Below are 108,443 nucleotides of genomic sequence, written 5' to 3' on the forward strand. Positions count from 1 at the left end.
AATAGGAAGTTAGGAAACAAATGGTCCAACTTAGCAGAGTCAATTCATTATATTTTTGAAGTAGGTGACATATGTATTCCTGAAGATTCTATAAATCAAGTGAAATGAATACGGATTTGAATTTAAACATATTTGATGGCAGTTAGCATAGAGCTATAGAAGACTAGAAAATGGTTCATCATGGTCAATTTTTGTTTTTTTGTTGTTATTGTTGTTTTTTCCTTGTAAACTCTAGAACTACATCATCTTATTCACCTTATTTAATGAATCATGAATTATTCATAGTGAATTATAATTTATCAGGAATTATTACTGTTAACTCCTCTAATCTTCACATTTAACAGACCAAATAAACCTCGGATTTTCTTGGTTTTTGCCCTGCTTTGTGCTTTAATGCAACCTCTGCACTTTAAAACTGAAGGAGACTACTTCTGGAAGTATAATTCAAAATAGAAAATACCTTTTAATTAAACCAACACATGACCTAAAAAAACCCAACAGATTTCATCCCACTGAAGTGATTTGTATTGCTGAAAGTTTCATCAATACTTGCTTACACTGACAATTTTAAAGTTGCTGTTCAGAAGCATTTAGCTAAGCACCTGGTACCAGCGTCTGCTGAGAGTTAAAGTTGACTTCCACAAATGTTACATCTTCCTGCAACGGAAGGAATTCCCTTCCACTGGGAAGTAAGTTATTCTCCACATGCAGGCAGTCCAATTCAATGAACTAAATCTACTGCTACTTCAGAAAAAAAGATTGCCCTCAATCTATCCTTTTAACATTTTACAGCCTGAAAAAACTATTTATGAAACAGTAAGGGGCATTTTTACTTCCCGCACACTTAAAGGAGGTCCTCTTGCAAAGCAGAAGCATAACACTACTTCAATCCAATTAGGACATGACAATAAACTGTAGCATAAGAAGTGTGAATATAGACTTTTATATTTTTATTAAAAACTATAATCTGAATAAGTGTTCATCTACAGAACTACTTAAATGAGAGAGTATATATTTGGTTAGCAAAAATGCTGTGCTTGATTTAACATAAAGGCAGATTTGCAGTTGAAAGAATCTTGATAGCTACTCATCAGTGAATTAGCCTCTTTTCTGGAAAGTGATTAAAGGGTACGAATACAAAGCAAGATTAAAATGTCAGAATGTGTGTCACTAACTTGTGTCAATCTACCTATGTGCAGCTTAAAACCTCAACATATTACGTTATCAACAGAGAGAGGACATCTGTTTTCATTTTTCAGCAGTGATTAAATGCACAAGTTGTTCAGTGGATACATGCCTCAGTACATTTGTACTCCACACGTATTGGGAACAAACCCATATGGATTTATTTAAGGTTTACGTTTTGTGTTTGTTTTTGATTATTCAAATAACGTGCATTACACCTGCATCAGTTCACAATAAGTTTATTTTATGTGAAGAAAAGCTTTGCCATTAATGAAAAAATTCAGTAGAAAACAGTACCTTCTGCTTTCAATCTAGGTTACTCAAAAGTAGAAGCTGGTATTAGTGAAAACTTCAGTAGAAACAAATCTGTAGGAAACATGTTCTTGGCACATGAAGTAAAAGCTTTAAACACATTAAGTTTGAATAGAGTATTTACCATGCAACCATGCTGGCAGAAAAGCCAGTTTGTAATGGCTGGTATTTGTCCCTCAAGAAAGAAACATGGAAGACACTTAAACCTGCTTACATAACATTAATTGTATATAAATATGGTGTCACCATAATTGACAGTCTTTATTCAGGCCAGCCATTTAGTTTAGCAGTTCTAAATAAGTAATAGGCACTTTGCCTTTCTGATTTCCCCTTTCACCCATCAGCCAGTCTGAATCCATGCCCGGGATACTATACACTGTTATCACCTAAAAAATAGAAACACATCATTAAAATCTTATAATTGTCTGGAAAAAAAAAAAAATAGTCTATTAGTCATGTGATTTACAAGGTCTTAGAAACAGGATTAACCAAGTTAAACTGAACATTTGAGTATCCACAGACCAAAATCTAGTGCTCATAAAAATTATTTCATTGGTTCAAGGAAAACTAAGTCACCGTCTACATAAGATAAAAGTCAAATAAAAATATATAAGTAATGCATGCATTAAAAAACTCTTATTTTGTGGATGTTATTCTTCACCACTCAGCTACAGTCACATAACTAGGTGACTTTATTTTATATCTCTGCCTGCTTTGTATAGGCTTTCTGACTTTCAACTATTAAGAATTCAATTAGAAGAGGAGTAAGCACAGCACTACCACTGCCACCAAAACCAGAAGTGGTTTTACTTCCATATTCTTCTCAAAATGCAACATTTCATGTTTGAAAGACTAGTTATATTGATAACAGTGCTAGAGGTATGTTAAAAGGAAGACTGCATAGCTGAACCTTGATTGTCTAGAAAATTCTTCTTGCAAGCTGAGCAGGCATAACAAATGTTAACTCTCACTATAGAATATTAGGGTATACAGGTACAGGACACTAGCTTCTCAGAGTACTATTGAAGTTTAATTAAAAAGAAAATCAACTACACAGATTTCTTCACGTAGCACATCTTAAATAGATAGTCACAAGCATTCTGAGTTTACTCTTAAATGACCAAGGTACTTAGAAAACTCACCTCATCTGCAAGTAGTGATAATTCACTGCTGTTTGCAGCATCATAATCATAGAGAACTCTAGCTTTCCTGCTGCCACTTGATGACTTCAGTTCACTGATGCCTGAAGTAACTATTGAATTGCTTACTGAAGGCAATGAAGCAGAAGCTGAGGCCAAAACTGAGGGAGTAGAAATGCTTTGCACAGGAGTCGAGGAAGACTGATTATTGTTAGAGAGAAAAGTAGACGGAAAGCTGTTGGGGAAAACAAAACAAAAAGACTTCTGGGTGAATCAGTTCTACATGCCTTCACACCTAAATTAGTATTCTTGCCTTCATCAGTTACAGAATAGACAGCAATAGACAGCAGCAATTGGATAGCACTGATATTCGTACAAACCTAAATAAAGATTTGTTCATAATGCATAGAATAAACCAAGCCAACATACTTTAAAATAAATATTGTCACCGTAAAAAAAAATGAAAATTGCCACTTAAAAAAAATACAGGCAGGTACTATTGGTCAGACTTAATTCACACTTCATTTTAATAAACATTTATTTTGGCAGCTCTGCCAGTAAGAGTAACCTTCACCCCCTCCTGCTAATTTCTCAGTTATATGGCTACACAAAGGTTTGTGTTAGTGAACCAGATCAGGGAAATAATATAGGTTAAAAATACAGCCCTCCTCTGAAAGCAGAAAAAAAGTCACAGCTATTTTTGTTATCTAAATCAGTTTGTTGATCCAGCTAGCTGCACGTTGTAAAACAAAAATATTTTTAACACTAAAGATGAACTTAAATCAACTCAAGACCCTCCTTTCTAGATCAGATTACTGCTTGTTCTTTGCCAGCTGTACTGCTTGCCAGACACTTCCATGAAGTCAATTCAACTCACTAACCTGCCTGAAAAATAAGCCAGTAAACATACATACATATATATATATACACATATATAAACTGAATTGCAAAAAAGTGTTGCAACACAGAGGTGACACAACAGAAAGGACAGAACAACATGTCTAAAAAGTGGAAGGAGCAGAAAGGAGAGCAAGAGAGCCACATATTTTGGGGTGGGGGATAAAGGGGACAGAACAGCATGGTTATGAATGATGAGCTGTGAGATTGGGTTACTGTCTTATGTCACTTTGCCCTGCATCCAGTGATGCAGTTCCATAGCAGACAAAACTCATTTAGTAGTTGATGCAGTCATTCCTTGCTGCCTTACTTTGTTCCAGTGCTCATCTGATTATACCTTCAGAGCAGGCCAGTGAAGGTTTTGAAAAATGGCAGAGCTGACACAGAGAAAAAGGTGAGGGTCAGCAGGGAGAATTAGTCCAAGTCAGGATGATGTGGACCTGTAGCTCTATTTCCTTCCACTCCTCTTCTGACCAGTCTATGCATCAACTGGTCGATCAATTCCACACAGCTTTGTTCATCAGTCCTTCTGCATAGATGCTTTTTCTTTACAATCCAGCATATGGACACGTTACCCCCACACACTTTTTTTTTGTGTAAGCAAATCAAATCAGCAGAACAGAGGGAGAAAAATCAACACCGCAACATTTTCATAGTGATAACTCAGATGTGCCCTGTGACGTATTTATTACTATCATAGCTGGCATTCAAAATTTAAAGGGACAATCAGCTGCTTATGAGTGTCATTAAACAACTGTTGAATATACTGCTAAACCTGTTTTCTGTTAGCACAGTAATTACTTGTAGATCATTCCGCTCAGTTTGAAAGGTCACTGGTTTGTACAGCTAGTGGAGAAGAAAACTAAGACTTTCTAACCACCCTGCCAATCAGTAAAGCATTAAGTCTCACTTTTTGCAAAGCTCTATGTAGGCACATTACAGTAAATCTTCAGCTGTACAGAGATTGTCTGAGATTTAAATTTTTTTTTAAGCACTTGAGTAGTAGGAGTTTCACAGCTTGTGAATAGTAAAGGGTAAGATGGAAGACTAAATGCTGCCAAAACTTAGGCTTGGCTGTCAGGGAAGCTGAGAAAATTCAGAGCAAAAGCAGTTGTCAGAAAGAAAAAAAAACAGCTAGAGTACTAGAATATTTGAAATAGATTTGTTTAGTTAAATACGGGGAACAACAAAAAAAAAGATACTGCTTTTAACCTGGGAGATTTGATTCTTTAAGCAGCCACTCAGTAGAAGAATGCAGTAGAGGGATAAGTAGCTGGTGCTGCACTGAAGAGAAACATCCATAAAACTATGTCTACTTACATAAAGAGAACTGAGTGAAAGTTTTCTTCTCACCTTGCCCACAGCTGACTCTGGAGAGTACATCTGCAAAATCAGTGGTCAGCCCTGGAACTTGACTAGTCTCACTGTGAACTGGGTTAGGGTTTATGCCCTAGATTCTGTGCCAGATAAAACATTTAATATGCAACTACTCTGGGAACCAAGTTTTTGTTTCAAGTAACAAACTATGCCACTTAGAGCTGGCACACCTTTGGTTCACTAAAGATTTCAAAACCAAAATAGTCCCTCACAGCTCTTGCCTTTCATATGAGGATATGGCACAGTGTTGTTCTGAGATGTGTGAAAAGAGCACACGTAACCCAGCACTTTATATCCCTTTTTAACTGACAGAGTGCTTGCAAATACAACCGAAACCTAACTGAGCTGCCTAGGCTATTTATTTGGTGGCTATAACTGTCTGTGTGTAACATGAGAAGAACACTTCACATACCCTGCTCACCTACTTCATCCAATAGCTACCATAAATACTGCCCACCACGTACCTACAAAATGAGGAACTTCCAAAGCAAGGAGTGCAACTTGAGAACCTGTCTGTTTTAATCCACATAAGCAGATAAACTTAATTGGGCTGATTAAGGAACTTGGGATTTTTAAAAGCTTCTAAGCTTTTGGTCTTCTAGCAATTAGTATTTTTGATAAAATTATGACAAGATCATAGCAACATAAAGATATATCCTTCTGTTTTCCTAATGGCAGTATTTTCTTCAAATATACTATTTTTATACCTTGTAGCAGTTTACATACATTTTAAACAAGGACAGCTGTTCTAAATATGCTATACATCCTACAGCAAGATTTTAATGACAAATATGTTCTTTAGGTTAAACCTATTATGCTTAAAGCTTTCTGTTTGGCAAGTAAACTAGGATAAGAGTACAAATTTTAAAAACAACTTCTCAAAATATTTGTGTAAATATATTAAAGGGTAGGTGAAGTATAAGAGGCACTTGTCCTTATTTCAGTGAATGTTTATTCTCAAACTTCAGTTCTACAACTCGCATTCAGGTGCTACCAAATCTTAAGCTTGCATACTTCTTTCAATGCAATGTAGCTTTAAAGATCTAGCTTCTTTAAAAAAACAGATTAAAGATTTTTTGGAAAAGTCTTTAAACTATCTATTTAAACAAACTGAGGAAAGGACATAAAATACCACAGGAAGCAGCAAGTCAGGAAAAGGACAAGAATTAAAAACACTTTTGTTTTTACTTCCTCTTCACGAAAAACAAAAGCAAAGATACTTTATAGACGCAGTTATTTAAAACAGCCACTACAGTAAACTTTTAAGTACAGACAACCCTTCAGTGCATATGCTCACCTAAATAATATGGTTTGGAATAGCCCTAAGACAGACTGGCTGGTAAAGAAGAATTTGAATGGAGAAACTGTATAAAAAGCAAGCATGTATCTCTCTCTACATCACCACCAACCACAAAGAAAGAATTATGAACACAGATTAACATTAGGCAGTTTCTTCTCTTACTTTAAAAAACGCCAAATCCACAAAACATTAAAAGTAGATAAGCTTGCCCATTCCATTGCAGGTGTTTTGGATTACTGATCACAGATATGCTGGCAACTCAACAGTGGAGAACGTAGTTTCATTTCAAATCAGTTAGTGGCTAGTTACAAATTAAGAGGCAACATGAATTTATGGGCAGTGCAACAACTTTTCCTACATCGTACAGCGGTTCTGTAGCACAAAGGATAAGATAACTGAATGATTACAATTAATAACAAGATTTTTTTTTCTGCCATTAAATAATGTTACCATGGGCTCACCTTTCTCAACACTAATAAATATAAAATCTCAATAAAATAACCTTCAACAGGCATTAGTCCAATGTGTAGACTTAGAGAAGTAGTTATACTGGGGTAATTAGGGTAAGCAAGTGGAAGGTGTCCCTGCCCACGGCAGGGGGGTCAGAATCAGAGAATCTTTAAGGTCCCTTCCTATGCAAACCATTCTATGATTCTATGAATCACAGATTAATTACACTAGAAGCGATATTTTCTCTTAGTCCAGCACAACCCATGTGTTCACTATTGTTGTATCAGTGCAAGTTTTCCTACTATTGATAAGCACTTAGAAAATAAGTTTTTTTTTTCTGAAGTTTTCACAGTGTTACTACCTTCCAAGTTGTTTCTGGAGATCCAACATATATTGGTAACATTGTGCATAGTAGGTCATCTGAGCTTCAACAAAATCATTCAGACAACGAAGATGATGTGCCTGTAACACAGCAAGGAATTCAAGTTTTTAGCCTGCAAAAACTCCAGATTGCATTAGAAAGATGAGTCTACTCATCACGTTGGTAAGGCCAACACTGGGACACAGGATTTATGCCACATAGGCACTGTGCCTGTATTTAGCAGGTAGCTACAATAACACGTCATAAATCAGTGTAATCAAGCACAAAAAAATAGGTTCTGTCCAACCATCATGCCATTTACCTAATATTGCTTCCACAACAGAATATTTTAGCATGTTTTCGTGGTTTCAATATTCATCTAATCTGATGAATGGAAAGCTAAATTGAAAGGATAAAAATGAAAACACCTGAGTTCAAGGTAAATGGAAAATTAAAAATAAATTCAGTGGATACTAAAGTATAATACAAAAAAAAGCAGCTGTGGGATACTTTTTAAGGCAGTAAAGTGAAACCTAGTAGCCCACTGTTCCCAAGTAGTTTAGTGTAGATTTTTGTTGTTTTAAAAGGAAGTGCCTGGATTTTAACTGTTTCCCCCCCCCCCTTTTGTGTACTCACATGTGTGCTGCTGATTCCTTCCAGCAGAAGTCTGGTAATCTCTGCTTGACGGTCAAATTCACTCTGAGTAATTCGTACTTCCTGTTCAGACTAAAAACAAGTATGCATATTAGGTATTTGCACAATGCATTCTATTAAACTTTCCAACCACAACAGTCCAATTTTATTCAGAGCTACTCATACAAATGCATTTAGTCACATGTTTAGGTGTTTGAATCCTGTGCTTTTTCTTTACAGATTTTCACTACACAAAAATAAATAATTGTTTTCTAGGTTCAGAACCATCGAGGCTGTATCTACATGACAAACACCTTTAACATCCGATACCTACCACATAGATCCAACGTATGCAAAAGGAGGGCATTTTTCTGCCAGCAGTATTACCCCACCTCTCCCAATAACAAACCAAGTATTCATCAGCACAACAGTGTCTGAACCACAGGTTCTGCTGGCACAGCAGTGGCAGCCAAGGACAAGGCGATTTTTTTCCATATTTCAAGTTAACAGGGCTCTACTCAGATAATTTAGGGTAAACCTGACCTTATTTTTGCCAGACAACCACATGACAATCAGCCAGACGTAAATCTGTGTCAGGATTAACAGGATATTTCATATATTAATGTTGCATACTAACCACCAAGCTACGAAAACTATTTCTGGAGTTTGGAATTGAGGTGTCTTAAAAAAATGTATCTGGACTATATCAAATGTTCTAATCCTAACTAGAGTTTCTATTAAAATGATTGGATTCAATTTTGATACTTAAAGAATTCCAATTTGTTTTTTCCTCGTTACCTATCAAGGATTTTTAACTGGATCTAACAATCATAGCAGTTTTAAAGGACTTAATCTAGCATGAACCGAATTATTTCAGAGTATTTTGGAAAAAAAGAACACTACTCAAAAGACACAAATACACAGAAATCTATGTTGTAATATTTAAGACTTACTGTTCCAAGACACAATGTCCTCAGTCCTGGAATCTTTATTACCCTGCCTCAATGCTTACATGCATTTAGTTCCTTCTGTTATTCCCCAAAAACAAACCCAAGGGGGAAATCTGCATTAAATCCAAGATAGAGCAGTTACTCTTCTTAACACTATGGAGTAGGGAAATATATTTTAGTGAAACTATTTTTTTCAGTTTCCTGAGGTTTTTATGTGGTTGCAAACATTTTGCTCTTGCATGGCATTAATGCTAATCAATATGGAAAGCCATGTGGAAGGATCTTAATCTCAGAAATAAGCACAGAAGAATAACGCAGTTACTCAAGAAACATTTTTCATCTAAGTCACTGCAGCTGTGAAGGCTTACACATTAATCAAGCACAGTGAGAAAGCAGCTATATGGTACTGTGTGTTTCCTACTTAAAACTGAGAGATCATATGTATCAAGTTACAAACTAATTACATTTTCAAAGTTTGTTGAGGCAAGAAACTTCGCTTGGAATTTTCCTATTAAATCTTTGTATTGATATCAGTGAAATCCATTTGGAAGTCCCCGAGAGAAATGAAAGAACAAGCAGTGGAGAACAGCAATTCTGATAGCCAAGAGGGGAAGAAAAGCATTCCCTTCTGTATAACCAATATCTTCATTTCCTCTACAAAAACAACAAAATAATACATAAACTATTTGGAGATTAAAAGGCTAGTCTCCCAGTTCTCTGAAGCCAGAAGTTGCTAACATTTTCTTTCTTCCTGCCAGGTAAGTAAACACATGAGAATAGGAAGCTGTAAGAGGACGAAACATCCATGAGAATAACCGACCAACTGCCTTTAGGAACCTGTCCAGGTTTCTTCAGTGTAATGCGTGGGGTATAGTTTGTTCTGAATAGTATCTGCGTTCTGTATGGTTAAGAAAAAAAAAGGAATGTACGTAATTCATGACATGATTTAAAGCTTTTGGTCTCCCTTATAGAGGAGCTGAAGAATCACCCTTCAGCCCAGTTATTTTTCAGATGTACCTACTTCCTAATTTCAGTTGCTTAAGCTAAGCACTGCATTCTCTTGTGACAGTATGGAGAAGGGCTCTAACAAAAAAAATCATCATCACATGGTTTTATTGACATTTCTGGCAAGCACTCCAGTGTTTTGTATACTGCTTTATGTTCTGACTAAAAGCTGATGGTCAGTGTTTTTCAGGACAGGTTAGATTACTATACCTTTCTGAAAATTTTCAAAAAAAGGCTTAAAGGGTTCATTGTTAACAGGACACCTTGCCAGTAACTTTTGAGAGACAAGTCCTGTAGTTCTTTTTCTAGTCTGTCTTGTCACATGACAGTCATATGGTACTAAGCAATAGTTAGCCAGAAACAGCTTACTATAAGACACGCTACAGACTTTGTATCGCCATTGGAATTTGGAAGGCCCTAGAGGGAACCAGAGTATTCTGATGCAATGCAACAGCATTAGACCAAAATCAACAACATGCAATATCCTTTATTACATTATGCCAGCACAAGTTATTGTTTCAGAATTCTGCCATTTCTAAATTGTTTACTTACTTTTGTCACTTCCTCAGCCCATATCTAGTCAGCATTAAAAGTGTGGGGAAAAATAAAAACATACAAACTTAGAGATTGGTGGTACTTTATTAGAGGATGCAACTCTATGCTGTCTTTTAATTATTTTTCTGTCCTCAGAACTTCACAGGAATTTGAGAGGCTCTATGAAAAAGCTAATTGCCTAAAGCCCTTCATATACAATGAAGCTAAATTAAGTACAGATAGCACTTAATCTCTGCAATAAATTCATAAATAAGTTCATACACTGAAAAATACATGACATGTAGAACTTGACTGCTTTAAATATATACTTGTAACATTATTACAGTTTAAGATTTAAGATTAGCAAGTGATATGAATAAAACTAAGATACTATATGGATGAAGTTAGGTTATCTTGATATGTTAGAATACTGGAAACTATGGAAAGCTATTCTCAGTTTAACACCACATTAGATAAAGACTGAAACAGACAAATTAATGATTTCTCTTGCTAATTCCATTACCAGTTTCTTATTTCACAAGAATTTTCATTGAAACTAAGCTTAATAAAATACTCTCCAATAGAGAATTCAAGTAGGAGCATGTAGCACAGCAGTCATAGAACTGCAAGGAATTTACTCTAGAACTTAATTACTTCAGCTTGCTATCCCAATCCCCTCTTGCAATGCAGCTGTCCTTTAACCTCCGTATTTCTCCAGTTCTAAGAAGATGACACAATCAGGACTTTGGTAGGAAGGAACGTCCATAAAAGCTGCAGAAGCAAGTTGAAACAAACAAACTTAGGTGCTCCTTTACCTGATCACAACTGAGAAATCTGTAACACTTACTGCAATGAGACCCACTATGCTGTGCAGATCCCAGACCCAAACTATGTCAGGACAAACTGCTGTACATTATTAACACCCTCCTCCCCCACTTTCACAATACAATTATGGTGCTAAAACCATACTTAAGTTAAGCCCTTCACATATGTGACATTAGCCAGTTCCAACTATTTGTAAAAGACAGCTTGAAGAAAATGAATAGTTTCTGCATATTCCTGGCTGTTTCACATCACTTATTCCTACCCCTATGAAAACATGAAAATAAAATAATTCCTTTCCCTTCAATGGGTAAAACTAATTTCACAAGGGATAAAAAAAAATAATTCCTTTGCAGCTTAAATTTACACTAATAAATTCATATGAATGCGAACACAGTATTGCATATTTTCAGATCAGAAATATTTCTGATGAAAACATCTAATGCTACACACCAGAAGTGTATTTAGTATACTTATATATAAGTTAGCTACAGACCCTGTTTGGAATGGAAAATGTCTGAAACAAAGCCAAATTAGCAGGATAGCAAGAGGAACCATTTGACAGAAAATGAATGAACACAGGAGGCCAACAAACCTTCAGCCATTTTACATGCAGCAAGTTGAGCACGTAAGAGACATTTACCATAATGTTATTCTCTTCAGGCTGAGAGGTGTTTAGTTGCTTAAGTACATAGATAAAAGACAAAAGCAAGTTACAACAGTGAATATAGCAGGTGAACAGAGTATTGGCACCAAACGCTGCAAGTTTAAGCTAAGCAAGATTATGAACTGAATATTGAAATTCAAACAGTTTTATTTAGCTCTTCTAAATACTGATCTAAGCTACTTCGGTTGTACAATAAGCATGGTAAAAGAACTTCAAATACATTTACAACAGGAAAAATATTTAAAAGTAGATCCTAATTTATGACTTTATTCCATCCTGACAAATAAAGTAGTGAAACAAACATTTGATTCAATACATTTTGCTAGCCTATCAGGTTCAGCGATATTTGTCAGACATCTTCCTTCAAAAAGAAGTGAGCCAGCAGAAGGCAAACCATTTCATCACACCTATATCCATGTTAGTCTCCCTTTCTATATTGCAGAGGATAAAAGTAGAGATGCAATTTTTTCACTTCTCTGGGAACTCTAAAATCCAATACTTCTCAGACAGGCATACTGCTGTTAAAATGTAATTAAAGTTGAAGTATAGGCAAGGTAGTGATGTAAGAAGCCTCGAGTTTCATGCTCTACCACCACAAAATTACTTGTGAGTAAAACTGAATTACTTGCTATAAGAATATTTAAGACTGGTCAAGTAGCAGCAGCAGCAACTGTCAATAGTTTTGTCCAAGCACGCAGCTCTGGATGATTACACTGGTGATGGAACTAATGAACTCAGCAGGAACAATTTCCTCACGGTATTTCTACTTAAGAAGTACAGCATATACCTGCTACCATGATAATAAGCAAAACTTTTTTTTTTTTCTTGAGGGGGGTATTGGGGAACAGGGAAATTAACTTTGAACAAATCTAAGTAAAGGAATAGTTTATTATCCGTTGCTACTCTATTCAGTGCTTCCAAATTCCACTGCGAGATGACTAATAACCTGTTCTGTACTCCATTAGTAATCTTACAAATTACAGAAAGCTTGACAAGCAGAAAATTAACTTTTTGCATAAAATTAACATAACACAAGGAAAAATGTGTACATGGATCTAAAAACCTATCAATAGTTTAGATACACAGGGATAGCATGCATGACATGGAGGATTGACAAAGGCAGAACCATAAGGCAGATGTGGGGTTTTTTGTTTGCTTGTGGTTTTTTTTTTTGTTTGTTTTTTGTTTTGTTTTGTTTTAGAAATGATCACCACCCCAAAGATGTGAGGTGCTTCATCGATGAAGCTCAGTCACACCAATGACGCTTCTGAGATCTTTAGGACAGTGATCTATTCAGAAACACCAGCAAAGTCTGAGAATCCCATTTCTGCCTCTTCATGCTGCACACCATGCACATTCTTCCATTTAAACTATCTATATTTCTTCAGAATCTGAGCGCGTGAAACCTACTGCACTAAATGCCCTAACTCCCAAGGCAGAGGGTTGTGGGGTGGTAGCAGTCACTTCAGTATCCATCGTTTCTTTCACCAACTGTTGCAATTTCAGTCAACAGATAATTCTGAAAACACTTCAAGCACATGCTGCTGAAATTGCATACATTTGATTATCTAGCCCGCGGTACTTAAAATACTGAATTTATAGATATCTTAAGTAGCTTTTTAGTTGAGGCAATAAGAATGGTTAAGAGATAGAAGTTTAAGAGTCCTGTCTTGTTTAGTGACGTGAAGCAAGAAACTACAAAATTTTGATATAGTGATGTTAAGTCTAGATGGGTATATAAATTGGGTTTGTATGTATGCTTCAACACTTGCAAAGATTCAAATAAATAAAACCTAAATCCAGGTATTTATTTTGATTTTATTACATAACATACGTGTTTCATCAGATTTCCTCAAGACCCTACATGATTTATACTTACAACTGTCTGGCAGATTGTAGCAAGTTATTTTTGGCACTACAGGCTCATCTAGTAGTGAACAAGGGTAGAATATTTACTTGGATCAAGTAAATTCAACTGAATGGAACACCTTAAAATAGAAGACTAACATCTTGATCAGCAATTCACTTTAATTTCCTTGTGACGCATTCCTAATAAATTATCTCACCTAGAAAAAAAAGTGATGGCAAGAAGCTAGTACTGGAAACCTAACCAAGAAGTCAGACTTATTTATAACAAGTGTGAAAGTTATGGACATGTTTAAAATACTACTTACTGCGGCTCGAGCTTCTGCAACTTTTGCCTTCTTCAATCTGGTTTTAGCTGCATCCAAATCCAGTCTTTTATTTTGTAATAGTTTACGTTCTTTCTGAAAGCAAGTTAGGTTAGTTCATGAGATAAAGTAGATTCAAAAGCAAAATCCTGTCTATTTGGATCCCTCCCCCCCCCACAACATCACATACAAAAAGGGTTCTCCAGTTGAACAAAGAAGCAGAATTAGGTCCTAACTATTCTCACACAGTTTATATTAAAGGTACATACCTTGAGAAGTACAATAGTTACAAAAAGCAAGACTTCAGAATTTTGATTGGTCAAAAGGAAGGAGAATACAACAAGGGCACAATTTTATCTGACCTTTTCTAAATTAGTTTGAGGAAACCAATAGTGCACAGTTATCTACTACTTCAGAGATTTACACTTCCAATCATTTTGAAATGCTGAAGAACACACGCTTCAACTTACAGTAATAGTTTTGTAGTCTCCTTCAATGAAGTTTTTTAGGGGAGTAAGAAAGTTTATAGCAGAAGTCTGAATTAGTTCTCTGTCTGCTGTTCCAATTCGCTTTTGTGTTTCTCCACATTTAATGAGTGCATTTCCTGCAAGTGAGAAAATATGATAGTTTCGTAGCAATTCAGGCAGGTGGTTATCAAAACAAGTTACTATGGGAACAAGAATCAAAGCCAACAGTTTGAAAGACAATCCAGCACCATAGTAGGTACTTTCAAAATACATTAGAATCACCTAATAATGCTAATTCTTCTTGTTTTATATTAATACCAATCACAGGGCAAGGCCAGATTTCAGTACAAATAAATACAGCATTGTAGAAGCTGCATTAGATATGGCAACGCCATTGTGCACACCTATGTTAGGATTGGATACTGTAATCTGTATATTAATCTAACAACTTCCTCCCCTTGTACCACATTTAAAAGTAATTAAACAAGAGTACTTGATAGCAAGGAAAACACCTGCTTAGCTACTAGAAAATGCTTCTTACCCCCATGATCAGCTCCAACTTCATGCATGTAGCTTTTGTACATTAACTGAACAATACTTTGAAATTTTGTTGTAAGTTACGTAAGGAAGCTCAAGTTAGTACATCAAGAATACAGTTCTCATTAGAATGTTTCAACAAACCCTCAAGACTGAGTTAGAAGATGCACTCACTAAGTTCTCAGACAATAAATACTTTTGTAACACACAAGGTAACTTCCTAGAGGAAGATGAGAAATATAATTTTACATTGTTCAGAAAAGAAGAGATCTGTGCATTTTCCCCCCCTCTCCCCTTCATTTGTTGCTTTCACTTACCATACGCTGTTCCTGGGCCAAATTCATTACCAGCATCGATCATATACTGGCCTAGTAACTCTGGATTATTCATACGACTTGGTGCTTTCCGGTCCAGTTTCTCATAGACAAATTCTTCTATCCTGGCATCTAAAAAAAATGTGTATTTCAAACACTTACTATCACTCAAAACACAACTCACAAGTAGAAAAGAAAAAAAATAAAAAGGAAAAAGAAAGCAGAATTTCTAAACCTAGATGTTCAAACTCAACATTAAGCAAACGTGAAGTTAAAGATACTGTTTTTGGAGACTATCTATATTCCACATTTGTCATGCTTGCTTCAAGTGTTTCTTAGAGTCTTCCGTGAAAGTGAAAAGCTATACTTTTTTTTCCCTCCTATAATCGGGTTTTAAAAAGTTGGGTCAGAAGTCTTCACTCAAACACTTCTCCTTAAATACAAACCAAAAGTACCATGCATAGAAAACTACAAAGCTGGGGAAGTGTTAAAGACTCAGCATCTAGAAAAAATAAGTATTTAGTAAAGGAATTGTTAGAGACAAACATTTCAGTTCTTCTTGCCTGCTTCAAAATGATTTGTATTGTACAGGAAGTTTAATATTATGAAATAGAGCAATGAAATTCCTTGAGCCACTGCATCTGCATGAAAAACTTCAGAGTTCTTACAGACACCTAATATTTCTGGATCTGGAGTCAGAAATTCATTTAAAAAGGAAACAAAGCAAAACAAAAATCCACTAGATCCACTACTAGAGTAGGGAACCAATGCTATAGTTTAAAGCTTTTTACATTTGAAAGGTTATAGAAGAACAGGAAGAAAGCAATTGGTACAGCACCTCTGATTCCCAGTGGCTCTTCAAAGTGTGCCCCTCTGTAACTACAGCCTTCAAAACTGCTGAAGTTAGTCATAATTTAGGCAATACCTATGCCAGTAAACATTTACACTGGCAAGGCTATGAATTCAAAAGTTGCAAACAAAAAAAAAAAAAAGGACTCCTTACTTGGATTTGGCTGCAATAACACTTCTGTTTGTTTCATTATTTTCTCTGTCCACAGCTTAGTGCATTCTGCTTTGCTGAGGAGGTTCTCCAGGTGAGCATCCAGTTCAGTCTTCTCTGCTTGACCAAGCTTTTCTTCTGTGAACTATGGTTAGTCAAACAGATTGAAAACAGTTAATTCATAGAAATAGTTTCCCAGTGCAAGTTTAAGACAGTAACTATTCACTCTCATTGCTTGCACATCAAGTTATTCAGACATCACTGAAAATCTAAGGATAGATTTGAAAGTTAACTTCAACAATCCACCTTTATTATCAGCAAAAAAAAAAAAGGGAAGGGCTTTTTACTCACACTGAGATGAGGAGGGTAATCTACAACATTATGAAGAAATCTTCTGCTCTACCTCTTCTTGCTACCAAGAGTTCTCACTTGAAGCATTTTGTCCAACTTTGCACAGTGCTCATGAAAACACGAGCCGAGAGCCCAGAGGTAACAGAGGCAACTACAAGATTACTTCAGCCTTGTGAGTTTTGTAATCAAGCTTGTCCCTTCTCCCATGGGGAAAGCTGAAGACGTAACAGATTCTCACTGCAGATACCTTTACTGTATTTAGAGTGTTATCCTGTCTAGAGCAAACAGGGCAAGAAGCAGTGGGTTCAAAATTCAGTATAGTGATTTAAATCAGACATCAGAGAAAGCTTTCAAGGCAAGGACTGAACGTTAAAATAAGACTGACCTGGGAAGTTGTGGAATATACACTGGTCGGGGGGGAGGGAGGGGGCATTTTAGAATAGGACAGACAAATGCTTCAGGAACTGTTTAGATAAAACTGATCCTGTTAAGCTTAACAGAAACAGTAAATTGACCTCCTGAGTTCTCTTTCAAGCTGTATTTTTAGTGAAATCCAATGCAACTTCATTTAGCTAAATAAATACAGTAGACGATTCATTTCAGTTGATATTAAATTCATGCCGAGTCTTATTACTCCACAACCAGTTTGTACTTCAGTCCCAGTTCCCTGGGAGAGAAGGAAGACACGTTTCATGTCAGGGAACAAAACAAAACCGGAACCAAGGGCTTGGCCTGACTTTCCTCGGATCGGTGGTTCCGCATGATGATGATGATCTCATCACTTGACAGCCTGTTCAAAGGCAGGCATTCTCAGAAGAACCTGGTTTAGGATTAAATCCTTAACAGTCTTTGCAGTTAAGAAAACAGTACTAGAAGCACTCCAACTGTCAAACCTGATTCTTAGCAAGCTCTTAGGTGGAATATTTAAACTCACAGTAAAACACAAGAACATAATACAAATAAAACTGCAGTGGCCAAGTTGGTTTTAATTTCCATTTCACATAGAACAAAACCAGCTTTGATAGCGTGCACATCTAAAGTCTAGAGGCATGCTGCAGCATTTAGGGTTGTACATAAAAGTAAGCTGCCTTGGTGAGACAGTTCAGCTGCAGTATAGGGAGGGAATAGAATTTAGGTATGGACCTGCTACTACTATTGTTTAAAAGGCTCCTTAAAACAAGGTCAGGCACTGTAAGTAGTTCTCAAAAAACTTTTAACAGATTCATTAGAATACAATATAAATGGCTTTGAATTTGACTAATTACAAAGAATCGTATTTGTTTACAAAATGGCCTTTTCACTCAATATTTCCAGAACTCTACTTTGCAGTGTAAGGGCTGCGTACTCCATGTTAGACTTCCTGTACCCACTTAAAGGAAAAAAAAAAAAAAGCAATACAGAGCATATAGAAAATAGTAGTTTGACGGTATGGATTCCAGAACAGCCTTCTGTAACAAGTCACATCAGCAAGACACCTACCAAGCTATCGCTAATAAATTCCAAATATGCACACAGGTTGCCTGAACGTGACCAGCTTACACAGAAGGAAAGTGTACTGTTCTGCAAACAACTGGGTTACTGTGGCCCCATCGACATTTTGAGTTTGCACTGCAAAATTTCTAGAAGGAGAAGTTACATCAAGACAGCCTCTAACTTCAGGTAGAAGTCACGGACAATAGAAGTGTTCCTACTACTAAAGAGGAAAAGCCCAGCTCATTCCCATCTGCTATACATGCAGCTTGTCAATTACAGGGCCTGGCAAGAGGAAGGACACATTCCTACTACTACACTCTGTGGCATTATTTATTTTACCTCTAATACTACGCTTGTTTTCTGCTTTGCTCCACAAATTGGAACTGCTGCAAGATTCACTGAGAACAAGTCATTCAAAGCATTTTCTACTTGACAGAAGAAAGGACAGTTTTGGGATGCAGACAGCTGGTAGGCTCAACTTTGCCATAGATTATGAATGTAGAAATGAATATAGCAGTCTGAATATGGAATAATCTCTGGAACATGAGCATCAGGTGCTTGTTAGTAAGAGTCCCAATCCCCTTGGAACAGAAAAGCCTGTGAAACCTCTAACAAGGTGTTCACTGTCTTGTAAGATGGCTGAAGTAAGTTGAAATGGAAGTTAAGTGGCTTTCTTACACATCATTTTATGCCGCTGAACTGTTTCATTTGTTTGTTTCTAATATCAAAGGAACTACTGTCAGATTACACCACATTATCCAATGATGCCCAAACATAAAAAAACGAATCCACAAACAGATTGCCTCTCAGTCTCATCTGTAGGCCTCCCATAGCCAGTAACACAAATAAAGAAACAAAACAGGAGGAGCAGCAGTAGCACACACAGCATTAGCCACTCGGACTGCAATAATGTGTGAAGGATTCGCTCCTCCCCCTCAGGGGCTTCATTACGCTTCTCATCTGAGGAGAAGGTGACAAAAATCGCAAGGTCCCGCCACAGGCTCTTACAATGAGGGGTGAACTTCACGTCCCTTTTTCCCTTGGCCAGCAAGAAAAGCTGAAGGGGCGGAGGCTGGAAAGGAAGACAGGCTGGGAAGCACGCAGCCCTGACAGAAGCCGGGGAAGGGGGGGCATGGAAAGACCTCCATCACAAAGGAAAGCCACAACTACTACTTGGAGTTCATTGCAATCGGAGCAACAATGTTTTCTGATGAGGTTGTATTTTCAGAGCTCTGCTGCTGATTGCTGGTTCTGCTTGAACACGGAGATTTAGGCCAATACATCAGCCTGATCACACCAGATAACCGCTTTAATCCCGTGCCAAACCTGACCGTGACCCACGGAAAAATCACAAGAAACCACAGCGAATTACTACGCTCTGCTCGGACCTCCACCTCCCCACAGGAAATCTGGTCAGGTTTGATTATGTAAAGGAAGAGGATTACGGCTCAAGACAACGGCGAAGGAACAAAAGCCAATTACAGTGCCCTCAGCGCGAAGAAAGGGGAAAACCGATTCAGAAACAATAGGCTGCCCAACGAGCCCCGAACCAGCCCACCCCCGGCAGACAGCAGCCTCGGCGCGTCCCGTCGGAGCCCCGCTTCCCCGGGCGGAGCCGCAGGAGCACCGGGCTGCCCCCGCCTCCCCCGGGCCGGGCCAACGCCCCGCGGCGGCCTCACGGAGCCCAGTCACGGCGGTGCCCCCTCCGCCCCACCCCACCCCGCGGGGCGGCCCTACCTGCACGGCGCGGCTCAGGAAGGTGCCCGCGTCGGCCGCCAGCTTCTTCACGTTGAAGTCCATGATGTTCATCTTGCGGCGGCGGCACGGCGCTGACTCAGCTCCGGCGGCCGCCGCCGCTCCCGGCCCGGCCCGGCCCTGTGGGGAGCCGCCGGGGGGAGGGCCCGGGCCCGGCGCCGCCGCCGATTGGGCGCGGCCGCGGCGTCAGGCGCAGGGCCCGGATCGGCCGCGCAAGGGACGACGGCGGGCGCGGCGCCGGGGCGGGAGCGGGCGGGAGCGGGCGGGCGGCGCTTCCCGCCGCTGGGGGCGGCCCGGAGGCGCCGTGCGGGGTCGCGCCTCGCGCCCCGCCTGAGGGAGCCGCCCGCCGTTACCGCCCGCCTCAGGGCGTTCTGTGAGAGCCTGAGCCGGGCACAGCCTGGAAGCGGTCGTTCAGAAACTGTTGGTTTTGTGCAGAGACACAACCGTAAAGTAGCGGCAGAACATCGCAGGAGTATTTGAAAACGCCTCGAGTATCATAATGTAACTTAACGCCACCAATAAAGCAAGTTAGAAGAAAACAGTCACTGCTTTTAATAATTTTTCCACTATTTTAGCATCCCTCATTGTTAGTTTTGAATGCTCAGGAAGGAAAAAAGGACCTTTGGCATGGGCTAGCTAGTTTGAAATGTTCACAAGGTGTTATCATTAGCCATGAATTAATATTCCCTGCTTGAAAGTGAACCTGGTCATTTGGCGAGGTAATTCACCAGCTAATCCCAACGTTAAGTAACCCCAGGCTAGGTTTGATAAAGTTGGAGGAAATCCTAGGGCACGAAGGCAGGAAGTGAATTCCAGAACAAGGAAGTAACCGGAAGAACCAACACAATCTTTCTTAAGTGCTGGTCAGATTCCAGGAATTAAAGCCAAAACAAAAGCCAAGCAGTGTCAAGTTCCCCTTGTACCCATAGCACTGCTGCTAAGGAGAGGGCCTGAAAGCTACTGTATGCGTGCGTTTGTTTACCTGAGCGTGTTCTACCACTTTCAGCTTTTATCATGTCACTTACATAATAAACACCTATGTGTGTAACTGTTTATATACAAAAAGTATATGGCATGTTTGTTTCCATTTCTTAAAAGGAGTTCTACTAGCATAATAAGGTCTCAGGAGTCTCTGGTGTTGGAGGAGACAGTGCTGTGCTCTAGGTGGTCATGTAAGAACTGGTTAGTATGTCTTGTGATATCAGCATACAACGTGTGAAAAGACAGAAGCATCAAAGATTTTACATTTGGAGACGCAAATGTAATTCTTTTCATAGCTTTCATTGGTGTTGCCAATAGCTCCCAGTGGCGTCCCACAACAAGACAGAGATACTGAACAACTGAGTGCAGGGGTGCCTGACGCTGAGGCAGAAGCATCACCTCAGGTGAGAGGTACCCCAGGAATGCCTGGGACAAGTGGTGTGTTCAGGCTGGAATTCACAAAAGCCGACGTGGTCTAGCTCTGGCCAGAACAAAATACTGCTTAGTCTTCTGTGAACCTTGCACCGTGTTGCTGCCCATGGCGTATAAACCTCACCAACCAGAGAGGAAAGTGCTGCCCTCTATGGCGTATTGACAGCCTTGACACTCACCTCTTTCCTTCAGAAAATGGGGAGATACCTCTCCTTTCCTTGGAAGAGGAGGAAGAGTCTGATCTATTAAGCCCCCAAGGGTTAGAGCGCTCTTGTAGGCTTTGGAATACCTACTTTTAATTGTTTCTTTCCTAGGGAGTGCTAAACACAACAGTCCCACTTCTTAGGACTGTGACTTTAATAGACAGTACTTCCACCTTTAGCAGATGGGCTGTTTGGCTTATGTGGGGCACTGAATGTTATTTTCAGTTCCCCCTTTCAACATCCTTCCTCTTTTCTCGAATGTTAAAGCAGTTGGAGTGTGAATGAGAGGGAGAAAATAACTCTCTGGCTAATGGTTACTACACTTCTCAAAGAGGAAGATCTGTTTTAGTGAATGTTTATATATTTCGTATAAATCAGTCCTAATCTGGATATATTTTCCCCATTTTATCTTACAATAGTGTAATGTAAGACTAAATTCAGTTATTGGATCACAATGTGGAACTCCATGTTGCCTGAATTCCATAGTTTTTTCCTACTCCTAAAAGACACTACTGAGTTATTCCCTTTCTTGAAATTCTCTTTCTCCATACCCTGTAAGCCTGTGATCTAGTGTTCAGGAGAAAATCTGGTTAAACTAACATATCTGGTTCAGGCAAGGAGAGCCATACCTTGTGTGCAGACTTTGTTGTGAACTATATACCGACCTAGAGAGCTCTGAAGGTATATTGAAAGAATGTATGGCATGTAGAGATACACTAGCTAGTTCTGCTAAAATCAGCTGCAAACAGCTGAGGAGTCAGCATGCTTACTTTTTCCACCTGTGCTGGAGAAACAGTATCCCCCTTCAGAAGTGTAGGGTAAACAGCAGGGACGGTCACTTGTAAAAACCCTGTGTTCTGACTTTATGGGAGGGTGGTGTTTAAACTGAAGGCTTTGGAGTCAAACATTTAACAAAAATGGCCCCAAAATGCCTCCATAGTCAGTTTATATCACAGTGAAAATGCCTTAAAATAAATACATTTTGGTAGTGTTTATAATCCCAATAATGTAGAGCTCATGCTGGAATTCATATATGCTTAGTTGTACAATATGTTGAGTTACATGGGTCATATCTTCTGCCAATGTGTGTATGTATGCTATTTCCCTTCCTACTCGTGACTATTCAACTGCAGCATATATTTGCATAAAATAGCAATTTTATGAATATTTATGTCCATTCATGTTTATGTCTTCTTTGAATGCAGTTTAACAGCTGGAAATTAAGAGTGAGTTCTGGCAGTGTGCTACGAGTCACACCTCTGCAAAACATCAACTAATATTCTGAAGAATAGCAGCAATCCTTGAACCAGATTTTCAAAATACACATTCACAAAAATCTGAAGGTACATTTAATTTAACATTAATTGATGTAATGTAGTCAAAAGACAAAATAAATAAATACATAAATAAATAAAAGGAGTAGATTGTGCCATTTTAAAGAAACATTATGATGTTTTCCCTCTGTTTAAAAGTCAAAGCTTATTTTACTAAGATAGGTAAAAGCACTTGTTTGTGTATGAGTCTACAACCTCTGTGCCAATATTAACAACTGTGAGATTAGTTTGATAATAACTGGGCAAAGATTATAAAACCAGTAGTGCCAGCTGCCTGGCTCATGTACAATCAGTCTTTTATGAAAAATCCAGGGACTGGATTTGACAGAACCAGAAAGCGGCTGTTCTCAACACCATGCTTCCATCCAGAAACTACAGCTATCTGAATGAGAATTAATGCTCCTTTTCATATTAGTGCCCTTTTCCACTGATCCTCATGGCAGCTGTTGCTGTGCTTCTCCTGAACACGTTGACTGGATTGTACTAGGACTGCATACAGCAACTGGCAAAACATTCAGTAGGCCAAGGTCCTAAAATTTCAGGGAACTGGACTGCCTCAATCACGTGTTGTTTTTGTGATCTTTGTCCTCGCAGTTTCATACTTCCTGGAGCCATAGTGGGTTAGTTTGATACTCAGGCAAGATAGTAATTTGGTCCCATAACCCAGTTGTCCATCTTAGAAAAAAATATACTTGGAAGAAGATTGTACAGAGAATTATATAGGCCAGAACTGACCCCTATGGAAATAGAAATTAAAGCAAAAATATTGGGGTTTCTTCATTTTACTGTGTAATATTAGTCTTATGACAGGATATAGATTTGCAGCTCTACCCTTTCCCTGCTGATGCCTGAGGGAAAGTCACTTTAACACTTGGTACTGCAGTTTTTCCACATGTGGTAAAGGAATAATTCAACAAATCTCCTCTGTGTTGTGAAGTCTACTGCTAGAAAAGCTCTGTATAGGAAGCCAAAATTATTTTAAAAGCATTGGGAAGACCATCCTTAGGAACAAAGTTGATATGGTTTTTTAAAAGCATTGGGAAGACCATCCTTAGGAACAAAGTTGATATGGTTTTGACTTTAACAAGAACATCTTTTCTAGCTAGTCTAAACTTGAGTGTGGCAGTTGCATCAGGGACTGGTACCCCCAACTCACGTAGCTTTAGTGTATACATACTCTTGGTGTAAATTAATAACTGAAATTAGTAAAAACAATCTTACCCTGTCATTTTGCACTTGCTTGGCAGGAAGCATGAAAGAGCAAAATTTGTCTGCCTTTTGTGGAGATGTTCTGGGGTGTGCTGAATCCTCAAATACATGAACAGAATTCTTCAGATATTTACCTGTAAAAGAAAGACCTTAATTCAAATGAATCCTTTTCTTGCTCTTCTAGTAGGAGCCAGGCTTAAGTACTAAATTCAACCTTGGATTAATCATATTTGATTGTACTTTCAAATATGCGTTTATATTAAGGTCATAGTATCCCGGAGAGCGATGCTTTATCTCAACAATTTTGGAACATTTGGGAAAACTGGAAGTGTTGGTGGAGCCCACTAGATGTCAGTGTCACCACACGTAATGCAGCTCTGCTCACTAGGCAGGTAGGGTTGGTGTCTTCGGAGTAATGCGTGGATTGACCTGGATCACTGAGAGCGTATATCTTAGGTCTATCGCATTTTTACATGATGCTAGAAAACAGTTCCAGCAACAGTGCTGCAACCCATTTATTCTGATTGTACAATGTAGTTCCTACCAAAAAACTTGTACACAGCGGCCACAGAAATACTTCAGAGAATGAGAAGACACTTGAGAAGAAACCAAAAGGAGAAATATCTGAAAAAATGGACGTTCAGTGACCTAAAAGCTACTAGGGAGAACAGATATCCTCAAACAGGCCTTTGGTGTCTGACTCTCTTCTCCAAAGGAGCCTCTCTTCTCTAAAATGTGACAGCTATTCCTGTCTTGATATTAAAAGAAATTGCAACATTTGTTATTTCTTGAGGAAATAGAATTTTAGATCTGAAAATATGTCCAGTAATAAGACTCATTAAGAGACAGTACTACATAGAGTTACAGAAACCCACAATAAAATGAAAAAATGGGCATCTAGACAAAAAAAAAAAAAAAGCAGAACTTGTGGAAAGTACAGAAGTAGCAAAGGAAAGGTAGAGAAATCCATTAAAATATTAAAAAGTTTGTGCTTTCAAAAAGTAAATTGCGTTAATAGATGCAATTTAGATAGATAATAGAATCATGCTTGTAGATGAAAATACTCATGTTTGCAAGACATGGTGTGTTGACTGGGTAATGCTCAACTGTGAATTACAGTTTGACTGTAGAATTTACTTTTTTTTTTTTTTTTCTCCTCATTATTATCAGTACATTTCTCCCAGTAGGCAAAGGTGAAAAAGCACCTGAAGCACCTGGCCATGTAAGAAGCCTGAAGCATTCTGGTTTGAGACAGTTACTACTAATTTGTTAGTCAGCAACCTGAGAGAGAGTTGTAGAGATCTCCTGTCTCCCTCACACCCCTTCTCCGTTAGCAGCTTCTAAGTTACCTCTTGTTATACAATGGTTTGTCCTAGCTCCTAAGTTGTAGCTCTGTTTAGTCTCATAGGAACATTTTCCATGTGTTCATTTGAATTTACTCTGCAACTCTAATTCTGGAAGTATTTATATACTTAACTTTCCTGGGAGGCCTGTAAATATACATTTAAATTTATTTTTTAAATAAACTGCCTGGAATTATATATTTTTGTTCTTGGCTCACTAAACCTAAGTAAAAACTTGTGGAAGATACGTAGGAAATCTTACTGCACTACTTGAAGATCTTTCTGACCTCTTTTCCCAACTTACCTGACTTCTGTAGAACATAAAAATAAGGAACGCATTATTTTCCTTTACTTTCTTTATTTAAGAAACAAAACAAAGCAAAACAAAACACCACACACTATATTGTAAAGACCTTGCAAGAGAAGAGTTAAGAATTTATATCACAGAGAAACAAAGTACATATACTTGAATTTAAGACATGCTTTTGAAAATCTGCATCTATAAGGCAATCAAAAAGACAAATACATATCTATTTAAAACAAGTGCACTTTTTGAACATAAAAATACACCTTTTCCTGCTTTGAAACTTATGTATGGCAAAAATTACAGTAAACTCCTTTTTTATTATTATTATTGTTTTATTTTACAGATACTGTCATATTCTGATTGCAGGATTCCTTCTCCTTTGTTTTTGTACAATACAGACAGCTGAACTTACAATAACACAGACAACTACAACACATCCAGCTACAATTGCCACTATTAATGTAATGTTAACGCTGTTGCTGCTGCCTCCACCGCCGCTGCCTCCACCGACGCTGCCTCCACCGCCACTGCCTCCACCATCTGAAGGCTCAGATGCTTTTGGAGGGATGTACCATGTGGCTTTTGCTATGTTAGACATGTCTGAAGTCAAGTTTTCATTATCAACAGCACGCACGGCGATGTAGATTATGGTACCATTTTCTATTCTCAAATTTTCTGGTTTAAATTTAAATGTTTCTTTGCTACCAGCCTCCTGAGGTGTGAGATCAGAGGAATTCACAGAAGTAGCATTATCAAATTCATCTTTTAGGACCAGAAGATTGTCACTGCTTTTTATTATGTATTGGACAGCTAGGGAAAAAAGAACATGCATAACAACAAATGAATATAGATGTTTTAATATCCCTGCTTGTGGTGACAGTATAGGACTTCTAGAGCTGTTTTTTTTTGGTTTTGCTTTTTTTTTAAAACAAACAAACTGCTGCTAATTCCTGTTTTACTACTGACTATTGCTCAGCAGCGTTGGGGGGGGGGGGGGGAGGGGGAGGTGCTGTTTTAGGATTGCTGTTAACCCTTACTTTGCAGCATCTAAGGGTCTGTTGTTCCCAAATCTGGGAACTCTTTCTTTTCAATAGCCTTAAAAAATAGCTTCACCAACAATCTTAGCTCTGTGTGGACTGTGCAAAATGTAGTTGAATGAGAAGCTCTGCTGTCTAAACACAAACATATGGCGAAACAGCAATTAAAATACGTGTATACAGAAGGGGTGGGCCTTGCATATAGTCTGTATTCTCTCTCACAGCATGAGGCTTTGATACCAAAAACTGGGAAAGACACAAAATGAATCTCCCATTTGTGTAATTAGAGAACCTGTAGTTACATTGCTATACGTGCATATGTCTAATTTTGGAGGTTCTGCTGTTTCTGTGTCAAGGTTGTAGCTTTTCAAGACTTTCACCTCCTCCCTATCTCTTCTTCTTAGGAAGATCTTTTTCTCTGTTTAGATATTAGAGAAATGTGCTATCAGCTCCAGACCAATACAGGATCTTGATGTATTTTATTCATTTGCTTATATATATATATAAAACATTTTCTTTTATAAAATTCTCATGTAATATTTTTATAACATCCTTTTATGTATTTTTTTTTAATGTGAAAAATTAAGGACAATTAAAACAAGTATCATGCGACAGGGTAACTTTCTGTTTGGTTCCATTTTCAAGTGGGAAATATGTAGCCCTCATCCCTGTTTGGTGGTCTTCGATGCATGCCTTATCAGACAGCAGGATCCATCACATCACACAAAGTGTCTTACTCACCTTTTCCAACGTCCATGTCATCTCCTGGAGCTGTCCAAGACAAGACTACTGTTTCATTTTCTATAAGAGCATCAAGGTCTGTAACTTTACAGGGTGGAAAACCTACTGTTGGAATGTTATCCAGTACAAGAGAAGCCGTTGAAGTTCTGCTGAAACTTCCCAGCTTGGCTTGAATGTCTTCATCGGCAATTTCAGGTCTTGGTACATTCATCTGAACTTTACCTGTTTGAAAAAAATTTCAACTTCCACCATGACAGAACTCCAAACTACATTTCTTTTTATTTTTACTGTATCTTATCTCTTCTCATCCTATAATTTTTCTTTAGCCTATTCAAATTTAGTAGAAAGTTGGTGAGCTAAAGACAGAAAATGACCATCAGAAAAGCAAGTTGCAGATGTTGGTGAATAGTGGCTGTAACAAGGTCATTTTTTCTACCTCTTCCTACATATTGTAGGCTTTAGGAGTGTTTCTATTTTACAGGCCATACAGTGAGGTTTTTAGACTTTTTTATATCAATTCTTATAAATTTCACTGTGTGTGTATGTGAATATTAAATTGCAACAACTAACGTATCTTCAGCATTAAGATGAAAAGTACTTAAAAAAATCCAGAGAATACAAAAGCGATGTTTCCTAACACTAACTTGCATACAAATGTTGCACATTGAATATATTTACCCCAAAGCCCCATTCTAAAATCTTAAGAATTATGGATTTGAAATTTTTGTTGTTAGCTGCAGACATACAGACTCTGAGCAATACTTACTCTTTCGTGGCTGTCAGAAAAAGTGTTTTTTAGATTAAAGACAATATTTAACACTATTCCAGTACATAGGAGACACTAGTTGGAGTTGGTTTGTTTTATACTAGAAATATTGGAATAATACTGGAAAAGTGGAATATTTGTTAAGATCAAATACCATTTTTTGAACCTAAATGATCACATTTGCTTCACTTTTAGACAACCCACCTCCCTGCCTGGAATCACACAAATAATTGTCTATTTCATAAGAGTTCTTACCATTTTCTATGTAGCCTGGTACATACAAGGCTCGATTTGGCCTAAGGCCAAGTCTGACAGTCGTATTTCTCCCTTGGGCGCTGACTTTTAGACTATATCTTCCACCGCTTTTTAAAGAAGTAAAATACCTTGAGTAGACTCCATCATTCTTGACTGTGTCAGCACCTGGATATAAAATTATTGAGAATTAATATCTAGAACAAAATACCTGCTGGTAAACAGGTTATTTTTGCTATTCATACACAAATATAAAAGCTGAACATTACTGTGCAGAAAACCTGGCAATGTTTTGATAATGTGGACATCTTTAAAAACAGGCATTGTCCCATTATGATAAACTGAATTTATAATGTATTTTGCTTAAAAAAAACCATTTGGTATTGACACCTTTAATTGGGTAAATCTCTTGTTACTACTTGTAACCACCAACTTAATTCTTACTGACCATTCTGATAGGTCAAACACCTTTAAATTGAAAAACAAAACAAAACAAAACCAACATAATATAACCTTTGGCCAGGAATTCATCAAGACAAGGTTCTTTCTCTAAGTGAACTTGAGTGGTTGTGCCTGACTGACTGCAGTAGATGGTCTGCTGGTAGCATCCAAGCTATCTATTCTAAATTCTAGCAGCAGTACAAAATTAACCTCACAGGTTCAGAAGACAGATGGTGTTTAAGAAACACAGGATAACCCATTGAAATCTTATTTATGTACACTGTTTTAGGGCATAGACATGACTCAGTCCTTAGTGGTAAGTCTGAAGAGAACACACAGACTTGTATTCCAAAATGCATAAATGCAAAGGTTTTTACTGTGTATACGGAACATTACCTGCACCGTTATCAAGAAGTTGAAGGCTTACTGGTGCAACACCATCCTTCTCTACGGTAGCTATCACAGTTGCACCAAGAACAGGCAAGAACCCTTGGCTAACCTCTGCATAAACAACAACCAGATTCGGTGCAATGTTTGCCTTTTTCATGTAAGCTGCCACGTTCACAGGAGGAACAACAGAAGATGCTGCTCGAGAGGTAACTGTTATTGATATATTTTGAGTTGTTGTACCCTCATTTTTAATATAGTAATGCCAATCTCCGACCTGCAAATAAAATACAAAAATATATTTTAAAAAATGTGAAAAAGCTTCATGCTCTAACAGGACTATTGTTTCCCTTACATAATAATAATAAACAACAAACTAAACAATGACCATTAAAGAAAAGTAGTATGCTAGTGTATAGGAAATATTAATTCAGAAAATAAAAGAAAACATTCAGTCTTTACCTCTGCAGTGCCATTTATACCGAGTCTAGCTGCATTTGAGTTTAAATTATCTAATGTGAAGTCTGAACTTCCATACTCTTTTCCTTTAGGGTCCCTCAGAAAGAAAAATGGCTTTGTGGCACTCCATGCAATGACGAAGAAAGTGTCATTTCCCACAGTTTCGTCAATGGTCACAGTACTATTAATCCATTCATAAGATTTAATGTCTATCTGTTTGCTTTCAAGCTGTTAGAGAAATAAAATACATGTTATTGCTATTCAGTAAAAAAGCACTGGAAGCAACTGGAAAATTAAGAGCAATTTGTCATAACTATTGAATGAATAAAAATGCTTTCTGAAGCTTTCTGAAATGACTGCTTGCATACTAACACTGATTTTAAGTATAAAATTATGGTAAAGAGAATAAGTTACAGTAAGTCCTTCACATCTGTATTTAATTTTATCTAGCCATCCAAAGCATTGTGCCAGTAAGTTGTATTTCCACTGTAGTTTGTCTGTCCCTCAGACTTTTAGAAGAGAGAAAAAAAAGTGTCTCCACATATGACTATACAGCTTACAAGTAATAAGACAGAAATTAAAGTAGAACAGAGGAAAACATATAAAAAAGAGAAGTATACAAGATTTCCTGTATTACAATTATAATAATGTTGCATAATTTCCTAACTTTTGTATCAAGAATGATAAAGTCTACATTAAGAAAACAGCCTGTCATGACCTTAATTTTGTTTTTTGCTGTTTAGGTGGGGCAGAAGAGTCAATTCAAGGCAATAAAACAACTAAAAAACACTGGACATGCTTTTTAAATCTACACTGGTGGATGTTTATAATCTAGCTACCTTTGCAGTGGTATATTTCAGAGCATAGGAGGAAAAAGAAGTGTTGAAATTCAGACCTGAATAGACTGTTGAGAAATATCTCCACTTCCTGATGTAATCGCACTGAATGCCTCAATTAGTTTACTGGGGAGGACTTCATCTACAGCATAAAGTTGTAAACCTCCTGAAAGACAAGAGTAAAAGATTTAATAATACTGATTTATACTCTAAAAATGACAGTTTTTATGTGGCTTCTAATACCAAATGTTTTACTGAGATAGCTATTTTATTAATAAATAAAAAATTAAAGACATCTTTTTATTAATGCAATAAAACACATAATAAATTCATGTAAAACTCTATTTTGGCTTGTGTGATCAGGTCACTTTCATCTCTCATTAACATAGTTTGCCTAAAAATCACTCCCTGCAGCAAAACATCACATACAGCATTTTTAGACTTTTCTTAGTACTTTTGGATTTGGAGCCACATCTCATCTCCCTCCTCCCCTCAGTGTCAGGGAGTGACTGCAGTGCTGAGCCCTGGGGAGCGTACATGTGGGTATGAGTCTGAAAATGCACAGCATGAACACCTCTCAAATAAGAGTATTTATTTACTATGCTTGTTTGAAGTCAGATTGCTTTCTAGATCTACAGTAGGATTCTTCCTTTTTTTTTTTTTTTTTGCCATTTGCATTTGCAGGTACTGTAGCATGAAGCAACACCCCTATGGATAGTTTTAAATGTTTTTTTTAGAATTAACTATGTAGCTCCAGCTCAGCTGACAGCTCTGCTGGCTAATGACAAGGGCAGTCACAGCGTTTACACTAGATCACTTCAGCTGCAGCAAATGGAGAAAATTTACATACAATGCAAAAAAAAAAAATCTTAAAATTTGAAGAAAATAGTGTTCTAGTCTTTGTGTGTTATACCAGAAATAAAATTATAGTCATTGCAGAACATTACCTCTTATATGCTGTATGAGAGTATCATGATTCCATCTCTTTAATAATATGGTATTATCATGTTGTATTTTTTAAATCAAGATAGCTTATAATGCAAAACGGTGGATAAAGAGTTCTGCTTGTTTGCATTAAAAAGCCCACCAGAACCAGAATTTTTTTTTTAAAACAGATTTTTTAAAAATTAAATTTGTTTTAATTTTTTACAAGTCAAATGTATTTCTTTTTTCCAGACCAAAGAATTGCCATGCTTTGACATCTTCATACTTCTATATGCATGGCAAAGAAACAGTGCATTTAGAAAAGTTACCTGTTATCGTTGAAAATTCTTCTAATTCTTTGGCTGCTGCTTTACCCAGTGCAATGGTATGAATTATTGCTCCACTTTGTTTCACTTCATTAAGGCAAGCTGCCATACCTGAATCCTCTCCGTCTGTCAGTAACACAATTTCTGACCCATATGTTACACTGATTTGATCTTTAATTATCTGCATTGAGACAAGAATTTGAGATATAAACTGCAGAATAACTTTTAAATATTAGCATATCCCATAGCACAAATAATCTGCGAATTTAGAAGTACTGTGTTAACTTCTAATATTATTATAATTGAAATTGCAACATCTACTTGCTTAGACTTAGTAAGTATTAAATTATAAATAAGAAATATTTAAGATAAGTCCCTTCAAACTGAACTATTCTATTCTATTCAGGGAAGACACTTGTCCCTGGCTGAATATGTCAGAAACATTCTGCCTGCATATGCTTTGCTGTTTTATGGAATGGATTTTTAAAAACTTGTGTCTGCTGCCTGAAATTATTCATCTTTATTCTCCAAGCAACATTTCAGACTGAAGAAGGAAAAGTACAGACCCATGGCAATGTTTGTGTTAAGTGAAGGTGGGCTGGAAGTGGTAGGGATTGCCCACCAGGAGGCCTCTGTCTTGGTTGTTCCATCCCACTTTGGTTGCCCATCAGCATCCTAACCCTTGTCCCGACCCTCCTCTCTGCCCTGGGCTCTCAGCTACCTCAGCAGTCTCATTGTTCTCTGAATAATTTCTTTCTTTCCATTTCCTATACATTGCTACTTGTTTTCAGTTTTGGATCTGAATTAGGTGACATCTGCTGGGATTTCAAATATTGCCAGCCTAAGAAAGTAAAACAGGCAAACAAATAATACTGCCTATTCATTACTGTTTCCCAGTCTCATGATTTGTATGTGGTTTCACAATTTAGGGGCTTGATTCATGACCAGTGAGCCCTAGGAATTAAGAATACCACTACTGCACATCTTCCCACATCAACACTTATTTACTCTATATGTTTACCATGATTCATTAGCCAGATCCCTTGTGTTTTCTCAGTCCACATTTTGCTAGAAAAAAAATCTTGAAGATGTCAGGTATACAGGATGTCCCTTGTCATACTGGCCTGCAGACTTTCCTCTGTGTATACACCCAGCAATATGACCTGCCTATGAGTTTGTCCAGACATTTCAGAGTTTTGACTGCAGTACTCCATATTTCACAGAATCGTCTAGGTTGGAAGAGACCTCCAAGATCACCTAGTCCAACCTCTGACCTGACAGTAACAAGTCCTCCACTAAACCATATCGCTAAGCTCTACATCTAAACGCCTTTTAAAGACCTCCAGGGATGGTGACTCAACCACTTCCCTGGGCAGCCCATTCCAATGCCTAACAACCCTTTCAGTAAAGAAGTTCTTCCAAATATCCAACCTAAACCTCCCCTGGCACAACTTTAGCCCATTCCCCCTCGTCCTGTCACCGGGCATGTGGGAGAACAGACCAACCCCCACCTCTCTACAGCCTCCTTTCAGGTAACTGTAGAGAGCGATGAGGTCGCCCCTGAGCCTCCTCTTCTCGAGGCTGAACAATCCCAGCTCCCTCAGCCGCTCCTCGTAAGACTTGTTCTCCAGACCCCTCACCAGCTTCGTTGCCCTTCTCTGGACTCTCTCAAGCACCTCCATGTCCTTCTTGTAGTGAAGGGCCCAAAACTGAACACAGTACTCGAGGTACAGCCGCACCAGGGCCAAGTATTGGGAGGGAGAGGGGAGGGGGAGGAGGGTAAGGAACACGACGATAACACACAACAATCACTTCCCTAGCCCTGCTGGCCACACTGTTTCTTATGCAAGCCAGGATGCTGTTGGCCTTCTTGGCCACCTGAGCACACTGCTGGCTCATATTCAGCTATCAACCAATACCCCCAGGTCCTTCTCTGCCAGGCAGCTTTCTAACCACTCATCTCCAAGTTATTTCCTTCCATTACAAGTCATTCAAGTAAAAGTAATCTCTTACTCTTACTAAACTTACTCTTGCACAACCTAAATAGAATAAGCTTTGTATGTTTCCAACTAGAGATTCAATTTTCTGAAATTTGATTATTCTTGAAATTCACTTTGCAATCTGATCTTATTTTTCAATATCCTTTTTCAAACAAGGGCATCACATCCAAATACTTTATATACCCAATTTTCTCCTGATAGATTCAATAATCATAATATCTTTTCTAGCTCTACCATTACCAAGGAAATCCACGTTCAGTGGATTCAGTGGAAAGCTGTTAAGTATGCTTTTTGCTTTTTCCTCATTTTCCATACCTTCCAGGAGATATTTCCACATTGTACTTTACCTGCAGTCCTGTCCGTACACCTGCGCAGATATTGGTTCCTCCACTAGCTATTGTAGGTAGATTTTTAACAAGATTTTGACGTACTGCATCACTGGTTATTTGTTGCAAACGACTTTGTATAGATGCAGAAGACTGAAATGTGACAATTCCAACCCAGGAACCAACTTCAATAATTTGGAGCAGAAATACTTCTGCAGCTTTATAGAGATGTTCGATGCGGTTATACTATAGGTGAAGAAAAACAACATTTTTAGAATGCAGTCTCCTTTGAAAAGCTTTTACTATGAACAAAATATAGAACATTTTTATGTTGTTTTTAATAAGAATTTAAAAACATCTGCCGCAGGGTAAATATGTATGCTCAGTTCTAAAACACAGGAGATGTGTACCATGTTCTGGCATCATGAAAGTGTAGCAAACTACAGTTTCCAGGAAAGTTGTCACCAGGCAAACTCCATCTTCGAATGTTATGACTTCATTCCTAAAAAAGATTTTTGTCCCTTTTTTTTATTTTGATGATATGGTGGTAATGAAAAAAGGAAATACCTGCAATTCCTTAGGAGTAGGTTAGACTAGATACTAAGCATTTTGGAAATATAAATTAAAGTAAAAGAATGAGTATGTTAAATGTAAATATTTGAAGATATTACTGAAAAAAAAACACGTTATATTTGGAAACATTTCTCTCTGCAGCTAGCTATTCTTACAGTATTTTTTGTAATTATCTTAATTTTGTGTTTCAGCATTACATTATTACTTACTAACTGCTTTAATAAAATGTACTATGATAGACATCTGTGTTATAAAAATCATATAATTTATTACAATTGCAGATCTTTGCTGAAGATCAGTCTGGGCTAGAATGGCATGTCTGGAGATAGATCCCGTGATGTAGTTCTACAGGAGAATCCCACAGTTATTGCATGGATGCCATACCTGTAGAATTGGAGCATATACTGCCTTATGCTTCTTCATGTAAATTTTGGTTTACGGCATGACTGCCAAATATTTAAGAATATTTCTCAAACTGCTAGAGACTTTTGAATTATTTTCTTGAGATCAACAGTCCTATTTTTAGGCTTGAATTCCTGTCAGAAATGAAACTCTGAACTTGCAATATTTTCAGTAAAAGAGTAATGGCTATTGGCTCACTACTGAACCTTGGAAGAGGTAAGTTGGATAAAGAAATGCAGAATGTCATCAAAAAAGGATATATAGGTTGATTTTTAAAAACTTTTGGAGTATGCGTAGAGGTTTGAAATCTATTAATAAATCATGAGATATCTGCCTTACCTACCCAGATAACTATGTCACCCTTCTACAGATGATCACATTGTTTACAGGTTTATAAAAGCGTTGTGCTTATTTGCATAATAATCCTATATTCAGGTATCTTTACTAAACTTTGCATCCATATACAAGCTTAGCATGTCTTGCCTGTGAAAGGATAAACCAACGCAAAATTTTACGGGAGAAAAAAGAAAGAAAAAAAAAAAGAAAGAAATATAGCCTCAGCCTTGTTAAAATGATATAGCATTATGGCAGCTCACACTCTTGATTCCAAAGAGAAATATTGCAATGAGGGAAGAAAATCAAGAAAATCTAATGTATTGATATATTGTAACCTGCATGTTTACTTTAAAATTTTAGGATTATTCATAAGGAAAATACAATTTGAAATGCCATCTATGACACATTTTCTGCTTGGAAGAAGTATAACAGCACTGTGACTCCAGGTCTGGAACAAAGGAATGAAAGCATTTAAAGTGGAGATTTTAGAAGGAGAAAAACAATGAAACAAACAGAAAAAAAAACAACCACTAAGTCTGGCCTAGAAGTCTCAGTTTTTTCTTCAAATGATTTACTGTGGAAATTCAAAAAAAAAAAAAAAAAGAGTAACACTTTTTTTCTAAAATAATATAGTTAATAACTGAATTGATTGAAAATATTTTTAATTTTGAAACTTTTTCTGCTTCTTACAATTTTTAGTTAAAATTGCTTATTAAATGTGTTTTCTTACCGATGCCATGCTCCCAGAAACATCCAGTACTAATGAGACTGCTCTGTCTTGGGTCTGCAATAGACTGAAGGTGGTCTCGAAAGGGGGTGCAGAACCATTTACAACAGACGAGTTGATAAAGTCCTCAGATTCCATTATTACTTCCCATGTGCTTTTGTAGTTGCACATCTTATTCTGCATATTTGGAGCCTCACCATTGTGAGTGTTTTTATCACAAAATGCAACCACCTAAAAAGTTGGATTGAAACCAATAAGAATTCTGAACCCAACAGTTCGAGCATAAAAGAGTATCTCATTAAAGAATATATGAAGTTTGTGGTGGGTGACAGGGCAAATTGGTCTTCTCCAACAAACATCCTTTGTGTCACGGTGCCTGGCCAGACAGGATCTCAGAAGAAGATAAGAAGAACTATAAGATTTTTCTTCAAAAGAGTGTAATAGAGCTAACTAGCTCTTTTACAATTATCTTATGACAAGAGCATTTAGCAAGAATGCTTCATTTTTATGCCAGTTGACCAGATTTTCCCAAACAAGGAACAAGAAATTTGCTGAGATTTCAGTACATCTCACCCTTATTGACATGAAACATTTGTCAGATCACTTTCTCTAACTGCTTTGTCTTCTCTTTTGAACAGATTTTATTAGAACTTATAGCAAGAACCACATTCTTTGAAATAGACAGAAGTTAATCAAAGTAACCTAATTGATCATTAATTGACTAGACCCCAAATGTTACTAAACTCTCAGTCCAGAAACGGCTAGTAATACTTACAGAAGGTAAGCTTTGCATATACATAATAGAAGATGTGTGATTTTGATTTTTATCTACTACAAATTTACATCCAGCTTCATATAGCTGACCATCATATTTGCAGTCTCTTTCCTCACACTTGCTTCCGCTGCAGCTTTGGAACACAGGCTTACCTATGACACCAGCTGAACACCTATGGGAAGATAAGATAGGCAGGGCTGGTTAAGAACACATACATAATCTGCAACAGGTTATTTATTCGAACTTTGATTGCCGTAAGTCAAATTGCCATTGACACAGCACTGTACTACACACACACAAGCACAAAGGTAGACAGTCTCTGTGCCTGGAAGAGTCCTCAAACTAATCTAGAAAGGGTTATAATCAGAAAACACTTGTGGTCTTTTGTTGATGAGTTGATAAATTTCTTGTGATGTTTATAGACTATGTATGAAAAACATTCTGCTAGTAGCTGCAATGCAATAGACTGTACTGGTATGCCTGACCAAGAAAAGCTTGAACTAATTCTCTACATCCATTCAGTTATTGTCCTTCTTTGTAGAAGCTGTTAAAAATCATAGAGGTTTCAGTAGGGAATTTCAGTGTTGTTAATAACTGCTATTTAACAAAATTATCTTAAATATGTTTATAACAACTGGTGACTAAGTTTACAGTTGCACACAAAGCAAAATATTACCCAGCCTGATCCATAGAACCTGTTACGAAACAGCACTGAAGGCAGCTGCTGCTTTCTGGGTCAGGTAGGCCATAGACAATGCTGAGTCAGTTTCTTTTAATCTTATGAACAGATCTAAGAGACTCTACAAAGTACAAGCTCAGCACAGACAACAAGAATACCAAAAACATTATCGAATTGTTTAAAAGTGAAATGTAAAAGCAGAAATATGAAAACTGATACCTTGTTGCTTCAACACTTGCTTTTTCAGAATTTATGGACACATAAAAAGGTGCATCAGTATTATATTCGTCGAACACCCCCCAGCGAAGGTGAGCCCACTCGTGGACCAAAACTCTACCTGTTGAAAAGCAGTAATATGTGCACATTCAAAATACAATTGTTTAAAACCTACCCAGCATTTTGCTTGCTCTTTTTAACAAACTCAGATAATTCTTATCTCAGGAAATACAAACAAACAAATAAATGAATAAAAATTGTGAGAGTTAAGCAACAGGAAAAATAATTTTTCCTTGAGGTAAATATCATGGAATCACAGAATGGTTTAGGTTGGAAGGGACCTTAAAAACCATCTAGTTCTGCCCCCTTGCTATGGGCAGGGACAATTCCTACTAGACCAGGTTGCTCAAAGCCCCATCCAGCCTGGCCTTGAGCACTTCCAGGGATCCAGAGCTTCTCTGGGCAACCTGTTCCAGTGCCTCATCACACTCATAGTACAGAACTTCTCTCGAATATCTAATCTAAATCTACTCTCTGTTAGTTTGAAACTGTTATCTCTTGTCCTGCCACTACACTCCCTAACAAAGAGTCCCTCCCTATCTTTCTTGTAGGCCCACTTTAGGTACTGGAAGACCACTGTAAGGTCTCTCTGGGGCCTTTTCTTCTCAAGGCTGAACAACCCCAACTCCCTTAAGCCTGTCTTCACAGGAGAGGTACTCCAGCCCTCTGATCATCTTCATGGCCTTCCACTGGACCCACACTAATAGGTCCATATTTTTCTTATGCTGCAGGCCTCAGAGCTGAAGACAGCTCTCCAGGTGGGATCTCACGAGAGCAGAGTAGAGGGGGTGAATTCACCAAGTTTTTTTAATTTTGGCAAGCAAACTGGAATAGCCAAGTTCACTAGTCACTTTGAAAAATCTTGGCCATTTCATATTAACAATAAAGCAGGCAGTTACATTAAATAGCAGTATTACCTCTTTCTCCATAAATGTTAACCAAACCGTCATTTAACAGGAAGTTAGGTGTAAAATGGATGTACCGTCCTTTCTCCTTACATCCTCCATACTGCAAGGTATAGGGATCATCTCCATATTTCAGAAAAGGGTCTGCTATGATGACATCTGCCTAAAACAGTAAGACCAACAGCATGGGTGTAGAGAAGGGTTAGGTGATTCTTCCTCAATTAATTTAGTCCAGCAAGTATTTTTATCCTACCAGCACTCCCACTAACTCTTCTTTTGAGTAAGCACTTACAGGATTTTTTCTACATTTTGCCATGATTCATAATGTAGACTTATCAGTCTTGCTTTTCTTTGTGGTTCTAATCATACATGGTTCTCTAAATCATACCTTGTTATACGATTCTGTTTTTAATCTTGAATAGTTGCCATTTTTCTTCCATGTTTTAGGAATTATAATTTTTACAGACTTGAAGAAAAATCGATGTTTTGTAGCTTCAAACAAATAATTAGAAGCATCTTTAATCATTCTCTAGAGAGTGAAAGAAAATAAAATATTAATATCAATGTTAGTATTTAAAGTTTGTACATGTGATGAATAACTTACCTTTCTCAAGAAACAGTAGTAGAATAAAGTAGAACTGAGTACATAACAAAAATCATGAAATACTACAGTCTTCACTAAGAAAAGAAGGAATGAAGAAGCCAAGACCCAAGTTGTTGTTCTTGGAATCTCTCAGCAGTTCCGTAACCCTCCTCTTAATCAGACACAGCAATAAAATTCACACTCTAGCCTTCATATGAGATAAAAATTACTGAATACAAGAATTTTATCCTTAATACTGACATGACAGCAAGTGAAATTAAATATCCATGTTACATGCACACAAAATTAAACTAAACGAGATTTCTTGTAGACATTCAGTTTGCCAGGACTGAGAGTGATAGTGAGTGCTAACCCCATGACAAGTTGACCAGTAATGAGATGTTGTGCTTCAGCTGCCCCCATGCTACCCCTTGCCTGCTTTGCAAACAGAACAGAGTTCTTTAACTAGTTCAGTGAAACTAAAGGAATGGGGTAAGAGGAAGTTCTCATAAGGCCAGCTACCCTGTTAATTTATCAGGTGGTAGATATCTTACACCAACAGTAACCATCACTTCTACCCTAAAAAAAACCCACATATATATAAATAAATAAATAAAATTAAATTAAAAAAGTTTAGTAGCTTGTCAATGAAAATACAGTGATATAAACTTTATTTCATTGTTAAATAAGGAAACGGTCAGTGACTGACAGTAGTAAGTAAACTATCACATCCACTTTTGCTTCATGTAAAACTCTTCTCACTAGATGAAAGAAGCCTGGAAATGTTATAAATTTTATGGATGACCAAAGGATGGTATCCTTCATACTTGATCTTAGAACTGACATGGGATTGTGACAGTCTTACATCAGGGTACAGAAGGCATTAGATTAGAAGGCCTCAGGATACAGAAGGCACTGCACAAGTTGGGGTATTTGTCAGAATAAGTGTCCTGTTCGGCACGTTTTTTCTAAAATAATTAGGCTTTTCTTGCTTTTCAGTGTTCTTGGGAATCTGGAGAGGTCCCAGTTGACTAGAAGCTGGCAAACATTGTTCCAGTTTTCAAGAAGGGCAAAAAAAGAAGGCCCTGATAATTAAAGGCCTGTCAGTCTCACTGCAATGCCTGATAAAATTATGGAAAAAGATTATTCTAGGAGTTATTGAAAAACACCCGAAGGACATTGTGGTCATTCATCATAGCCAACACTGGTTCACAAGGGGAAGGTCCTTCTTAATGAACTTAATTCCCTTTTATGACATGTTCAGCCATCTAGTTGACCAAGGGAAGCCCGTTGATGTAATCTTTTTGAATTTCAGTAAAGCTTTTGATACAGTTTCTCACAGTATCCTTCTGGACAAAATGTCCAGGATACAGCTAGATAAAAATATAATACAGTGGGAGAACAATTGGCTGACAGGTCAAGCTCAAATGTTTATAGTAAATGCAGTTACATCAAGATGGCAGCCAGTCACTAGCAGGGTTCCCCAGGGCTCCATTTTAGGACCAGTTCTCAGTACTCATTAATGTTTCCATAAATGACTTGTATGTAGGACTAGTAAATGCTTTGAGTAAGTTTGCTGATACTAAATTGGGAGGAGCTGTTGACTCTGTCAGGGGTAAAGTGGGCTTGCAGAGAGATGTGGGCAATTTAGAGAGCTGGGCAATCACCAACTGCATGAAGTTTAACAAGAGCACGTACTGGATTCTGCATCTGGGAGGGGGCAACTGTAGCTGTACATACAGACTGGGGAAGAGAGGCCAGAGAGCAGCCCGAAGGGCCACCGTGCCCTGGGGTGCATCAAGCATGGTATTGCTAGCTGGTGGAGGGAAGGGATTGTCCTGCTCTACTCTGCCTGGTGCGGTCTCAGGTCAAGTACTGTGTGCAGTTTTGGGCACCACAGTATAAAAAGAACATAAAACTATTAGAGAATGTTCAAAGGATCACTTCAAAGACAGTGAAGGGTCTAGAGTCACTTGGATTGTTCAGCCCAGAGCAGAGCAGGCTGAGGGGAGGCCTCATGGTGGCCTGCAGCTTCCTCATGAGGGGAGCGGAGGGGCAGGCACTGAGCTCTGCTCTTTGGGACAGTGACAGAACCCAAGAGAACAGCACGGAGCTGGGACAGGGGAGGCCCAGATTAGATATTAGGGAAGGGTTCTTCACTGAGAGGATGGTTTGGCACTGGAACAGGCTCCCCAGGGAAGTGGTCACGGCACCGAGCCTGATGGAATTCAAGATGCGTTTGGACAACACTCTCAGACATATGGTCTGATTTTGGGGTGGTCGTGTGCAGACCCAGGTGTTGGACTCGATGATCCTTGAGAGTCCCTTCCAACTCAGGATATTCTGTGGTTCTACGAACCTGGCCAACATCTTAATCTAGGAGAATTGACCTATCAAGGCATCTAAATGGATTGTAATGAAAGTTAAGCCAGAAATGCCACTAAACCTAAGCTTTCTGTGTTTTTTTTTTCTTCCTTTAGCCTTTACAATTTTTTGAAGGAACATCAGGAAGCATGCTAGCTAATGACACCTAATAGTATAATCAATGAATAATCAACTCATTCATAGAATATTCTTTCAGATAAAGATAATTTAGAAAGCTATTTAAAGGAGTTTCATGCTGGCTCCAAACAGGGCTATTACAGCACTGTTTCAGATAATTACTGCTCTTTATAACAGCAATAGATGTCAAGACAAATTAGAAATGACTGGTTTACTAACTATGGGATTCATCCATGATTAATTCAAAGCCAGAGGAAAAAGTCCTGTTTGTATGAATGGGACTCATGTTACTTTCCAAGCAGAAAAAGTCAAGATGTTCTCAACTGCTGAGAATCAATGTATGGAAATGAAGATGTTCTTACCTTTGTGTTCAGGATGATGTTGGCATCTTCTGGCACACTGGGATTAATTGCAACAACCAAATCCTCATAGCCAGTCTGATTTAACCACACCATGGAACCGTTTGCCACATACAGAAGCTGAAAAGACAACAAAAATATGAAACTCCTAAACACCCCCATTATTTGTCCTGTCTCCACACTTAGCATTAGAAAAGGAACGGGTTGTCAGCCTTATTTATACGAACGCTTTTGATGTCAAGAGAGGCGTAACATTTTACAGGAAGACTTTGATCTATGTGAGTACAGTGAAAAGTGATTGGATAAGCTGGTTGCCTTCAGTTACACGTTAATTTCAGGAAGAAATGATTCCATCTTAGTGCCACCTAAAAAATAAATTTTACTTCCTTATGCCTTTTCAGATAGTCTATGCTATTTTATTTACTTCATGTCAAAATTAGTCAGGGTCCTTTTCTGAGTAAGCAGAAATAATTGTACAAACAAAGCTCTTTGGAATTTCATGAAAAAATATAGTAGTGCAGTAATTATATAATATGGAATTGAAACAAAATCAGACGACTGAGAGATTAAAAGTGCTGATAAACTTTGTAGATATGACTTAGCATGTAATAGCCCCCCTTTTAAATGACTGGCATTCTTTTTCTTTAGGTGACTAATCATGACATTTGGATTAAAATGTGTTTTTCTGGAGAGGGAAAAGTTTGTCAAGCAAGTCAGAATACTCCATGGGGCTGTTCTAACACTCCTTGACATTTCCCACTTCATATTCTAAGAAACTTCTGCGGAAGTGACCTCACATTTTACTCCAATTCCTTGGTAAAATATTTAATACCGTCATGCCTATAACTCATTTCCAGTGATTTGAGAAACGTGTGTCAGGTGATGATTTTCTACCACCTACTTTTTGAGTCATCTGCTAAGTAGTTCCTAATTGTTAATGAGGTGCTTGGTTAATCCAGCACATTGCTATACTTTAAATTGCATTATCAGACAGTGTCACAGACATTTCGTGATATAGCTATATCCTTAATCTATCCTACAGTCTTAACTGTATAAAAATAACAAAAATGGAATAAATGTGGTCATTTTTGATAATATTTTCATATTTTAATTCATTACTGAATGATTTCTGTATTAGTCTTTCAATTATTTTTGTGGAACAGATGGTAAGTTTTCCAATAATTTTTCAGGTCATCCCCTCTGCCTTTTATAAGAATATTATTTCTTCTTGGTGATATTGTAAGAGTCCTTAATAGTCAGGAGAGTAAAATGCTGTTGAAATTCTTACACAATTCTTTAAAATCACTGTGTAAAAATTATCCAGTTACGTGCATTTAAAAATACTTCTGCCAGAAAATTTATTTCCATCTGTTTTACTAGTGGATCAACAAATAATTTCTGATTGTCACAGTATGAAATGACATCATACCACATTTTCCCAAACATTAGATAGAGTAATTAGCTAATATTTGCTTTCCTTTGTAGTTTTTAAACCAGTAATGTTTTTATTGTTTATGTCAACTGCCTTATTCTAGCATAAGCTTTTTCTTGCTGTTTCTGATACTCTTGTTTTTGCCACTACCTTCACTTCACCTCTGATCTGAGGAGGCACTTAAGCAAAACCAAAATTGTATTCTGTTTGCTTTTAGTAGTCACTGAAGCCTTAGGAACAGTAACGTCCAACTCCTTTTTACACCACCCCCCCCCCCCCCCCCACAACAATGGAGAAAAGCAAAACTTATTGACTTTTACAGTATCAAGGAGTTATGACACAGGGAAGTCAACAGTTAATATGTGTTGAGATGTCAAGGAGCTTAAGTGTGTGTGTTTGGCCATGTCATGCAGTCAGAACTGGAAATAGTGCATGACTTAGTCTTTGACAGCTTTTTGTCTTAGATTTACTGTGATCTTTGTGTTTAGTTTGATCCATGGATTTACTGTACCGGGCTGCAATATTTTCTTGCTGTATGCTCTTAATCCAGTCATTTCCTTTAATATTACTGCAATAACAGAGGAATTGAAAATTCTTTTACAGGACACCTGCTTAGTTCTACTATGTGCAGCTCCAAAGGCCAATAGACTTGTCCAGTATGAAACGCAAGATGGTACAATGGCATTACAAAGTTAATCTGATATTGAAGGTGTTTGTATAAGAAGGAGCACCCTAGGAATAGAATCCACAGTTTCGGTCTCCTCATCCCTTTCTCCTGCCTGGGCTGGGTTTTTCCAGTTAAAAAATATTTTGGCTGAAATGGTGTAAGAAAGGTTTTCCATTTTCCTGGTAAACTGAGAGGGAGCTGGAAACTTCCAGCAGTCTTGAAGAGAAAAGGCTGAGAAGGAAATATTGTTGGTTATCTGGAAATATGGACATTGGTTTATTGCAACCACTGTAAACATGGGTACAATTCCTTTTGGTAGATAAGGCAAAAGTTTAAAAGCAATAGAAAAACACAGAGAAGCTTGAAAGCAAAGTGCTGGTGAGATGAGGAAGATTTGGCAAGACCCAGGTCTCCTGTCACACCTGCCCATTTGGTCTCCAGCAGAGCTCCTTCTACTATGATCATCCATGCAGGTCTAAGCAAAATAAACTTAATCATGTAAAAGTCTCATTTCCCACATGAGAAGTGATGTGGCTGTCTAGAGCTATGCCTAATCAAGCTAGAATATTTTCTATACCTTCAAGAGGGCCACACTTTATTGAATAAATTAGTTAGCCTTCCAGCTTTCACTATTGGCCTGTGATCAGTTGCCCATTTTAGTTACTCCAGCAGAAAGCAAACAGTATTAATCTGAACTTTTCTGAAGGAAGATTTCTGTCAATTTTCCAATGGAAAATTTATATTTCTCTAGTTCAGATGAGATAAAAATTGTATAACTTTTCTTTAACATCCTACTACAAACATAGAAAGAGTATTGTCATGCTAGAGGACAGGAAGAAAAATGAAGAGCCACACCTTGGAACAGGATCATTACACAATGTGAAGTCAAAAGGTAAATTCTTTTTTGGCTGAAATGATATGACACTTCCCTGTAAGGCAGGATAATACAGCAGTCCTTCTTTTGCAGACTTCCTTTTATACTCTCATTACTTTTTATGAGTGCTTTTTATATATTTATTTAATTGCTGTCTTTTTTACATCTTTCTTTTATCAAAATCCTAAATGCACCAACAGACTCTAACCTGCCCATAATCACCTTTATCTGTAGCCTTTCCACAGCTACCCCCGGCCTTCATCCACCCTAGCCTTTAACTGCCAGACTGCAAAGATCAAGTCTGATTTGGTGCACCTATGAAATCTTGGATCAGATTCTTGGGAAAACAGCCAAATTATTCTACCTGCTCCCTTCCCATCTCTTACTAACTTTCCATATTTTTTTTACTGGTCTGTCTAACTGACTTTACTCGGGATATATTTCTGGAGATTTGAAATATCAGGTTGCCCCAAATTGCTTCCTAAACTTAACTGTCTAGTTGAACTGGTTTACTTCCTGAAGAAAATTGTTCCTGTAACATTCAGTTGTAAACACCTTCAGCTCTTTCACTGAGTCCAAGCCAAGTAAGAACAAGAAATGGTAGAAAAGGTATAGATTGAACACACAGTTGGAAATGTCATAGGCTGTGGTATGTCCAGTCATGTGCCTTTTTATAACCTGTACAGTATTTGGCAGCACTGACGTAAATGAGTGGGCAGTATCTTCAGTCTTAGACTGAAACTCAGCTTCCTGAAGCCTTTACAGGGAAATCCAGTTTTGCTGTTGTTTCCTTTCATTTCTTCAGAACAGCAGTAATCGTTGCACTGCAGGATCAATCCTCAAAGGAAGACAGAATCTTCAAATGCTTTTTCACTTGCTTACTCCTCTACATTCTGCCAAATACCAAAAAAGATCAATGCAAGATGACATGACTATAGTCTTGCATTGTCTTGATTATTGATCATCAAGCAATATCTTCTGAAAGATTCTGACAGGAAACCACACACTTGCTTAGAAGCAGGACATGGTGGAGAAATACTGTCCCGTAGCTTCTTACAACTACCTTCACACCTTGGACCTGCCACTCCATTAGCAGTTCTATTCTGCTATCACCTGCAGAAGAATAGAACTGATATCTGACATGAAAAAAAAGCATTTCAGCTTTAGAATTTTCTTTCATCATGGAGTAAGCAGTTAACATTTACTGTCATTGCTCCATTGTCAAAACAGTCCTATTGCAATATAGTAAATAGAGCCAGCCATTTTCTGGCTAAATGAAGCCAAAGAATTCTTTCTTTCTGTTATTCTGGTTTCCTTATGCCTTGCTTTCTGTTCCTGCTTGGGTGGTTTTTTTTGTTGTTGATGGTGATGTTTTCATTTGTTTGTTTCTTTCTGTTTGCCCATTTGATTTTAACCATTACAAACCTTAAGCTTATTTTATCCCTGTCTCTTAACTTGATGCAATGGAAAAGATAATTTCTTCTCTTCCTATTTTTTTTTTTTATTTTCCTGGTGATGCACCTCTATCCTTCTTCCCTGGTTCAACAGTGAGAATGTGAAATGGTCTCAAGGGTAGAAGGTAAAATCACCTAGATCTGTAACATTTCACCCTCTTTTGAGGGTGGGATTTCACAAAGGAATGTAGGCCAAAGTAACACTGGACTGTGTGCCATAACTTGTGCTGTAAACACAAAAGAGTTCCCAGCCGAATCAGGGAAGTGATCTGGTTTACCAAGGTTACTTGGTGGCAGCTGAAGGAAGGTGGTGGCTGAACAGTTAGAGGCAAGGGAGCAGGGCCTGTCCTGGCTGCAGCACCAACTTCTTCTAGACCAGGTCCCCACTGAAATGCCTGGGTCATCCCTTCTCTTCCTGCTCCTTTTTCCATCTTACCTATTCCCGATCCTAAATTCATTGAATAATGCAGAGTTTTACTTCTTTCACCTCCTACATTAGCACAGGAACTCTAAGCCTCCAGATACATGGGGTATCTGGACTCAGCTAAAAGTAAAAATCCACCATTTCCCTAATTTGCCACTCCATGAGGATCAGGAGCAGGCGAGAGGGCTACCTAGCTCCAGTGGCTTCATGCCTATTCCCTTTACACCATCCTGTCTCTTTCACAGAGGGAGACCTCACTGGGAGAAGTCACTGAGAGAGAACTCAGAGTTCTCAGAAGAGCCCTCAGTTTTTCACTCTGGAGAGATTGTGACAAGGGTCCTTCCTGTCCCCAAACTCCTTTCCCTGCCCTTCCTTTGCCTTTGCGCTTTTGCTCTTTCCAATCTGCATTACTGCTGAGGAGCTAAAGCACCAGACAGCAATCTCGCTGCTGCCATAGGCTGCTTCTCAGCAGAGCCCATTTATTTCCACCTGCAGCTGCTACAAAATTGGCTGCTCCTGGGGTGCAGCAGCAGCAGCAGCTGTCACCTCACAGAGGTGCAATAAGGAGATGGTGGCGATGACATGTAAATGTCAAATTTTAGCAATGTGACAATCTCCCGAATCTCTCCTGAAATGCTGTGTACACTTCTGTATTCTTTGAGGAAAAGATCATTTTAGCAATACAGAATCTGGCTGACTTTGTTGTATTTAATTCAGTATCCAATTCATTTCAAGGAAACAATGCAAATTTGACTTTACATAGAGGAGACATTCTAGAAGTTTCCTCAATTCTTTTTCTTCCAGGTAGTGAAGAACTAATTGACCCAGACTCCAGCTATAAAATATTGCACTGCCTTATCTTTATACATGGTTTTACAGCACGATAATCATTACATTTGAGATTCCGTGTTACGGGAAACAAATGTAACCCCGCACATTGCATGCACACGCATGCACAATACACACACTCATATAAATTCATACGCACGAATGTAGTTAAAAATAAAAAAAAATTTAATGTGTTTATAGGATCAAAAGAGATCCTTGAAGGACATAGTAAACTCAAAGCAATCCCAAGTGTTGATAATCAGCACTTTTCAGCCTTCTGAACCCCGGCAGAGCAGCAACAACAGGGCTAATCGGATTCTAACCCAACTGTTTCCTTTAGTAGCATCTAACATCCAAGAGATTCAGGTCTGTGGTTTAAGGATACAAGTGATGAGTAGAAGAGAGAAACATACTGGAAACACTTGTACACTGGCACAGTTTCCCTCCAAACACCCTTAATGTGACACTTTAGACTTGAAAGCAGAGAGTGTGCCGGATAGGCTTTGTGTGTACCTCTTGTGCTCCTTCCCTTGTCTGCTCTGGTTTCCAGTAAACATTATTTTGCCTTCTGTAGGGTCAGGACAAAGGTTATTTCTGCCTCAACAGAGAAATTTCTCAACTAAGCGCCCTCAGCCTCTGATCTTCTTCCTGTGGAATTCCCCACCACACCTGGAAGCTGAATGGCACGTGTGCTTACATAAATGCAAATGAGAACTGCAGGAACTCATACTGCTTTGTTTTGCTTTTCTTCTTTTCTGTTTTTAAATAAGGCACACTGTCTTCAGTATCTCTTTCAATTTAATTACAACGTTTTCACCACACAATAAGAATAGACTACGACATTGCACAGCACACATGTAAGTTCATAGACAGATATTGCATCTCTGTGGTACAAGCTATCAGCACACGACTTGTTTTACTGTAACCAAGCCTTCTGTTATCAAATTCATAGACGGCATGATATGGCTAACAAATCACTTCAATATCTGGAATGTGATTACTCATTTATTCTGTTTATTGTAGGATATCTACTTTTCCAAGTCAAAGCAGATAAATATTTTTAAATATCTGGAGCTCTAACAAGCTCTGACACTTCATGTTAAAGCAACTTAGCTGCATTTTCTGAAAGTGTCTTCTTTTTCTTTACTAAACAAAGGGTTGTGCTTACTGTAAGACACACTACTGTTAGTAATCCAAAGACTAGCAACAATATTGTTGAAAAACTCAACTCCATGTTAGAAGTGGGATACACCATTGAGGGAACAAACTTTACTGCTTGCGCAATATTAGACAGCTCAGAATGAAGAAAAACGTCATCAACGGCACGCATTGCAACGTAAGTTATGGTTATGTTTCCTGTTGTAAAAGCTTCTGGTTTAAATGCAAATATTTCTTTGCAGCCAGCACGCCGAGGTGATAGAGTGGAAGTATTCACTAAAGTGGTGTTATAGAAGCTGTCCCTTAGTTCCAGAGGACTCTCACTTATTCTGATTTCATAACTTGCAGCTGAAAATACAAATATTAAAAGATATTGTCACCTGTGTGTTAGCTATCATTCAAACTTCTGATCTCTTTCCAAATACTCTCTTTTCAAAACACTTCCAAAATACTACTTACCTAGTATTTTCTTCATAAGTCAGTTCAGCACCATAAAAAATTAATGCAGCATGCCGGATAGATCTGCAAAAACTTGTTACCTAAGCTAAGTACTTGAATGATTCAATTTCTCACAGCACAGCATTGAAATGAAGAAGTGATGGTGGTCATCATGAGCCCACGCTGAAGTCTGTCAGTATTTCTGACTTCACTGATTTTGACATAACAATAAGAGAAGTAAAATTCCTACTTGACCAAATCTGATGTTTTTACACTTTTTCTTTACGTGTACAGAGTAATGTCTACCTTCCATGAGTAGCAGAAAACTACAACTTAGTAAAAGTAAGCCTTCCATCAAAATCACCAGCACTGATTTTGAAACTTTCAGAAAGCTTATCGTCTAATTCCATTTAAAATCTTTGCAAGAGCAGAGCAAGAATAAAGCCCTAGAACCACCATAGTTTATAAGAAAATTCCCACTAGTGTCAGTGAGAGTAAACTCCATTACAGATCTTTCACTTTGGGTAGGAAGCAGGCTGGCAAGCTACAAACATACCTTGGCCTTTGTCAAAATCATTTCCTGGTGCGGTCCATGATAGAATGACCTTATCATCTTCTATTCTGGCCACAAGGTCAATAATTTTACACGGTGGAAACACATCAGCATGAGGTCCCATCGGAACTGCAGATATTATGAAGGATCCTCCCACAGCTGTTCTACGGAAACCTCCTCTTCTGACTTGAATATCACTTTTAATAACTGGGGGTCTTGATGGGTTCATCTTGAGTTTACCTACAGCATTAAAAAATGCTCATCAATCTTAACTTCTTGCATATTATTGTGCTCTGCAAGTAACCTGAACATCACCTCATTTATACTGTTTTAAATCTGAAAAATCTGTAAACCTCAATTATGTACAATCATTTCTAGTGCAGTAACTGTTTCTTTACAGTTTCAAGAGTGCTAATTACTAAGAAAGCTAATATGAAATTGCAGTAACTGTTGCTTGTAATAAAATAATTACAGGAGAGTTTAATATCCTAATACTGTAACAGTTCTTAATTTAGGAGGACTGAATATAAGTAATAACGGTCATTATTATTTAATAAACCTATGGTTAGTCTTTTCACTAACAAAACACAAACCCTGTCTATCTGTACTACATAGGTACTGCCCCATTATAGTTGTTTGAGGTATATTTTCAATATTCTGGGGTATACAGACTTTTTGTGTTAATGCAACAAAACACAAACCCTGTCTATCTGTACTACATAGGTACTGCCCCATTATAGTTGTTTGAGGTATATTTTCAATATTCTGGGGTATACAGACTTTTTGTGTTAATGCCTTCATAACTGAACATCTCCTAGCTGGGCTGTTGTTGTTCTAATGCCTACTCCTAGTATTTGTGAAGGGATGTGATGTATTCAGGTGCTGGAATAGATAGCTATATCATTTTCTCTGCATTGCTTTACCTTACCATTTTCTACGTAACCTGGTATATACATGGCATGACTCCACAGCATTGCAGTTTGTGGCATAATAGTCCTGTTAGCTTGGACATGAGCTTTCAGGCTGTATCTGCCATTGCCAGGGAAAGAAAACAAGTACTTGGAATATATGCCATCATTCTTAACAATGTCAGAACCTAGACAGAAAAATGACATAAATTAACATCAAACGAAAATGGATGTGCTTATTTACGCTTTCTAGATTCACATATAGAAACTAGAATGTAAGAATAATAGGTAAATTCTCCTCTGATATGAGACCTGTGCAGATCCTCTGCATTTGGTTGCATGTCAAAACTTCAAGAAGACAATGATCTGAAGTTAAGATACCTCTTTGTATGGCATGTTAACTGAAGAAAAAGCTAACTTAGGAAAATCATCTATTATTTCACAAGTTGTTACACTTGGGCCCCTGAGCTGGGATCTGGGAAACCGCCTGGGAATTCAGGGGAAATGGGGTGGCTGGACCTTCACCTCCAAAGTGCTCGGTGTACATTCCTGAAACGCACTTCTCATTTATGGACTTACTCCTATGGTGGCACAAACCAGAGAGTATTCGTTACTACTTCTGATCGTTTTCAGTTGTGAAATTTAATATAGAAAAAACACTTTATTGAAGTAGCTCCAAAAGTTACCAAAGTGATTTCATAACTACCTACTCTGTATAAAATCCTTTCTACCAATATGATGGACTGCGTGTAAGACTGTTGCCTTGCAGCATGCTGAAGTAACCAGAATAACTTCTGCAAAGCAAATGCATGAGTTAAAATATTACTAAATCCAAACTCCTTTGGGTATTTACACCTTTGCTTGACAACTGTAAGAGGGAGTAAAGCATAGGGCCTGCAATTTCTGCCTGTAAGTGGTCATACTTCACTCTGCTAACAGCTTCTTAAGTTACTGAGCTTTAAAGACCTCATCTTCCAATGTGCTGAACATCATTCATTTTGATCAGCTTGAATGACAACTGGTAGCTTATGCACACAGCGCAATTCTGATTACTGGAACATGTCTGTGTATTTAATTTATGCACATAAATCCTTTTCTGAATCAAAGTGGATCAAGAAACACCACCAACTGTTTGTTGCACTCTTGTGTGTTACCACAGAACCTTGGAAACTCGGTCTCAATGCATTGTATCATACAGTATTCAGTGAAGGTAGCACTTAGGAGAGCCTTTTAATTTCATTTTCCAGATATTTTTGAATTTATATTCCTAGAGTCTTTTTACCTGCTCCATTGTCCAGAAGTTCCAAGGAAATGGGATCTCCATTCTCTGGACTGATGACAGCAGTCACGCTTGCTCCAAGAACAGGGGAAAAGCCGTGACTAACCTGTACATAGACAACCATTGCACTGGGATAGTAATTTATATCTTTACTCATATGGGTTTTCACAGCCACAGGAGGTATAGTAGAATTTGCTGCTCGAGAAGTTACTGTCATTGTTAGAACTTGAGGAGCCAGGTGAACATTTGTCAATGTGTATGTCCACTCTCCTGCCTGAAAAAACAACAACCAAATATTTTCAAATGAAATAACTCACTTTTGGATAATTTAATTTATGCTTATTTAAATTCTGACAGCCTACTTAGACTAAGTAACATCCTTCAAGTAGCTTTGTTTCTGTCAGTGGGAACACTCATAAATGCAACTCAGAATGAAGAAGTGTTTTCCAGCTGTCCTCTGTCTTTTGCCAATTGTTTGGCAACTATTCCATGTAAGACCACAAGCATCGGATTTGACTTAGTTTCTTAGCTTCTGTGGACTATTTAAGAAATTAAGGATTAATTTTTATGGGGAAAAAAAGAGTTTTCAGAATTTTAATGATGGGAAGACGTTTCTACAAACAATGCAGTAATTTTAAATTAATTATGAAGTTAAAAAGAAAAACCACACACTTGTAATGCTAGAGTAGTAACAAGACGGAAGATTCGTCTACTGGCTACTGATAGTACTCAGAAACTTGCAGTTAAGTTGTAAATCAAGTGTGAAGTAATAAAAAAAAACACACCTTCAGATAGTGCTCTTGAACACAGCAGATGTTTCTGTTTGGCACACAACAGCAGTCATACTAACATAGTGTAGCAGAGCCATTCTATCTCATGCTATTAAATGATTTTTCTTAACATAACTTTAACAGAATTGAAGCAATGTAGAGTCAGGATGTTCCTCCCATTGCTAAAAGGCAAAAAAAGACCCTAAGTTGTACCTCTGCAGTTCCTGGAATCCGGAGACGTGCTACATGGAAAACTGAATCAAAGACAAAGTCCTTGCTGGTGTAGCTTTTCCCATTGGGATCAACCAGATTGATCTCAGGTGGTTCAGCAGCTTGCCAGGTGGCTACAAAGAAGGTTTCTCTTCCCACAGTGCTATCAATAGTCACTGCCCTCCTGAGTTGCTTGTACCCTCCAATACTTTCACTAGCACTTTCGATCTATCAAAAACAAAATTATTCTGTCAGTTTTGAAAATCACATGTTCTGACAAAGAAGGACTTATTCTACCACTTTAAATATCAGACCTGATAGACTTGAAAAGAAATTAAAACACACACCAATGTTAATCTGTTATAATAAATGGGGACTTTATTCTCCCCTTCAAATACAAAATAGCAGAATTTAGTGACAGTTCCATGGAATCACAGAAATGACAGAAAAATTCGGCCCAGTGGCCTTCTTTTCATGTTACATTTCTGCTGGATAGAATTCCAGAAACATATAGCTATGTGGGATATTGCCACTTTCCCAGTTCAAAAGCAATACTGCTGTTAGAGAACATGACACTGAAGAAGACTGATTTATGAGTTTAAAGTTCCATCTACATGCTCTTCCATGAGGAAAAAAATAGCAATAAATAAAATTTCTGATGGAGACAGATCTTTGCCCTCATGACTTCCTTGGAGGATCGAATTGTCAGATGACATTCCATACCTTGTGTAGGGTGATAATTATCTCTGTAAACTGCAGAGAAAAAGCTTGATATACTCTAGCACACAGTAGAATCTGAGAGAACTTTCTACAGTTTTCCAGATTATACAAAAGAAGTTAAACACAACTATATTGTCTCTCAACACTTTGCTCAACCTGCAAATAGAGGACTATACACCAGGCTGGAGAAGTGGTCACTTGAAAAGAGGAAGTAGGACACCTAGATAAATTTGCCACATTTTGATTTTATCTAAAAAAAATGGGAAGCAGAAATATTAACTGTGCTCATACGACAAACCTGGACAGATTGATTGAAAGTATCTCCACTTCCGGACAAAATGCCAGTGAACACATCCAGTAAATCACTGAAGTCCAGTCTTTCAGGAACAAAATACTTCAGGCCTCCTGAAACAGCACAGTTGATTACAAATTTAGCTATTACATATTATACATGACACAATAACTACATCAGGTTCGCAAGATGTACCACAGGTCACAGAACTGTCAGGGAGGGAGGACAGCCACCTCCCTTAACCATGGCCTCTGACCATCTTCTTCATCAGAGTTTTCCCAGCAGCTTCAAAATGACTCTTGAATTGGAATGATAAAGGGAGTTTACTACTCTGAGATTACTTTATATGGAATAATTTTACATTGCTTTAAGAAAATATCCTGGTAATGTTGCAATAACAATACTACATTTTTAAACAAGTAGCACAACTTATCAAGCTGAATACCTGTCAAGGCTACCTGCATGAATGAAGGCCATTTCCAACACAGACACTCAGGGACAGCTTTTTATAAGTGCCTATGTGCAAGAATAAAAGCTGTATTCTTCATCCAGTGTCTCTGGCAAAAGTAAGTTATTTAGGTGCTGAATTTTCACTGATGTTACTACACTCTAGTACCTATTAAAATCTGGAACCTAGATTTTCTCTGCTTAGTCTAGTTGCCTGTACCATTGGCTTTCAATCTCTTTTTAGATCTGTGGCTCTGCTAACACCTTTGAGAGGAAGCAGGGACTTCATAATGAGTCTTACTCCAAGTCACAGTAAGGCCACTTTTCTTTGGCGTTTTCTGAGAAAGAAATTGTGTCTGAGACTTACTGCCTGAGATTGTTCCAAACAGAAATATATTGTCAGGTTCCCAGTTTCACATAAATTTACATGTATGCCAGCTTTACTAGACATACCTGAGTTGAACACTTTCAAGACCAGAGTCATGGTTTGTTCCTATACTTACCTGTCTCTTTGGAGAAGTGTTCGATTTCCTTAGCAGCTGAGGACCCAACAGTAATGGTATGGATGATCGATCCACTGTTAACCATTTCAGAAAAACACCTGCTCGTACTATTGTCTTGTCCACCTGTTACCAATATAATTTCAGATCCATACAGATTTCCTTCTTTCTTCCTAATGACCTGATGGTAGAAGAATAAGCATTAGCAGAAGCTATAAATATCATATCATCTACACTGCAATTAATTTTGACACTATCTTTAAAGAAATTGTATCAGAATGAATACCATGAAAGTTTTATACCACAATAAGGTATAGAAATGAAAAGGACTAAAATAAGAATATGCTGCAAATGGGTACTTGACAAGTAGCCATGCAGTAAGCACCTCTTTTACTTCCCTTTCTTGAAGCACCTCTTTTACTTCCTTCTCCTAGCAGAAGGCTGAGACTACAGGCTCCAGAATGCAGAAAGTCAATTAAAATCAGACAAGAAAGAACATCGCTGCTCCCAAATTTCTGCTTCATTTCTCTGACAAATTCAGAGAGGCGGTGACCCATCCTGGGGGCAGGATGAATACATTTCACATGAGGCATTTGCTGAACTGTTGCAGTACTCAGCAGGCAGAAGTAAACCAAAGCAGGAAAAAATTCTCCTTAATATACTGGGCTTAAAGATGCAATAATAAGAGCATGTTAATGAATTTATATTGCAAAACAAGACCAAAAGAAATGTGATTTTAGAGAAACAGAAGTTGAAGTTAACAAACAAAATCTTCTTTAAAGGATGCAGAAATGCTGAGTGTGCCAGCCTACGTTTTAAGAATAATTTAGAAAGCAAAATATAAAAAAAGCAGAAGATAAAGCTTATATAGCTCATAAAATTTGTAATGGCTAAAATTGCAAAGTTTAAAAATATATAACATGATAGTTTAAAATGCATCATTAAGCCTATTGCAACAATCACATAACATTATTTTAAAAGAGTTTGGCTATTATGTTTTTAATTATTAGTAGATGATACATAATAGGTTCACAGGAAAGCCACAAAGGTTCTTTCCAAAAACTACATAATAACCAGTAGAAAACACTTGATGTAGCCTAGACACAGAAATCCTCATAACTGAAAAGAACAAACCATCTACACCAAAGGTGTGAACAGAAGCGATGCTTCACCTCGTGCGCCAGCTGCAGGCCTGCACAGACATTTGCTCTGTCCCTCCCTGGAGCTGTAGGTAGGTATGAAGCAAGCTGTTTCCGTGCATCATCGCTGACTATCTGGAGCACGTGAGTTTTGATCTCTCCTCTGTCACTGAACGTGACGATACCAACGTAAGAGTTTTCTTCCACAATTTGCAGTAAATACAGTTCTGCTGCTTGATGCAATCTATTGATCCAGCTACCCTACATATAACAGAAGTTTAAAAACAAATAGACCTGTAAGCAAGTGGAATAATAATGAATGCTGCAAATTATAAACTAATAGCTAAAAATTCTCCGCAGAAAACTTCACAAAGACAAGGAACATGAAATATTCCCTTTTGCAAGCTCCAACGTTAATTTAATTTAGAATACAAAATCCAAATATGCTATTCACTTTATTTCAATGAAGATCAGCCTTAAACTAATCAAATGCTTAGCCCACTCACTGTTGAGCACTGGTTGTCTTCAGACTTTCAGATCCCTCTCTTCTGGATTTTTTTTTTGTTCCTTCATCTTTTTTCCCTGCCCTTCCAGCTCATGTCCATCTTTCTCATGTTCCAGGCTACCCAGCCTAAATACTTAGACTATAACATGCAGCGTCCTTTATTTCTCTCAAAACCTCGCCACTGACAGTCAACTGGCCAGTAACGGGCATCACCGTCCTGGCCTCATTCATGTTGATTTTGACTCCTCTGCCTCAAAAGAAAAGACAATCCCAAATTCTGTCACTGTCAAACTGATTCCTTGCATCTGCAGCCAGATTTTTCCATCTCTGCATGGAGACTACTGTTAGATGAATACAGTTTCTAAAAACACAAGACAAAAAAAGTAAAATGTGCAATGTAATACATCTGATAAAGATTTTACCCCAGCTATAGTCTTGGAAACATCAAGAACTAAACAGATGACTCTGTCTCTCTTCTGCAGCAATGAGAAGGAGGGAGGAGTAATGAGGCTGCTGTTGGTCAATGGAGGATTATTTTCAAAATCTGTAGAGTTTTTAATTACTTCCCAAGTGCTTCTGTAGTCACACATTCGATTCTGAAGATTGGGTGCTTCTCTGTTATGGTTATGCTCATTACAGAATTCAGCCACCTAAAATGAAAAACAAGTAGACAAAAATCAGAAGTACTCAACAACACAGTAACAAATAAATATAGCAATGGAAAACCATTAGTGCTGATTTTCTTGTACAGTTGAGACATCAGCTGACAGTAAACTTCGTTACACATTATTAACAGTATGCATTGCAGTTAATTTGCTTACATAAATGTTGAAAAAAAAATAGCTTTTCTAAAAGGAGGATATATGAAGTTTTATAACCGTATGTTTCATTGAAAGAAATCTGTTCTTATATGTTTGTACTTACAGATGATAAACTTTGCATATACATTATTGATGATACTGCAGTTTGATTTCTCTCAGGAATAAATGCACATCCTTCCTTAAAAAGCCCTGATAGCTTATTAATGACACAACTACCGTCAGTGCAGGAGTTTTTTTCACAGACATAGATGCCAGTAAGATCAGAGGAACACCTAAGGATAAAACAGAATACATTTCCACTTAAAAACCCTACCTGAATATAGTGCTGACATTAATGATGTTTGCAGTATATTCTACACACCTCCTGTATAAGTTATCACTGTGAGAAGATATATGTGATGCGACATGAAGAAAAATCTTTTTTTTTGTTTTACTTTTCCGTCACATCATTCTCTTGACTAAGTAGAAATATTACAGCTACAGATGTAAAGTTTACAACTGCAGAAGTAATCTTATCCATCCAGCAGCCACCTCTTCCAAATGCTTCTGTATCCTAGAAAACGCCTGTAAATGGCTTGCTGGTGTACCATAGGCACAGGCACCATCTTGGTGAGCTACCAGGTTAAATGTGCTATAATAAAACTTTGTTTCTCAATGTCCCTTTGGCCATATGGACAGCAAGGAAAAGCAGGTAGAGTCAGGCATTCCTGCACTGGTGAGTGTGTGGGGTGAATATGTGCAGAAGTAGCAAAGATGAAAAAAGTTGTTTGAAGAAGAGAGACTGAGAAGCTTAATGGGAAAGTCCAATATCTGCAATGTACCCAGAGAAGGGAGAGGTGGGAAGTGGCAGAAAAGCTTGAACAGACAAATAGCATGGGAAGGATTTCTGTACAAGCACCATTTCCCCTCCAGGAGCAGAGATTGGAAGTGGTTAAGTCTCCACTGTCAGTTCAGAAAAATGTAATGCTCACCAACACTGCCAGTCCATCAACGACAAAAATGTGGAAAGATGAATGCAGAGAAAATCATGTGCTCTATTCATACGCAAGAAAAATATTTAATGATGGATAAAATAAGGGCTAAAAGAAATAGGAATGCCTCAAGAGTTCATAGAAAAAGATCAGGCAGCTTTCTGAAGTGCACCAGAAAGGGCTTGTAGAAGGAAAAAATGCTGAATTACCTTGTAACTTTAACCTGATTCTTCCCAGTGACATAGAAAGGTCTGTCAGTGTCATACTCATCAAACACCCCCCATCGAAGGTGGGCCCACTCATGCACAAAGGCTCTGCCTGCAGGGAGGACAGAAGGGCAGATGTTGTAACGGGAGTCAGCCACTGCCTGCAGAACTAATCAGCAACGCCACAGCAGGGACTTCCCGACCAGCACCTTTCCAGCAACAATCAGCCATACACAGTTTTAATATCACGCGATTTACATCTGTGCCTAAGTGTGTCTAACTTCAAATAACATCATTTGAAAGTCTTAGATTTTACATCACTTAGAATTGGCTTCTTTTATCATCATTTGTTTGAGCTTGAATTCAGACTCTAGGAGTGTATGACGAAACAGCAATACTTTTTAATATACACTTACATGAGAGTAAAACATGCATCAAAATTTAATTAAAAATTTGATGTTGAAAGTGGAACTAACCTCAACAAACCAGAACTTCATTTTCCATTAACCACACTAGTGTGGGATTAGGAACAAAAGGCTATCTTTATGCAGTTAGCACAGGTTTTGCACAGCAGCACATGCTACTGAGACGTGTGCAGGAAATGTACAGGAAAGGGTGATGCAATGTAGTTTTCAGGATTCTTCTGTCTTTTGTTCTACACTGCTAAAGGCAAGCTGGAGAAGTAAATGGTTTAAGGAATTTACCCCGTGAGCCATAGATGTCCATCAAATAATCATTTACTAGGAAATTAGGTGTGAAATGAATATATTTTCCCATTTTTCCACATGCTTCATGTTGTAGGGTGTATGGATCATCACCGTATTTCCAATAAGGATCTGCCACTATGACATCTGCCTGAAATTACACAAAAAGTAACTTGAGTAACGATAGAAGTATTCTGCTGTTGTACATGATCCAATGTAATACCACCCAGCCTATAACAGAGCTCCTACCTTCTGCCACAGAAAGACTACAGCAGATTATGGACAGATTTCCCAGCAGCATAATGAAAGCTTGAAGTGGGAGACTATTGTATTTATTCCTTTATTAAAGCTCTTCACATATGAGACACATTTCTTAGAAAAAAATACTTCTGACTACAGTAATAAAATAGAGCCAAGCAAGCCCTTTCACCAGAAGCCCAGTGATCTTGAAAGGGGTGTTTCTTTTCTTGCACATAGTCGTGCTTTTCCTTTCTGTACTGCTATTTCATGTATTAGCTTAAAATTCTTGGCAGGAAACATCACAGAGAGAAGGAACATAAAATATTCCTCTTTGCAAGTTCCAATATTAATTTAATTTAGAATATAAAATCCAAATATGCTATTCAGTTTTATTAATGATGATCAGCCTTAAACTAATCAAATTAAGGGACTGATCATCTTTAAAGTCAAAACAGACAGTTCTATGCACTTTTTTTGCTGAGGTCTCCTGTATCCACCTGCAGTATGCCTACAAATCTATAGCACATCTTTTACAGAGCTAGCTTCTTTCCATTTAAAAACAGCAAATGAGGAAGAATCCACATCTACATGTTTTTGCAGGTGTAAACACAAGGACAGGTCCAATTTCGAAGGGCCTTTCAAGTGGAAAGTCTTCTTTCTGACGACCAATACATTTTCATAAGGATTTGTTGATATTATTATACAACCTAGTGAGAAAATATATTGTAATATCTGCTGCAAATATCTCTTACTTGTGGAGCTGGTCATAAGTACCAGTGGCCATGCATGTAGCTAAAACACAGATTAATGTGCATCCCATTTCCTGGATTCCAGCTACACAAAGTTTGGAATAAACGGAGAAAACTAACCATTATGAACTAGTCCCCGCTTCTTTTTCTACCTCTGTAGCAACAAGCTGACTTTGCTCTTTTGGATTTCCTTGGCTTTTGAGATGGACCTTCCCTAATAAGTCTGGAACTCCACCTAGACAAGTATTGCTGCTGTCATCAGCACAACTGCCAGCCAGGAGTTATTAGAGGGATGATAGGTTAAGAAAGCAAGAGTGAAAAAAAAAAAAGCAAACCAAAACCACAACAAAGCAAAACACTGGAACTCACAAGCAAAGGTCCTTGACTTGTCATAAATGTGAAAAAAAGTAGAGAAACAAAACTGAGTAACAACAGGGATATTCAGAGCAGACAGGATATTCAGACCAAGGGTATTCAGTCCACTCGCAGGCCAGGTTTCCAATATAATTAAACAGCCTGCAAAGGACTGTGTTTATGGACTATGACAGACTTAACATGGAGCTTCTTGCAGTTCAGCACTCTCTTGTTTCTCATTTAAAACCAAAAGGATGGTACAGCTCTGTGTTGTTACTGATGCTCGTTAATTGCGGATTTACTAGCAGTGGTTCCTAGATCATGATTTTGCCTGTTCTTAAGCGCATTCTCATGCAGATGGTTGTTCACATCACTTTTTAAAAGTTAGCGTACATTTGGGTACATGAATAAATGTTTAAAAGATTTTTTTAGTGTGCTCTATTCCCTGCACCAGGTGTTGAGCCTTACCTTTTCATAGGTCTCGTGTTTTGGTTTCTCATAACTCTCGTCTTTCCATGTCGGAGGTATCAGAATCTTCACGCTCCTGAAATGGACCCTTCCTCTTGTAGCATTGAACAAATATGAAGAAGCCTCAGTGATCATCTCCTGGCAAATAAACAATGGAAAAAAACAGGCTGACTGGATTAAGCAGTATGTTCGTTCTGCGATCGGTCCTGACTACGGCATTTGCCAGCAAACATTAAAGAAAAGAGCTCAGCGATCTGATCAAGGCAGCGCAACGATCCTATCATCCCATCGTCCCATTTCTGCAAGACCTCGCATTCAGGCATCTCAGGGCCGCTTTAGAAGCACTCATTCACCGTCGAGGATGACATAAACGCTAGGGCTGCCTCTCTGGAGACCGGCAAAATGAGCCGTCGAGCTTGGTGGCGGCTAAAGGGACGCGTCGGGACCGTTCCCCCCCCGGGGCCGGGGGGCACCGGGCGGTGACCACCAGCACGGGACCAAGGCAGCCGCGGGCCTGTCGCCACGGGGGCCGCCGCCTTACCTGCAGGCGGGCGAGGAGCCGGCCGTCCTCCGGCAGCCGGGGGTGCACGGCGGCCAGCAGCCCCTCGTAGCCGCCGTCCCGCAGCACCGCCGCCGCCTCCCCCGCCGCCGCCAGCGCCAGCAGCAGCAGCGCGGGCCCCGCCGCGGCCCCGCCGTCCATGCCGGAGCCGCGGGCGTGGGAGGGCGAGGCGGGCGCCGGCCGGGCTCCCTCCTCCCCGGGCGGCTCTGCCCACGGAGGGCCCCCCTCTCCCGGGCTGGGCAGCGGGGCCCGGCGCCATCTCGGCTTCGCGGCGGCGCGGCTGGCCCGGGCTGTGCCCCGAGGGCGGCTGGCCTGTGCTGGGGCCCCGCCGCGGGAGCCCTCAGGGGTCAGCCGTGGGCACCGCTGAGTGCCCTCAGGGAGCCACTGCCCCGGGTCGGGGCCTGAGCACGGGTTTGGGAGTGACCAGCGGGGCCTGGGATCCCTGCTGCTACGTGGGGGGCATAGCTTCACAGGGGTGAAGTGTGACCTCCAGCCAGGCTCCAGCTTATGGCTCTGACCCACCACATTGCTCGCTTTCCAACAGCTTCCCGTTTTCCTGCAGGCACTGTCTGTATCCACACCAACCACCTGCTCTACCCGTGTGCCTCTGCCTCCACACACAGAACTTGCAGGGCTTTAGGATTTCCAGGACTACTTGTTCATGGTAAGTGAGAAGTTGGCCAGGTGAAGGCCTCTACAAACCTGTTTAAAACTGAAGTTATACGTTATATGTCCGAGTGTGCCTCTTTGTCCTGGAAAGGAATTACTGTAACTAAACCATGTTTATACAAAATGCCTCTTGAAAATACAATGCTGTCCCAGCTGTTTCTGCCCGTCTGCCTGGAACACCACTGTAAGGTGTTCCCTTCTCTTTCTTTCACCCTAAAGGTCTCCATCCCATTCCCCAAGTCTTAAGCAGATTCCTGTAGGACCTGTCCTGGTTCTGGGACCTCACCCTGCTCCCCAGGCACTTTTCAGAATATGAAAGAGTCTGTAGCAATTTAAGAACTGGTGCAAGTTATTTCCCAGGAAATGCGTATGGGAGCAAACAGGGCTCATATACTCACTCCCTGGGTTGCACTGCACAAGGAGAAAGACTAAACTGAGGGATGTGGATTTAAGGATTTGTTAGCAAAAGTGAAATAAATTAAAACTACTATTGCCTCCCGAGGCAATACAAAGTCTCCTGCAAGTAGCTGAGCTGTCTGTCTGAGCTGGATGTGACTCACATGGAAATGAGTGGCACCAGTACAGCTGGGTTTATGGGGATCAAAGAGGACTGGGAACTCTGATCCAGGCAGGTCAATGCATGCAGTAAGGGAAGTTCTGCATTGCTATAGCTGCTATATGACCTGCATATAGGGTGAGAAGTTCCCAAATGCCTCTCAGTCAAAACCTAACAAGATCAACACCAAATCAGTGATCTCCAAATAAAGGACACCCAGACCTTCACATAAAATGTTGTTAAGGAGAAAGCGCTCCCTGTTACTGCCCTGTACCTTGGAATTTCCTTATATTTCTTTCATCTCTTCAGGTGCAGAAACGCCTGCTGCTGCTCTACGAGCAGTGAAGATGACCTACTGCTTCTGCCAAGTCTTCCATGTAAAGAGACAAAGGTCCTTGACTGGGACCCTACAGCATCATAACCCCAACGGGTAGCTCGCCCTGATGCCGATGACCCGATGCACTGCCAAGTGAAGGACTTCCCTGCTGACCTGCTGGAGAAGCTGGCGTGACGCAGCAGGGAGTGGAGGATATTAACAAGCATGCGAGGGAAGTAGCAGAAACCACCACACCTGTTTTACAGAAGAGAGCGGGAAGAAATGTTGTCATCTCTTCTGGACAAGTATTACTGTGTAAGACAGGAAGTGTCTAAAGACTGGCGCAGAGAAAGGAAGGGCAAGTTCTTCCTTTTGGAGATAAGGTGAGTCTTAGACCTTGTGTTGGATAAAAATGGTGGGGAAGGAACGGTTTTCTAATCAGGGCAGCAGCATATCAAGATAAAAAAAAAATCCACCCACTGATGGTGCAGTGGAGGGATTATGCAGGATAACAGCTTCGTTTTGTATTTTCTCTCCAGAAATATTAGCAAAACCTTCCGTTTGAATCAGAGAGTGCATGGCTATGCAGGTTACTCGATGATAAGGTTATTTGATTACGGTTCATTGCCAATTTATGGTCCCATGGATGCTAATTTAGATTTGGGAACTATTACAGTCCTGTTTATTGATATGACCATGGAAACTTGAGTAATGTTTCCATACATTTTGCAATGTATCTTTTCAAATGACAGATTAGTCCTGGGCATGAACACACTGATTAATCCATGAAGACTGAGGAACTGAAAGCACATTTCTTTCTTCAGTAACTTCTTGATCTCCTGGATAAGCCTTGTTATTTGTATTTTTTTTTTTTCACTCTTCCTGGTTCTCTCCCCACATTAAAATATTAGCAGATAGCCTAATTTATTTTTAAAGGTTGATAGCTCTTTCTCTGAAATACAAAGAAGTAGCAGCACCAGCACAGCATTGCAAACACATTATATGCAGTTATAAAGCAGCCAATTCCATGACTAAGAAGTGAAAATAGAGACTTTTTGTGATAAGAAGCTATTGCCAAAATTTAACAATGAACAAAGAAAGGCTTTGGAGTCTTGAATTTCTGGCACAGAAATGAAAAGTTCTGCTATACCTTTAAAGCAGATAAAGTCATGAGCTGGGACACTCAGCGGAGTTTCTGTAGTATTTGAAGAAGCCTCTCTCTAGAATACCTCTTTTTACCTCTTTTATTAAGACTTTCAATTATGTGATAGCTGAATTGTGTGTTATATTTCCTTTAATTATTTTCCACTCTGTGGATTGTGCAACAGGGTCGTCTAAATGCAGTTTTGAGGACTGAAACTTGTACTTCTTTGTTTATGAGGTACATAGTCCGATGTCAATTATCATGGTAATTAGCCCTGACCATAATATTTATTACATAAGCAATCACCTCATTTTTAGATAACTGCAACACTGTATTGCTTTAAACATAAAATTATCTTGGAAAGTTCTGAGAAGCTAAAATTACAAAATCTGTCTAAGCTGAATACGACACACCACGGCCAGAGCTAACAAACTGCTTTGCCAAAGCAAAGCTACAATGGAGGTGATTAATTCACAGTTCAAAGCTAAGGTTCCTGTAAAGAACAAAACATCAGACTTCTACACATGCAAAGCCCCCACAACGCAGGTATAAACAGGCAGCCAATCCATAATGAATAATGGCGTGGTTTCATCTCTCCTAGCATTACAAAGGATGAAATTTAGCCTTTGATTTTTTTTATTTATGTGTATACGAAACTTTTTGTAGCTGTTCAGAAGAAGTAAATGCTTAAAACCCATTTGCTCTCGCCTCCCTCAGGCGGCTGAGGCGCCCGCCCGGGGCAGGCCGCGCCGCCCGTTGCCGCGGCAACGGCCCCAAGCGGGCCGCGGCGGCGCTGAGGGGGCTGAGGGAGCCGGGGGGAACGCGCAGCCCGCCGGGGGGAGCGGGGGGCGCCGAGCCCTGAGGGGCAGCAGCCGCGGGCACCCCGGTGCTGGGTGAGGGGAGCGGGGCCGGGGACACGGTGGCGGGGCCCGGGGGCTGCGGGTGCCGAGATTTCTCATGCGTTAATTGCGTTATGTCTCTGGTGAGACTGCTTTTTCCTTGCAGTGCAGGAGGTATTTACACGGTATTTTCTAGTGGGACTGACCAGGGATACCCAGAAAAATTCAGCTACTGACGGATGAACACCGGCAGCAGGTGTCAGGACGCCCAGACTTGCTCCCCAGCACTCCAACATGTCATCATCACCTCAGGCAGCCTCTGCTCTACCTGCACCTACCTGCACTGCGCCTTTCTTGGACTCTGAGCTTCAGGAAAAGTTTTTTCTTGCTGATGTTAACGAGGCAAGTTCATTCTGTTCCTGTTAAGCCTGATTTTTCTTTTTTTCTTTTATATTTGCTTTGTTATCAAACCTCAAAACTTTTTAAAAAACTCTGTACCAAGCTCCAGGTGGAAGTAGGTGATATTTCAGAAAATGGGTGAGAGTGGGGAACACAAAAATGGCTCACTGAAACTGTGGAAAAATCTTATTTGTTCTTTTCTGCAAGCATAGATGAGCTAGGATAAAATAAATTCTATGATTAATCTTCCAAGATGCTGTTTTCACTGGAAGCAATTAAATTCAACAACTTGGTTTTGGTTATATAACTTAGAAAAAGATAGAGACCTGGATTATGTTACACAGATGGAGCTCTGCCAGCAAATGTAAGCAGGTAATAAAACAAGAAATGTAAGTATGTATTTTTTTAAAAATACAGTTTAACTATTGGAATATAGTTACTTGCTTTACAGCAAGAGCTGGAAGCAGAAGAGCCTACATCCTGATTTTGTGAGGAAGGGATTTTTTTAGTTAGGAGTCTCCCCAAATATTGTTACACTCAAGTATGTTCCTAAGGAGATACATATGGAAGAATATAAACTTTATTCTGACGAATCCTTTTGGATGGGATGTATCTGTCACAGTAACAAAAAAAGGAAAGGCGATCCACTTGTGAAACATAATCAGTAGTTAATGCAGCACAGATGAAGGCAGGTTCCTGGTGCGTGACAAGAAAGTAGGGGAGTAGGCTGTGTTTGCCTGTAAGCCCTGATACTTTGACGTGGACTTACAATGGTGTGGGCAGCATCATTTTCCTGTACAGCTACAAGCCAGGAACTTTTCCAAACTGGGAAACGAGAAAAGCCATTTCTGCCTCACAATTGGCTGATCTCTGCTGTGACATGTAATATCTCTGCCTTCACTGGAAACAGAGTTTACCTTTGCCTCATAGATAAGGTGTGTTTTGTGAGCTGTCACTTTGAGGGTACATCCTATGGTATCACAGGACTGTACGCTTGTTGGAAACAATAAATGAAAGTGAGATTTCTTTGATCTTTAAAACTCCTTCTAAATAATTTGCCTGAAGAGCTGACTTGTTTTATGTTGATATGCCTTGAACTGGGAAGGTGAGTATTCTAACAGTGAGTGATACTAAACAGTACATGATTATGAATATATTTCAGGGAAAACTGTGTGTGGTACCAATTACATCTGGAGAAGCAGGAAAACTCTGTTCACTGATTCAGCTGTATAAAGACGATTATTATAGAACTACAAATGCCATCCAAAGCAGAAAATACGTTACTGATCTAAGCAAAGAGTCTGACCGTCTTGAACACCAAGTAAGAATATGTATAAGACACGGCGCCGATGCAAATATAATTTTCTTATGCAAGTCTTTAACACTTAATCTTATCATTTTCTTCATTAGTCATACTTGAAAGAGTTTTTTTTTTGTTATGTCCTGTGCACAAAAAAAAAGTTCCTGCAAAGTTGGAAGGAATTCAAAGAGGGCTAAATGTGACCTTTCATTGCTGACTTTCTTAGTTCTCCTTCGTAAGTCATAACCTTTTCTTCTTGCAGGATAACAGATGGGTATTTATTCTGATTTTTTTTTTTAATTTTAAATATATTATTTTTGATCTTTAGGTTTTCAGAGCGCTAGCTGTGAGGCTACAGCATGAGGCTTTTTATTGATCATTACAGAGGAAGTAGTTTCATAGAGAGACTGTTAGAAAGACAACTATGGGAGAAATGGAAAGTGGTGTGATTAATTCAGGATGAGTCACTCTCAGTTCTTGGAAGTCTTCTGAAAAATTCCCTTTAATTTTCTGACATTATTCTGGGGTCATAAAATGACCATTCGTGTTTACAATTTACTTACTCTGTGGTAGCAATTGTAGTCAGGAATGGATTAAACTAACTGAATACATTGTTTATAAGCTTGCAGAGCCTACACAGGAGGAAATTTGGAAGCAGAGTTGGGCTCCATGTCCTGATAAATATCGGCTCAAGATTACAGAACTGTCACCACTGCTTAAAAAAAGGTCACCAAAAAATCACCTACAACAGAGCTTGAATGAAAGTGCATCAAGAAGGTGTGCTTCAGGCAAAGATAAATGGTGAAATGTTAAGATATAAGGAATGTGTTTATAAGCTACTTAAGCATTTGAAGTTTATGAGTATATTAGGTTTGTAAGTATTGACCTGTGAAGGCCTAGACAGAGAGCTGGCATAGATTGGTGTTAGGATATTCTTTTTTTGCGTAGGTGTGATGGTGTTACCCTGATGGGCAGCTAAACTCCACTATAGCTGCTCTCTCACTCCCCCTCCTTGAAGGAGAAGGGGCAGAAAATAAAATGGAAAGGGCTCAAGGGTTGAGAGAAGGATGGGGAGATGACTCACCAATTATCATCACGGGCAAAACAGACTCAGCACAGGGAGATTAATATAATTCATTACCTATCACTAGCAGATTAGAACAGTGAGAAACCAAAAACAAACTAAAACACCTTCTCCCCCATCCACCCTCTTCTACATCCTCCCCCAAAGTGGTGCAGGGGAATGAGGGCTGCAGTCAGTCCCTAATACTTCCTCTCTGCTGCTCCTTCATGGTCACTCTCTGCCTCTGCTCCTGTGGGGTCCCTCCCACAGGATGCTGTCCTTCCCAAACTGATCCTGCAGGGGCTTCCCACAGGCAGCAGCTCTTCAAGAACTGCTCCAGTATGGGTCCGTACCACAGGGTCCATCTGTCAGGAGCAAACTGCTCCAACATGGGTCCTCCATGGGCAGCAGCTCGCCCCAGATCCCCTGCCCCAACCAGGGGCTCCTCCACAGGCTGCAGCGTGGAGATCTGCTCCATGGGGGACCCATGGGCTGCAGGGAGACAGCCTGCTCCACCAGGGGCCTCTCCACAGGCCGCAGGGGAACTGCTGCTGCGTGCCTGGAGCACCTCCTGCCCTCCTGCTGCACTGACCTTGGGGGCTGCAGGGCTGGTTCTCACTCCCTTCTGAAGAAAGACTAATTTTATTTTTTTGCTTACAGAGGGACGGTTGAAATCTTGCAATACTGCAAATGAATGAAAACCATAAACCGGTCACAGTTAGGAGGGTATTTTATTAGCGTTTTCTAATATATGATTTTAGTGCTGGAGATTTTATTTTAAAATTTTCACCTTTAACATAAAATATATGTTAGCAGGGGGAAAGTGCTCTTTTGAGTAGTAAGTACAAAGTAAATAATTTCAAATATGTATTTGAAAACAGTGATGCAGAGAAGCCAAAGTATGAGGTCCATACCCCATCAACTTTACTATGCATATTAAAAACAATCAGTTGTAGAATTCTGTATGAACTAGGCATATGTGTCTTGCTTATTTACTTACTTATTAAGAGAACTCAATTTGCATTTATTATTTGCATGTGGTCAGGCAGAAGGAACACAACCCTTGTGAAAATGGTGCTTTACAGGAGGTTTTTGAAGCAGACATGGAAATTAATTCAGCAGAGGACTTTATGCCAACTTTTAAAGATGTTATTGGCAGAATAACAAATGTAAGTATATTTTAGTCAAAAGTTTGTATGCATTCTAAATGCCACATTCAAAATAAATTGTTATTGTTTTAATCTTGTCTCTATCAATGTCTGTAGAATTATTAATTTAGAAAAGCTTAAGTTTTTAATCTCTGAAAATGCTTGTCACATTTACAGAGGCCATATGAAAGGCTTTGTGAAAGAGCACAGAGAGGTGTGAATTTTCCAATTTTAACCTGTGTTAGATATAACCTGAAGCTGGAGGGCCATAAATGTATGGTGAATGCTTCAAGCATTGTTAGTTCTTTTATAAGAGAGATACTATTTGCTGACAGATTCAGATAAATGCATTTGTTATCTATATGTTGTTGATTTTGCATGCAAAGAAAAACCTTGTTTAGAGATATTCTTTAAAATTCTGCCTTTTTTTTTTTACATTCACAAATTAATACAGCCTGACTATAGAGGGGATTTTTTCAAGCTTTTAAAATAGTTTGTCTGTCTAAACTGTCATCCCAGAGTTCCATTTGAACTTTTCCCGAGAACATTAACTTGAAAATATTCTGTATAATTATGTGCAGATAAGGATAGGATGACTTCTTTGCATGGATTTCCAGTAAAGCTTTTAATGCCAAAGTTTCCACTTGTTTTTGTTTTGTTTTTTCTTGTAGCTAGTCTGACTGGATTTACTCCTTTAAAGTGAGATTTGGACCATTTATCAGAAAAAAAAATAAAGTTGATAAGCATACCATATTTCTGTTAGGTTGGAAGATGAATCTGTCCCATACACAGTTTAAACACTACTGAGGCAGCATTTTTTCTTTTAGTTTACTGTGTAATTGCAAACATTTATTAATTTTTAGTGACTGTTTTTTAAAGCCAAGTTTGAATATTAATAATATATGTTGAGGAAATATTGTAGGTCATCTATAATATCTTCTTGGTCATGATGTTTTATCAGGTTTGTAAACTTTCTGTATCAGAGATGACGATTACTGGTACACAAGAGGATTTGCTGGTAGAGGAATTAGAAACACTCAAAACCACAAAAAGATTGTTGTGGCTTTCACTTCAAACAAGAGAACATGAACATGTAAGATAATCTGAAGCAATCGTTAGGTACCTGTGGGAGCCAGAGATCATGTGCCTGTAAATTGCAAGACAGGTTCTGAATACCTGGACTATGGAGGCAAAGGGAAATGCCTTAAAATGATGGGAATGCAGAGAGATTAAAGAGGCAGATTCGTCCTCAGGTGACTGGGCAGGTAGGATGCAGGAGCTAGTTGGGCACAGGTAGTTCCAGCTGGAGGAGGTATATTATATTTTTTAAGGTCTGAAAACAGCTGTTCTAATTCCTGATACAAAGTACAATACAATTTAGAGAGCTAGCACAGGAGGTACTAGAATGCCAAGCTTAACTTAATTTGACTGCTACTGTGCTGTGGCTAATAATTTAATTGCTGGTACATCCCTGCTCCAGGACATTCCATGATGCTGATTATTACTTTATTGTTGTTCAGAGTTTAGGTTTGATTGCATAAGACGCTGACTCACCCCTTTCTTCTTGGAGACGTAGGTTCATCCCCTCATTGGTGAAATTAAAATGTTCATGATTTACAATCTGAAAATCCCACCAGATTATTTATGTGGTTTTGTTTGTTTGTTTTCAGATTGAAAGTTAGCCCTCCTCCAAAATTGATACTTTACAGTAAAAATTTAATTGATGATGTTATAACTACATAAATTCTTTCGGATATTTAGTAATAGTTAGCATAAGTTTTTTTTTTTGTGATTTCCCAGCCTTTGTTTTCTGTTTCAATTTTCACATTCTCATATCTAAATGAAGTTCCTGGAAGCCTTTAACATGTAATGTTAGTCTTTAAAATATTACGGTTTGTACAAATGCTTTTACTATTTGACTACACATTAAAATAACTTTTAAATATTTAAGGTATTTAGACTCCTTTTCACTAAAATAAAACCATATCAAATTATGTGTACGAAATTCAAAGCCATTGAAAAATGCAGAATCATTTATAATCTGAAGTAATTTGTTAATATTTCCTGCTTTTGTCTTGCAGTTAAGCAGCAAAAATATCGACGCTTTGATACAGAAGTTAAGTCAAAATGAAACCCGAAATGCTGTAAGTAAATTGAAATTTCTACCTCTTTTTTTGTTCTACCTTGTACACCTAAAAAGGGTTATGTTGTAGTATCATACAATTTCGTGTTACAGTGGCAAGATGGGCTTAGGAACTCTACTGCTAATTAATACAGTCTATATCAACACTGAACCACTACCACTGTATTATTGGATATTTTTAGGATATGCAGTGCATTTTAGTATTCCTCCTGTTACAGGGTTGAATGCATTGCACATTGTTTTTTTATGTAGGTAGATTCAGAGTAATTATTACAGTTACTGCAAATGGAATAAATGCTGCCATAAGATTACATACTGGCTCTGCTTTATGCAATAGTCTTTCAGCTAGAACCTGTATTTTGTTCTGATGTGCGTGGGCAGGTAACACAGCGAACTTTAACTTTTTTCTTTCTTGCTCCCACCAAAATGACTGTTAAAGAAAAAAAAAAAAGCTTTAAAAATTGGTTCTGATACAAATTCACAGTACCTAGGTATCCATGACGATTGAGTAACACAACTTTGAAGAAAAAGGAAGAAGCATTTAAACCCCGATTCCATTTCCTTTATTTGTGATTTACCAACATTAAGAAATATCCTAATAACAAGAACCCTAAAATTCAAATATTGAATTCAGACAATTTTTTTTCATGAATGAAAAAAAAAAATAGTATTTCTTATTACTTTTTTTTTTGGGGGGGGGGGGGGGGGTGGGGGGTGGACTACTTATGGAAACTAGTTTCCATAAGTAACTTCCAATTTTTTAATGAAAAGATTAAGTGTATCCAAATTCTGAAGAGAAAGTAGAAAGAGATATATCACTCTAGGAGTCCTGCTTAAAAAACACTAATGTTTTCTTGCTAAGACTAGGATAAGGTGTTAGCCTAATGTAACAGATGAGGAAATTTAAAGCACTGAAGGCTGTGATCCTGCAATTTTACAGTCTGCCTATGGAAATCAAACTCAACTGCTGTCAAGAGTGTTAATTCTACTTGCTATGCTCCCAGCTGTGTTCCTGACCTTTCACTTGAGCTTTTCCCAGGGTAAAGGTAGCCCTGTGTAGCTTGGGAAAAGAGAATAGCAGAACTGCCACTTTCAGGAGTAGTCTGCAATCTGATCACCTGAAACCCTCAAGATATCCTATGTAATTTGTCCAAAGTTAAACAGTGAATAACCAGAAATGCAGCTGAGAGTACGTGATTTCCAAGCAACCTGACCAGTAATAAAATACTTAAAAAAAAAACAAAAAAAAAAAACCTCTTATATTTTAAAGCTGTTCTTTATTTGATCAGACAATCTGGTAAATACTGACCTAAGAGCTAAAATAAAAGAGGTCTCCACTCAAATAATGTGTTAATTGGATTTTGTTCACAAATGCTTATTAGGTCTATGGTTATGTTGTATTAGCTTTTTGTTTTCTAAAATCTTTGGACAGGTGCCTAAATTTCTGCTCTGTCTATTCATCTTCGCTTCTCTTCCCCTCCCCCCCATCACTTTTCCTACTGCCTATTGTGGTGTTTTTGTTTGTTTGTTTTTAAACAATGTCTTTTCTCTGTATAGCAATAAAACAAGAAAATATTAAGAACAAATTGATTTGGAGGGAATTGTGGCAAATGTTTCAAAATAAATCTTAGCGAAATTAATCAGCCTAGTGCCTATTATGATCTATACAGTCAGAGTAAATATTAAACTTCATCAGATGCTTTCAGGTACATAGTTGAGGTATTTGTGGTGTATCATCACAAAATAGAGTCTCAGTTATTTTTACAACTGAAATATTTATCAGTGCACATTACTGCTGCATTTTTGTGTACAGATATAAAAGTAATTTTTGTTATTTTTTTTCCCCATGAAGAATCTCAGGAGAAGGATACTTGAAAGGGAGAAATGTGTCAAAGAACTTTCATCCATGCTTCAGTTTAAAAAAGTGAGAGACCAATTATTTTTAAATAAATGTTTTCTCCCAGTGTACTAAATTCTTATTTACAAATTTAAAGTTTCGATAAAAGCAATTATTTCAAAAGATTATTAAAAAGAAAGTCTGAAAGACATTTCTATATGAAAATATATTCAAACCTTCAAGACCGTATCCACACCTATTTAAGAGTACAGATTATCCTTAACACTATTGCCCCGCAGTTCTGGGAGGGTCATAAATCCAGACTAATGGCTTTGGACCCCGTTGTGGCTTCTCCTTTGCAGAAGTTCTGGAACAAACTTTTACAGTGAAGTAATACAGAATAAACAAAACTGATATTTTCACAGTTAGTATCCATGGCCCTTTGGAACTCAACAAATAAAGAAGGGTGGTTTGGACAGCGGATCTGATACCTTCAAAGGCTGGAAAGACCTCATTGCGTCTCTGAACCAGGCAAAAGAAGGGGCTGAGTGGAGAAACAAGATTAAAAGAATTGTCTGTGGACAATAAAAGGATAAAATAATACAACAATTTCAAGATTAGTGTGGTTTATACACAGTTTAGCAATCTGTTTTACACTACTCTTATACCTGAATTGCACTTAAGGTGTATGTAGCGCAGGGTGGCCCAGAGTAATAGAGTAGCCCCAGTTAAATCTTTAAGGTGTACTTTGATTTTTGTAACTCCTTGGGGTTTATTGAAACCCATGGCTTTTCTCCATTTTTTTTTTTCTCAACCAAGAGAATTACCTCCCAGAACTTGGCATTTTCTCAACATAATTTTCCCCACTAGCCTTATGCAGACTTGGAGAAAGCATTCTGCAGACTCCAGGTTCCCTAGCCACAACTTGGAGTTCCAGTCCACTAGGATTGCCTGCACATTATTGTTTCATTCTAATATATTGCCTCAAAAGCAGCAGAACACCCTAGGGTTTGTTTTTGTTTGTTTTTTTTTGGTTTAGCATCCATCCCTTGCTTCCAAAATTAGCTATCTAGTATAATAAAGGTTAAATGTATTCAATTGGATACAGGCTTAAACATTTCTTAGTAAAAAAGAAAAAAATAGGAAATTAAGTGATTGCAAATAAAACATACGGATCAAAGGGATGTGCCATACCACATGGTGCCAACTGAACAATACTTTCTTCCTTGGCAAAGATGCTGGCATGTCCTTTTATTTATCTTGAAGTGGAGCACCATGTTTTCATAGAAACATCCTTTTGCTTAAGAGAAGAAATGCTGAATAGGGTTGTTTACTTCTAAGAAAGGCCTATAAAAATTCTGAAGACCATAATAACAGCAAACCTCAGCATAGATGGAGTCTACACAACATACCATGCCCTGACTAGAGCTCTACCTGATACTGAACAGCTTGGGGGGCCCAGTATCTTAAAGTATAAAAGATTATCTATGCTATCCCCTTGTTCCTTTTCAGTTGTGTTTATTTCTCTTTCTTAGATCAATGTACTGAAAGAAGACCACATATCAAGATTGGCAAGCACAGTAGAAGCTCACCTGCAGTGTCAGATTCAAAGAAAAGGAGTGGAAAATGAGGAATTAAAACTGAAAATACAGGTTAACATATTTTTACTCGTGTTTAAGTTTATATGTAAATTAAGAAAGCCCTACTATAGTCAGAGTTTAATTCACAACTGAGAGTTGTATCTTTTTTAGGTATTGCTTTGATTTCAAGTATTATTTTTTTTAATATACATGGATATATTATCAAATCAAATAGATATTTTTTAATTTCAGGTGTCATTTGAAATAAACCCTTGGTAAAAGAAAATTTTGAAATAAAAAAAAAGCATTTATATTTTGCACAGTCTGTCTGACTGCATTATTTTAATTGTAAGGTGTTTTTTTTTTTTCTTATTTTCTCAACTTGTCCACGTTAGTAGCTCTACTGAAGAAAAGTTAAGCACAAGTAAAAGTATTTGCACTCACCTAACTTTACTATCTGGGAGATTGATATCTATCCTGAAGCAGTTTCCGTATAGTTAATAGGAAGAAAGAGACAACTCCCCAGAATGAGTTTGTTATTTTAAGCTATTTAAGATAAGTACGAAACACACCTGTTTCTTTTTATAAACTGTGGAAGACTCAATAAAGGTCTTAATGCTGACTGGTAGAGAAATGTTTGGGTCTAATCTTACTTTGCTTAAGGTAGGTAAAATGTTTTCCACTTTCTTCAAAATAAAAATAATTAAAACAAGCAAAAGGAAGATTTGGCTATTTACAGTAGTTACTGGTAAGGAAAAGGTCATGTGCCAGGGGCTGGAGTTGTAAGCAGTCTCAGATTTTAGTACTGGAAACTTGTAAAGAATGTAGGTATAAATGAGAAAGCCTTGTTTGCAAAACTATGTGTTATTAATTTACAAGCTTTTTTTTGAATAGTATGCACCCCCATACAAATTGTATCATTTGAACTTATTAATGAACCTATAGCAACTCAATGGAAAAAAAAGACCACTTACATCTATGTCTATATAAGTACCTCATATTTTCCTCTGAATAAAAAATGCTTTCTTGTTCTGCCTAATGTAGTTGTTAGAATTACAACATTTTCCTTCAATGATACTTCAATAAGTAACTTGATATATAACTGTATTTCCTTTAAATCTTTATATAAAAGTTTCATTTGTTTGGTTTTTGAAAAGTGCTGAAGTCGGTTGCTAGCTGGCAATGATTTTGTTAGCATCTAGACAAGAACTTGGGACTGCATATGAAATTAATTCTCCCTTTAAATTTACCTCAGCCACTGAATAATACTCAAAACACCCATTTTTACTGTGATTGTGACCCCCTGCGGTTATAACAGGGGATAACAGTTGTTTGCTTTTATCAACATTAAGGAAGCCTGTATATAGACTCAGAATGTTTATTTGCTCTGTTTGTTGAAGTCATTTTTCCTGCAAGTCACGTGTTTGTTTATTAAATACATTCTGAGAACCTATATATGAAAACCCTTTCCTGCATATCTGTTTTTTTTTTTTCTTTTTTAATCATTTCATTTTTGGAAGTTGTACCTTTCATCTTGTTAAGTCCCAGTAAGCTGAGGCCATCTTTCACATTGCAAGTTACATAGACTTTGCATTGATTGTAGATAAGTTTTGGGGCCATTAGCAGTGCCTTTACTGAGAGATATCCTCTCATATGCATACTATGTGCATAGTTTACCAGTTATAGCAACTGGTAAATAGTGTCACGAATAAGGCTGGCAAAGTAGCATAGTTATTAGGTAAATGGTGTGTCGTGGTCCCATTCGTGTAGATCACAGGTTAAATGCATGTTTCTAATCATTCTTAAAATTAGGATGTTTGTCAATGACTTGAGGGGAAAATATAAATACTGATAGCCTACTGACATTGCCAGAAGAATAAGAAATGATGTGAATGAAACTTGCATGTGTCTTTATGAAAGTAATTGTCTACTGCTAGCTTTTTCATGTTTTTGATACATTATTTTTAAGGTATTATAGTTTATCTGAGATTCTCCTTGAAGCAGAGTCCAATATGACTGTTGTTGTATGTCATCATACAGTGTTTTAATATCTGGTCTCCTTTTCTATTCATATTTTAATAGAAAGCTATATGCAGATGAAAAATATGGATGTCAGGAAGTTAGAGAGGTCAGTTTCCCAGATTGGATGGGATTAGTAAACTCTGTTCATCAGACATTTCTGGTTAGTCAGAAATATTAACAACAATAGGAAGGATTATATCATTACAGTTGTAGAACCCAGATTTAGTCTCAATTGAATCATAAGTATTTGATAATGTAATTAAATGGATGAAAAATACATGAAGGCTGCAAAATCAAACACGGGGAAATGAGAGTCACAAATTGTTCATACAATGTGTGATGTACTACATTGGTTTAAGCTTGTCATAGCCTGTTTTAATTATATGTTGAAAACTGTCTTTGATAGTCTTCATCAAATATAAAATACTAGATTTTTTTTTTTTAATTATTTACTGCACAATTTTGTTTCATTAATAGAGTGGTGCCATTATATGCATGGGGGAAAAGTCAGAGATCTTGCAAGAAAATAGTATATAGTCATCTAATAAAAGACCGTATCACACTATGTATATTCGGGAAAAGACCTTGGCCTTTCCTAGCTTCTTGATTTAAAACAAACAAACAGCAACAACAAAACAAACAAACAAAAAATAAACCACACAAATTCAAGATCTTAACTTTTGTTTTAGATTTCATATGCAGTGTTACTTATCTCCAGTCCTAGTTATGGACATGCTGACTTCAGATTCAGAGCGTAGACTGCAAGTACATCAGTATGTATCACATTATTAAGGTGCTAATCTTCATAGAAATAAGCGAATGATGTAACCATGTTTATTTTCCATCCAATAAATGGGTTCAGTGGCCGTGCCACGTTATCTACACTGAAATTTTACATTCATTGTCAAGAGCACTTGCCAATAGTTAGATTGGTGTCTTTCCTGCTACTCCTGTTTGTTCCTGTTTCTATTCCTCCTCAACCTTTTCTCTTGCTGATCTTCATAATGAGATTCCCAACATGTATTTTCTCTTGCCTACTGCTGTACATACCTTGGCTAGCTCCTTGTGCCAACTACAAGATTCAGAGACATTAATGGAAACAGATTAAAATTGCAGCTCTGTTCCTCATTATGATATCTCACAAACTGATTTGTAAGGTACAGAATTTGAAAAGATCTGATGTTTAATTATGCTGCAGACTCTAGAAAAGAAAATAGCAGAGTACAAACTTCAAGTTGGTGATTACAAGCATCAGATATTAGCCTTAAGGGAAACAAGTGAGCAAGAGAAGACTGGTCTGAGAAAAGCAATCACATCCCAGAAACGAAAAGCTGCACATTTTGAAGAAGCTGTGAAAAACTTAACCTCCAGAATAAGAGAACATGTGAGTGACTACACTGTGAGTAATGTTGCACTGTGTTCTTTTAAACTGAAGATTTGGGAGACTTTTACCTTTGGAAAATAGGAAAGTTGGTTGTTCATGCTATGTTTGCATCTCTTATTTGTTCCTCAGTTAAGGAAAAGCTTGCTATAAGTGACCTGTAAACTATTACTATATTCGCTGTCTTTCTTTCGTTAAAATTTAGTGAACGTCTTAAGCCACAAGGTTGTATACTCCAAACTGTAGTAAATGAGAGGAGTCTGATCAGCTTCAATTACACCTTTTCTGATCTTCCTCTTACACCTTTGTGGAGATGCACTGACTAAGCTCAGAAGTATGGTACACTAGCTGGCAGTTCAGAACTGGGGGTTGAAGTCTTTATTTTCTTTATCAGTTTACGGCGTCTCATAGGGATAGTTAGCTTTCTATTTCTAAGTTGCTTGCTCTGAACATTTTCAAAATCCAAATACAACTTCCTTAATCCATATTACTCCTTGGATTCTTCCTTGTCCCTTATATCTGTACTGCATGTAATTTTTCAAAAAGGCCAAGTGGATCAAAACTGTGCTGAGATCTTTATTGACTTATTTGGATTTCCTAATAAGAGTGTGTTTTCATACTCTTGTGTGCGTTGCTATCATTCTGAATATGCCAGTATTAAAGATGTATTTTTCCAGTTAGTATAGCTGGAGTTGTTTGTTTATTTATTTATTTATTTTATCTCTGTGAGGAAACAGTAGTAATAGCAGTATAGAGGAGTGGCATTAGTCTAGCTCCTAAACTTCTGATGTTTTGTAGTCATACTGTTGTTTTCTTTGCCCATTGAAGACATCACGTACTTTCAAGACCGCATGTGTTGGTTAATGATCCATACTTCTCTGAGGGACTTCATGTAACTTTGCATTTCTTATCGAGCTATCATTTTTTAAATTCTTTAAATGTTTTGGCAGAATTTTATTTTGTTATTAATTAATATAATTTATATAAGTAGGGATGTATTGGAGAAATATTTTTGTTTTAAGATCTTAAATGCTGGTATATTCTGAAGTTGATAGACAGTACAAGTGTTGAACTATCTCTCTGCCTTGAGAGCAACTTTAAATGTGGGTAGGGTTTTTTGTTTGTTTTGAGACAAAAAGACAAAATTTACATTGCTTTGTACTACGGCGATCCAATTGTGCCAGCTTATATTAAACAGCTCCTGTGTTTAGAAGATTTTGTAGAATGAGATGGCATACTTCATGACACCCTTATGTTACATGATCTGTGATTCTTGTATTCTATAGGAAGTCAAATTGTCTGAAATACTCTCAGCTTCTGATGTCTGGAAAAAACAGCATGATAGAATGGTGGAAGAAAAGACAATGTTAGAAATTCAAACAGAAGACCGTAAGAAGTAAGTTAAGCTGTTGGTTTTTGGTTTTATAGTTTCTGTAATCACATAAACTTAATATTTAGTAATGTCTTAGTGTTGACAATGTAAGCAAGTTTATGTATTGATATTGTAAATTTTTGAGCAGAATTTTATAGTTGAAAACTAGAGCAAATGTAATAATTCTAGCTGCATTTCACATTTTTTTTGAAACAAATTAGTTCTCCCGTGGAAGTAAGGAATATGTTATTTCTCCTGCATTCTTGCTAATAGTCTGAGCTTGCTAGTGACTACTATGCTGCTTCCTCAGAATCATTTAGTAACTGATTCAACAGCTTGAGTCAATCTTTGCATCTGCTGCAGCATAGAAGCTTCTTAGGCTTCCAGATTCTACTCCGGACAAAGCAGCAGCAAAATTATTGGTTGCATTAATGTCTTACCGCACTGGTTCCTCTCAAATGCCCATTTGAACAGTTTACTCTTGCTTGGAAAAGCAAGACAAAACTATCCAATCTTATTCAAACTATCCAGTCAATGTACACACAGAATATGCCATACGTCTTTGATGGATCACATCTCTTTTGGAAAATAATTATTTCAATAGATACTGCTTTCTTAAGATCTTTTTAAATATGTTTAAACGTGTTCTCCAGTTTCTTTTTTTTCTTTTTCTTGTAATAAATAAAAACAATGATGGAACTTATCTTAAGGTACAATTAATTTGCATAGTGAGAGTTTTGGAAACATCTCATACAGAAGTTCTTGCCTATCTAACAAGGCAGATAACAAGCCTTTCTGAAGACCTGAAAAGAAAAGAGGAATACAGAAGAAACTCTAATGAGGAAATTCTTGGAAAGCTAAATTCTGTTAACTCTGAAAATGAAAAGATTTATCGTGAAAATGAAAAATTAAAGGTGAGATGGTTATAAATCACTGAGGAATGGCTCTGTATTTCTGATACGTTAAAAAAAATTAACCACATTATTTCACTTTTGCCCTTCTGTCTAGAGATACCACACTTGTAGAATAAATTTTGCCACCCATTTTTTTTTTACAGTAAGTGAAATGAGACATTTAAAATTTATTTAAAATTTATTTAAAATTTATCTACTGGATAGTAGATATCAAGTTAGGAACAGCATTTTCTAATCATCCTGCTTAACCAGGATGCCATTTATTTTACTGTCAGTAGCTACAAAATTGCTTACCTAGAAATTCTCTTTTAATTAAAAATAAAGTTTTGCAAACATAAGAACTGAGTTCACCTTGATTACTGATTTCAATTTTTTAAGTTTCCAGATTTTGTAGTGTATTTCTCTTCCCAAGTAAATACTCTTATAAGCTGATAAATGAACCGTGGACTATTGTTCTTGTTTGACAGGATAAATAGTTGACACTCCTTTTAATGTCTGCAGGTCACTTGATGGTAATATTATATTGTATACTGTGTTATTTTAACAGCACTGTAATGCTTTTTTTCCATGTTTTAATCAAGGTTTCCCTTGCTACATTGGAAAACAGTACTGGTTCTTTTGAAAATGAGATGCTAGGTCTGCAAGAAAAGGCAAAGTTACAGGAAAACCTTGTTGAACAGTGTAAAATTCAGGTGACTAGCATATCGAAACATTCAAATATAGGATTTAAATCTATAAGTAGTTTTGAGGAAATGGTAAAGCTGTTATTTGTAATAAAACATTTGTTGTCATGGTGATTATAATGCTGTTGTAATATAGGAATGACAGAAGCAATACAAATAATTCTATCTTTTCTGGATTTAAAAAATCAAATAAAATATGGGTATAAATATATTGTGTTGTAGGTACAAAAATTACAAACAGAAGTAGAAGGATTGAAATCCAGATGTGAAACAGTCTTAAAAGAAAACAAAAGAATAACAGAAAACAAATGTTTAGAAGTAGATGAGGTAAATTTTGCAGTATTATAGCATGCTCCCAAACAATTCTGTAGGACTTTGATCCTTCATGTGTTATTGTGATCCACTTATTGTAGTAGTATCAAGGTTTCTTTTTCCATCTACAAAATTGTACTTAAATGCACTGAATGTTATACCGTTACTTGCGAGTGGATGTTTTTTGGATACTATATAATTACAAACAAGTGGGAAAAGGTTCTTAGACAAATGACTATGGGCTTGGGCTACTATTTTAGAATTCATTTTGTCACTTTTAAACATACAATTTTGTTGATGATTTTAAAACTAGATCTCTTGACAGAACATCTGTGAAAGTTGTGTAGGGAAGAAAACCCACTGTAAGACTGCTCTGCAGCTTAACTTCGTTCTACATAGTGGTTAAAAGAGAGAACCCATATAGAGATGAGATTTAATTTTTTTCAGCAGGTGAAGCTGAATGCTGGAAAACATGGTAGGAAAATCACTTTCCTGAGTTCCACTGCTCATCATAATACATTTTCTTTTCAAGCAATAAAGTTGAGGCAGGGACAAGGGTTGTATTGCCTGATGTGCTTCTAGAGAATTGAATTAGTCCTCACAGAGGAGCATCTCAAATGTTCATTTTATTTCATACTAACTTTATTTTTCCATGATTCAGCTGTAGAATGGAGAAAAATATTTTCTGTTCCCATAAATAATATTTGTGCAGCATTGAATGCAGCTTTAGATGGCATTAGTTGTTGCCTGCTTTTCAAACACCGCAATATTTGCATAGCCAGAATTTTTCCTGTAAGCTGCTTAGTGTGTTTGCGTGCCATCTTCCAAAATATATTATGATAAAAATAATTTAAAATTAAAATTAATTAATTAATTAATTAAAAAAAATTTAGGTGTTGCATGATCAGCTACTAATACTTGCATAATTTTGTAAACGTTCGTTATCAGTGCTACAGAGTCTTTAATGACATGTAGTCAGAGACAGAAATTTCCCCAGTCATGAACTTGTAACTTTGTTGGGTATTTATAAAATAGATGATGTTATGCAATCTATGTAGAATTTCAGATTTATTACTTGCATGGAAAGCCGTTAAGTTTTATAACACTTAATTTATGGTTTTACACTTAGATTTTTTTACTGTGATGATGTTATGCAGGTGAAGGACAAAATAGAGGCTGAGTCAAAGGAGTTAGAACATGTTTGTGACATACTGAATGCAGCTGAGGAAAAGCTGCAAGAATTTCAAGAAAAGCTTATGTACTGGGAAAGGATCAATGCACAGAAATGCAAAAACCCTAGGGAGCTACACGTTCAGGTGCCTAGAACATAGTGATTTTTAAAGATAAATGGAAAACATGTGAAAGTCTCTGGAATACTTTTTCCCCCTCTATTAGTGCATGGGCCTGTTAAGCTGTTTCCTTTGTTGGTTGCTTCATAAATCAAAAGCTTAGAAACTGTTGCCAGAAGCAAGTTCAGTATGTGACAAGAAATCCTAGTTACTTGTCTTTACTTTCAGATTTTCTATTTTTTAAATAAGTGTATTCTTGAACCTTTTGCATAGTTATGTCATGAGAAGTCTTTCAGAATTCTTTCCTGGAAATAAATGGTTAAATCTAAGTATTATTTTTATCTTGTGGAGTAATTTAATACCACATTTATTTTGTTTTTAATGACTCATTTATAAACCAGACAATATTCATACAGAGAAATAGCCACAAATTATATTTTTAAGATAACTTTACCATGTTAATGAATACACTGCATTGGTTGATAAAATATAAAACAAGTATATGCTTCAATAGGAAAATTTCTATTTTTAGCAGAATTTTAACACTACTGCTTTAAGAGAAAATAAAAGCCTGAATCTAAATATTCCTCAGCCTTTTTTTGTCTGTGACATCAATTTCCATGGTTGTTCTTTTTTCCTCATTTCCTTTAATGTACTTTGTATTAGAAGAGAATACTTTGCTAGCAAAAATGAAAAAGGTGTTTGAATCAGTAGGGTGGAAAATAAATTTAATCTTTTTCCTGTGTGTGGAAAACTTATGCTGACTTAAGTTGAAACATAGTGAGTCTCTGTGTCCCTATAGGCCTTGTGCTCTTTAAAAATACGTATACCTTGATGTTTCTTTTTAAATTTCATGTCAAGATCATCATTATAACATCAAATTTTGTTTGTATCTTTCTAAATACTTATTCCTGAAATGTTCGTAAGTTCATAAATCAATTTTTGCTTAGCAAAGTATTTAAGCAACAATTAGTTTTGAAGTACACATATAAAATTATCTATGTATTTTTAGTCCAACTATATATTTTCCTGAACAAATGGAAAAAAAACAAGCCGCTTCTAAGCATAGTGACATAATTGGGAATATAACCACTAGTATGGCAAATAGCAGTTAAATTTTGGCATTAAATCTCAATTGTGTCCTTTAGATATTTTAGCCTGGCCCTTGATCCTATGATTAGAATTTAGGGAAGTTGCTTCTGAAGTAACTGGACTATGTGCAGAAACCCTTCCCTGGGTTCATCTGGACTGGGACATCAACTTACTACCCCTATGCTGAAGGTTTCTTCTACCCCCAGTGTGCCAGTAGAACAGCCTATATAAATATAGTCAGCAAATTCAGCCAGGTTAGCTCAAGTTAGTGAATGGAACTACTTGAGGTAGTCCAGTGAATGATGGAGGTTGTGAGTTATGTTACGGTGCCAGCAGAATGTTGATATGGCCATTTACTGCTGATCTGAAGCTGATGGTTGATAGCAAGAGCGATAATCCCACTGCTACTGTTATGGGATTTAAAAGAAAATGTAAACATCTGTCAATCTGGATGCTGGGTAGGGGTAAAACAGTTTGGCTTCTTGCTTTTTTTCATGTCCTGCTAGTGATATACCTCTTTTTATGAACTTGATTGTCATTTTTGATTATAAATATATATATACTTTCTGAAATCCTTTGTTAGTGCTACCCTGTTCTTCACAGGTAACTATATATATATATATATGTATGTATGTGTATATATATATAGTATTATTTTTATGGTTTCTGTGACTGTAGAGTGAGGCAATTTATTCTTGCTGGGATTTAAAGCTTAAGAGTCAAGGTTCACAAGGAGACAGACCTGGCCAGCTCTCCAAACACAACGCTGCATGGGCAGCATATGGGTTTTGCTAGGATTTCACTTTGTTACATAGCAAGTCATCAGTCTTAAGTGTTCACACAAAGTTTTAGTCTGCTACTTTGACTGCAGTTTTATTTGTTTCAAATATAGGATAGTTCTTACACGAGTATAAGATAAGATGTACTTGAAGTTAAATAATTTGACTGGATTTTAATAGGCAGGTTTACTTTACTTTATAATATCCTGCATATAAGTCTCTTCAACTAGAAAGGAATTGTCATTTTCACAGGAGGAAGACAATGTAAATTCCATGGACAGTCATTCCTTGGAAGTAGAAAACTTTAACATTCAGAAGAAATATGAAGACCTTAAGAGGTAATTCTTAAAAAATAAAATAATCTGACTGCAAATAATTTCTTTACTGGTTTGCTGTAATGAATTATAATACATTAATCTCTTTTGCCTAAAGGAAATTAGAAAAGATAGAATTTCAAAATGAAGAACTTGCTTATCAGCTCAAAAAAGAAGATGAGAGTCTTCAGTGCAGTAAATTGCAGCTTGAAGAGAAAATTGCAGAGTATAATGGTTTAACCAGACAACTGGAATCTGCTTTGGAGGAAGGGAAGAAAATGGTATTGATTATTTAGTGCACCTCTCAGCTTTGTTTGCTGTTTTCTGCTTTCATATGATGTTAAAAACAAGAGAATAAAAGATGGGAAAAGATTATTTGCATATAAGGAGCATTGCTAAAATTTACTTGGAATTCTGCCTGTTTAAATATGAATCATGCAATTCAACTTCTTTGTGGAATACATATCCTATTGAAATTAATGACAAAGTTCAGTGAACCAACGTTTCACCATCATTTTTGTGACAAATCAAAATGCTTTAACTTCGTTGTACGTAAATCTCACAAAGAGTACAGGAGGTTTCTGAACAAGATCTTAATTTTGCCCTCCACAATTAATTTTGCAGTCCATGAGAACTTTGGTGCTAAAGTCTCTCTAATTTTAGAGGAAAGATTTGCACCTTTTAAACAGAGATTTTTTGTCCTTTACACAAAGGATGTGAACAGTATGGAAGAGGAAATGTAGGAATTTAGATTGCAGTGTATTATATTAGTTTAATCAGAAAATAGGCATGAGGTTGTAATTTCCATCTCGGATTAATCATATTAGCAGTTGGACTTGATGATCTTAGAGGTCTTTTCCAACTTCAGTGATTCTATGTTGAAAACCAACTATCTCAGTACTATTTCTCAATACTGTCTGAGAATATAGATTTGGTTCTGAAAAAAATAACAAGTTGGGGTACACTTACAAATTAGTTACTATTAGTTACTCATGTGTATGTGTGTATATATATATAATTTTTTTTTTCCAAATTGAAACTTTATTCAAATTCAGCCAGAGTACTTCCCAGTTTGTTTTTTTTTTTAGTTTCTGTGCATGGGAAATAGCTGAAGTGTTAGATAATAGAATGGGAAATAGAGCTGTTAATGCAAAGGTACAAGAGAATAGTTTGGTTTGGGCTTTAACTGCAAGTAAATGTAAATATGTAAAAATGTAAATATGTTCTATCTCATACTATAATAGGTAGCTGAAGAATTTGAAAAACTGTCATACACAGAACAAGCCCTTGAGACAAAAATACTACTCCTTGAATCTGAACTGAGAGAGTGGCAAGAAGAGAAAAAACAACTTCTCTGCAGATTTCACCATGTGAGTAAATAACATTGTTTATGACTTAAGAAATTACTTACCACATCATTTTTTCCATAAAGTTTCTTTTATTGAAAACCACTGTTTTAATACGATTGATATTCATTTTAATTAAAAATTCATTCAACTTGACAATATACTTTGTATATTGACATTTCTAATAGACTCAACAGATGTTTAGCCTATCTTACTAAATAACTGGAATAACATTGAGTTTACATCTGTTATGCAATCCAGTTTTGCCAGGAAGCCAAAATCAAAAAAAAAAATAAGTATGAAATTTTAATTTCCCTCTCAGATTAATCAGCTTCAGTAAGCATAACTAGATTTGAGTAATAGAATAACAGTTCCATAACCATGTGGTGGTATCTCTTTTTTTTTTTTTTCTCCCTGAGTTGATAAAAGAATCTGATCTTACTGGAATTTGTGCAAAGCTTTCAGTTGCATACTGATATTGCACGTAAATGTAATTAGTAACAGAAGAGATATTTGGTTTTTTTTTTTTTTTCAAAGTTTCAGGCTTCTAAATGCCTAGGCTTTGATATGCAGATACTTATCTTCTTAGACTGTGGCTCTGCTGAATAGATATTTTGGATGGGTAATACTATCTGAAAGCCAAAAAAAGTGTTGGTGGGGAATAGGGGGCTACTTATTGTTTTAATGAATCTAAGAAATCTCTTTTCATTGTCTCTTAATAAAATGACAGCCACACCTGAATTCCCTACGCTGGCAATGGCATATCATTTGCTTCAACCAAAGTTTTAATACAGTTAAAGATTTGTCCAGCAATCAGTGATAATAAACTACAAAGCTATTTAAAATAAATATAAATGATGGTAAAAAGGCACTAAAAGATACTACTACTCTCCTAGACTCTCAGAAACAATATTCTGTATTCTGACTTAAAGCTTTCAAGACTAAAATCTTAAGCCAACCTAAGTGTAAATTCTATTCAGGATTCAAATAAGGCATCAGAGATATAGTTCTGTGTTTGATATGCTTAATTTTTATCTGCATCAAGTGTAACTTAATTAATGTCTGCATTTGCCCTAAGATAAAAGTGTTGTTAAAACAAAGTCAGATATTTAAAATTAGTATTTCAAATTTCAAATATATATATTTTTAATAGTAATTTCTTACTATGCTAAAGTTAAGTAGAAAATTAAGAAAATTTTCTTGCCTTTTGTCCCAGAAGAACACTCAGGTTGAATTGGGGTATAAATTTAATCATATTCAGCAAGCAAATTACCACAATATCTTTGCTTTAATTTTAAGAAAGAAATGATGTTCCTTGCCCTAAGGAGGTGTATTAAGACTAGGCATTCACAGCTCTTTTTTTTTTTTTTTTTTTTTTGGGGGGGGGGGGGGGGGAAGGGCACAACAGTGCGAGTGTTATAGTTCAGCTGAAAGAGATTAAAAAAAACTCTTTATTGGATCCTATACCTTAACACCTATGTTCAGTGATCCCAGTTTGGTTTAGTCTTCTTTAGGAGTTTTTGGTAGTAGAGTATGTGTATGGTGGTGTAGAAGCAGTGTATTTCAACTTCCTTTTCTATTCTTGTTATGAAATCAAGTGTAAGTTGGGAATCCTTAACTAATTTTAAAGCCCTGGAGATTTAAAGAACCTGAAAATGTATAGCATAGTGTGTGTACCTTTATTATCATAGAACTGTTTTGGTCATCTTTAATGTAACACCAGGGTACAAGGAAAAGAAACAATATGGAAAGGGTCACTGCCAGCGCTTACAAGGCAGAGTTACTGTTACGCGGTGCTGTACACTGTTATTCCTTTCCTGATGTCTGAGCATAATTGAGATCAGATCCTAATTTATTTCTCTTGGCAACTTAGAAAACAAGCACAGACTTGCATTTCAGTTTTTGTCAGTTCTTACTGTACTCTTTATTAATTTGAAAGTAATCATTTTTCTATCACTTCTAAGAAATCTGTAGATTGTTTTATTGTTTATTTTAGGCCTCATAGTGATTTCTTTAAAATCAGTGGTAGTCAAGTTACTTTGTTTGAGATCCAAAACTGGATCTCTAGCACATGGCTCTACTTCAAGCTATTTATATTTGCTATTTTGAATGAAAATACCAGCATATTTTCATTTCTGAATCATTATTTGTTCCTTAGTCCATTTTAAATGCTCACACTGATGGCTGGAGGCAAAGAAACTCTGAGAATCACCAATCCTAGATAATAAGAATTCAGGTCACTTGCCAGAATACTCCTGCTGATCATTCTGTGTGAAAATAAAAGATATTTTCAAATGGTTTCCATTTTACAGTTAAAAATAAATACAAATGGTTTTTGGCTGAGAAGAACAGTTGTAAATTAATTCAGAACATACATTGGTTTTTTGTTTGTTTTATAACTACATTTACGTATAACCAGCAATGCATTATAGAAAATAATATGATCCTATTCACCTTGTTGTAATAAAACTGGAAACAAAATAGGATTATGAAGGTAACTATTTTCAGTTAATCATTCTAGATAGTTTCTTTTTGTAGAGCTGGATTTAAATCTGAAGACTTTGATATAATTACTTTTTAAAAAATGTATTTTAACCAACTAGCATCTGAAATCTGTAATAGGTGTAAAAGGTAACTCCTGAATATATGTAACACCCATGTAAATATAACAAGCAATCTCTGCTGTGCATCAGGGATGGGTTTAACGAGCAGGTAATGCTGCAGTTAGTCTTTTTGTTCTTGTTGTTCATTTGTTTGCTTTATTTTTTTAAATAAAGAACCATAGGCAACAAAAATCATGTTACAACAGAGATCAGTAACTAATGTTTCCTTGAAAAATCAACTTTATAGAGTCTTAAGTCAATAATAGAGTTAATATGCTAGGAGTCACTTATGACACAAATTTAGATTAGTTTCTACATTCCCAGGCCTTTTTTTTGGATTATAAACCTATTTAAACATGTTCATTTTGGTTCTGATTGAACATAAATCTTCTGTGTCTTGAGGCTCTTTTGAGGACCTTATGTTTTCAGAGCCCCTGAGAAGTTTGAGTAACTAAGTCTTATAAAATTTAGGTACTAATTCTATTACATTAATATTTTGATTTGTATTTTATTTCTAAGTTGTGTTGTGTTACTTTTTTTTTTCTTTAGAATGAAAAGCACCATGAGATATGCTTGAAAGAGCTGGAGAACAGCCTACAAAAGTCAGAAAACAAGAACCAGAGCATCCAGAGTTATGTGCAGTTTTTGAAAACCTCATACATAACAATGTTTGGCTGAATCCTTTAACTTCATTAATTTTAATAATAAAGAAACTTTACAAGATTTGGCTCTAACTCTTGTTAGAGTCAATGCTATTGAGGCCTCAGAATTTTGCTGGATTGAACTATATTAGTTTAGTTTGTTCTAGGAAAACTTCTGCTATGGATCTGGAAACATGGGTCAATTATTGTATATCCTACTGGTTGATTACATTCAGAAGATTTAGTTGGTATTACTGATAGAAATAATTGTATTATTCATGGAACAGAAAAGAAAAGGAAGTCTGTGTGGTAGTAGTGAAATGTGTGTAAGTGTAGGGTATGCACACAGAGTTGTGAATTAGTCTGTGAATTTACCATGTGTTAGGTCTTGTGCTATAAATTCTCGTGTGTCCTTTTAGTCCATGGTAAATGCCAGCTTATCATAAATTACTGTTCAGTCTCAATGGGGGAAGAGAACACACAGGGACTGGCCGTATAATAATTTGCATATCTTTGTTGTTAATAATTATATATTAATTATCAGTCATTATCCATCTGTTTCTGTAGAGATCTAGCTGCCCAAGGTGATGACACACATTCTGTTAAGACAAGCAGGAATTTAGAAATAATTAGGTTCTCTCCCTTTCTTTCTCCTGTAACTTAGCACCATGTGTAATGTGTAGTGTAGTACACAATACTGCGCTGTGTGAAAGGCTTGCAGCCACCAGGCTGTTCCATCCAGCCTTGTTCCCTACATGCCACCATCCCATTATGAAAAGGAGTACATCTATCTTTTACAAATATAATTAGAAAAGTTTTTTAAATACAAATATAATTTAAGCTCTGAATATGTTGAAATACCCTTTCATGTTGACACAGCTTCATTAAGACAATTAAGGGTTTCCATTTTTGAGTACAAAGCTACCATTCCCTGAGGTAAGACTTACTTATGCCTCAGGTTAAATGTGTAAATATTCAGTTGATACAGGACTAATACAGAAAAAAAAACCAATTCTTATTTAGAAAGTAGCTGTTTACAGGCTTATAGAACTGTGATATGTTTTCTTTTTCAGAATAGTACATTCAGATAAGTTAAATATATGTAATTTAGAGTGCATATTTAAATAATATTTCTGGACTGGAAACAGGTTGGTGCACACTCTGTTATGCATAGTATTTTATTGTTATTTATGTGTAGAATGTTGATGCTCTTTTTTCATTATTTTGCAAATGCTCATCCATCCTAACAAATACTGATATGTGATAATTATCTGCTCATGTGTACATTTTGGATAGAAGTCCATGAACGGCTTTTAAAAGGTTGTCCTGAAAAATTGCATGCTTTTCACTGATTAAATGATACAAAGACGTACAGTAACTTGATTTCAGCCTATCTATTGCTACTCAGGAAATAAGATCTTTTCTTTTTTCCCTTGCGTCATTTGCCAGAAACCGATCTGAAGTTACTAAAGTTGTTGACAGCTTCAGGTACCTCTTTATCTGTGAATGTCCTGAACAAGTTTGTATATGGCAAGTTCTAGATGCATATAATATGCATACTGCTTGTTACTAATTGTTGCATATCTTTGGACTGTAAGTGGCTCATACTCATCTACTTCTGAATTGAGACAGAAAAATTCAGCTCTGTGTGAATTAACCTGTGTAGACCTTGGATGTTTTTGAAGCCTCTAAATCAATCAGGTACTTGGTTCTAGATGATAATAGGCATCAGGAGCCATTCTGTGCTGCAGAATTGTTAAGATGCAAAATGTTATTAATGTATTTTGGAGAAAAGATTCATTTAATCAGAGAAGAACAGCGTATTTTACGTCATAGAAGACAGCATTAGAGAAGAAACTTGTCCAAAAAGAGATGAGAATAACCAACATAATTGAGCTTAGCTATTCCGAAGGAATCATAGGGAATATTTGTCAGTGTAAAGATCAGCTGGCATGTATACAAGGCATGTATTGAATATCAGACATTCCTAAATTCTGATCTGTACAACACTCTTCCTGTGGTGCACAAGTGGGTTATTCACGTGATGCTGAATCCTTTAACCAAGTCTTCAGCTGCTGTGTAGCCAAAAAAAAAAAAAAAAGAAAAAGTGCACCTATGTCAATTGGCTGTGGTTCACTTTGAGCCTAAGGGATATTTTAAGTCTGAGTACAGGAGATAATTTTGATGTTTATTGGAGACAAAATTAAGTCAATTCTGCCATGATGGTGATCACAACTGGCCCATACAACAAAGTAGCCTGGACAAACAAATAAGCTTAGACAAGATCAATTTAGTATGCTTGGAAAATAGCAGCTGAGTTGGAAAAATATGGGGTTAATAGTGACATTGCATGTTCATAATAGACATTTGTAATGTTATGTGGCCAGTTTAGTTTTAGATTGCAAGTAGAGGAACCATGTATTAAGAATTAATACAAAATATAGTTTACTTGTGCCTGCAATACTATATCCAAGTATGTGTACTTAATCTCTAGAAAGAGCAATTGGACGGAATCGTGACAGCACATAATACAGTCTTTGCATTTCCCTGTAATACTATTTTGGAAAATGAGACAACTCATCCCCCTTAATATGACTTTTTATTATTATTTTATTATTGCTTCCAAATGACTGACAACCTTGCCAGCTCTGCCAGTTCTGTAATGCTGAGCCATACCGATGTGTGTTCTCTAGTAAGCTGACTGACAACACCGAAAGAAAATAGTCCCTGCCCCAAATCAGTGACTGCAAGAAATAGTTTTTTTTAAAATACTGCCACCAAAAACATATGCATCTGCATCTTTAGTATATAATCATTTTTACTTTTTTTGCTTTGTTCTACTTCATATGCCACTGTGCTATAGGTTATGTTTTTTAACTTCTAACTCAGTTGATTTTATCTTTTTTAAGTATTTTTTGTATGAATTTTCATTGGTATTTTTCTAATCTGGTTAGTGACAAAATTTGCCATCCGGTCATGTCATTCAAGTCAACTTCAGTTTTATTTAACGTGTTGTCCTTTGGTTGTATTTGGCACTAGAAAAACGCTCCGCAAGTCAGTTTATTCTGTAAGCAATTTATTAAATGTTTTATACTTTTCAGACAGTAAATTAAACTTGGATAATGCTTTTTTTTTTTTTTTCCTCCTGGTTTCCAATTTATTAATATTACTGCTGTTGTTTCTTTCTTAAGCTAAAAAGGGAGAAACCCACCATGGATTTTCAACCGTGCAGCAATGTCTTGAGACGTAGCTTTATGAATTTCCTACAAGAGATATGAATCACTCTTTAACTTCAAATTTTCTAGTTATGTTTTGTTTAGAGTATGCCTATATTTATCATCATAGTATCAGAACAATTCAATTTATCTATTTGTAAAGACTTATTTTGGAGATTTGACAAACATCTTTTTTTTCTTGAGAGCTCATCTATTTTTCAGTTATGTCAGTTTGCCTGGAAAAGGTACTACCACTTTTTTACAATCCTGGTCTTGCTTATTTCATTACACCATCTCATAGCACTACTCCTGAGCTATTCAGAATAGTCTAAAGAGGGAATGAGACATGGGGTCAAAATACTTAGTGCAGTTCTAGTTTTACTTTTTTTAAATGTAGTTTAGAATCAGATATTTTAAACTATGATATTTCTTATCAGTGCTTTGCTTACTATTGTATATGTTTCCTAACACGACAGATTTCCGTGTTATGAAAAGCAAAGTACTTTGAGGATGCAAAGTTCACTTTCTGGCTAGTGAATTTTCTTATTCAAACAGAGTTTGGGAGCTTTAATTAAGATAAATTGCAAGCATGTACAGTCCTGAAATGGGCAGACTTTAAATGGTTGTGCTGAACTCCCAACTCCTGCAATTCTTTATCGGAGATAAAATGGAGGGTAACACATCAGTGCCTCATTGCTGTTTTTGAGAAAGAAAGGATTTGAAGCAGAAGATCATTATCTTATCATATGCTTTCGATTTGTTAATGTATGGGAACACAGAATTTAAAGCAGAAGTCTTTGGGCTACTTGGGGCCCTACCCCCCTTTAATCCTATCTGCCAAATAGCTCATTACAAATGGCTTAAGGTTGATAGAAGAACTTTATCTGTTTCCTATCTATGGCACAAAAACTGCTATAAATCCTGTTGTAAGATGGACTCCTTCCAGCAGGAGAACAGAAACTCAGCTATTTCTCTCTGGATACCTGCCTCCTTGAGGAGTTCCTGTGCAGAAGTTGTAGCGATCACTGGATGATCAGTAGCTCCGTGTGGACAACTCATCAGTATGGAGTGATAGGTCGCTGGCACAAAACATCTTTTGAATAGTCCTTTTATCTGACTGATGGTGAATAAAATCAACACTCGGGTTTTTGAGAACAATAAATAAATAAATAAGTAGGGACTGTTAATGTGCAGCTCCAAGCATCTGCTGTTAGAACCATGTCCAACACCCTGCCTTGGAAAGGAGCGAGGTTAGACCTTTTGTGACAAAATCGCTTTGTTGGTGTCTTCCTACAGGAAAAGTGACCCAGCCTCCTCTGCTGACAAGCTGTTTGCAGCGCAACATCTGTGTACAACCCCTACTCTGCTGGGAGGCTTGGAGCTGGCCAGCACAAACAGCGATCAAAGCAGGGCCCCATAGGAAAGGGTTGTGCTAGGGCATGAAGTGGACACAGTCATTTCTTGCAGATTTCTCTTTGCTTTTGTTGAAAAGCTTCCTGCAGATTGTTTTAAGGCTGATATAGGCCACGCATGTTAAGGCAAGAGGAGTGAGAGTATTATGATGATGTTCACTGACGGGGAATTCAAGCAGTCAAAACCATGAATTTACTGTAGTCACACAGTTCACCCTGATGTGCATTTGGGTTCAGTGTATTTTCTTGTGAACTCATGGTTGAACACTGATCATGCTGCAGCTGTCACTCTGCGATACAGCTTCCAAATATTTGAAGGCAGAGCATGTTATATATTGCCATGCCCATCTATCTGCACCTTTCACTCCGAATTCCTGATGTAAAGCTATTTGCTTGCAACCTTTTGCAGCTACAAACAGTCCAAGCAAGCAATAGGTAAATCATTCCCCGCGCCAGAGAAAGCTAGTGTCTTTAAAACTCTGCATTAAGATCAATAGTATTTCTTCTTTTTTGGAAGTAACTGGTGTATAAACAGGCCTTTTTGGTTTGGGTATTTGACAGAACAGATCAAATATGTGATTACCGTATCATATTACTTTTATAGCTGATTAATTCACTTCACTGAAAAGTGATAGAAACAAGGATGGTTTTATGCATAGAGACTCTGCTGCCATCTTGCCTCCCTATTATGGCAGAATAAATACGGCATTTTTTTGTTTGTAAAATTGTACCTTCCAATTTATTAACAAGATTAATATTTCATATGCTACTATTCCTTTTGGTAGTACCACCAAAAATTGAAACCAAGCCTTATTGGTTAAGCTTTCTGTGGTTTTCAACCAATTCAATCTTTCAAAAATCTTTGATAACATCTAATTTCTAGAACAGCTGTTACACATCCAGCAACCACCTCCAGATCTCCCATCACCATTTCAGCATGCTAGGCCCTTGTTCATTATCACCGTGACCACATTCCTATTCTTAGTAAAGTTTCTTCTTTGCAGCGTAGCAGCATACTCTGCTGTGGCAGCAATCCACTTACTAATTTACAACTCCACCCACTAAATGCCGCTGTGAATTATAAACTACCAAAGCAAACCATATATTTTTAACAGCCTCAATTTTACCATCACGCCTGCTTATAAAAGTCGAAGATGTTTTTGAAGTGCAAAAATGCTAAGTTGGCATTTCAGACTATTCTCAGACCATTGGCTGTTCTTCCACAGTAAGGCTTTCTCCTCCTCTCCCCACTTGAGAAGGTCAGTACACTAACATGTTGCAAAACGCGTACTGTTCCATGCCAGCATTTCATTATTTTCTAGAGGAAAAATACCTTAAGAAATCTGAAGAAAGGCCCCCGAGCTAGAAGTTTCAAATCTTTGTGCGAATCCTTTGCCAGAGCACAGGCACTTTCCTGATTCTGTCCTGGGCTCCATTTCCATTTTGTTTCTGAACTTCTTACCACGCAGCAGCGTATTAGGTCCTGTGTTTTCTCAATCACATAAAATGTGGTAAGGACATGAAGAGCTGTTTACCTGCAGCTGTTTAGTTAGTTAGTTTGTTTTAAATTTGGTTGTGTACTAACAGAGAGGACGTTTGAACTTAGGCGGAGTATGCTGTAGCAAATTCTGTGCAGCCTGGTAGTTGTTTATGGGTACTTTGCATGAGGCATGCCAGTAGCCCCTCTGAGATAGAAGCTAACCTTTTTTTTTCTTACAGATTACTTTGTAGTGACAAACCATATGCTTCATGGTTTATCATATTTTGATATTCAAGATGATGATATACTTAAAGCATAAAATCTACCTCATGTTGGAAGTACCCTATCAAAGTTGTAAAGTATATTAAGTCATAATTATTGCAGTCATATTTTCTTAAAAGTTTTGAGGCTGTGTAATTGTTTAAAAAACAGCAAGTACAGAAAGCGTGTCACATTAGGGTTTAAATAGCCTGTTTTTCTTCTACTCTTGGTACTCATTGCCTGCCCAAAATGTAGACTGCTCTAACTTTGTAAAACAGTGAAATGACTGACAATATTGACTGACAAATGGAGTCATAATAAAATTTCAGAACCAGCTCAGCTAGGCTAAAGGGTCAAATCTTTCTCTAGAATATGCTTGAAAAACAAAGTAATACTACTGGGAAAGTTTGCGCGGAGGCCTGGTTGAGGACTGTTAGAAGCAGGCAAAGTGGTCGAGGATTAATGATTTTTCTTTTCTCCAGTGGCTTTTGCCTCCATCTTTTTACGAAACCCCAGAGCTTGAGTATGCAAAAGCAAGGAGTTGTCTCTGGATGAAGTTTGGCAGGATCAGAAGATCCTGGAATTAGCACTCTGTAGGTGGCAGCCTGGCACTAGAGGGTTGATAGAAACAATCAAGAAAGAGAGGATTGTCTTTAAGTATCATAAAATTGCTTTTCTCTTGATTGAAATGAAAGCTGAATGATATGGTATATCTTGCAATAATTGTAATCCTAGCTATGTGAGAAAACAAACAAGCAAACAGTTTATTTCCATTTAAAATAATTTTCCAACTCTTGTTAAATCTTGTTTTACTAAGATTATGGTTTAGGAGAAATTTTACACAGCTATTTCTGAAGAGATAGAATCCTGTAGTTTCTCTACAGAGAAAAAATATAGGAGTTTGAATTCTAAAAATTGAGAGTTCAAATATTGCTCTGACATCTACTGATGACATTCCAAACCTCGGTAGTTCGATGCAGTTATACTTGAGCAATGACCTATTCTATCAGGCATGTGTGACTTGGAAACTGACATTTAAATTCTTCTTTACATACTTGTATTTCATGGGAGTTTTCCCCAGCCAGAAGCATTCAGAGGTGGTAGCTCTGCTGATTTCTCTTTCATTGTGCACATATAATAATGGAGGGGAAATGTGGTTGTCTTCTAATGACATGTTTCTAGTAGACCCATCATCCCAAGATCTGAAATAAATCCCAGAGACAGAAATGAAAACTTCATGCTGTTGTTTTGCAGAAGACATCATTTGCATCCTACTAGGTAGTGCCTGTTGATAGCACTCTTGGCATGGTTTCCCTACTGAACTTCGCATGCTTCAGCGATGCTTACATTCCGGATTCTGTTCGGGGAACTGGGAACAGTGGTACAAAGTGCAGTTCCTGATTTTTGGTAAAATACTGCTTGCCAGGATTCAGCTCTTCTGGCTTCCTTTAGCAAGCCAGCATCTGGAAACAGGATAGATTTATGATTTTTGTACAGGTCTTGTTTCTTTCTAGCAGTCTAATAATTTCTCCGTTCTTGGCATCATACTCAGCGCTGAATGGTAGACATCAAAAATTCCTGTTCCCTTCTGTCTTCTCACTATATTTAATAAACTAAAATTCTGTGTAAAAACAGGAACTTTTCTCCATCCAGTTTGGCCTCCTTTTGAGCACTTTTCAGCATTACATAACAGAAACATAGCGGCCCGCCCTGTGAAGGTGTCTTTTGTGAAGTTACTTTATTTTAAAACAAAGTGCAAAACCTTCAAGTACCCAAGCACCCAATTTTTCAGGAGCCCTCAAAGCATCCTTACTGTCTGTGTCTTTTGTCAGATGCACGCTCCTTGATCTAATCACAGCAGTTTCTAAAGGACACCTTGCTTCTCCTTTCTTTGAGCAACAGTAAAACCGTTTAAACTTTTTTTTTCTGACAGAAACAACAACAAAAAAGTATAATTTTCTAGAACCTATAGAGGAAATTTGCTTTACATCCTGTTATTTACATTAGTTGTGCAGGTTTCAGAAACTGTGGATGATGTACTTCCCAGAGCTTATACAATTCTACAGTAAAGACTGTTTTGAAAAGCCATTCCCACCCCCCTCCCTCCCGGCACATTTCAGTGACAGCAGTAATTTGGCCAATTAAGTGCTGGAAACAAGAAAATCATGCCCAAAAGACCTCAGCGTGAACTCAGAAATTATCCTCTGTGGCTAATTATTTCTGTTTGCCTCTAGCGCAAGCAGCCCAAACCCTAAAGGAAGACAACAGCAGAAACTGTTTAGCAGAAACTGCTCTCCCCGATTCATTCTCTATTAATCTCCTTACTTATTCAGGACCATCCTAAATTTCTTGTGTTTTCTTTTTGGCTACCACTTTTGTTTTAAAGTCTTACAGTTATTAGTCTTATATAGGGAAAAAGCATATTTTTCTTGTAACTATTACCTCTTGGGTAACTATTGCTTTATAATAGTGAACCTCATACTGCATGTCAGGCTTCACTTCCTAAAACATGAAAAGATTCATCTGAGAGCAGTGCACTTGGATGAAGTATTAAGAGGTTTGTACAAGGTTGCCACATTTGATTCCAGATTTTGGTGATTTAACTTTGGTTGGGGATGATGCAAATGGAGTACTTCCAGCAAGAGATCATAGCGAAGGCTCATACACACTTGCAAAGTTGTGTGAAAGAACATATGGATTACAGAAATCCTTCCAAGGCAAATGTGGGATGGCCAGTTTTAGGGACAATGTCTCAATGTCTGACTGTGCAGTCAAGTTGCTCTTAGAATGAGATTATTTCTTTGATGATAGATGAGGCCTCTGATGGGGCATATGATACGTGATCGGGCTTCCTGAATTATCTTACTGTTGTATGTGTTTGATTAACCATTCAGAAGCTCGCGTTCTTGAATGTAAAAATTTGGAATTAATTATCCTTGTTTAACATTTATCACACTGGAACAGATTAATCATCCTTTGAACTATATTGTTTCCATACTGATATATTACTCGAGATTAACAGAGTTATCAAAATTTTATTAACTAAAAATCCATAGGCTATGAAAAAAGGCTTTCTGGGTGTGTGCCAGTCTTAGAGATTTTCTTAAAATCAATGAACTGCTCTGTTTATTCTGCTTCTACAATGGCTTTTGATGGTATTCTGTTTGCTACTTGAAGGTGCTCCTAATTGCTGCTGGCAGAGGGCATGTCTCCAGGTACAGAGATGAAGGCACACATGATGGAGATTCAGTCCTGTTTGTATGAGAAATGTGCAGATGTGCAACACACAGGCTTACAATGGGTTTTGTGAGCAAAGTGAGAGTGTGAATGTTTGTGGCTGCAGCAATTATGCCCTCATTTCAAAATATGTTCCTTTTGTCTGGAATATCCTTTATTCCTAGTTAAAATGAAATAATACCCTCATACAGCAATATCTTAGAACTGCTTGGTTTTGTTCTTCTTCTTCCCCTTCCTTCCTTCTTTAAAGATAAAATTTGCATACAGTTTCCTGGGGAAAAAAGCTCATAAATTTGTGAGCTTCAGTATCTCTACTTGGAAGTTGTACACAGCTTTTTCCATGCAACTTCAGGCATGCTTTTGTTCTTAGTTGAGAAGAAACAAAGGTCACTGTCCTTGGGGGTGTTTAAGGAAAGGCTGGACGTGGTGCTCAGGGACATAGTTTAGTGGGTGATATTGGTGGTGGGGGGATGTTTGAAGCAGATGATCTTGGACGTCTTTTCCAGCCTTTATGATTCTATGAAAGGCAAAAAAAAAAAAAAAAAAGTTTTAATTCAGACAATGTGTTACATTCCATTGAGCAACTCCTGCTCTTACACTTAGCATCTCCCTAATACATTATTTGCTATTCTAGATCTAATAGTACTTGTTAGAGCCAACAGCAGTGGTTCTATTAAAAATCTATAGGAATTTCTCCAGTGACAAGAACAAGGCCAGGACCTTGTCATATACTTTCCTACTCAGTGTACATGAAGTAAACGTCTATTCAGAACTATAGAGAACTGTGGACTGTTTCAACCTGGCCATAAAAAAGCATGGTACTATTTTAGGTGGTGATCCTGTTCCAGGTCCTTAGCTTGCCCTCTTGAAAATATCTCTATTAAGTGCTCACAGAGTCTAGCCCATAGGAGAAAAATAACTTCCACACAATTGACCACTTAAATCTGTGAAATGTGAGAAATTATTTTACACAACATATTTTAACTTTAGAATTTGGCAATTTCAGTGACATATTGCACCACAAATCATGTTTCTTAAATATGTCCATAATGATGTAAAATTCACAGCATAACACACCTGGTAACCATCTGACAGTGTCAAGGCATTTGATTTTAATTTTAGACCTCTTATTCCACTGTGTAAAACTTAGCATTACCATCATCTTATTTAATGTGCATATGTGCTGGCAAATGCAAAATTTATATTTTGAACTGCACACCTGTTTGTGGGTGACTATTGACTGTGACCATATTTTTGAGATTAGAAACAACAGACTTCGTGTGCATATGAACGCCTCTCAGAAGAACATATTGCTGACAGCTGCTTTATTCACTAGGTACTAAAACATTAAAAGAAGCTATATTTAGATTCCTTTAGATACATATTCAGGGGTTTTGTAATTCTTAGTATAACCTTAATCTCTGCAAAACCAAATGATAACTTGGGGTTGACTCTCTGGAGCATCTCCTCAAGAAAGGATGTAGAATAGCCTTTCAATTTTACTGATCTCATTAACTAAAACCTTCTTCTTAATTAACGCATTGATAATATAAAAGAAAGGAGATAATGAATGAGCTTGGTAAAATTAGATGAAAATTTGATTTACACTTTGAACAGCAAAACTTTACGTATAGCACCAAAGGAATTCCAGACTCACGGCGAATGCCCTGGTAGAAATTACTTCTTTGTTGTTCTACCTTATTTTTCCTGAATACTCACTGTACATTGGACTTCGCTCATTTGCCTCAATTTGCTTTGAAAAGTTTGCTTTCTCCAGTAGCACTTACCATCTTCATCAAGAGCTATAAGGTTTATGGAACTACCTACGGAATGTGGTACCTCCTAACATTAATCTGAGTTGAATAGTTTCCGGCTTTTGTAAACTCCAGTTCAACTCATCCTAGAATAACAAATCACTTTGAATAGACAATTTCCTTCTCTTCTTTACAGCTGAGATCTTGTGAGTTGCTGCAGCCAACTATTTGGGCAGTTAGCAACCTGTATATGCATGTACGTCTACCAGATTTTTACTTCATCTTAACATTATTATGTTTAACGAATATTCACATTCAAATTTAGTGTTGTATTTAAGACTTGCTAAGTTCAAATTGCGTGCCTCTAGCTTGATGTTTTACAGCCCAACTGGTTTTGAATTATTCCAACAAGTTTTAAGGTAAATATTTTGGGAAACAGGCGTTATATGGGAAAATATTTTTACTATTATTAACTTTATTGTTTATAGAGAGATTTTGTTCAGAGTGACGCTGTCCCAATCCCATGGGAAAGCACAGCAAAACACAGTTTCTACACTGGCTTACGACTGGAGCAGTAAAAGGGAGAGAGCATGATCAGATCATTTCCATTGTGTTTAATTTCCATAGTCCATATTACAGAAATTGTGGGGGGAAAAGAAGTTAAGGGACTGCCAAATCCGTTGCTGACCTGTGTAAAACTTGGAGCTATCTTTAAAATGTACCATTAGTCATCCAGAATTAGAAATCCAGTAGGAAAGTATAGCAGAAAGACTAGGAATGAAACTCTAAATCTGCTTCTTCCAGGTTCGTTGTTCTTAGGGAAATACTAGCACGTGCAGAGTCATTTTAGATGTGTTAATAGCATATGTTCATAGTAGGAATAATGAAAAAAAAACAACTTTGCCATGGACATATGACAGCAAAATACCTCAGAAAGGAAATTATTTGATTCAGTTTTAGGAAAGCATTTATTATGTCTTCAGTCTGCATAATTTTCATTTTTCTGTGCAATGTAAGGGTTTACAACATGGTGATACTGAGAATATTATATTTTGGTGGCTTATGCAGGAATATTCTTAGTAGTACTGCAGTACTGCTAGCGCTGGAAATAGGAAAGGAAATTAAATGAAGCATGGTATTATTTCTGTTGTTTATCTGTATGAACTCTCAGATCAGTTTGATTCTGTTCAAATGGCTAAATAGTTGCCTTCCTGTGGGTATCATGATAAAATTCTCTAGGCTGCTGTATCATAGTATCCAATGAAATGAACTACAGTACCAAATTATCAGTAGTTTGTGATAATAGTGGTATAAAAAATGATCATAACTGAGTGCTCTTGTCATGAAGGTGTGTAAATGAGCTTTCTAAATACGTTCTTTGTTGTGGAGAGTTTGGAAGCTGTAACGTCCACACAAAATTCTCAGAGAAGATGGATGAAAGCTTGGTTATTTTCCATTCTGCATATAGACTGTGTATCAACACCCTTTCTAAAGTAAGTTAAAGCTGATGCAGGCTAGATGTGATTTTTGTCATCTTCATTTATAGCAAAGGTTAAAAAAAATGCTTACTTGATAACAAGAGGTTCTTGTAGACTTCCTTTACCCATCATATGCAGTTACATGTACTTACATATGTATGTCCAGAGACCATTCACGTTTCCCAACACAAAACAAAGAATGTATTGGTGTGAAAAAAATCCTCCCAAGAAGTCCAGAAAATACAAACATATTAAGCAGTTCCCAGAGAATTTGTAGGCTCTCCATTTATGATTATTATTGAAAGCAAGTGCTCACATGAGAGCATGTCATAGTCTTAAAAGCTTCTGCATGTTTCCTGCTCCAAGCCTCGTAGGTGTTTGCAGCAGTGCTTGGTACTGACTGCTGTGCAGGGGCTGCACAGGCTTTGCCATGCCCAGCATGACTGGGAACGCAGAGAAGCAGAATTTCAGGAACCTGTGAAACTTCAGTGTCAAAAAGTGAGGGACATGGACACTGTCAGCATCCGCAGGACCAGGTGGCACCTCGGCAGAGGCTGTCAGGCCCGAAATCTAGTCCAGGTTTCTGAACTTTGTCTCAGCAGCTGCCTCCTGCCCCTGAGGTACTATATGGGCAGAGAGCTTGTGCAAGACTATGTCATCCAGCAAAGGCAAGGGCTATTCTGGGAGGGTGGTAAGTGCAAGAAGCAGAATTTGCTCAGCAGTTGAAATAGTGATGCCTGATAATGATATCTGTGTTCACACATGCATTTTAATACTTTATTTTTAACATAGCAGCATGTACTATGTAATGCCATGTGTGGATTTTCTATTTTACAGTAATTTTAATACAACCACGAGGGTCATCCTGATGGCAGTGTGTGAGAAAAACATTGTCGTCTGCTCTTCCTCTGATAGGGTTTTGCTATAGGGAGTGATTGGGGGCATCCGTTACTGCAGGGCAAGGAAGTTAAAGGAAGCAGGAGAAGTTGCTCAGCAGTGTGCGACCAGCCTCCATGCTTTTCCAAACTGAGCCCTGAATTCAGTGTGCAGTCCCATGGACGTGTTTTCCTTTGAAAGCTACAGGAGTGTGTGTCAGAAACATAAGGGTTGAATTAGCTTTCTTTTTCTCTTTCTAGTGGGTAACACCACAAGAGAAAATAAATGTGATCAAACCATATCGAATGGGAACAATTAAATACATTCAGCTTATTAATCACAAAGAGAGATTCCAACATTAGGGGCCATCTCAGCATTGCTTTTTTTTTTTTCTCTGTAGAGACAAACAAAGTGAAGCAGATCCTAAATCAGAGGGAAGAAAAAAAAACTGAAGAGGAGCCTGAAGTACTGGGAGAATTTTCTGCAAGTCCGAGTTGCATTAGAGCAGGCAAATGCCTGCAATCACATTTGTTCAACTTTCAGGAAAAGTTCTCACAACATGTGACCGGGAGTTAATTAGAGGAGAAATATGGTGATCAGAGACCTAAAACATGAAGTAGACCCGGAAGCAGTCTGACCGGTGGAGCAGCAGGCCCTGGGCAGTGAGGGCTGCTCACATCTGGCTGTCCTGGGGCCCTGCTGTGCACAAGCGGCCTTGTGCCTGTCAGCTTCTGCAGAGGTGTTTGGCTGGAAATGTGATCAGGCACGGGCTCCTGCTGCTCAGAGCCTTCATCCCCTGCCCGTCAGGCTGAATGGACAGGTAGGTCCCTGGCTGGAAACTGGCCCTGGCGCCCATGCTGTGGCTGTGCTGTGGGTGCAGGTCCCCGAGCACCACAGGGCCGCAGGGAGGTGATGGCGTGTAGGCTGCGACCGGCAGGCCTGCAGCCAAACCAGGCACCCATACCTGGCCTATGGGGAAAATTGTTTCCCTCTAATCTCCACCATAAAATCATGTCTCGAGTTAAGTGGTCAAAATGGAGCTTTTACTGTTCTAGCTTTCCACCTGTGAACAACCTTTCTCTAAACTATAGCCACATCCTTGGTCCTTCGGAAACCAGTGCTGGGAACAGTTGCGTATGAGATGCACAATGTCCCCGGTGTCTTGCTTCTTATTTTGTTTCTAGCACCTCATGGTAAGTTGTTGATTCTTATTCCCACAGGTAGTAATGATGCCCCTACATAAGCCTAATCTTTTCTGTGATTATGTACGATTACCATACTTGCAGATTTTATTCATGGATGGGCTTTTCCAGAACTTATCATAACCAATAACTCTGAGTGAATCATAGATATTTAATCAAGTGGTTACAACCAATTTCTGCTAGTGTTAACTTTGAACTTCTGTCAGTCTATAAAACATAATGAAGCGTTTGTGATCTCATTCTGGTGGGGAAAAATTCCAGATCAAAAGAAGTTCTTTTAAGCTTCCTTCATTTTATTATCTACAGTTTTATTTCTAAAGGCTATTATGGTCCACCAGATGAAAATGTTTAATTAACAGTGAGCTACATTGATTCCAGTGAAATCATTAAAGAACTTACTTCAAAGATGCCAGATGAATTATGCTTACAGCTAAATTAGCATTCTTGATCTATTTTTGTTGAAGATCCTTTCAAAATATACATACATTTGCATCAGGGAGCTTAAACTGAGCAACAATTGCTCCCCCTGTGCCAAGGAGTGGGAGGTGAGGACGGACCAGTGCTACTCCAGTATAACCACAGCTACACTTAGGTGGGACCTCTCCCAGGTTTCAGCCCACAGGGATCCTCCCGCAGACTGAAATTCAGTACTAAAACTTTTTAAAACAAACAAAATGAAAATAGAGTCACAGAAATATGCTTTCCTCAGAGCTGTGTTGTTTCAGGTTGTAACAAGGGCTAGATTCACAGAGGTGGTAAGGCTGAGGTTACAGCAAAGCTGAAATATGAGAGAAATAAGCATAAACCTAACACCCAGGAACAATTGCCATTGTATATATTCTTTTACCACTAAACAATGAAAAGAGACCATACAAAGCACTTTGAGACCGTCTTTTTTCTTGTTTTTATCTTTTGTTTTTCACTTTTGTGTTGACCCAAGCCTACCAATGCATTTCATTTTTTATTAGCTCACAAGCATTGCTCTCAAGAACAAGAGGAAGAAAAAAAATATTTCTTTTACAACAAAGCAAAGCCCTTCATTGTCTGGAAAAGTGAAAACTCTGGACAATGTCAGTACAAACATCCATTTCTTTCCTGAATGAGAATGATACAGAGGAAGCATGCTCTGCATAAAGACACTGATGTATAAATAGCAATGATAAGTTCAGCAGAAATGTAAGCAGAGAAAACAAACCAAACATTTTAAGTCTGGCAATTACAAATTCAATTTCTTTGCTTGATGGATGAAAGACCACCATCAGGTACAGTGAGAAGAGTAGGCACTTTATTTGTCTTTTTGCCCTTGTGATTCTGCTGCAACAATAGGCTGTGAGCCTGTGAAGGTGGAAGAGGCAGTAATTTGTCTGCTCTTGGTGCACCTAACAGCGGGGTTTGACCTTGAGCACGAGCACCATCAGGAGGGATGGACATGAACAAGCACGGGTGGATGTGAAACATCTCCAGAGTGGTTAGGGGGAAAAATGCTGGAACAAAAGATGCAGAAAAAAGAAATCCCAGCTTTGTATTTGTCCGGACCAGGGCAGACAGAAGGGGGCACGGCTGCCTCCCTCTGCCACCTCCCTCAGAGGGTGGCACCATCATCTGTACACATGAAACTTCTCTACCTCCAACAGGAATATTTCTGCCAGCAGAGTAAGGATTTTCCAAAATGGTCAGGCCAACAGGCTAGGAAAATTACTTATAAATCTGCCCTGGGACTAACTAAATTCAGCTTTTCAAAAAAAAAAAAAAAAGGCAGAAAAAATGTGAAGGACTTTCTTTTCCTCTAGGCAGCAGCAGCATGTGCATGGCCCCACATGCATGTAATGAAACGTGGGTGCACTCACAGCAGAGGCACCAAAAGCTTGTAATTGCTGTCAAGTGATGGGCCTGAAGCTGCACATGACCGCTTGCCACCGAGCATCTGATCAACACTTACTGTGGAGGCAGCCTGAAGGACAACTTGGAAAAATACCAGAAATTTTCCTTGTTTATTGGGTCTGAATTGCATGTCAAATTTCCTCAATGCTGATTTTTCAAAGCTAAGTACTGGGCTATCGTTCCTTCCAGAGAACCAAAGGCTTCCCCCTTTGCTGCATGTGATTAAAAAAACCCTTCTGAATTGTTACTAAAACTTCAACTGATGTAAAACCTAGTTCAGTTCCCGTAGTTGTTTGTGCTGCATGGATACTGCTTGATACCACAATAAATGACAGAAAGGGCTGGAGAAATACACTCCTGCCAGTAAAGGAAAAGCCTCTCCTTTTCTGAAGCAAGAAGCATTCTGAAGTATTTGCTGTATCACAGGACTGGAATCTCATTCAGAAATGGAGCAAAGCTGTTCCCTAAAAATCTGACATCTCAGCCATTTCAGATCTTCTCTTCCCTGTGTCTTTGTAGCTTCTGCTTGTATTTTCCACTGTTATGCTGAAATATCAACACTTGGTCCCTTCAGAGGGGATAGAAGAAATGTACAAATACTTCTGTGGTGGCTGGCAACTTTGGCCCTTTGCTTCAGACAATTTATGACAATGTATGCTCATCAATTTACTATTGCTGCTGCGACCTCAGTATGATTAATAACAAGATTTGCTTCTTTCTGTTAAAAGATTCACCCCAGAGCATCCTGGGCTACCAAGAACTGGAAATGACCTCCGAAGGAAGTTTTCTCCAGGGATGAATACAGAAGGTCATCAGAAAACCAAATGAATGTTCCACATAACATGTGTGCTCCATTCTGTCAGATCGGGTTTCAGTAAATCAGGCTCATCAACTGCAACTTCTGTCTGCTGCCAGAGACCAGATAAAAAAATTGAAGGAACATGTTATTACCAATTGCTATAGAAAGGAAATGAAGGGGTATGTTATGGGGGAGAGTTACTGTTGTATGGAAAGTTCCTCATGCTCCACATCTAATAGAAAATGGTTTGCTTGGAGAACTGTAAATAAGAGAACACATGGCACAAATTATAGCATAAGCGCTAAACAAATCTTAAACTGTAAACATCCTCTTGAGTTAGGCCTTCTTTTTAGCCATCTTCTTCTGCCTCTGGCATAAGCTGAGGCCTCCAGCAAATATTATTTTACTAAAAGAGTTTATTTGATTTGGAAGTTTGATGCAAGAAAAGCGATTCCATCGCTGCGAGAGGCTGCTCAGCAGTGGCGCTACCTGCACGTCCCCACACGCAGGGAGGCAGCGAGCGCGGCCTCTGTCCTGCAAGGCTTCGAGCAAAGGGCTGCTTGTGCGACAGGAAATGCCTCGGCTCCTGCTCTGCTGAAAACAGTCAGAAGGAGCTTTTCTTCAAGATGGAGCTGCGTTTGTGAGTCAAATACGACTTTCTGTGGCCATACGTTATATTAGAGGAAGGTTCTCAAATCTTTTAAGCTGTTGCCAATTAACTGCAAATCTTACACGTGATATATCTTGAGTTCCCAGCTGGACTCAGTCAAATGAAGGAACTCTGATAATGTTTCTGGAGCACTTTTGATTAACTAAGTGCATCTTACAGTAAGCAGGGTCGTTACCTGTTCTGTGCTTTATATTCTAAACACATGAGACTTTCAGCAAAATCATCGTTAAAATTTACTAAGCTCAGGGAAAAATATTCCGTGGAAATTTTGGTGAACATTCAGTATTAGTAACATCTGTCTAATAAACAGCACAAAACGGCTTCTGTTGGTGCTCTTGCTGTTTTGAGTAATTTAATCTTATGTCTAAAGCACTTTTTAAAAATTTGCTATTATTTATTGTGAACAAAAATCTCATGCATGGCACAATACCTTTATGTAACGTTGTGAAAATAAAAGGCATATGTTCCCTTTACAAAAAACTTTACTGCAGAAGGATTCCCTTCAGATTTTTCTAGTCTCTAAAGATAAAAAGAAAAATCTTTTTAATTCTGAGGTGGAAAACAAGAGCTTTTTTAATGCTAAAAACTAACCAACCAACAAACAACTAACACCTTTAGATACTTAAAAATTTGGTCCTCCAAACA

The 108,443-nt window shown here is 37.7% G+C and overlaps 4 protein-coding genes across 25 annotated transcripts; 1 reads left to right on the top strand and 3 right to left on the bottom strand.

The window, feature by feature from the left end:
• Nucleotides 1–1,408: 1,408 nt before the first annotated feature.
• On the bottom strand, nucleotides 1,409–19,880 carry SH3GLB1 (SH3 domain containing GRB2 like, endophilin B1). 4 transcript variants are annotated; one of them, XM_048058911.2, is made up of 11 exons: nucleotides 19,683–19,880; nucleotides 16,125–16,266; nucleotides 15,125–15,253; nucleotides 14,274–14,407; nucleotides 13,807–13,899; nucleotides 11,561–11,647; nucleotides 10,162–10,185; nucleotides 7,658–7,747; nucleotides 7,022–7,122; nucleotides 2,640–2,871; nucleotides 1,409–1,883 (listed from the first exon to the last, which is right to left on the bottom strand). In XM_048058911.2, the coding sequence occupies exons 1-11, from the start codon at nucleotides 19,752–19,754 to the stop codon at nucleotides 1,776–1,778; spliced, it is 1,212 nt and encodes a 403-aa protein (XP_047914868.1). In that variant the 5' UTR covers nucleotides 19,755–19,880; the 3' UTR covers nucleotides 1,409–1,775. The 4 variants fall into 4 exon arrangements, with proteins under 4 accessions (XP_047914868.1, XP_047914869.1, XP_066857324.1 ...); XM_048058912.2 differs by having other exon boundaries at nucleotides 11,609–11,647; nucleotides 19,683–19,879; XM_067001223.1 differs by lacking the exon at nucleotides 19,683–19,880 and adding an exon at nucleotides 16,473–16,491.
• Nucleotides 19,881–25,543: 5,663 nt separating this feature from the next.
• Nucleotides 25,544–42,298, bottom strand: LOC106034007 (calcium-activated chloride channel regulator 1-like). Its single transcript, XM_013177846.3, has 14 exons — nucleotides 42,125–42,298; nucleotides 39,066–39,206; nucleotides 38,690–38,840; nucleotides 37,716–37,833; nucleotides 36,818–36,989; nucleotides 36,046–36,273; nucleotides 34,026–34,250; nucleotides 31,682–31,859; nucleotides 30,488–30,594; nucleotides 29,596–29,820; nucleotides 29,143–29,410; nucleotides 28,309–28,473; nucleotides 27,288–27,509; nucleotides 25,544–26,319 (listed from the first exon to the last, which is right to left on the bottom strand). The coding sequence occupies exons 1-14, from the start codon at nucleotides 42,281–42,283 to the stop codon at nucleotides 25,859–25,861; spliced, it is 2,820 nt and encodes a 939-aa protein (XP_013033300.3). The 5' UTR covers nucleotides 42,284–42,298; the 3' UTR covers nucleotides 25,544–25,858.
• A 6,282-nt stretch (nucleotides 42,299–48,580) lies between these two features.
• LOC106034001 (calcium-activated chloride channel regulator 2-like) lies at nucleotides 48,581–65,081 on the bottom strand. 3 transcript variants are annotated; one of them, XM_048059121.2, is made up of 14 exons: nucleotides 64,483–65,081; nucleotides 61,233–61,370; nucleotides 59,422–59,572; nucleotides 58,721–58,829; nucleotides 57,644–57,812; nucleotides 57,142–57,369; nucleotides 56,248–56,475; nucleotides 55,079–55,256; nucleotides 54,135–54,241; nucleotides 53,120–53,344; nucleotides 52,140–52,410; nucleotides 50,878–51,045; nucleotides 49,953–50,189; nucleotides 48,581–49,306 (listed from the first exon to the last, which is right to left on the bottom strand). In XM_048059121.2, exons 1-14 carry the CDS (start codon nucleotides 64,501–64,503, stop codon nucleotides 48,900–48,902), a joined length of 2,637 nt encoding a protein of 878 aa, XP_047915078.1. In that variant the 5' UTR covers nucleotides 64,504–65,081; the 3' UTR covers nucleotides 48,581–48,899. The 3 variants fall into 3 exon arrangements, with proteins under 3 accessions (XP_047915078.1, XP_047915077.2, XP_066857330.1); XM_048059120.2 differs by lacking the exon at nucleotides 64,483–65,081 and adding an exon at nucleotides 61,774–62,214; XM_067001229.1 differs by lacking the exons at nucleotides 50,878–51,045; nucleotides 64,483–65,081 and adding an exon at nucleotides 61,774–62,214.
• On the top strand, nucleotides 62,353–90,911 carry ODF2L (outer dense fiber of sperm tails 2 like). 17 transcript variants are annotated; one of them, XM_048059125.2, is made up of 20 exons: nucleotides 62,353–62,455; nucleotides 63,326–63,715; nucleotides 65,482–65,717; nucleotides 66,877–67,035; nucleotides 67,637–67,791; nucleotides 69,123–69,246; nucleotides 70,187–70,318; nucleotides 71,307–71,369; nucleotides 73,221–73,292; nucleotides 74,741–74,857; nucleotides 78,006–78,206; nucleotides 79,475–79,584; nucleotides 80,339–80,474; nucleotides 81,056–81,166; nucleotides 81,380–81,484; nucleotides 82,627–82,785; nucleotides 84,882–84,967; nucleotides 85,062–85,224; nucleotides 86,188–86,313; nucleotides 89,442–90,911. In XM_048059125.2, exons 3-20 carry the CDS (start codon nucleotides 65,610–65,612, stop codon nucleotides 89,568–89,570), a joined length of 2,256 nt encoding a protein of 751 aa, XP_047915082.1. In that variant the 5' UTR covers nucleotides 62,353–62,455; nucleotides 63,326–63,715; nucleotides 65,482–65,609; the 3' UTR covers nucleotides 89,571–90,911. The 17 variants fall into 17 exon arrangements, with proteins under 17 accessions (XP_047915082.1, XP_047915084.1, XP_047915081.1 ...); XM_048059127.2 differs by having other exon boundaries at nucleotides 65,512–65,717; XM_048059124.2 differs by lacking the exons at nucleotides 62,353–62,455; nucleotides 63,326–63,715 and adding an exon at nucleotides 65,243–65,369 and having other exon boundaries at nucleotides 65,512–65,717.
• The last annotated feature ends 17,532 nt before the right edge of the window (nucleotides 90,912–108,443 follow it).

This window comes from Anser cygnoides, chromosome 8 (assembly GCF_040182565.1).
Source record: "Anser cygnoides isolate HZ-2024a breed goose chromosome 8, Taihu_goose_T2T_genome, whole genome shotgun sequence".
NCBI lineage: Eukaryota > Metazoa > Chordata > Aves > Anseriformes > Anatidae > Anser > Anser cygnoides.

Coding starts and splice junctions, on each gene's coding strand:
- SH3GLB1 (XM_048058911.2), bottom strand. CDS start 19,754: ATGAACATCATGGACTTCAACGTGAAGAAGCTGGCGGCCGACGCGGGC. Junction 7,748..10,161: donor GGGCTGAGGAAGTGACAAAA/GTAAGTAAACAA, acceptor ACTTGTTTTTAG/TCTGAACAGGAAGTACGAAT. Junction 2,872..7,021: donor CTCCAGAAACAACTTGGAAG/GTAGTAACACTG, acceptor TTTCCCCAACAG/CTTTCCGTCTACTTTTCTCT.
- LOC106034007 (XM_013177846.3), bottom strand. CDS start 42,283: ATGGGGGTGTTTAGGAGTTTCATATTTTTGTTGTCTTTTCAGCTTCTG. Junction 36,990..37,715: donor GCAAGTGTTGAAGCAACAAG/GTATCAGTTTTC, acceptor ATCTTCCCATAG/GTGTTCAGCTGGTGTCATAG. Junction 27,510..28,308: donor ACCAGGCTACATAGAAAATG/GTAAGAACTCTT, acceptor TTTTTCAAACAG/GTAAAGTTCAGATGAATGTA.
- LOC106034001 (XM_048059120.2), bottom strand. CDS start 61,932: ATGGACGGCGGGGCCGCGGCGGGGCCCGCGCTGCTGCTGCTGGCGCTG. Junction 58,830..59,421: donor GGACATCTATGGCTCACGGG/GTAAATTCCTTA, acceptor TCCTCCCTGCAG/GCAGAGCCTTTGTGCATGAG. Junction 53,345..54,134: donor CTTTCAATCAATCTGTCCAG/GTTTGTCGTATG, acceptor TGTTTTTGATAG/ATCGAAAGTGCTAGTGAAAG.
- ODF2L (XM_048059125.2), top strand. CDS start 65,610: ATGTCATCATCACCTCAGGCAGCCTCTGCTCTACCTGCACCTACCTGC. Junction 81,485..82,626: donor AATGTTTAGAAGTAGATGAG/GTAAATTTTGCA, acceptor GATGTTATGCAG/GTGAAGGACAAAATAGAGGC. Junction 84,968..85,061: donor AAATATGAAGACCTTAAGAG/GTAATTCTTAAA, acceptor TTTTGCCTAAAG/GAAATTAGAAAAGATAGAAT.